Genomic DNA, 144,179 nt, shown 5'->3' on the forward strand with positions numbered 1-144,179 from the left:
CTTTGCCAGCCTGGAAGGGTTATTTAAATGTCAATGTTGTTCTTATTCCTTAGGGTAGTCTCAGGTAGTGATTTAGAGGTTTATAGATGGCAACTAAGTTCAAACCTCAAAGGGCACCTTTTGGAAAGAGCAGCCTGAGTCAGGTCAGACACTTGACACAATATTCCGTACTTTATTTGCTATTGATAAACAGGAAATAAACGTGTGGCCTGTATTTCATAATCATAAACAGAGCACTCATATGCAGTCTAGCTTCGGTAGAGTTGGACTTAATTGCTGGAATAGACAGAAAGGTATGTTGGAGGTTGAGTAGAGCATCTCCAAATGCTGTAAAGCAAATGCACATGTTAGCAACACGTAGCCCAGGCCCGCCATGATTGTTAGAATTCATTTCTCTGCTTTGCTAGGCTAGTCATTCCTGCAACTTTTATACTCTTTCACTATTGAGTTGAGAAAATTCTTGGATCCTAGAATCTTATTTTATAAAGCATAGAACTTTCTGGGGGGGGGAATACACTGGGGAAAGTTTTCTTAGGCTCAATTTCTACTCCTTAAATGATACCGTAATTATAAAATGCTTGGTGAAATATGACTTAGCCTTTTCGGAATGATCTGAGCTGAAAAAAAGAAAATGGATTTGTAAAAGGTTTTCATGGAGTTTTCCCCACAGTGGAATGGACATCTGAGGCAAGCAGGCTTGGGTTCAGATACCATCTCTGCTGCTTGTTCTCTGGTCCTCAGTTTCCTCATCTATAGAATGAGATGTTTGGACTAAGCTTCCTTTCCATTCAAAATCAATGATCCCACAATCCTACGTATTCATAGCATCTGAGGGATGCAGAGCTGATACTGATTTCAGGCATCCATGGACCCGGTGAGTCCCTTCAAGGGCAGTCTATAAACCTGAAAGGAAAGTGCACATCTTCAGAACTCCAGGCCAACCTGCTCCCAAGCTATATGAGAAAAGGAGACTCCACAAGTTCAGTGTCTTCATTATGTTTTGAAAGATACTACATCTTTAGGATTTTGACGAAACAGAACAGGGATAAGGAGAGGAGTAAGACTTATGATTTCACTGGTATAGGAAGCACCCCGGATGAGACAATTACCTTTGTCGGTGTAAATTGGCAACATCTCTACAACTTGTAGAGTCTTTGAGAGTCGCCCAGACCACTAAGAAGTGAAGTGACTTTCCCAAGGTCATACTGCCAGAATGTCAGAGGCAGGAATGAATCCAGGTCTCTTGGCTTCAAAGTCAGCTCTCCTTCTACTACCTTGTGCTGCCTCTAATTCTTAACATTAAGTCCTCAGTATTGCCAATCTCCCATCCAAGTACTAACCAGGCATGATCCTACTTAGCTCCTAGTGTTATTGTGAGGATCAATGAGGTAATGTTTGTAAAAGCACTTAGCATAGTGCCTGGTACGTAGCAGGAGCTTAATAAATGCTTATTCCCTTCCCTTCCCCATCTTACCTATGAGACTTCTCATTGCTGCTACGTACAATTATGGGAAGGGATGCCCTCAGTTTATGAGAGGATTGTTTTGTTGGCATTTATAATTATTCCCTATTACTTTTTTTTTAACCAGCTCATCCTTTCCCTATAGCAAAATAATCCAACTAAAAGTTATAACTAATCCCCAACTTTTTTCAGAATCAATGATTGAATACAGAAAGGAATTCTTACCCTGAACAATAAACAAAAGTCTTCTGGCAATGTGCATGGCATTGTCATCCTCACTTGAGCTACCTGGAAGTTCAGAGGGGGCTTTTGGGTGAGAGGGAGGGAAGGAAAGGATGAAAGAAGGGAATAAATGCTTATTAAGCCCCTACTGTGCCAGGCACTATACTATGTACTTTACGATTATTATCTCATTTGATCCACAAAACAACCCTGGGAGGTTAGGTGCTTTATTATATCCCCATTTTCAGTTGAGATAACTGAGACAAATAGAGATTATGTGGCTTGACCAAGGTCACAGAGCTAGCAATTGTCAGAGGCTTGGATTTGAACTCAGGTTTTCCTGATTTTAGACCCGGCATGCAAGTGGATGCAAGAGACAAGATGATGGGAGAATCAATCAGTCAGTCAATAAACACTAGGTGATGCAGTAGATAGAGTGCTGGGCCTGGAGTCAAGAAGACTCATCTTCTTGAGTTCAAATCTGACCTCAAATACTTGCTAGCTGTGTGGCTCTGGGCCAGTCACTTCACCTTGTTTGCCTCAGTTTCTTCATCTGTAAAATGAGCTAGAGAAAGAAATGGCAAACTACTCTAGTATCTTTGCCAAGAGAAACCCAAATGGGGTCATGATTCTAAGAGCCGGAAGTAAGGAGCTAGTTAATTCCATGAGTACAGGATGGTAAATGTGGAAAGTCATAAAGATGAGTGCCATGTATGAGAAATTGTAAGAAAAGCAGTTTGGTTGGTCTGTTGGGAGGGGGATATAAAATACCTCAGATGGCTAGAAGGGTCATTTGGGACTGGGCTGTAAAAGACTTTAACTGCAAAGCAGAGTAGTTTATATTTGATACTTCCAGTAATAGGGAGCCACTGGAATTTTTTGAGTAGGGGAAATGATATGGTCAGGTCTGTATTTTAGGAAAATCCCTTTGGCAGGTGGGTGGAGGATTAACTCTTATCACTTATTAATGCAGCTCCACAGGTTTCAAATTAAGAAGCTGGAAATACTGGGGATAGGAGTCATTCTTACCTAGAACTTCCACAGCTGTGTTCTTTCACAACCTCCTACAAGAATCTTGTAGTTAGAAAGTCCCTCTCTGACCCTCTTGTCCAACCCCTACCTGAAGAAAGATTCTCACTACACTATTTCTTTTGCTTGAAGATCTCAAGAGGTGGCCCATTCCAACCTGGATTAATCTAATTATTACCGAGTTTTTCCTTACCTCGGGACTAAATATGCATATATTCAATTTTTATTCATTGTTCCTAGTTTTGTTCTCTGAAGCCCAAATAGAACAAATCTAATCTCTCTTCCATATGTCAGTCCTTCAGATACTTGAAGATAACTATTCTGTCATGGCTAAATGTTTTCTTCTTCAGGCTAGGCAAAACCCAGTCTGTCAATAAACATTTGTTAAGTGCCTACTATGTGTCAGGCCAGTGCTAAGTGCTGGAGATACCCCCAAAAAAATTTTTTTAAGGCAAAAAGTCCCTGCCCTCAAGGAACTCATAATGCAATGGGGGAGGCTGGCAATAGGTAAACAAATATATGCAAACAAACTGGACATAGGATAAATAGAGAGTACTTACCAGAAGGAAAGCCCTAGAATTAGTACAGGTTGGGGAAGTTGAACAATTCAGTTCAACTACGCCTTCTATGTCATGAGCCATCCTGTCTGCCTTCCAAAAATGTAGCACCCTAAACTGAAATCTAGATAACTAGGGTATAGCAATACATTATTTCCCTATTCCTATGTGCTTTCCCTCTTCATGCAAATGAAGATCTCATCAGCTCTTTTGGCAGCCATTGTACTCTGTTGGTTCTAGGGCCAGTGCTCTATCCACAGGACCACCCACCTGCCCCCATGTTGCTCTTCTATGAGAGTAGGTTCATTTTCCACTATTCTGCTAGCAATTTCCCCATCTCTTACTTTCCCCTACTTGCCCCTAGATGGGCATTTAGGAATTCTATCAATATATTTCAAATCCAAAAGTGTGTTGTGGGCAAATTAGTCTGGGGAAGGCTGCTCTAACCTATCCACACAATTGCTGAAAGTTACTGCCTGTTCTAGCCTGGGAAAAAGAAAAAGAAAAACTCTACACATTTATGAAGACTGAATTACAGTTACTGTGGGGGCTATAACTTTGAATTTCCAGACTTTCTAAAAGCTACGTCTTGACTATAAACATTGCATTAAAGTAGTTTTTAGGATTAATAATTAATCAGCATAGATAACATATGAAAAAGCAGCATTATTATAATATCCACGAAGCTGGGCATTAAAGAAGCACTCTAATGATGTCATTGTGAATTCTGAGCTCCTTTGCTCTTGTGCCCTGAGTGCTGAGACAACAAGATTTAACTCGATTAAAAAAAAAAACACTTCCATTAGGGCTGGAGTTGGGGTTGGGGAAGGAACTCCTCTGTCTGGCTACATTCTGAGGAGGTCAAACCCTGGGATGTTTAGGTGAAATTTCTTTTGGAAAGAGCCCTCCAACTTTTGGGCAGCTTTTTTGCTCTCTTAGCTAAGGCTCTTCCCTCTCATGTGGGTCAGTTCAGTGATATCCACTTCTTATTCAGATAAAAGAAAGCATTTTAATAACAATTCACATTAAGGTGCTAATGGCTCAATTATTACCTCTTTGTCGAATTTTCAAGACCTTGCCAAAAGGAGAATTATTAAACAGATGGTGTGATAAAAAAGGAAGGTGTGATAGACTAGGAAGCCAGGAAACTGGGTTCAAATCCCTGCTCTGCCATTCACTGCTGCTAGCTTATGTTCCTATAACCCTTTAGCTCTTAGGGTCCTGAGAGATTTGACAACTCAAAAGGGATCCTCAGGGACATGGCTGTCAATGACATTGAGATGCAATGTCATCAATGGCCAGTCCTTGGGTAATTGTTGTGACTTGGAAGGCAGCTAGGTAGTGCAGAATTCTGGCTCAAGTTAAGAAACCCTGAGTTCAAATCGGACCTTAAACACATACTAGCTATATGACCTTGGGCAAGTCACTTAACCTGTGTCTGCCTCAGTTTCCTCCATTGAAAATGGAGATCCTAATTGATTGGGTTGTTGGGAGGATCAAATGAAATAATATTTATAAAGCACTCAGCACAGTGTCTGGCACATAGATAAGTGCTTAATAAATGCTGTTCCCCTTCTTTTTCTTCCCACTTCTCTTCAGAGCTATGGCAGCCTGAAGAATTGCCTACTGTATAAACCTCTCTCCGGGGACACACAGATAAGTGAACACAAAGACAGACCAAAGTGAAGGCCACTTAGGTAACAAGACTTCCCAGAGCCGCGCTGCTCTGCCCCACAGAGGTTTATTCGGCCTCTTCCTCCTGTCTATGAAGTCAGTAACCATTATGAGAGCTAATTCAGGAATATCAGTCCAAAAGCCAGCTCTGCTTATATAAGCCAAGTACCGGCAGCCTCAGAGGAAAAAAGAGCTAGGTCCCCTTGTCATTTAAAAACAACAACTATGGCCTTCCTGAGCCCAGAAATCAATTGCCCTGTCGTGTTGGTTATGGCAATCTGACTTTGCGTATTATTTCTTCTAAGTTAAACATTGTGACTAGTCTTGGGCTACTTTTATGACAACCTGGTCTGGGGCCCTGCTAGTACCACAGCTTCCCTGGAGGGCATGGATCGATTCTAGATTCATACCAAGGGGGCAGTTTGTCCTGAGCTTTTTCTACTCTTCCGGGTTTAAAGCCCTGACTAGTCTTTAGTCTAAAATCCCAACGTACGTTCTTGGATCTCAAATCTTGTATCCTATAACTCTTGCTGCTACCTCTTGTTCCAATAGCTACCTTTTGTTTCCAGCCTTTTCCATTCCCTCCATACGTTCAAGCCAGTAAGCTTTGGATAGGTTTATTTATAAGGGGAAAATAAAGTCCACAAATTGTACAAAGGATATGAGAGAATCAAGGCACTAACAAAATCATCTGCCTAGTGCATAAACAGATGGCTCTCAGGCTTTGTAAATGTTTTCTTAGTCTTGGTACTTGCCTTAGATTCTCTCACAAGTCCAATCCTAAGGCCTCATGCATAGTATTAGGCATGCCAGACTTCAGAGCAGGACAAGATTTATATTTCTTTAATATGGCCCAATCCCTAAAAGATAGTTCTTCTTCCTAGGACTATGTGTGGTAGCCATGATTCCATGCATATAGCTTCTAAAGCCTTGGGTTCAGACCACCGGTAGATTTAATTTAAGTCCTATCTCCAACCCAATCAATGCCACACCTATATATTTCTGGCTCCTGGCACTCTTCCAGTCAATCAATTAAAATTTATTAAGTGCCCACTATGTGCCTTGAACTGTGCTAAGCAGTGGGTTCACAAATAAGACAAAGAAAAACAATTCCTACCTTCAAGGAACTTACAATTTAATGGGGAAAGGCAATACAAAAGAGGAAGCTGAAAAAGTAGGGAGAGAGGCAGTGAAGAAGATGATTGGTACGGAGGCAAGATGGAGTCCAGTCCAAAGGAATGCAACTGGTAGGAAATGAAGAGTTAATTGGCCCAGGAGTCCTCTCTAAATGAAGGCTTTGGGAAGGGTTCTTTGTTCTTTCCTCTAGTCCTTCAATCATAGAGGCATCGGGCACTAAGGATACTAATAACCTAGTACTTATAATTTCTTTAATAACTTTGTGCTTAACCCCTCCCTCATCCAAGGAAGCATCACCCAAAAGGATTATTTTCAATAATCACATCAAGAAATATTACAAATGTAGTGATCCCCATGTTTATATGTTGAAGGATTCATTGGTATGGATATTCCCTTCATTAATGCAGACCCTACCTATGATTCCTTTTCGTGTATTCCTATAAATCCTCCATAGAAGATCCATTCAATGATCTACAGACCTCTCTCTGATTCCTTTGCAGTACTTAAGTTGAATCTCATTCTCCTAACATGGCTAACCTACCTATCTCCTTGTCCAGTTATATGTATCCTCATAATGTCATTTGTATTTTTTTTTCACATGAAAGTTATCACCAATAACACCCTGCTGACTATTTATGCCTGTGATACCTCTTGGTTTACTTGTTAAGTTTATTCTATATATTTTCAAACCATGTTGTATTACTGTGAGACTTTGAGTGTTAAAAAGATGAGATACAGTAGCAAGCACTTGGTATCATCAAAAATACTGCACAATCTCCCAAATGTAAATTAGTACAATCTCTCCTTTTAATCAATTCTGACCTTGGTTCATTTTCTATCTAATATACTTGTCCAAGCTGTATAGATGGACAAGATGTATAGATGGACAAACTCAATGGGCTGCCTGTTCAGCTGCATAGTGTAGTACAGACAATAGGTGGTTTTTCATCCACTTGGCTTTTTTAGTGTGGATTATTAGACCAGTCTCATTTTTATTGCTGTAGATTTCACTGAGGAAGCTTTATTAAGTTCAGGGGTTTGGTATATTGAGCACATTGTTAGTCGGCTAACTTTTTTTAGATGCCTGCTATATGCTGGGTACTGTGTTAGGCACTGATGCTACAAAGAAAGGCAAAAAACCCCCAAACAAACAAGACCAAAACAAAACAAAACCAGTCCCTACTTTAATAGATCGTTTACAAATAAGGCATTCAGAAGACTTTTTTTTTAAAAACAACGATCTCTTTCTTCTGTTTGGACTTTACATAGAACATCTTCTAGGACAGTAACTAATAACTTAGGTGACCTTTTGGCTCTCTTTTTAAATTGCTTGATGTCAATACCAAGGAGATTATTGAACAAAGTTCTCTCAGTAGTTAAATCCATCAGTCTCAGATAATTTTAACATGTGCATGGGAGATACCATCTTTGAAGGGAGTTTCAAAAACTATGTTTTGTTCTATCACATGAAATATTTTTTTTAAGATGCAGAAGAACCTTATCTCCTATATACTTCTTAATCAATTGTATGGCTATAAAGGTGTGATCTGCTGCAGAAAAACACCTGCAAACATCTATTTGTTCCCTTCTCATGTCTTCATTAAGGTTACCCTCAATCTGTGCATAAATTATTCTCATAAGGATTTTATAGAAATGTGAACACAAACATGTGTCTTAATAGTTCAAGTCTTCATGGCCATTTCTTTTTTTTGGAGGTTGGGGCAAAAGTACTTTTTGGCACTGTGGATAGATAGAGAGATGGAGCTGGAGTCAGGACAACCTGGCCTCAGACACTAGCTGTGTGACCCTGGGCAAGTCACTTAACCCTGTTTGCCTCAGTTTCCTCATCTTTAAAATGAGCCGGAGAAGGAAATGACAAACAACTTCAGTATTTCTGCCAAGAAAACTCCAAATGGGGTCACAAAGAGTCTGACATGACTGAAATGGCTGAACAACAAAGCCCCACATATACTCTCCGATGCAGCAACACTTAACCTCCTTGCTGTTCCTCACACTTAACACTCTAACATGTGACTTTCCATATCCCCGGTTCCTTTTCACTAATTGCCCCCCATTCCTGAAATGCTGTCCCTTCTCATCTCCACACTCTGACTTGCCTGGATTCCTTCAAGTCTCAGTTAATCCCAACTTCTATAAGAAGGCTTTCCCTATCCCCTAAATACCAATATCTTCTCTCTAAGATTACTCTATGTCTTGGATGGTCATGGTTTTTTGCATATTTTTCTCCTCCATTAGAATGTGAGCTCCTCAAGGGACTGTTTTTGCCTTTGTTTCCCTAGCATTGACCACCATAGTAAGTGATTGTTGACTTGACTCATATCAACTTCATCTTCTTGAGTTTCATTGCTCCAACATAACGCATTAGCTATTGAGGGGGTAGAGTACACATTCGACGGTTCCACTATTGTCACTGATGAAAGCAGATTACTATAAAATGCTAGCAAGTCTAATATACATTCTAGATGAGGAAACAGGCATAGGGCCAAAGCTTGAACCCAGGCCTTCTGACCTTAGGTTTTGAGCTCCTGGTACCCAACCCTGGTAGCTGATTGTGTGACTTCAGACAATAACAATAATAATTCACATCCATATGGTGCCATCAGGATTACAAATTAGAGGAGACTTAACCTCTCTGGGACTCCATGTCTTTGTCTGTAAAGAAGAAGGGGTTGGACTAGAGAGCCTTTAAAGTGCCTTCTAGTTTTACAAATCTCTAGAGGTAGAATTATTTTTAGTTGGCATTTTGGGGACTGTCCTTTGACCCTCATATCACACCATATTTGTACTGATTACTCTGCATTGACTGGTCTTTACATAGTCATTCATGTCATGGATAAGAAAGCAAACAGGGGTGTTTGATATACAGCAATTTGCAGTATATTTGGCATGCAGATAACTAAGAGGGTGCAATTTTTATGACTCACAAATATTAGTTTAACACAGGAATCAGTCCATAAAAATCTTCTTTTATTGCAGCATAATGGAGGTATTTCCAAATGTCTAAGCTGGAGAGTAAAATATTATGAGCATCAACTGAAATTTTAACGCAGAATTATAAAAAAGTCTTTTGTTCCTGAGGCCTTTCTTCTCGGCCAGAACAGGACCTAACTGTTTAACTTGTGGTTAAGGATTATTTGTGCGGGGCACCTCCGTAGGTAAAATGTAGTGGATTTGGCTTCTTGCCCATGGAACACTGGGCAGGAGCTCTGGTTACAAATTGCAGCTGTATAAAATAACAGGAAACGTGGGGCTTTGAAAGATTCCACTGGAAAGATTAATTATTTGGAAAAGAGTTATGCAGCAGCTTCATGTGTTTTTGGAGAAAAGGTGGCCTGCGCCATTTTTAATAATGGGAAAGAAACTGTGCTACCAGGCAGGAGTTGAGAAGAGAGAGATTTCTGGTTCATGGTTTGGGTTAGGTTTTTTTTTTCTAAGTGTGCATTTTTAGTTTTGAATTACCTCTATTTTTCTGAGTTAGAAGATGAAAGGTTAGAAATGAAAGGCATATAAACATGGAGAGATACATGTTTGCTACAATTTATAGTTTAAAAAAAGAAAAGATTTAGAGTTCTTAATTCAGTAAAATGTCCTTCCTCTTTCCACCCCACACTCCCTTTCCTTAAGGTTTAAATTCTTTTCAAGAGCTTCAGTGCTGCACCATTACTTAAGAGGTATTCAAACACCTATAGAAAGGCTTCCAGTTTGGTGCCTGGCATACAGTAGGTACTTAATAAGAGTTTGTCAATGAATCAGATGAATCCGCCAAACATGTTACTAGAGTAAGATATGTTCCCCTAAATCACCTGTGGATGTTCATTCCCTTACAGACCGCCAAATCAATTCAAGACTTCAGGGTTGATCAGATTCATTTGAATCAGACTTTTACGGTTAGAAATAAACTAAGTAAACTGTGGGTCTTCTCTATTGGTTCTGTAGATGGTAGTGCTTAGACCCAGAGAAGCTGTCATATCCCCAAGCTTGCACAGCTTCAGAGGGTGACAGCAAGAATGATAATCCAGTTCTTCTGAGCACTGATGGACTCAGTGACCTTTCCACTACACCATACTGTCTCTTGACCCTGGATCCGGCTGATTAATTGGATCCAGCGGTTTAATTTATGGAAGTGGACTTAATGAAGGTCTCACAGTATATTCCAAAAGGATAAAGCAACTTTTGATACAGTGTGATACTGATAAGTTCTCAAAGTGGTCTAGAGACAGACAGAAAATCTAGATAAGCAGACAATCGGATAGATAGTAGCACTACTATTTATGAAATGCAGCATGTTTTCTCCACATTTGAGGTACGGTAATTCATTTTGCTCAGCCCTATCCAATTCCGAACTGACAGGAAGCTTTAGGGGAAATGATAAATGTCTGATCCTTTATAGAAAGAAAGAGGAGGAGGAATAGAGTTTTTCTAGTTTCTAAGCAAAAACTCTTTCCCCAGCCAGTCCCTCCTTGGATGTACAAATGTGCTACAGAAAGGGAGCATGATACAGGGAAAATCCAGCATGTTTTAACTTGAGATTCACTCTCCTAAAATCTGTCTTGGGCAGCATTACTTGGCCAAGGCTCATTTGGAGATGTAGAGAGGAACTTTTCCCATTCCTATGTCAAACTTTTTTTTTAAAGCCTGAATGACTTGAAACATACAATAAGCTCTCTGTTATTCAGCACAGTTGGGGAATAAGGGGATCAAGTAATCAATCAACAAGCATTTATTAAACACCTACTATGTACCCAGAATTGTTGTAGGTACTGAGGATATAAAGAGAGTGACATACTGCTCATAGATTACCAATTTTAAAAGAATTTTAATATGGTATCCTTAACACTCAAAATATACTAAATAAATGTAATCTTTCTTTAGTAATTCAAAAGATACTTCAAAATTTTGCAATGCTTCAGGTAATCATTGGGCAAGTCACTTCAGTTTCCTCATCTATAAAAATGAAGGAATCAGATTAAATAATTTCAAAAGTCCTTTCCAGATCTGTAACTGTGATCCTATGAAGATACATTCAAAAAAAGAAGCCCGTGGGGCAGCTAGGTGGTGTAGTGGATAGAGCACCGGCCCTGAAGTTAGGAGGACCCGAGTTCAAATCCTGCCTCAGACCAAACACTTGACACTTACTAGCTGTGTGACCCTGGGCAAGTCACTTAACCCCAATTGCCTTAAAAAAAAAAAAGCCGCTTATCATAATGCAGTAGCTATCCAGAAATGCCAGTAAACAGAGCTATATGGTGATAGAATATTAGCTAAGCTTTCATTATAGCACACTGATAAGACTTCAAGCTATTCTGGAGATAAACAGAAATGTAGATAGGCAGACAATCAGACATGGAAGCAATGTTATTTAAGGCATACAGCAGGCTTTCTCCCTATGTGGTATATAATAATTCACCCTCTACAGCTCCTCTTGGATATGGTATTGACAAGAAACCGTAAAAGAATTATGAAGTGAAGCAAAGTTTGTCTTCAGTGATCATGAATTTATTTTCTGCACCTTTTCTGCCTGTGCATGTCCCCAACTCTCTCTCCCTCATCCCCTAATCTGTAACATAGGCATTCATGTGTTCTTTTGTTATCTGATTTCTCCTTATTATGAACAAACATTTATTGAGCGTCTATTGTATATGGCTGGAGTCTATAAACTTTTTTTAAATTGCATATCCCCTTAAGGTAAAGATTTTTGAACACATACCCCCTTATATGTATATTTAGAAATTATTTGCATGTACCATTGTATATGTATTTGCATGTACTGCTGTGCCACTCCATCCAATACTCCCCAAAGTGGAGGGTGAGAGTGCTAGGTGGGGAGCTAAGTATATCTTGCTCGATAGTCGCTGCTTGGAAGACAGAACCAAGGGGCAACACACCTTGGTGATCTGTGGTCCAAGGAGTAGGTATGCCAGGGTGGGGAAGGGAGAATTTTCCCAATGGCATTGGCACAGCTGCTGCTCTTAGCACCCAGTTAGAGGTTAGGCTATAATTTTCCCAGGGACCAATGGTCCAGGTAGAAGTGGAGAGCTTGTACTGCCATGTTGGAGAAAGGTCCCTTCATTGTTACAGAGATTTGACTCATATTTCCAATTGATTGATCTGGTTCCTCAGGATCAAAATACAACTCCCTGGGACCCCTTGGTCCCTACTTTGGAGACCACTGATATTGTAGGACACTGTTGTGCTAACTTAGAAACATAAAAACGTAATCTCTGTCCTCAAGGAGTCTACAATCTGGTTGGAGAGATAGGACATATAAAAGCATAAATAAAGAAATAAATAACAATATGAAGGGATTGACCTACATAACCTTTAGGTTTTTTTCCAGCACTTTGGCATCTCTGATACACACCCAATGAGTGGTAGTAATAAAGACAATAACAACAAACACAACAATAGTAATAGCTAGCATTTGTATAATGCTTTAAGGTTTACAAAGTGTTTTAAAAACAGGGTGTCCCAAAAGTTTCAATGTAGTTTTAAGTTTTTTTAAAAAGATTTTTATATACCCTATATGTTATCTGTATGTATCCACATGTTATTTGTGAGCATCAAATGTAACTCATTTGATTCTTACAACAAACTGGGAGGTAAGTGAGGTACAGACCAGTTATGCAGACTAGGAGTTCAGAGAAGAGAGATATAAACCCTGGGTTTATATAATAAATATATAATCCCCCAGCTGGAGCAGTTTCAGAGAAAGCTTCACAAAGGATATGAGCTGGGGTTTGAAATAAGAGTAAGAACTAGGGAAGTATGGAGGAGGAAAGTCATCCTCTTGTTACCTGGACTTTGCTGATAAACTCATTCAATTAATTTGAATTCAATCCAATCTCACAGGAGATGTTAGGGATGTTATCCTTAAGGAAATATTTGATCTTTAAAAGATTAACTCAAGAAGAAAAGGCCTTACTTAATGTCAAGGAATCAGTCATTGATGGAGGTTTAGGTGGTGCAGTGGATGGGTCTGCAGTCAGGAAAACTCATCTTCTTGAGTTCAAAACTGGCCTCAGACACTTACTAGCTGGGCAAGTCACTTAACCCTGTTTGTCTCAGTTTTCTCATCTGTAAAATGAGTTAGAGAAGGAAATGGCCAACTACTACAGTATCTTTGCCAAGAAAACCCCAAATTGGGTCATAAAGAGTCAGACACAAATGAAAAATGACTGAACAACAACAAAAGGTATATAGGTAGGGGAATGGAGACCCTCCTAGTCCTTTTTAATCCACACCACATAATCTGCCTTACTCACGTTATGTGCAAAGTTGCTACTGGTAATAAAAGTTGAGACCCTCTTTATCTGACCATATGAAAGTCTCAACAAAAATGTCTGTACCCAAGAACATTCAGAGTTTACAGAGTCCCACAGCTCTTAAAAAGAACAAACAAACAAACAAACACCCTTAAGTATTACGTGTATGCATGTTTTCACCTGTGCCAGCCTTGGTCCTATCTTTTAAGGACATTCCCAAGCTAGTCCCAAGAGATTGAAGAAAATAGAAGATTGCCTTTCTCTTCCCTCTCTCTATTCTTCTTCCTGTCCCTTAGCTCAGTGGCTTATCCTGGAAGCATGGGCTTTTCACAGTTAACTGTCGAAATAGCTTGTTAGAAAAAGGGTGGCTTACAGAAGGGAAAAATACCAAATCCAATTTAATAAACTACTAGGTATTATTACATGCAGAACTATGCACTTGAGAATGCAAAGATGAAAACAAACCACATGGTCCTTGCTCTTTGGGGTAGGGATGGGGGGGGCGGGAACGGAGAGTAGAACAGGTCTGCAAATGTCCCTCAGAGAAGCCTAGGAAGATCCAGGCAAAGTCCTCTAGGAAACCTGAGGATGGAGAGAATGCTTTCACTGAGGGCATGTGAAGTGGCAGCTGAACTCACCCTCCAAAGGCTATGACAACAATAACAGCTAGCAGTTCTGTGGGGCTTAAAAGGTGTTTGCCTATGTTATCTCATATAATCCTCCCAACAGTCCTGCAAGGTAGGTACTATTGTTATCCCTATTTTACAGAGGAGGAAATGGAGGCAAACAGAGGTTAAGTGACTTGACCAAGATCACACAGCTAGTATCTGAGGCAGGATTGGAACTCAAGTCTTCTTGACTCCAAGACCAACCTGGAGCCAAGGAATGCACCATAGCAGCTGCCTCTCTCTAGAATGATTTTTACAATTAGAGATAAGAAGATCTGCACAAGTGACAGTGGGAGATGAGTTGAGACTGGGAACATCTCATCATCCAGTGCTTAGCATAGTCCCTGGCACATAGTAGGTGCTTAATAAATATGTTCATTGATTGCTTGATCCAGTTTGTCTGGAACAAGGAGTGCATAAAGAGAAGTGACGTGAAATAAGGTGGGAAAGGTAGGTTGAAAAGCAGACTGAAGAAGGCAGATCACAACTGTAAATTGAAGAAAGCTTTGAATGGCAGGCTAAGGAGAATATATAGGATGTTCCAAAAGTCTTAAAACTGCAAGACTTATGAGACATCCTGCGTTATAGCCGAGAGACAATTGGGGGACAGCTAAGGTTTTTTGAGCAGGAAAGTAACAAAGTCAGACCTATGCACTAGAAAGATGATTTTGGCCGCTATGTGGTTGTTAGAATTAGAGGGAAGATGCAAGGAAATGAGTAAAATGATTTAGATTAAAATAAACAACAATAATATTTTAATCAGTCATTTATACCTTAGTGTGAATTATTTATGACAGAGAGCTTTCATTCTGCTACACAACTCAAGGGCATTAATGAAGGTTTATAACTAGAGACTGAGTAAGATTTCACTTTCTATTACTTTTTTTATTTAGTTTTTATGCAGGCAGGTGTTTATATCTTCTTAGCCTGGGCCAATAGAATCATGAAGAGGTTCTGGATCAGAGGGGCCAATGCCAATCATGTGGGAGATGGAGGAAGGGAGACAAATTTAAAAAATGTCTGAAGCCAAATGCCATTCCATGTTTATGTTGCCACAAGAAGGAAGAATTGTTTGAATTTCTAATGAACTTGAATACTTCGCTTTACTGGGGGATCCCAAACCTGGGTTATTGCTCTAAGTCTACAGGTCACTATAAGTCTCTGGGGGTGTTGCTCACTGGAGGAGATGGTTGCTTGATAGACTGGGTTTCCTAAAGGGGAAAAGTCCCTTAAAGGTCCCCTCTAGGGAACCACAATGCCTCATCCAGGGCCCTCTACAGTCTTACACATCTGGTACTATCTAGTACAACTCTGAGCTTGAGGCTCCGATAAGGAGAAAGAACAAGGAATCAAGAGAGTCTACCTCCTCTCTCCAGACCAGCACAGTCCATATGTCTCATGGTATCGAGAAAGGACAAGGCCCAACTTTGCCCTTCCACATTTGATTCTGTCCTAGACTGCTCCTTGGTTCCTTCCTGGTCCAGGAATTTGTGGATATAGAATCAAGACTTTACAACTGATTAGATACAGGGGAGGATGAAGTAGGGTAAAGATTGGAAGGTCACTCAAGGTTTGTGAAACTGGGTGACCGGGATGATGGTGTTACCCTTGACCAAAATAGGGAAGGTCTGAGGAAGAGCAAGTTTAAGGGGGGAAATAATGAGTTCTATTTTAGATATGTTGAGTTTGAGATGCCTGTGGGACAGCATGGACAAGAGGGAATTGGTGATCTGGGACTGGAGCTCAGGAGAGAGAAGAGGTTTAGATATGCAGATTTTGGGATTATCTGTGTAGAGATGATAATTGAACCCATGAGAACCGCCTAAATCACAGAAGAATTATAGAGAGGGAAAAGAAGAACCCCAGATAGCGCCCTGGGGACACCCACATTCACAGGGGTGCAAGATGGATGCTGATCTTGCAAAGGATTCAGAGAAGTAGTAGCCAGACAGGTAGGAGGAAGACCAGGAGAAAGTGGTGGTCTTAAGAAAGCTGAAGAAAAACAGAATATCCAAGAGATGGGGGTGGATAATATGGCCAAATACTAAAAAGATATCAAGAAGGATGAGGGCTAAGAAAGAGCTTTTGAATTTAGCGATCAAGAGATCCTTGGTAACTTTGGTGAGGTGAGTTTCAGTAGACAGGTGGGGTCTGAAGCCAAATTTCTAGGAATTCACACTGCAAGAGATTGAGAAGAGCGTGGGAGGTGAAGAAATGGAGGCAAATCCATGTAAACAGCTTTTTCTAGATTAAAAACAAAAATTCCCAGGGTTAATATGAGGATCATATTAGCTCATACATCAAGTGCTTTGCAACCATAAAATACCATATAAACAAAAGTTATTATTAACATTAGACATATAACAGTTTATTAGAACAATGGAGAGATGTTATTAGGCTGCATATGATCGTTGTAAAATGAGTTCTGAGGGGGGAGAAATCACTAAATATATTAAGAAGCTTCATGAAGAAGGTAAGAGCTACACCTTTCTGTCTTGTACAATGTTTTTCACATCCATTCCCCTTTCTCCACTGATACAGCCACCAACCTAATTCAGGTTTTCCTTGTCTTTCACAGGGGTGGGGAACCTTGAGGACAACGCAGGTTCTCCACCCCTGAGAGCATTATAAATAGCCCACTAATTGGACTAACTAGATCCAATATTTCCTTTGTTTGCTCCATCTTCCACTCAGCTTCCAGGATGATCTCTCATGTAACCATGTCACTACCTTGCTCAAGAATTTTCTTGTGACCTCTAGAATAATACAAATCACTAAGCCTGATTTTTTTTTTAGGCAATTGGGGTTAAGTGACTTGCCCAGGGTCACACAGCTAGTAAGTGTCAAGTGCTTGGTCTGAGGCAGGATTTGAACTCAGGTCCTCCTGACTTCAGGGCAGGTGCTCTATCCATTGCGCCACCTAGCTGCCTCTCAGCCTGATTTTTTTTAAAAGACTAAGAACAAAGAAACTTTATTTCACCAAAATAAAAAAATATATATACATATATGTATACCCTTGAAGCCAAGAGCTAGGATTATAGCCAAGAAAGAAACATTTGAAGCACTTTACTACAAGCAGTTACAAAACAAGGGTTCTCTTTGCCAACACTACTTGACTTAGAAGAGATATCTTTTACTGTCATTATGATTGCTATTATGCTCTCTTTATCTGTTTTGATTATGTCTATTTTTGAAAAAGCCCTTCACGATCTGACTCCAGCCTATCCTTCTAGGCTTCATTTCACATCACTCATCTTCACACTCTATGTTCCAGCCAAAATACCTTAATTGCTGTTTGAGAATTTGGCATGCCATCTCCCACCTCCATATTTTACTAATATTGTCCCACAAGCCTCTGAAACCGAGACCTGGGAAGGACTTTAGTCTCCCCATCCTGGGCCATCGCCAGTCGTCTTGACTTATGTCTTGCCCCTGGACTCCAATGACTCTGTAGGAGAATGAGGCTGATGACTTTGCACAGCCTCCCCTCATTCAAACTCAATTCACTTGCAAATCAGCACATTACCCTGCTGATGTCATCGGTGTTCTAGAAGAGTGAAGGACAAATAACAACAACCCCATGTCTCTAATCCTCTTCCTCTTTACCTTGCCATCTTAGAATCTAGACCTACCTTCAAGACTAAATTAGATATCACCTCCTTTAGGAAGCATTTTTCTATTCCCTTAGTCATTAGTACTTTCTCCTTCCTCAAATAATCACATATATAATTGTCTAAGTTCCTTGAAGCTAAGGACAGTGCTTTTTTTTTTCTTTGTATCCCTAGCATATAGCACACAGCCCACACTCAATTAAATGATTGTTGAATTAGTTAGAATCCATAAACCCCTTTATCAATGACACTGGCATGGGACCACTCAGCATGGCACGCCCCCATCAAAGAAATTGCTGTGCTCTATGAGCAAAGAAGTATTGTAGTAGCTCAACAGAAATGTGAGATGCAGAAAGATGAGTGAGATATCTCTACTCCAAATATTCATATGGACCATTTGTGCCCGACCTATAGGAGAACCTTAGGAGTTTGTCTGATTAGCCATAGTCATACCTTGACCCCAACATAGCGATGTCATTTTGGTTCTCTTTGAGAACAAAGGATAACAACCAACCAACCAATCAGATAGCAGTTACAGAAGTCACTACAGAGTGTTTTCAGTCCTGCTCACTGAGCTAGAGAAAAGACTGAGACTATTGAAAAAGTTTGTAAACTGGCTATTTTGTATCTATGAGAATCCCTATCAACTCTCTCCATCATGACTTAGACTAACTGAAGTGATCAAAAAGCCTTGTGATTCCCACACAGAGAGGCAATCTCTCTGACATTTGCAGGCCTTAGGAAAGGTTTGTGGTGGAATGTGTTTTAGACATTTGAGAAAACAAACATGCTGTGTGTTTTGAGGCAGGCTGGTTTTAAACATCTATAATTTGGATATTTCAAAACCGAATCTATTTGTGGACAAGACAAAGCATGCAGTCCTAGATTATGAGATTGTACATGCCAAGTTTAAAGGTGAAAAACAAATCTGTTTGGGATGGCTGTCCAAATAGAACACATAATCTACAAAGTTACTAATCTCTAAAATTCTACTAAACCTTAGTGGCTCAAGTTTGCCTCTGGGTTCCCAAGGATAAGGAAGTTCAACTTCCAAATGATTTTTGCAAAAGGTTAAAGTTGCAAAGAAAATGTATTTGGAGAGATGAGCATGGCATTGAGTGCTAGAGTCCTGGGGACTGAGGCAGGGTCTGCCTTACAGAGGCATAGGTGGAGTAAGCAACTAACTGTCTGCAGTGTGATTTCTGGGCCACTTGCCAAAAAAATATGTCCACCACCTGCTGGCTGATGCCTGAAATTCCTCCCATAAGAGATAGTCTTTCATTCCTCAATCAGGCAAAACCCGCTAACACAACATTGACTTAAATTCATACGGTAGTGTGAGCAATTAAAATAAATCAAATCCCTTCTAAGGTGAAATTTTAAGGGGGACTTGAAATTGGGAGAGAGGGGGCAGAAAGGAAGGGGGGAAAATACTAATAGGGTATTACATGCTCCTAGCTACCACTGGGGATCTTTTTCCAGAGATAAAGAGTCAGGAAAAAACTTAGCTAGTAGAGTTCATCTACCCAATACAATGATAATTTGTTAAGTGCAAGGCCCTCAGGTGTACATAGCTAACATTTAAAACAGTCCCTGGCCTTGAAAAGCTTATGTTCTACTGAGGGAATATGACATGTGAACTGAGAATTTTATATTATGATTATTTGAAGGACAGAGTACAAACAACTAGGGCAGGATTTCCTTAACTTTTTTTGTGTCTTGGACCCTTTTGGCAGTCTGGTGAATCTCATGAACCCCTTCTCAGAATCTTGTTTTTAAATGCATAAAATAAAATATATCTGATTACAAAGGAAATCAATTATATTGAAATAGTTAACAAAATAATTTTTTTTTAAAAAACCAATAAGTTCATGGAGCCCAGGGTTAAGTACCTGTGAATTATTAAGGATTAGGAAAGATGTCCAGTGAGAAGTAGGACCTGAGCTAGGCCTTGAAGGCTCTGCTAGGAGGCTTTAGGCTGAATCCAACCAGATCTTTCAGCATGAGCAGATCCAGTTCTTATGTACTGTTGTACAGTGGTTCTGGAAAATCATGAGACACGACCCTGAGCTGATGTAGACCCCAGTGAGTAGTCCCAACTCACCACAACAACGCAAGGGGAGGCAGGGCCAAGACCAAACAGGAAGAACCCTGTAACTACATGACTCCTGACTTCAAAACTGACCTCTCTTCTGTACTCCTGGCACTCTCAGAACATTCACCCATATCATGGCCACTTTGATCTAAGACTCATCAGTCTCTCTTCCTGTTATTTGGCACTCTAAAACACCCTTAAAGAAGTACTACCCAAGCCTGTCTCCTCTCCCTTCCAATGTTCCTGGCAGTTTCTAGAGTGGTGGGGGAAGGATGACTGGGGAGGGGGGATCTTCAGGCTGCACTGGGGACAGAAACTGCAGGCTTAGGGAAGGGGTGGGGGGACGGGACGAGGGAATGAAGACAAACTTAACCTGCTTTATGGTTTTGCCTTGGCCCTGGCTGCTCCCGGATGGAATCTAGAAAGGTTCCCTGATTAGTATTCAAGTAGGGCTGGAGTTGACAGCCTTGGCTACTGAGATGGAGGGGCTGGCCACCGGAGGGAAGGAAGTGGGGGAGGAGGGTGTTGGCACTCAAACCAACCGGGACACCGATTTGTCAGAAACAGGAAATGGGGGTGTTGTGGACATTCTTTCCATTTCCTGGTTGCACACTCAAACACAGGTCAATCATGAGTCTCAGTAAAACAAAGCAATGATATTAGGGGCATTCTTGGGTATACAGGGCTTCTGGCTATCCAAAATAAGACCACACTTAACTTAGTTCAGTCAAGTAAGAAGCGATCTTATTTTTAAAGACCTCCAGGGAATGAGTAAGGAGGCAGTAGTCACTTTCAAAACCAAAAGACAGCAAAGCATAATTCAGAAACTACTCCTTTTTGAAATCCACCTTCATAGAGAACAAGCCAAGAAGGCCTTAGTCTTTTTTTTTCAAGGATTAATGCAGATCATTAAATACAAACTGAACAGTCACTAAGGACAAGGAGATTAAATAGCCTTAAATTTCTATTTTCTCCTTTCCTGCTTCATTCACTACTTCACACTAACCCTAGCTTATTATTTATCAGGTATTATATAAAACACATTCCCCACCTTCTGCCTCCCCTCCCACAACTGGTCAAGTTACATTAGTTCATCTGTTGAACAAAGTTTTATTCTTGTTTGATTATCAATGTGATGGTTTAGGGAACCTGCTGGCTGTGAAAAAGGAGGAAAATTATTTCCTTGAATGCTAATACTTTTCAATGCCAGTGATATAAAGGAGTGTTTTTGTTACATATATATATGCTCTGTCTCCGCTCAGGGTCAGGCTGTTGTGCTGCCCTCTGAGGGTTCTAGGGTGCTGTCAGGGGTTTAAGGAGAGTGTCTTCTCTTAGGCCATAAGTTTGAGCCCCCATCCACTGTGCTTCTATTGTTAGAAGGCCAGTAACTTACACCAAATTCTATTTAACCACTTAATATCAGATTAGTTTTTACAAAGGATATTTACTTCAAAGATAAAACGACAACAACAAACACCATACACATATTTCTTTCCCTCTAACACCTCAGGGGCACCTCCTTTACCCCCTTGATCTCTGGGAGAGTAGATTTGAAATTTAGCTCAGTTCCTATATAGTACTGTTCCCACCCAGTTCACGTCTAGACTGCCAGAAGAGCGTGCCTTTGCTGCTTCTGGACTGGGGATCCAAAGGTCACTCCCAAAGGTCAGTCTTCATTCCTTGGGTCATCAATTCTATACTACTTTTGAAACTAGATTGTCAAAGGATAAGATGCCAAGGAACCCTCTGTGCCTTTTAAGCTCATAAGGTCAGAGACTACACGCCCTTCACTGGATGCCATGAGCAAAGAAGTCATCATAATCCTTCAGAAGCACATGAGACAAAGAGTTAATAGTGGCTGCAGCCAATCATTGAGCCTCCTCTTCAATATACAATTAGTTGATCCGAACCAGTTACAGAATGTTGACATATGATCCATAGTACAACGCCATGGTGCTTCCTTTGCAAATTCTCCCCATAGCAAATCTCTAGAATTTTCCACATGGAAGGAAGCTATTTTTCATGTGGAGATGCCATTTGAGACACTCTGAGCATGCATGAGACCACCATTACACTTTTAACTGAGGAAGAGGGGGAGAAACCACATCATTTTGCTGGAAATGGACAAGTTGATGATGATATGTCTTTTCAAAGAGGTCATGTTATTGTTATTGTTTAGTTGTTTCAGTTGTGTTTAACTCTTCATGACTCCATTTGGGGTTTTCTTGGCAAAGATAATGGCATAGTTTGACATTCCCTTCTCCAGCTCATTTTACATATGAAGGTTAAATGACTTGCGCAGGGTCACACAAAACTAGTAAGTATCTGAGGCTGGATTTGAATTCAGGTCTTCCTGACTCCAGGCCCAGCATTCTATCTACTGTGTCACCGAGCTGCCCTGAACAGAGTTCGTGGATTGCACCATGAATGAGATTCACTGCCTTCCCTCATCAAGTCTAGCCTTTCAAACTTGTAAGTGCCCTCCTTTCTCCCCCATCCGAAGCTTTCTCTGAGAACGGTTGAGTGTTCAGTCCAGGGACAGGTGAATAGCAGGCAAAGATGTGCTAACACCTGAGATGATTAAACACTAAACCGAACAGGCCAGTGAAATGATGGGGAAAAGTAGAGGTGGTGATGCTGGCTGCTGCTGCTAAGAGAAATAGATGAGTAATAAAGTAACCTCAAGACTACCGAACAATGAATGTTGTGGGAGAAAGGGAAATGTGAAGAACAGGCAGTGGATGGTGAGGGACAGGTCAAGGGAACTCTAGCTGTCAGGAAGAGAGTGATCATAATCAGTACTGGATAAGAGTATCAATTACAAAGACAGGTATGAGCACTTTTTAATAATTAGGAAAAGCTCATCGTCATTGTGGGGGAGGGAGAGGTGTCATGAAGAGTCAGACAAGACTAAAAATGACTGGACAACAGCAACATAATCATTAGACTAGAGAGACAACAAAGGCTAATACTATCCATAAAATAAGATCACATTGCCATATTTTTGTATAGAATTGCAGGGTTGAATGATAATGTTGGGGAGGGGAAGGGGCAATGGCTTCAATCAGGGAGGCTCACTTTCTCTCCCAAAGGAGACAAGAGAGGGCAAGGTGTGTTTGGTACTTACCCAAGGGATCCTTGCCCATTACTGGATGGCTTGAGCTAATGGGGAAAGGAATGAAATGATATTGTAGCCTTCCCCAGGTATCTCCCTAGAAATAAGGGGAGACTCAGAGCCATACTCTCAAAACTTAACCGTGGGCCAATTTTCCACGGTGGTTTTCCCTATAACAATCTGACTGGCTCAGGCTAGTTCCTTGGGTCCTTTTTTTCAGTTGTTTTTCAGTGGTGTTCAACTCTTCACGACCCCATTTGGGGTTTTCTTGGTAAAGATACTGGAGTGATTTGCAATGTCCTTCTCCAGCTCATTTTATAGAGGAGGAACTGAGGCAAACAAGGTTAAGTGATTTGCCCAGGGTCCCACAGCTTCTAAGTGTCTGAGGCTAGATTTGAACTCTTGAAGATAAAACTTCCTGATTCCAAGCCCAGTGCTCTATCCACTGCACCACCTGGCCACCCACAAATAAAGGAAGACTAGTAGTCCTGTCCTTTCCCTCCACCAAAGGACTCTGATCTTTTGGAAAGGCAAAGACAAAACTCTTCTTCCTTGCATTAGCCCCTAAAGCATAAACCCAGAGGGAAATATATAGACTCACTAAAAGTGCCCTAAGATGGGGAAGGGACCCACTTACTGTCAGGACACGTTTCTCAGGAAAAGGGAAGTAGGCTCAGTCAGAGGAGTGAGGCATGAACTTAGAGCAAAGGTCATCATCATACAGCTCCCCCAGTGAGGAGACCTGTGTGTGGATTCTAGTGCGAGACAAGTGCATTGTCTTAGACCTTTGCAAGCAGCTCATGGGATAGATATCACTAACATCTAGGCGGGTAGTTGGCGCAGTGGATAAAGTGTTGGATTTGGAGTCAAGAAGACAGTTCAAATCTTTCCTCCGCTATTTATTAGCTATGTGACCCTGAATGGCCTCTCTCAGCCTCAGCTTTCTTATCTGTAAGATGGAGATGATATTCACATAGAGTATGCCCACAAATTGGGGGAGAAATACCTGTACCTCTATTCTTGACATATTTTCTCAGTAAATATCTCTTCATAAAAGCTAATTGGTATTAATTGGTTAAATGAAACTGGAGCTAATCACTAGTGGCTAACATTAGGGAAAACTCTTAGAATGGGGGCTCAAGTCGATAGCATTAGAGAAAAGACACTCCTTAACTATCCAAGGTACCCTTAGAACTCTAATATGAAGATGTAGCCTTCCTCACTCTGGGAGTCCATCTTGCCAGGGCACCTGTGGGTTAGGAGTCTAAGTCTAGAGCCTGGGACAATCCCTACCAAAATTCCCCTCCCTGACCACCACTTCCCTATAGGCAATGTCACCTATCAATCAAGAAATATTTATTGAGCACTGACTGCATGCCAGACACTTAGTAAGCTCCTTGAAGGCAGACTGTCTTGTATTTGTCTTTTGTATTTGATTTTGCAGTGTTTAGCTGAGCCTGGGGGCCATAATATGTGCTAAATAAATGCTTTCTCATTTACTCATTACATCCACAATTGATCCCTATGTTTGAAAAGGGAGATGAGTGGGAATGCCAATATTGCAAGTGTATATCCTTACAAAAGGTGTGGAAAGAAGGACAGTCTTAAGCACCTAAGTGCAATTTGGGGGAAATTTAAAAGCAATCAATAAAGAAGCATTTATTAATCCCTTGCTGTGTGCCGGGTACTTTTCAACTACATTAATTCAGATCTTAACTTTTTTGGATTGTGTGCTATAATAGTGGTAAAGTGCTTAGCACAGTGCCTGGCACATAGTAGGTGCTATATAAATGCTACCTATTAGGATTATTATTATTATTATTATTATTACCTCAGTCATAGGTTGTGCTGAAGCTTATGATCTGTGGACAAAGGACCTTTTCAGTAAGTTAACAGGAAGATTGCTGGGAGGGGCAATTTTAACCTATTAAAAAGGTTTTTAACCTATTAAAAAGAACAGTATTCAAACTGTTTGCTTTGCCCATTTGTGAAAAGCACTAATTAAATGTAATCCCTATCTAATCATTAAAGCAGGTCCACACAGGACCTCCACTGAGGAGTACTTTGCAAGCCACTAGACACAGACTTGGAACATAGACATTGTTTCATAGGGCAAAAAAGAATCTTAGAGATTATCTAAGATTATTCTAAATCTAAGAGATTGTTCATTTCATAGCTAACTACCACTTTGTGTTCCTGCATGTCTTTGTGTTACTGCATTTCTTTTAAATATTTTCTAATTTTTACTTTTTACTAGTTAAGACTGAGCACCTCTCCTCTTACCCCCCTTAGAGGCCAAATTTTTCACTTTACAATAAATCTCACCTTTGGCCTGAAAACAGATTGTTAGAGTGGGGAGAGGAAGAAGCCATTTAACTTGTTAAGAAAGACTCTGGTGCTGTCAGCAGTTATAGAGAATTTTAAACCAAAGACTCAGGAATGAGATCTGGGCCGTCTTTAAGGGAAAAAGAGTCACCTCACACAAGCCAAAGGCCACTCAAACCATTACATCAGAGACTGGGACTATGAGGGGATATATACAGAATATAAGAAATCTCTATGAGGGTAGAAAGAACAAAATTTCTCAGCATGACAGTATTACTCTCTTTTCCTCTTTTCCTTCTGGTCTAAATATTCCTAACCTTTCTTGTGTCCTGGACCCCTTGGCAGTCTGGCAAGGCCTAGGAACTCCTCAGAATAATATTTTATTTATTTATTTTTTTAATTTTTAGGCAGTTGGGGCTAAGTGACTTGCCCAAGGTCACACAGCTAGTAAGTGTCAAGTGTTTGGTCTGAGGCCGGATTTGAATTCAGGTCCTCCTGACTTCAGGGCCAGTGCTCTATCCACTGTGCCACCTAGCTGCCCCTAGAATAATATTTTAAGATACATAAAATACAATTCCTATATTATAAAGAAAGCCAACTATATTGAAATGAAATTTTAAAAAAAATTTAACCAACTTCAAGGACCCAAGGTTGAAAAACCCTAAGGCATGAGAAAAAAGGGAGCAGGGCTTCCCATAAAGAGATATTAGTACTATTTAAATAAAGGCTAATCCTCTTTACCTGTATTCCCTCCAGTCTCCTCTAGGATCTTGTTCAGCTGTCATCTTCTTTCTTTTATATGTTTTACTTAAATCTCCATCAACTCCTTTCCATCTATCTACAAACAGGCTAGGATTCTCCCCAATCCTAGAAAACCCTTTTACATGACACTTCTTTCCCATTCATTTATTGTTCCATTTCTTTCTTCCTGCTAAACTTCTTGAAAAAGTTGTCTATATCTAATGCTTCCATACTTCCTCCCTACATTCCTTCTCCCTCAATGCCTTGCAATTGGGCTGTCCCCCTACCACTCTATGCAACCATTGCCTTAAAGGTTTTACCTCCTAATGCCTGGATCCAATGGCCTTCTTCCAGCCCTCATCCTCCTCAACCAACCTCTTTGTAGCTTCTGACACAATGACTGTTTGCTGATCGTGATCACATTCATTGTTCCAAACCTATTTCTTCTAGTCACTGTACACACCTAACCCCTTCTGGAAACTTCCCAACTCTTGGGACGTATGCTCTTCCCATTCTGAAACTCCAGATTACTCAGATGTTTGCCATGAAGATGTGCTATAATATACAATCTGACTGGGTTTCTTATCAAAACCAGTGTCTCGGAGGGGAGAGAAGATGGACGTTGGACAGAGAACACCTCTCTCCCTCTTCTGAACACACTGACATTCACAATGAGTCCCTGAATATTCAGACCTCAGCCTTAACACACAGATAATTTTCATACACATACTGTCTCTCTCACGTAGACTTATTCCTCTTATGATTCCACACGCTATTTTTTCTTTCTTCCCACTAACAATGTCTTTAAATTAAATCTAAGCCCTAAGACCCCTGTCAGCAACTGATGTGTTGTATTTCCTACCACATGGAGATAGTTTCTCCTCATGGAGTAGTTAATTCTACCATACTGAACACCAACATTTAGGGGTGCATGTCAATACTTCTCAAATGAGCTCAGGGAATAGCTGCCTCTTTAAGATTTACAAAGCCATCTCTGTACAACAACCCTATGAAATAGTTATCCTAAACATTATTAGCCCTGTTTCACAGATGAGGAAAACGAGGCTCAATGAAATTAAAAGATTTATGGTAGTGTCAAACTCAAATAGAAATGGAGTCCACCGAGTTATACATAGAGATTCCTGTGGACTGCTTAAAACCAAATATGTTTATATATTTCTTTTTTATTGATACAGCAACACATTAAAATCAGATAGGAACTTTATTTTAATCTGTTGCAGGCTGTTAAGGCATGTTTGACACCTCTACCCCAGCTTCTCCAACTATTACGTGTCAGAAGAGGAGATAGCTGTAGGATCTCAGCTATCAGACAATTGTTCAATGGTGAGAAGAACTTTCTGAAGATGAATCTCTTTCAGGAAGCCAGAAAGCTGAAAAGTCTTATCATTCTAGTCCGATGTTCTAGGGCCAGTTACCCTTGGCCCTGGCTCCTCCTCCAGTTCTCCAGATCTTGAGAATTCCACGCCCTGAGAAAGAAGATGGGCATATAAAAATAAGAGTCAGATTCAGAGAGATAATAATTGAACCCGGCTGATGAGGACATTGACAGAGGTTCAAAGATAAGGGACTCCAGAGCCTTGGAGGTACATTCATAGTCAGGAGGTGAAATATTGATGATGACCCAGCAAAGAAAACTGAGAGGGACCAGCTAGACAAGAAAGAGAGACCACTGTACTGAAAACCCAGAGAAGAGAGAAAACCCAAGAGGTGAGGGTTATTTGCTGTAGATTTGGAAAATTCAAATCATCTCTTTCTGTCACTCAGTTTCACAAAAGCAAAAGTCAAAAGCTAAAGATCGTGATGTCTTCTAGTGCTTTTTGAATAGAGATTTCCCAAGGAAGGAGCCACAGTAAGCTAAATGATAAGGCTGCCAAGGAACTGGATGTTTATAACTGCAAGCAAGCATGGTGTATAGCAGCAGCTAGGGATCTGGGTACTGTGACAACCTAGTCCAAGAATCAGCACGAATACATGATGCAACACAGTAAGCAAGACTATTCTTGGTCAGAATACTCACAATTATTTTTGGTTGGGGTGCCTTGGGTAAATGCATTGGAGAAGCTTTGTGACTATGGCCCTGGAAGCCATTCAAATGGGTATTTATGGACTTATTTTTCATTGAGCTTGACTAGGGGGGGTTTCAGGAATGACAGATTATTTGGCACCAAAAACCTTTAGCTAACCAGAATATCTCTAAATTAAGTAGTGAAGCAGACAGGCTGCGAGTTACTGGACACTAATTCATGCCGAGGCTGAAAAATTCAAGTGGCCTACAATGTCTTCTTTCAATTAGACATTTTAAAATATCTCATGAATACAAATACAAAAAGAAAATTTGAATAATGTATTCTGGGGCCCTTCCATCGAGGCTGCTGTTTAATAGTATAAAGAAAGAGAGAGCAAAGAGTTTGTCCATCAGGGTAGTGCCAAGAGCAAACCTGCCATCTCTTGAAATTCAGAGCCCACACTGATGATTGGTTTTCCTTCTAGAGTTCCCAAGAGCCTTTTAAACACCAAACCTATCTTTCTGGCTCCTCAATTGCCATGCTCAGAAAACTTGGTCAAGTCACCCAAAATCATAGCCTTGGTCCCTCCAGCTATAAAATCTCTCTACCCAATTCCTTGTTCTGCTGCTATGGGACATTTGAGACATTGTTAGAAGGGGGCTGGTCTCTAAGTCCCTAAATGCTGCAATTCATTTGTTCCATTCTACCATATTTTGCTTTCGCTAATTTCTTATTCATTTACTAACCTTCTCTTTTTCTTCCCTCTCCATCTCTTGTTTTTCCCTCTTTTGCCCCCTTTCCTTCCTCTGTCCCTTCTTTTTTTCCCCTCTCTTTCCTCATTTTTAATTGCACAAACTAAAACTTCTATATCATCTTCAGCACACCTCTTACACATTAAACCTACATGCACATGCTAGGTGGTTTAGCAATATCAGAGAAAATAAAAAGGAATCTATCTTGTGTTTCTGGCTTTATTAACCAACCCATCCTCCATTTTCCATCTCTTGCCTTTTAACAATTTCCTTGGACCCTTTACCTGGTTAAAAAAAAAAAAGTCAAAAGTTCGTGTTTAAGGTCAGGTGACCAGAATAAGCAGAATCCAAAGACCTTTTGGGTGGATCTGATATATAGGTAAGCGTCTATTGTAGCTAGGAAGTCCATTGTGTCAAGTCAAGCATTAATTAATTAATTAACTAATTAACTGTGTGTGAGCCACTGTACTAGGTGCTTATGGTCATAGTGCTTTTGAAACAAAAGGAAAAGGTTAGCTCCATAATTTCACAGGGTTGTTGTAAGGAAAGTACCTTATAAACTGTCTATATACAAACTGTCTATACTGGCTATACAAGTAGGTGTATTTCTTCTTATTATTATCACTACTGTTGATTTTGTCACAACAAGGTTAAGGGAGGCAGGATGAAAAGAGCACTGGATTTTTTGTTAGAAGGTCTTTCTTCCAGTTCTAGTCCTTATGTGACTTTGGGCAAGTCAAAACTCAGTTTAATCATCTGTAAAATGGGGATGATATTCACACTGCCTACTTCAGAAGATTGTAAGTTAATTATTACAGATGCTTCTTCTTTCTTTAGAAAATGACTGGGCAGGCAGTGGGCAGAAGAAAAAAGAATTTCAGCCCTAGGTTAATTCCTTACCCCCTTCCCTTCAAATGCTCTCGCAATTGCCTGAAATTGCTTTCACAAGGACAAAACCTTTCATTCCACTATTAGAGGCACGGCTTAAAATTTAAAATAGAATCAGAGACCTAGAGCTGGAAGGACTTTGGAAATCATGGAGTCCAGTCTCCTCATTTTACTGATGAAGAAACTGAGGCAAAGCAATAAGCATTTATTAAGTGCTTACTATGTGCAAATTGTTGTCAAGTACAAGCAAAAAGAAACAGTCCTTGCCCTCAAGGAGCTTACAATCTAATGGAGGAATATAACACATAACAGGGATGGAGGGGGGTGGGTTAAAGTACCCCAATGGGGAAGCTGAAGAGTGGAAAGTCAGAAGTACAGCTAGGAGAGTAATGAAGGACAGTCCCAAAATAGAGGCCCTAAGAGAAACCCATCAATGGGAAAAGGGGCCAGGCAGTTATTGTTAGGAGAACTCATGAAGAAGAGTCTTCCTGATTCTAGGCCCAGCGCTCTATCCATTACACCACCTAGCTCCCCTGTACTGCAACCAATGGTCTTCTCAAAATGCATCACCATCAAGTATAAATGGCTGATCTCAGATCCTTTCCTAGCAGTCACTTGTTTTTGGTTGGTTTTTTGAGGGGAGGGGTGGGAGAAGCAGGAGGAGAGTAAGAAGCCATGATTCACTTGATCAGGAGAAAGAGGACAAAAGAAGAGCAAAGAAGGGGGAAGCTAGGGGCACAGGGGATGAACTTAAAAACCACACCTAGAATCTCTCCTGTTCCCTTAGGCCTCACCCCATCGCTCCTTGTGGCAGGTAGGAGACTTTTACACGACAGAGACCAGAGGGAGACATTCCAGTTGCCTTTTTGAGATGCATCTCCACCCCTATTAATGATGGTAGAGAGAGGCTCACCAAGGCAGAGAGATCCTCACTGGACCCATCAAGGCCTCACCAAAACTCCTGCTTCCAGCTGCCCAGGGAAGTAATACTGCAAAGTTAACCCCCAAGGTCTGAGCTTGGAGTCAGAGATCCAGGGGGATTTCCCAGACTTCCTTTCAGTCCTGGCCTCTAGACCCCAGAAGGAGGACTGGGCTTCTTCTCTGGCCTGGGTTTCTGACCAAAGTGGAGCATCAATCAGTTTTCTGTCCAATCCTGACTGGCATCCTTTTTTTTCCCCTTGAGCTACTAGCAAAGCCCAGATAAGAATTGTCCTAGCAGAGCCACCTGGGAAAGCAGCTTCTTTTGGCTCTGGGATCAGAACACCTGAATTTGAATCCTGCCTCTGATGGTTACTACCCTTGTGATCTTGGACAAGTCACTTAACCTCTCTTGGCCTCAGTTTCTTCATTTGTAAAATGAGGAGGGGATGAGGTCTAGAGGTTTAGGGGTGCTGGGACCCCAAGATCACGACACACGGGTCCTGCCTGAAAGAATTTGACCCAAATCTTCTTTCAGCCAGAGACAAAGTTTTTTATTAGAGATAAACCATACAGGCCAGACTCTTAAGGAATCTGAACATTAGTGATGCCTGTAAGGATGAACAGCATGAGAAAATCTCAGCATTTCAATGGGGGCCAAGGTGGATCTTATATAGACTCAAATAATTTTGGGTGTTCAGAGGAGGGGCTGGGAGAAAGATCCTGAAGCTGGAGTGAATTTAGGGAGAATTCCCACCGGAAAGTCTGGGAGGTTGAATAGACAATGGGGATAATGAAGGGAACTGGAAGGAAGAGGTTTGAATGGGGTCTGGATAAGATCAAAGGTGGAAAATAACTTCATTTTGGTTTTCAAAAGGAGATAGGGAGAGTTAATAAGAAAGTCCATTGAATGGAGTATAGCCTCAGGTAACCATCTGAGACCAGAGTGAGGTCAAAGAAAGTTTAAGAGTTTTCTGGGGCCATAGACAAATGGGACCCAAATTCTTTTTGGTGCAAGGGGCAAAGGTCTCATCTTGGGCCCATACCCCATCAGAGGGCTGTACTAGATGGTGTCTGAGGTCCTTTCCAGCTCTGGATCTATGATTCTATGCTCTCCTACTGTTCAGGTTTAGGGGTTATAGGGTGCTGGGACCCCAAAATATTGAGAGCAAGAGACATGGATCCTGCCCAAAAGAATTCGACCCAAGCCTTCTTTCAACCAAAGACAAGTTTTATTAGAACATCCTCCATATTGGGCAGACTCTTAAGGCATCTAAGAATTTGTATCACTAATGTAAGCAGGCTAGATTTTAAGAATCTGAGCACTTTAATGGGGACAAGATGGACCTCATATACAGAAAGACTGTGAGAGAGATCTAGGAGTGGCCAAGTGGTTTGGGATGACTAGAATGCCTGCGACCTGGACCACATGGCCAAGGGACAATGAAGCCTGGCTAGGATTAAGGGTGGGAAATGGCAGGGGCCATAGGGAGGTAAAACAATGGAGGGCTAGGCTAGATTAAAGGTAACAGAGAGTTAGGAGATGGGGCATAGCCACAATGAAAGGCCAGTCTATGGGATTGTATTCTCAGGCAAACACTAAAGATTTGGCCAGGTGGGAAAGTCCAAAGTTTTTCCTTTCTGGGGTCCAGACGCCATCCCCATCACTACAACACAATCATCAACTACTGACCATTCACCTCAACCAGCATATGGAAACCAGTGGGCAAAGTACTAAGTCCCAAACTAGACTGTAAACTCCTTTGTGCTAGGCAAGGGATGGTCTGGTAGAGGGTAGAGAGCTCTGAACTAGGAGTTAGGAATTCCGGATTTGAGTCCGGGCTCTGCCACATACTGATTGCATGATCCAGGGCAACAAACGCCAGCCAGTCCCAATGGGTATGTCCCTTCTTCTCCTTGGTGTTCTCCTTACCTTGGGTAAATCATTTGACCTCAGTTTTCTCATCTAATAATTATGATCCTATGACTAGATGACATTTAAGATCACTTCCAACTCGAATACTTTAAGACTCTAGGTATTATTATCCCCATTTCATAGATGAGGAAACTGAGGCTGTGGAAGTTAATAAGGCTAACTAATGACAGAAGGTCAGGTCCCAGGCACTGAGATAAATGATAAATGACATAAAAAAGATAATGTCTTTACTTCTTTGGAATGGCTGCAGAGTCTAGCCCCCCATTAGGATCTAGGCCTGGAAAGGACCTTACTGATCATTTGATTTAACCCCCCCCATTTTACAGATGAAAAAAGTGAAACCCAGAGAGTTTAGGAGACTTATCTGAGATTACACAGAGCAGGATTTGAACCCAGATCATGTGACTGAAATTCCAGTGCTCTTTTGACTACAGCCTAGATATGTCTTTATTGAATGAGCAAGTGTCAATGTCTCCTTTTAGAGGCGACACGTGCTTATTTGCTTCTAGAAGACAAATAATGGGGGCTGGGTGTAGAATGGTCCTGATCTTTAAGATCTCTTCCAACTCTAAAATCTAAGGATGCCTCTCAGATGATGGGATGGGTGGAATGGCTTCTCTGTGAGTGAGAGACATTGTCGCCAAAACAAGGTGGGAGGGAAGCTGCCTATCTGATTCAGGAAAGACACACCCAGGGTGCAACCACTCACTCCACTATTAATTACCGGGGCATGCTCACAATTATGGAATGCACAGGATTGTACTAATTCATTTTACTCTTGGGGCCTTTCAAGGCTGACTTGGCTCTTTTGCTCAGTCATCCCAAGGGCAGGGTCCTCCTGCAGGCAAAGTGCACAAGGTATTATTAACATAACAATGTCCTGAGTTTGCCCTTGCAGTGGAAAAGGGAGTGGGGGCCCTTTGGCGAGGAGAAGAGGGGAATGAACAGTCCAGTTCTCCCCAGTGAAGTTTTGCGGAAGTCTCTCTTAGGTCCCCCCGACGAGCCTCAAGCTTCTGGGGAACCTAGTCTGGGAGGGGCAGGGGCTGGGCAGGGAGGACTGCAGAGAGGGCAATTCAGCCTCTGTTCTTCTGGGAGCTCCTGAAGCCCTCCAAGGCACTGCTTATTAAAAGATGCTAAAGAAAGGTCGGTGGGGAGGGAGAGCTGAGCCTGGACATCTGCCCTGCGGAGCCCAGTTGAAAGAATGATGGGAAGCTAAAGGCCAGCTGCCAGATGGCAACCCCTTTCAGGGCCTACCAACTCATCCTTCTGTGTGCAGGAGGGGCTGGGGGAACCTGGGGGAAAAAACTTGGAAAGAAAGAAACTAAACTAGAAATCATTCTGTGCTATGGTAGTATCCCTGTATTGGGGGGCAGGGTTGGGGGTGGGAAGGATTAGGGGGAAAAATTTGGAAAGAAATAAACAAAACTGGAAATCATTCTGTGCTCCAGTACTATCCCACTAGTGCATGGGGCTTGCTAGTGAAGGTGTACATGTACACACATACACACACACACACACACACACACACACACACACACACACACACCACGCCCTCATTTCCACTCTGGAAGCCACACTAGGATAATTAAGGTGAATGGTTACCACCATGCATGTCATCATACCGTGGGGTTCCCTTTTGCCCAAAGTACCCTAAATGTTTTCTTATCGGTTATTTCATGCCTGGATTTGGCATCAGAGAACCTGGGTTTGCTTCCTGGCTCTGCCACTTGTGTGACTGTGGTTCAGTTTCCACATCTATAAAGTGAAGCGAGTTGGATCAGATGATTTCTATTGTCCCTTCCTACTCCAATACTATGGTCCCTCCAAGGTGGAAGGGGCAAAGCTTGTGGTCTTGATTTTACAAATGAAGACATTCAGATGCAATGACTGCCCAGGGTCTCATAGAAAATGCCCAAACTGTAGTTTGAAACCAGAATAAAACCAGGAGTCATAGTTTAGGGCTCCTTCTAAAGACACTACGATTCAGGGTGCACAGATAGAACATTTTTTCCTCCACCAAATTGTCCTCACCATTTAAGGCAGTAATATTCATTTGCAAAGCTAGAACTTACACTTTTTTTAAAAAATGTATTTTTATTTATTTTATTAAATATTTCCAAATTACACGTAAAACTTTTTAACATTCATTTTTTAAAATTGGCATTCCAAATTCTCTTCCTCCCTCTTGCTTCTCTTTCACTTCTTGAGAAGGCAAACAATATGATATTGATTATACATGTGAGAACTTACATTTTTTAAAAATTATTGCCAGATCCCATAATGAGGAAGAACAGACAGATGCCTACTTGGGCTTATTTGAGAGGCCTAGAAGTCTCCCAACCTTCCCCAAAAAGTCAGTCAAATTGCCAGCAATTTCACCATTACTAATTCATTCCTTTAAGTTAAGCATTTTTTCCTTTGTTTAGTGTTTAGTTGTGTCCAACTCTTTGTGACCCCTTTCGGGGTTTTCTTGGTAGAGATACTGGAGAGGTTTTCCATTTCCTTCTCCAGTTCATTTTACAGATGAGGAAACTGAGATAAACAGGGTTAAGTGGTTTGCTCAAGGTCACACAGCTAGTAAGTGTCTGAGGCCAGATTTGAACCTAGGAAGATGAGTCTTCCTGACTCCTGGCCCAGCACTTTATCCACTATGGCGCCACCTAGCTGCTATTCTCTTTTAAACACACATACCCCTAGAAAGAGTAACATAATCTTTGATGCCTCAGTGTGAATGAGTTTATCTGAGTGTTCCCTCTTTGACAGGAAAGAATAGGCATCATGAAAGCAGACAGATTCCAGGGGTCCATTCCAGACAAGAGAAATGATATGAGCAAAGGCCTGGGGACAAAAGAAGGCAGGATAAGAAGTGCTGACCTAGAGTAGCCCAGTTTGTCCAGAATGTAGAATACACATAAAAGGGAGATACGTGATATAAGTCTGGAAAGGTATGTTAGAGGTAGATTTTGGAAAGCCTTAAATGTCAGGATCAGGAGTTTATTCAATAGACAATGGGGAAACCTTTGAAGATTTTTAAGAAGGGGCGGGGAAGGATGTAATAAGAGAGGTGTCTTGGAAAGTTTGCTTAGGCTTCAGTAAGAAGGTAAATTGAAGGACAGACAAAAGTCAGGAAAACAAGTTAGGAGACTATTATAATAGTTTAGATGAATAGTAGTGGTCTGAGGGGGCAGCTAGGTGGCGCAGTGGATAGAGCACTGGCCCTGGATTCAGGAGGACCTGAGTTCAAATCCAGCTTCAGACACATAACACTTACTAGCTGTGTGACCTTGGGCAAGTCACTTAACCCCATTGCCCAACCAAAAAACAAAAACAAAAAAAAGAGAAGTAATGGTCTAAACTGCGGTATTTCAGTAGAGATAGAAAGGTAGGCTAGATTTGGGAGAGATTACAGAGACAAATCCACATGACTTTGCTGTTGTTCAGTCATTTCAGTTGTGTCTGATTCTTCTAGATCCCATTTGGGATTTTCTTAGCAAAGCTCCTGGTGTGGTTTGCCATTTCCTTCTCCAGCTCATTTTATAGATGAGGGAACTGAGGCAACCATGGTTAAGTGACTTGCCCAGGGTCACACAGTTAATAAGTGTCTGAGGCTGGATTTGAACTCAGGAAGTTGAGTCTTCCCAACTTTGGGCCCAGCACTCCACTGGGCCACCTAGCTGCCCAATACCCTACATGACAACCATGGAGTAAATGTAGGAAGTAAAGTAGAAGGAACAAAGATAACTCTAAGTCTTTGAGATTTGAGGAGTGGGAGGATGGTGGCACCATCAACAGAAATAGAGAAAGGTCAAGGTTTGGGGGGAGGGGATTTTGAAGGGAGGAGCTGATGAGTTAAATTTTAGATGTGTTGAATTTGAAGTGCTAGTAGGACATTCAGGTGTAGACACACAGCAGGAAGTTATAAATACAGGACTGCAGTTCTGGGAAAAGGTTGGGAGTAGAGATATAGATTTGGCACCCATCTTCATAGAAGTGATAATTCAATCAATAGAAGCAGATGAATTTATCAAGGGATAGAAAATAAAGAGAGAAGGAAAGAGAACCAGAGCCAGAATCTTGGGATATCCCTAAGCAAAAGAGACAGAGAGTGATGAGAGAAGTATTAGGAGAACAATCAGTCAGGCACAGAAGCCAAGAAAAGAGAAGGCATCAATAAGGGGGTCATCAACAATATTATGCTGGAGGGAAGTCATGGAGGATGAAGACAGAAAAAGGTCCATTGGATTTAATGATAAAGAAATCAATAATGACCTCAGAGATAGCACTTTGAGTAGTGATAGGGATGGAAGCCAGATTTCAAGGAAGGGAAGAACAAGTGATTGAGGAAGTATAGACATCAAGACCTTATTCTGTTGTATGCGTCATTTGATGCTTATGCTGCCTTATATAGTTAGTTAACTCTTTAAATAAAGGTTTTGTCTGTTCCCCTCTAGAATGTAAGTTTCTTGAGGGCAAGAACTGTGTTTTATACTTCGCTGTATCCATTTCACTTTGCAGCACAGTGTCTCACACATTATAATATTGGGTTATTAAATTTAAAGAGTCCCTCTCTGCCTTTGAATCTACAGAAGACCAAGTGAAGAGTGGGTCTAGCGTGGTAGCTCTGTGTGTGGTATGCAGGCCTCTGAGAGTTCTCCAGACCTTTTTTTGGGGGGGAGGGGGGTGTGTGACATCAAAACTATATTCATAATCAAATTAAAATGTTACATGCCTATTAAAATATTCCTTCCTTTTCCAACTAAGTACATATCTGAAATTGGAAGTGTGAGGCCAGATTTTCTTCACATACATCAACCAAAACAGCGTATCGCAACAGATTGAATGCAGAAGCAGATATGAGAATCCAGCTGTCTTCTATTAAACCAGACATTAAAGAAATTTGCAAAAGTATATATGATGATGCCATTCTCCTCACTAAATTTTTTTTTGTTTGGGAAAATATTGTTATTTTTCACAAAGAAATGTTATTTCTGTTAACATGTAATAGGTTTGTTATTATTTTAAGATGAATATTTTAAAATTTTATCAGTTTTCAATTTCTAAGATGGGGATAGAACCCATATAAACAAAAGCTCTTTGGGATCCTCAATAATTTTTAAGAGGGTAAAGGGATCCTGAGCCAAAAAAAATTTGAGAATCACTGCTCTAGTGGAGGCTGGAAGAACAGAATAGGAGTGTTGAGGCTGAAAGGGAAGGCCGTGATTTAGCAGTTGTCTGACGGCTTGCTGTATGAAATGTGATTGTTAGCAAAGGTCTGAAATTAAAGCCCCTGGAATCGACACATTAGATGACAAATTGTAATCCTTAGAATTTCTTCTAAGAAGTGTTTTCTACAATGTCTCTGCTAAATTGGCTGCCACACCACCAGGACAGGTGGCTGTGAATCCCAGCTCTGGGAGGCTGGCTCCATTCAGAAGGTAAAAGAGAGCAGGAGTGGGGATTTCTGGGTGTGCTGTGGGGAGTGAGATGTAAATCAGAGAAAATTTTCACCATCCTCTTTTTTTCATCCTAACCTCTTGGGCTGCCAGCTCACCCCTGACACATGATAGCAGGGTATAGGAGACAAGACCTTAAACTGGAGTCACGAGACTTGAGTTCAAATGTTGGCTCAGCCACTTAACAAATTCGTGACTGTGGGTAAGACCCTTCCTCCCTCTGAGCTTCTGTTTCCCCATCTATAAAATGGGACTAACGTCATTTGCAATATCTGCCTCACAGGGTTGTTATGAGGACTAAATGGAACCATGCATGTGAAAGTGCTTTGTAAACCTCAAATCCTATACGATGAAGATGATTTATATAGTGTGCTAAGGTTTGCAGCTAATTTACACTTTTGAATCTCACAACAGTCTTGGGAGGTAGGTGCTGTTATTTTCATACCTACTTTACAGATGAGGAAACTGAGGCAGTGAAAGGTTAAGTGACTTGCCTAGGGTTACACAGCTATCAAATATCTGAAGTAAGATTCAAACTCAGGTCTATATAAATGTTAGTGGTGGTTATCGTTGTGCATGACCTATTAACAAAGTTCATTCTTCCTTCTGATAGAGACAGTAAAGGGAGGGTCAATTCCAGACATTTCCTCCCACATTCTAGTCCCCACTTCTTTCTGCACAGCACCTTCAGTGGCCCAGGGAAGCACAGTCTACATGGGACCTGCTCTCTAAACAGCTTGTGTAAAGAGGACCAAAATAACTTGATTATGTTGGGTCTGGTCCAATCTGACCCAAATCCTTGGATTCTGGTCCAACCGAAAATTCTTAGATGGGGAGGACAAAGGGGAAGATGTCTGCACAGGAGCCCCAATACCTACCTGGCTTCACTTTGCAGTGGTGGGGAGGGGGTGTAGAAGGGAGAGAAAGTAAATGCTTGTTAATACAAAAAATAAGATAAAATGTAATTTTAGAACATGGAAAATCGGTTGGCTAGGGAGGTTGGAGTCACATTCAGGAGAGTGACTAGACCTGGCCCCTTTTTCCCAGGGGTCCCGAGGCCCCTGTTGACAATGGAGCAGCCATCTCAGAGCAAAGGTACCATCCTGGCCCCATGCCCACCCAATCTGAGGATACTGACAGAACCAGCCTGGCCTCTGGAATGCAGCAAAGGCCCAACAGCTGTTGGACTCCATGCATTTGGCTCATGTCACACTTCCTCTCCAAACTGACTTTATAAAGCAAGATCCTGGACTGCACACTCAGATTACACTCACCAAGCGAAGCTGCTGAGCCCTCGCTTATACTGCTTTCTTTTTTTTTTTCCTGTCCCTCCTTCCTCCGTTCTTTTCTTCCTCTCCCCTTCCCTGGAATCTCCGCTCCCCACACCTGCCTTTTCTATTATTTTACTCCTTGAAAAATGTTCGGAAAATGCCTCCCTATTGAGGATCCTGGAAAGGCTGAATGGGATTACGATTTTGGGAGAGGAAAAGGGGAAAGGAGAGCCGGCTGCATCCGTGCATACAGTGCCCAGCTGAAGGCGGCACGAAGGAAATACGCCAGTTTTTTACCATTGCATCCAACTTCTGAATTTAACCCAAAGAAACCCAATAGTACAGGTTCTCATAGCAACACAGATTCATAGCACACAGACGGGCACAGTCTCCCAACTCCCAATCACAACTCCCAAATGCTTTGTTATCAGACAATATTTGCAAGAAGGACACGCTGGACAAGCCAGGTTTCCGATACTGTGATATTTGGCTCGAAAAGCGCATTTCCCACTCACCTCCCTCCCCCGCCCCCATCTCTTTACCACAACTCCCCCCCAACTGTGGCATATCCTGGTTCTCCGACATTATGCCTGTAGCTTTCCCTCTGCATCGATGTGGGGGTGAGTTTCCCTCCTCCGCGGAGCTTTCTCTGACTCAGTGGAAGCTGGCGATGCTTACCACCCACCCATCCGCCCATTCCTATGGCCAGCTCACACACTTCTCTGGCACTAAACCCACAAAACACCAAGCTTTTACCTAGGAGGAAAGACTCATTTCTTTACGTAACGCTGTGTGGTTGGAGGCTTGGGCCTGGGCAAAACTGGGAAGCGGGAAAGGTTATCTTCCACTCCAACTGCCCCAATTTCTGCACCTCCAAATCGGCCAACACCAGCACCATGTTTTCTCACACTGCTCTTGGGTCTTCCCATCAGGAGGGTAAAGAGCCTCAGAAGTTACCTACCTCAGTGGACATTTTAATATGTTCCCTGCCCCATCCCCCTAATTTCCCTCCATTCCCACAACTTATTTTAAAAGAGGAACCCAAAGGCATAATCAATACTTGTGGAATTCCAGCAGCTATGGTACATGGGTGGGCTAGATTTTTAGGGGGCTGGTGCCCTCCTTTTCCCTTGAACCCCCTCAAATTCTACCATGTGAGTTCCTTCCTTTTCTACCTCCATGGAGTGCTGGCCTGGTCCCCAGGAGCTCCCTACACAAAGCAGGCACTCAATAAATGTCTTCCACGCTGATTTGTAGGCTGCCTTCTTACTACTCAAATTTTTGCAGGCTCTCTGAAGATAGATGTGTGTTAAAAATTCTTTTCTCTAAAGCCATACTTCAAAGTAGCCCACTTGTTCCCCAAAGGAGCCCAGAATGCTGATATTATTCCTATTATCAGCTGTGTGCATCCTGATAGGCTATAATGGAAAAAAAATTTTAATTTTTAGGTCAATTTTTGTACATTAGACCATAGCAATAGCTTAATAGTTTATATGGCACTTAATAAGGCATTATTATCCTTGATCTGCTACCAAATAAAATCCCATCTTCACAGGAAACCTGTCCCAAATCCTCTTAATTCTGAGGCCTCCATCAGTCAATTATTTCATATTTATCCTGTGTATAGTATGATGTAAATGTTTTTTGATTGATTGCATATATTTATTTATTTGTTGTCTTCCCCATTAGATTGTAAGCTCCCTGAGGGTAGGAACTGTCTTTTGCCTCTTTTTGTATCCCTAGCATTTAGCACAGGGCCTGGCATATAGCAGGAGCTTAATAAATGGCTATTGATGGATTCAGTGATACCAGTGTGACCTTGGACAAATCATTTTATTTCCCTGAGCCTCCATTTCCTCATCTACAAAAGGAGGAGATTATATCAGATGAAGTCTAAGGTCCCTTCCAGAACTAAATCTATGACTCTCTGATCCACATGGTTCCAAGGTACCTATTTGACAGATAAGGAAACTAAAGATTCAGAAGGAAAAATGATCCACATGTCAATTGAGTCTCAGACCTCGAGATTCACTTGTAGGAGCCTCTCTCAAATATTTGTATGGCTTTTTTTTCTCCCACTCAGAATCTCCTCTGGGAAGCTCAGAATTTGGCCGATGTCTCTCTAAATGCCACGATTCCTGTTCAAGCAATCAGGCTAATAAGACCTTGAATATAGGACAGGTTTTATTTAACCCAACAAATATACAACACAGACTTGTACCCAAATCTGCTGAGAACCACAAAAATCCTTCTCCCCTTTTCAGAGAGGGTCAAGTGACCTTCTCTGGGAGGATTGGGCTGGGGAGTGGGTAATAATTTTCTTCTGAATTTACATAATCCACAGGACTCAACAATAACAAGTTAGGTCCTGCTAGCTAGCTGCTGTATGGTAGCTCCCTCTTTCTCTTTGGGCCTAAAAAGTTAATATGGCCAGAGAGCCACTCTCTAGGTCTTAGTAAGTGCTGTCATTTTGTTTCCTCTCCCACCTTATTTCTTTGAGACTCTGAATCCCTTTCTACTTCTTGCCTCGTCCTCTTCCTCCTCCTCCTCCTCCTCCTCCTCTTCCTCCTCCTCCTCTTCCCACACAGATGCATGTGGTTACCTGATGAGACTCAATGGATACACTAGGTCTCTTTCTAGATCCACAGCAACTGCGTGTATATGTGTATGCATGTATGTATGTGTGTGTTCATCTATGTGTCTATGTGTCAGTGTATATTTCTATCTGTATGTCTAGTTTTATCAATAATTCAATAACCATTTCTTACATACTTAGTGCCAGGCACTGTGAGGAGTGCTGAGGATACCAACACATGCAAATATCTGGTGAGGGTCAAGGGTAAGGAAAGCATTTTTTTTAACTTGTAAAGGTCAATTTCTTAAAAAAAAAAAAGCCAAACAAACCCATATTTACCTAATGCTATAAAAACAAAGCAGAAACCCTACAAGAAACACAGACACAAATCCTGGAGAGGGAGGCAAACCTGGGTGAAATTTTCAAGGCCTTTGAAAAAAAGTGAGTTGTGTTCATGGAACTTGACTATACCTAACCTTCACTCTGGCACTGCCTTCCCTCTGTTATCCAGATAAAAGGAAACAGAGCTCCAAACCAGGACTGAGAACATCCACCCAGCTCGTCTTCCATTTTGGATGTATCCTTCCTTGCTGATTGCTCTAAGGAGTGCTCAGTTCTAACGAGGGGGCCAAGTTATTTCGTGATAACCCACTGACATTCTTCAGTCACTTGTCACTTAAAGGCTTGGGGCAGGGGGAGGAAGAGGCCCAGAGAGGGTGGGGAGAATACCATGGAGCATTCCAATTGGAAGGTGTCCAACTTCCTCTGCAAGCCCTTTTCTACTGGGGAGCTTCCTTGTGGTTTCTGTTTCAAGCACTTCCAAGAAGCTACAGAATTTACAGCAAAGAAGGGTCAGCCTCCAGTCCACAATAAGAGAGGGTCCTGAGTCAGCTGTGAGTTGGAATGCAAGCTTCTCCTTGCCCCCCACCAATCCACTCCAGTAAGACTGGAGCAAGAGTAAGGGGACAGAAGAGAGCCATGCTTTCATCATGTTGCACTTAAAAGACCTTGGCAGGGTGGGTGATCGTCATCGGAGCAGCATCCATGATAAGTGCCAAGCTGAGGTCTGCTTCAATTCCCATGCCAAAGAGGAAACAGTAACTGCAGGCATGTGGTTCCCTGCCCTTCCCCCCTCCCTTCCCAACCTCCTCACTCTGGTGCAGCTCCTGGTAGAGCCCCAGTTCACGTCAGCCCCTTGGGGGAAGAGACGCTTATTTCGAGTCAAGGTGGCTGCCAAAAGATAATAGCTTTAAATGTAAAATTGCAAATCATTATGCATAATGTGATGCAAATTGCAATAAAGACACTGGAAGTATTTTACTCTGACCAAGGTTTTTTGGGTTGGAGGTAGTGTTTTTTCTTTCTTTTTTAAAAAAATTTTTTTTCCCCCACTGTCAGCCTTGTCTAAAAGGAACCAATGTTGGGGGTAGGGGCTAGTAAATCTCACATGTGGAGATCAAAAGAAGGACAGACAACCAAGATAGCTAAAAGTAGAGGATTCAGAGGTGTGCTGGGGCTGGAACCTGTTCAAGAGAGCTGATTGTTAAATATTCTTTTTGAGTATTTACAAACCTTGGAAATGAGCAAATGCTACAACTCAGGGCTTGATTTATTGTTTTATCGATTGTCTAGATTTAATAAAGTGCTGGAGAAAATAATAATGCAGATTAAACTTAAAAGCATGTTGTGTACACATTTTTTCTCTAGAGAGTAAGTCATTAAACATACACCTGGGAGGGAATAAGCATTTATATATCACCTACTATGTGCTAGGCACTGACTGAACTAAGCACTTTACAAATATTTGATCCATACAACAATTCTTTAATTCTTCAAGGCAGATGCTGTTATTATCCTTATTTTACAGCTGAAGAAACTGAGACAAATAGAGGATAAGTGACTTGCCCAGGGTCACACAGCTAAGATTTGAACCAGTCTTCCTGACCGGTTCAAATGGTCCAGTGGTTTATCTACTGTGCCATCTAGTTGCCTTACCCACACATCACTGAGATACTTCATAGATTTTTCTTTTGGGGGGGGAGCGAGGTAATTGGGGTTAAGTGACTTGCACAGTAGTGTTATGTGTCTGAGGCTGGATTTGAATTCAGGTCCTCCTGACTCCAGGGCCGGTGCTCTATCCATTGTACCACCTAGCTGCCCCAATGCTCCATAAATTTTTAGAGTTGGAAGGGACCTTAGAGGTCAGTCTATTGCCCCCATTTTACAGATGAGGAAACAGTGACTTGGCTAGGTGACTGACTCAAGACCACCAAGAGACAAGGTCAGAATTCAAACCCAGGTTCCCCTGACTTCAAATCCATCACATTCTACAATACCACCAGTCACTACAAAAATAGATTGTCATACAACAAGACCTCAGGAGGTTTCCTTTTAACAGTGAAGGGGCACATTGGCCACATCTACCTTTGTAACTTAAAAGAGATAGCCCCTTATGACCCAAAAATTGGACTTGTGACCCTGAATGGTCCCTGAGCTTATCAGTGTATACCTATAGTTTCCCTTGAGAAGTGGAGATGTCTTCATTTTCATTTTAATTCAACAAATATTGACTAAAAAAAACCCAATAAGAATATGGCTGAGTACTGAGGCTATTGTCTCCCCAGCACTGCCTTCCTGTTAGGCTAAGTTCTGGTTTCAACTCTTGGCTCAGCCCCCACTCCCTGAAATTTTTCTCCTTTACAGCCAACTCTTAAAGAGTCACTCATATCTCACATTTATGAGAAATGATTATTAATAACCAATATCTTGGGGAGATTCAGATATCTCCCCTTCTTCCAAAATCCTGAAAGTTTGGTTTCTTGAAGGGCATTACTGACAATGAGATAGCATTAACTCTCCTAGATCTTGGTCAGACCCCACTCAACTTTACAAGGAATTTAATCTAAGGTAGGGAAGCCCATTGTGTTCTACTCCAGTTTGGATGGAGAGAGATCCTTTTGTCTAGAATCCAGGGGTGGGGAACTTGTGGCCTCGAGACCACACGTGGCCCCTTAGGTCCTCAAGTGTGGCTCTTTGACTGAATCCAAACTTCACAGACCTCAGGTTCCCCACCTTGAGCTAGACTCTAGATAGCCTATCCAAGGGTCACTCTCAGCCTCTCACTGACCATCTACTCTTTCAGAGAGCATATAAACTGAGTCTGCTGCCATGGTTGTCTTTGGTCTCGATTTGTAGTGATTCTTGATTTCTGAGGTGTAAATGCTCACCCCGAAAATTTAACAATTGGCTCTTTCAAGAGGGTAGAGCTGGCCCCAGCACACCCCTGGACAGACCAGTTTGCAAACACATAAATATCTGTGTGTCAGGCATTGTGCTAAGCTTTTCTTGGAGAAGATAGTATGGCTACCATAGGAAATGACATATGTACATAAACAGCTATGATAAAAGGAAACATATGATTACATACATACATAAGGATGTATTTGTTTCAGGGACAGTGATCACTTCTGGGTAGGGAGATAAAAGGAGGTTTTGTGGAGGTGACATTTGAACTAGGTTTTGAGAGACAGGCAGGAAGCTGAATTAGAAGGGGATGGCATTTCAATAGAAATCTAGTTGCTCACAGAAAAGTTCACACCCTTCAGGTGCTTAACATAGCCCTGCAAATATTCATACATTAAGAACTAATTTCATTTCTTTTACTACTTGTCAAGGGCTCTGCAGGATGAGGGCAGCCTGGTAAACTTTATGGTACATGATGATCAGAATCAAGGGCATTTTTAGCTGCTTCTCCCTAAGTTTGGGAACTGACATACTTCCAATTTAAGCTCTGTCTTTTGATAGAAAGTAAAAAACTAAACCTGAAACTAGAGGATTTTTCAAAATGATATGAACCCTAATCCACTCCCATTCTTCAAGAATCTGTAACTTTATTGGTGCAAGTACTCTTTCCTTGCCCATGGCCACATCAATTGTCACCTTTCTAATCTAACAGGTGGTCTTTGAAAGCTGTCAGAGCTGGAAATGCAAGTACCTTGGTGAAAAGCATCTCTGAATTTAGCTAGGTAATCCTCAGACAACAGCCATAGAATCCTTTACTAGCCCTACTGCCAAAGTTTTGCCAGCTTGGTAGAGCCTGACAGAACTTTCATTCATTTGGCATAGCTTTGAAAATCCAGATTTACCTCTGTGCCACAATGAAATATCAGAGCAGGATTTTTTTTTATCCTAGACATATGATTTCATTGGTATAGGGGATTTCTGCTATGAGAACTCTCTACCAATGCAAATCTCATCAGCAATGTATCGTCTCAGAAAGTTATCTGAGGCACTGAAATTTGTCCATATGTGATTTGTCTGTGGTCTCACCTCTAGTGTATGTGAGAAGTAAGACCTAAACCCAGGTCCTCCTGGATGGAAGGCTGACCTTCTACCAATTATACCACTATCCTATTAGAGTAGTATACCCTATTCAGTTGAATTCAATTCAATCCAACAAGTATTAATTAAGTGCTTACTATGTACCAATATTATACATTATATATATATATATATATATATATGCATATATATATATGCATATATATATATATATCCACATTTCTATCTATCTATCTACTTCTCAAGAAAAATATATAGAAATAGATATATAGATATCACTATACAGGCATACTTTTGAGACATTGCAGGTTTGGTTCCATACCACTATAATAAAGTAAACATTGCAATAAAGGGAATCACATGGGATTTTTGGTTTCCCAGTGCATATAAAAGTTATGTTTATACTATACTATAATCTATTAAGTATGCAATAGTAGTATGTCTAAAAATATATATACATACCTTAATTAAAAAATACTTTACTGTTAAAAATGCTAACCATCATCTGAGCCTTTAGCAAGTCGTAATCTTTTTGCTGGGGGAGGGTCTTGCCTTGATATCAATGGCTGCTGACTGATCAGGATAGTAGTCACTGAAGGTTGGGGGGGCTGTGGCAATTTCTTAAAATAAGACAACAACAAAGTTTGCTGTACTGATTGATTCTTCCTTTAACTTGAATACTTGGAGGCCATTGTAGGGTTACTAACTGGCCTGATTTCAGTATTGTTGTGCTCAGGGAGTAGGGAGGGAGAAAGAGAGAGAGAGGGAGAGAGAGAGAGAGAGAGAGAGAGAGAGAGAGAGAGAGAGAGAGAGAGAGAGAGAGAGAGAGAGATGGGAACCAGTTGGTAGAGCAGTCAGAACACACACAACATTTATCAATTAGTTTGCTGTCTTATATGGGCACAAGTCATAGCACCCCAAAACAATTACAATAGTAACATCAAAGATCACTGATTACATATTACCATAATAGGTATTATAATAATAATAATGAAAAAAGTTTGAAATATTGTGAGAATTACCAAAATACGACACAGAGACATGATGTGAGCATATGCTGTTGGAAAAATGGCACTGAAAGACTTGATCGAAGCAGGATTGCCACAAACCTTCAATTTATAAAAACAAAAAACAAACAAAAAACTCTCAATATCTGCAAAGAGCAATAAAATTAAATGCAGTCAAATGAGGTGTGCCTGAGAGGATTCTGGGAAGATGGCAGAATAGGTCAGAAAATTCCAAGCTCTCCAGATTTCCCCCACAAACAAAATAGTGCCTCAGGGTGAACACAGATTGGTAAAAATAAACAAGAGTCAGGGGCAGAACCAAGATCCTCCTAGGACAATCCAAAGAAAAATCCCAGACCATGGTTTGATCCCTGTGAAGAGTAAACACTCCAGACTAGTTCCACAACTGGTGAGACCTAGGGCTAGTTGGGTTGGGAGGGAGCCTTGGCCTCAGCCACAGGAACTTTCACTTCCCCCCCCCCCCCATATCGGAGTCTGCTTGAGCTGGAAAGGTTAAGGGAACCTCTGCTGATAAGGAACACCAGACCCAGATGTGCAGCTGAGATGTGGCCCTGGGTGAGAAGGAACCAGCACCAGGCAGGTAAGCGTAGAGGCATTGGGGTGGGTATTCTGCTGGCTGTGGGCACTTAGGGAGGCTGGAGTTCTTGGTTTTCAGTTCTAGGCCATAGGGGAGAACTGAAGGAGAATCTGAGGTCAGAGACACCATACTCCAGGACTAGAGGTGATTACAATAACAAATTCGTACAAATTTTAAAAAAAATGAGCAGGCAAAGAAGAAAGAACTAAACCATAGAAAGTTACTATGGGAATAGAGAAGACCAGGGTTCATCTTCAGAAGAGGATATTTAAGCAAAAAAAAAAAAACAACCTCTCCTATCCCAAAGAGTAATGTCAAATGGTCACCCGCCCAAAAAGAATTCATTGAAGAACATGAAAAATCAAATGAGAGAGATTGAGGAAAAAGAAAAAGAAAAATAAGAACAATCCAAGAAAAACAAGATTATGAAAAGAAAGTCAACCAACTAGAAAAGGAGATCCAGAATCTTAAGGAAGAAGACTCCTTGAAAATTAGAATTGGTTAAGGGAAAGCCAGTGAAGTTATAAGAGATCAAGGAAAAACACAACAAAATATAAAGAATGAAAAATAGAAGAGAAAGCAAAACATCTCATAAGAAAAAAAAACTGATCTGGAGAACAGATAAAGAAGAGAAAACAAAAGAATAATAGAATTACCTGAAAGCTATGATCAAAAAAAGAATCTTGATACCATCATACAAGAAATAATTAAAGAAACTTGTCCTGAAGTGTTAGAACAAGAGGGGAAAGTGGAAAGAGAAAAAATCCATTAATCACCAACTGAAAGAGATCCTACAAGAAAAACCTACAGGAATATCATAGCTAAATTCTGAAACCACCACCACCCCACCCCACTCCCAGCTCAAGGAGAAAATATTACGAACAACAAGGAAAAAAATTCAAATATGGCAGATCCACAATTAAATCACACAAGACCTAGCAACAGCTACGCTGAAACACTGCAGGTCTTGGAATACTACATATCAAAGAGCATAAGAATGGGGGTTGCAGCTGAAAATATCGTGCTTTGCAAAGATAAGCAGGTGAACAAAGGAAAATGGAATTCAAAGAATTGTTAGGCTTTCAGGATTATATTGCAAAAAGACCTGAAATCAATAGAAAATTTGACAAACAAGAAAGAGAAATATAAGGTACACATCAAAGACTAACTACTGTGGACTCAATAAGAGCAGATTGTTCACTTTTTACATGAGGAAATGTAAATTGTACGTCTAAGATTATTATTAGTAATTGGGTAGTTTGAAATAAAGATTGGGTAGAGTTGAATATGATGTAATACTAAAAAGCAAACTGTCTAGGAAAAGATAAAAAGAGTAACTATACAAATGATGTAACAGGAAGAACTGACAGGAATTAGATGGGGGAGGAGGGCTGGTAGTTCTGGAACCCTGCTCTCATCAGGAATGGGTTAAAGAGGGAACAATGCATATATATCTAGAAGGGTATAAAAAGTCTTCTAAATTCAGAAAGAAATGAAAGGCTTAGGGGAAAGGGTGGGGGGGAAGAAGATAAGGGAGGGATCTTTGGTGGGGTAGGTTAAGTGTAGGAGGGCAAAGTAGCAGGTAGAAGTAAAGTAGAGGAGTCAGGAAGGATAAGAAATAAGAGACACACAAACATAAAATAAAAATCAGCAGTAGAATTTATTAGGAAAAAAGCAGGGATACTAATCATGATCTCAGACAAAGTTCAAGATAAATAGATTTAATGAGAAGAGAAAAATAGGGAAACTACGATATGTCAGCCATATTAATCAATATTGTTGTAGACTTTAAAATAACTAGACAATGTAAGGTTGGAATATTATTATGGTATAAGAAACAATGAGTTGGTGGACTTAGAAAAATAGGGAAAGACTTGGACCTATGAAGGAAGAAGTTACCCACCCTCAGAGAAACAGAGAACAAACAAGTATAGTATGGTCACACATAGATGCATATAAATGTATATATCTATATATGAGTATGATTATGGAGATCTAAGTATATGTAAGTATATGTATCTGTATCTGTATGTATATGTGTGTGTGTGTGTGTGTGTGTGTGTACACACACACACACACACACACACACAAATATAACCACACTTAATTGTAGCCTTCTTGGGAGGTTAAAGAAGAAACAATACACATGCATCTAGAAGGGCACAAAAGTCTTCTAAATTCAGATAGAAATAAAAGGCTTAGGGGATTATGTTTTTAAAAGAATGAGGTGTGCCTATGCTACATATCAATACTTACTATATACAGTGCTGGACACTAGATACAAAGACAAAATGAAAGAATTCCTGCCCTCAAGTAGCTTATATTCTACTGGAATCACAGGGACCCATAAAAAGATGCAGAGAACACCCAAAGAAATTACAGTAGCCCATAGGCTCCCTTCTGAAGATTACTGAACTTGACATTCTGGTAAAATACCTCTCTCCCACAGCCCTGCATACCTCTGAGACTCATAGTGCTAGTTTGGGGTTTAAATTCCTCCCTTAAGGCAAATACATCTTGAGACAAAAAAATAAACAAATAAATAAAAAACAAAAAACCACCACTCCCCTTCCCACTGGACTAGTATAGTCCAAATAACTCACTGTAATATGGGATAGGGGATTGGCAAGGTCCCAGTCTTACCCTCCCAAGTTGTGGCCTTAGCATTTCTTCCAGCTTCAGGGGTGACATCAGCAATCTCTTCTTTGCCCTAGAATAACATTGGGAATTCCTCTTCTCTCTGAAAGGTCTGGTCCTCAAATTCTCAGACTTGGAGTTCTGCTCAAGGCAAACTTCCTGGTTGGCATTGCCCAAGGATTCAAATCTCCCTTGTCTGGTTAGAAGGCTAGATTCTATGATCACTCTTTTTAGGAAATCAGTCTTCCCTGGATAAAAGAAGACTGAATTCTAAGACTTTTGAACTGAGGTTACCTATGAGGTAGCCCTAAGGCTGGTGCTGCCCAAGAAATCTACCTTTTCTGGATAGAAATCCAGGTTCTTGTATCATTCTCATTAGGAAATTGAATTCCTCCCCTCCTAGACCCAGGAGGAGATTGGAATTCGGGAACATTGTCCATTGTCTTCCCTCCTCAGGTCAAATGGACAAGTACACATCTGCTATCATCTCCCTCCCTCCTACTAGCTCTTGATCTGGGAAAGTGCACTCTCAGGAACTCTATTCTCAGGTCTTCTGGACAAATATGTATCAGCCTTCTATCATTTAGATAGATGGGCATTAGGAGTTGGGGGTGAGGTTTAAGAAGAGAGGGAGATATGCCCTCTTCCTGCAATCCAGAAGAAAGAAAAGCCCAAGAGAAAAGACAGAAAAGGCAAAAAGGACAGTAAATCTTTCATTTCAGTTTTGTAAGCTAGCTGAGAGGGACATCTCCAACAAAAGCCTGGCCTAGTCAGAAGTCATTCCCTGCTCTCTCTACAAGGCATGCCCACCCTCTCCATAGGGAGAATCAGGTTGGACAATTCTTCCCCTGAGAGATCAGCAGTAACTAGCTATTCCTGGAAGTGTTATCAATATCCCAGGAAGGTAACTGTAGGGGCCATTTTAATAAAAGAGTCTAGAGATTCAGGTGGAAAATAGTGTCGTTGAGGCGGTATGGCTCTTAATTCATCTTTCTCTATTTCTGTTCTGTTTCCTAGGAACCTCAGCACCTGTAATGATGAGGAAAACCCAGAGGTCAAAAATAGAGCTAATTTCCCAGAATCTTAGGTGTTTTAAAGGGGTAGGGACTTTTTGAACATGAACTTGTGCCAGATGGTGAAAGGTTGGTGAAATGTTGCCGTTATAGACTTCACCTAACTGTGTCCAGCTACCAATGACAGGGAAGGAAGCCTGCAGAACTGGAGAGGTGTGGAGGGAGGGGGACAGAGAGACAGAGACATGTAGAAACAAAGGGAGAGACAGACAGAGACAGAAAGAGTGAGTCATTGTGTTTCAATAAAGCAGACCCACCAGGTTCCCCTGCACACCTATACAAAGAAACATACCCAGATGAACCTGCTGCTGTGACCTGCTTTGTTGAAGGAAAGCAATGATCAATTTCTAACTGTGATCGCTGCCATTTAATCAATAGCTTCTGTAACCTCTCACTCTGACATCTGTCATGGAACACTCTAAGGTCATCTGTTAACAAGGTTTGCCAATGAAGAGAGATCTTCATATCCCCAAGATTGTGAGTGGTTTCAAATACTCACTCTAGCTTGATCTAAACTTTTCACTCCAAAATCAGGATTATAACACAGCCGGTCAATCACTTCACTCCCTCCTGTTGCTGTTTTCTGCTCAACAAAGGAGCAAGGCAGTCAGAGGTCATTAGCACCATCTATGAGGCAGTCACAGAATCACTTAGTCAGAAGGCTGTATGGTCGAACCAAGAAAGAAAGCTCCTTGTAACACACCCAGCAAGTGGTCATTCAGCCCATACTTGCAGCTCTAAAGGGAAAGCCACCCACTAAAGCAGTCCATCCCACTTTGGGGCAGTTCTTTTTTTTGGGGGGGGGAACAGTTCTACATGTGAAATCCTAACATCAAGCCTTTTTACAAGTTCTACTCAGTGTTTCTAGTTCTGCCTTCTGGGGACAAACATCCTCTCTTCCACATTTTGACAGCCTTTCAAATACTTAAAGATAGCCAGCATGTAATACTTTCCCTGTTCCCCTCCCCATTCTTCTCTTCTCTGCCAAACATCCCCAGTTCCATCCTTATATGGATTGATCTCAAAGCCCTTCACCGTTCTGGTTGCCCTCCTTTAAACACAGACTCCTGATGAATGCCCTTCTTAAAATGTGGCACTGAACACAGTACTACAAATGTGGCATAACCAGAGCAGAGTACCATGAGATTGTTGTTGTTTAATTGTTTCAGTTGTATCCAACTTTTCCTGCCCACATTTGGGGTTTTCTTGGCAAAGATACTGGAGCGGTTTGCCATTTCCTTTTCTAGCTCGTTTTACAGATGAGAAAACTAAGGCAAACAAGGTTAAGTGACTTGCCCAGGGTCACACAGCTACTAAGTGTCTGTGGTCACATTTGAACTCAGGTCTTCCTGACTCTAGGCCTGGCACTCTATCCACTACACACTTAGCTGGGATTAACAGGGTCTTATTCCTTTCACTTAATGTAGCCCAAGATCATATGATCTTTTTTTGGCTGGCAAATCACACTCTTCCCTTCTACTGAGCTTGCAGTCCACTAAAACCCCTAGACTTTTTTCAGACAAATTTCAATCCTCCGCTATCTTATATTTACGAAGATGATTTCTTAAATACAAGGGACAAAACTTTATAATTACCCCTATTCAATTGAATTTTATGAGATTCAGTCTAATTTTTTATCCTGTCAAGATGATTTTGGATCCTGACTCTATCATTCAATTTGTAAGCTTTACGTCTCTTGCAGATTCAACAAGGATATCAAAGGCGCCTACATGCACGAGCACACACACACACACACACACACACACACACACACACACACACACACAAGCACACACATATCTATACCTATACATATATATATATGTACACATACCTATATATACATATAAGTATATATAGGTACACACATATACATATATATGTGTGTGTATATATATATATATATATATATATATACACACACACACATACACACATACACATATATATATGTCTTTATACAGGTCATTAATAATAATTTCAAATACCACATGAGCAAGCACAGCTTCCTAAGGCACTCCATGGGAGACCTCTTTCCAAGTTGACATAGAATCATCAGTGACTTCAGCCATTTAAGTGATGCTGAATCCATTTAATTATACCTCATCTAAAGTGTTATGTTCAGTTCTGGGCACCACAGTTGAAGAGGGGCATTAATAAACTGGAGAGTGCATAGAGGAAGGCAATCAGGGTGGTGAAAGTCCTTGAGTCCATGATATATAAGGACTGGTTGAAGGAAATGGGCATGTTGGACATGGAGAAAAGTTGACTCAAGGGGGTATGAAAGCTCTCTTCAAGCGTTTGAAGGGCTGCCATGTGGTAGAGAGATTGACTTGCTCTGTTTGGCCCCAAAGAGCCAAACCAAGAATGATGCATGGAAGTTGCAGAGGTCATGTCCGACTCTCAAATTCTGTGATGCTGTGATATTATCATCTAGTTCACATCCCTCCATCTTTTCCCATAAGAATAATAAAGATTCTATTAAATGCTTTGCAAAAATCGATATCTATTCCATTCCTCTGATCTACCAGCTTAGTAATCCTGTCAAAAAAGGAAATAAGGTTAGTCTGGCATGATCTGTTCTTGATGAAGTCATATTAGTTCTTGGTGATCTCTGCTTCCCTTCTCAATATTCACTAACCTTCTCTTTAGTAATATATTTTAGAATTTTCCCAAGAATAAAAGTCAAGTTCACTGCCCTATAATTTGCAGGTTCCATTCTTTTCCCTTTTTTTGAAAATTCAGACAACATTCACCCTTCTTCAGGCCTGCAGGACCTTTTCTGTTCTCCTCAGTCATAAATAATACCAAGGAAATGGGGCTTCATTTCAGAATGCTGACATTCAGGGGCTGCCCTTCTTTCCTTGAAGGGATCGCTTCTCTGTAGGAACTACCACCTCATACTTAATTACCTGCTACCAGCCCATGCCTCAGTACAGCTGCGCCTGGGCTACCACACTTTGAGAAGAGGGCCAGGGACCATCCCCTTTACCTCCAATTATACCTTGCTCCACTATTTCCTCCATCAACTTTTTGCCTTCAGTGAAAAAATTTCCTAATTATATCTCTGTACAACTGAATCAAAAGAATTCTTTTTTCTTTTTCTTTTTCTTTTCTTTCTTTCCTTCCTCTCCTCCTCCTCCTCCTCCTCTCCTCCTTCTTCTTCTTCTTCTTCTTCTTCTTCTTTTGTTGTTGTTTGTGGAGAGCAAATTTGCTTTTTGTTCAGTGAATTTTACTAACAATAAGTGTCAGAAGCAAACTCAATTTATATAGACATCAGGTTTGGATGGGTCCTCCCTCTCCTCCCTTTCTCCCACCATGAAGACTAGCTACATACTCTAAAAAGCTCCTCCCTAACTTGCATAAAAGTCCCTGCAGGTAGATACTATCATTTCATCAACAATCTGGACATCTCTGACTGAATGACCCAGAGTCATCTCCAACTCAACATGTCCCAAAGAAAACTCATTATCTTTTCCCAAAACCCATTCCTCTTCCAAACTTCCCTATTTCTGTTGAGTACAGTACCATCCCATGAGTCACCTATATTCTCAGCTTCAGGATCATTCTTGCCTCTTCCCTATGTCTAGTCAGTCACCAAGGCTGGTCATTTCTACCTCCACAACCTCTGCTGCATCTGCCTCCTTCTCTTTACTCACAGAGTCACCACCTTACTTTATGCCCTAAACATCTCTCACCTGGGCTGATACAATAGCCTCCTAATTGGTCTCCCTGTTTCAAGCCTCTGCCATCTCCAATCCATCTTCCGTAGCTGTCAAAGTGAGATTTCTAAAACATGAGTCTGGCCACATCACTCCTCAACAAACTACAGTGGCTCCCTATTACCTCTAGGATAAAATCCAAACTCCTGTGTTTGGCATTTAAAGACCCACTCAACCCGGTTCAAATGTACCTTTCCAACTTTAAGTATTTCTCTCTTTCGCATACCCTGTAGTCCAGTCAAACTGACCTTCTAGCTGTCCCTCGAACACTAGGCCCAATCTCCCACCTCCACACCTTTGCAAATACTTGTAATGGACTCCCTCCTCACTTCTGCCTCTTCAAAGCAAACCTTGAGAAGAAGGGGCCTATCATCCCCCACCCCTCCAACACTAACTCCTGACCAATTACCACTGATGGGTAGGTAAGCCCAAGACCACTAGGAATAGCAGCAGCATTTCCAGATTAATGACTCTGCTTTCAGCCTGGCCCATGCATGTGACCCTGGTAGAAATGAGACCTGGAAAATTGTTCTGTGGGTGTTACAGGCCCTGCCTTCTGAGCAGTCATAATCACTGAAGACATGGAAAAGAAAGCTCTCACCAACAAAGTCCCGGATAGATGATAGACAGATAGACACACAGACAGACAGACAGATAGATAGACACAGAGAGGCAGATATAGAGAGATCAAGAGCTAGATAGAGAAATAGATAAGTATAGATAGATAGCTAAAGAGATAGAGATAGATAGACAGACCAAGATGGAGATCGAGAGCCAGCTAGAAAAAGAGATAGACATAGGTAGTTAAAGAGATAGAGATAGATAGATACAGACAAAAATAGAGAGATTGAGGGCTAATTAGATAGAAAAATAGAAATAGACACAGATAGCTAAAGCAATACAAATGTATGGATAGATAGAAAAATAGACAAAGACAGAAAAAGAGCTAAGAAGAGATAGATGATTGACAATAGAGATACAGATAGATAGCTAGCTAGCTAGCTAGCTAGCTAGCTAGATAGATAGCTAGATAGATAGATAAATAGATGATAATGTAAATGAGCACTTATCAAGTACTTTGCTAGGCACTCTGCTAAGTGTCAAGGATATCTTCTTGTCCTCAGGGAGCTTACCTTCTTATGGCAGGAGCAATAATGAGAGCCGGGAATGGGAGGAGGAGATCCTCTTGCGGTAACATTGCTGGAAGTCCTGATCACTGCAGAGGCCTGGAACAGAGCAAGATAAAGTCAAAGGGGGACTATAAATGCCCAGGGAGTTTCCATGGGCAGAGTCCAATTTTCCAGTAAGGAGGAAATAGAGGCCATCACTTGGCAATAACAAAGGCTTCAATAGCAGAAATTCCACTAAAAGAGATTCATTACCATAGCCTTTGCCACTGCAGCATAAAAGCTACTATCTACTACTGGTCCTATTAGACATTTTGCTCCTACTTCAAGGTATTAAATGTGGAAGAAAAAAAAAACCTGACCTTTCTGAGAATCATTTTTTATTTATTTGACCCTGGGAAACAACTACTTTTGCCCCGAACAAAGGGGTGTGCCCTTGTGTCCATGTTTCATGGGGCAACAAATTATGGATGAAAAACCAGATCTCTCTCTCTATATATGAAAGACTTACACTTTTATCCTTATCATAATAGTCTTATTTTCATTTCAAAAGGGAGGATCAGACCATATGGATGGTATAAACACAATGTTTATATTAATTTGAGTATATCCAATTTATAATTATACTATAGAATCCTGCCTCTTCATAACATTGTTAAAAAAAATTTTAAACATAAGGTAGAATTAGGACAAAATACTATTTAAGGAAAATAATCTGAAGATCTAAATTTGTATATGAGGTACCTATTTGTGTGGGTTTAAAAAAAAAAAGGAACCAAGGACTTCCATAAAAGGAAAGCTGCTAGGTAACTCGGTAGGTAGGGCCCTGGGCTTGGAGTCAGGAAGACTCATCTTCATGAGTTCAAATCTGACCTCAATCACTAACTGTGTGACCCTGGGCAAGTCACTTCACCCTGTTTGCCTCCCTTTTTCTCATCTGTAAAATGAGTTGGAGAAGAAAATAGCAAACCAGTCCAGTATCTTTTCCACAGGAGCTAGACTGAACTTCAACAACAAAGGAATCTAGTCAGTTTCTGCATGAGATGTATGAATAAAGACTCATCTGAAAAAAAAACCCATCTGACTTACCAGACTCTCCCTTATTAGAATGTAAGCTCCTCAAAAGCAAGAATTGTCTTGTTTTATAGCCTCAGAGCTTTGTATGTAGTAAGTGCTTCATAAATGCTCTCTTATTCATTCGAATCCCTGATGTTTTTCAGAGCTTAGCTCGAGCATCACCGTCCAATCTTTGCAGTAGCTAAGGCCTCTCTCTCCACCACATAATCTTGTATTTCTGCATATATATGTTGTAGATCCTATACCCGGACATGTTGTTTTCCCTATAAGCTGCTTAAAGGCAGACCTGCTTCAGTTTTTTGTCTTGGTATCTCTAGCCCCTGGCATAACGCCTTGCAGAAAACCGGTGCTTAATAAATGTCTGTTGATTAGTTGGTTGAATGGTTCATATTTTCTAAGTTCCAGCTAAACCAGCTTTCTTATTGCTTCTTATACGTGAGATTCAACATTCTGTCTCTGTGTCCTGCCCCCATGTCTATAATGTAGTCTTTTTTAGAATCACCAATTACTTTCAAAGCTCAGAGAGGGAGAAAGGAAGAAAGGAAATTTTTCTCTAAATCCTTTTCTAGACTCCCAGGAAAATCCCCTTGGAAAGAGGGGTATTAAGTCAAGGACAAAAAAAAAAGGGCATTTATTAATTTAGCTCTTAACTAAGATCTAAATAAGCTCATTGCCTTCCCTTGAAGTCATCCGTCCTAGTATCCACCCAAGGAAAGTACCCTTTTCCACTGAAGTGAGGCCCACTCTGCTTTCTGTTCCAGTTAGCTTCTCAATATACATCTCTAGAAGGAGTCCCATTGATTCCCCAAGGATAGTAGTTAAGGGCAGCAGCAGTAGTAGCCAGGCTGCTAGGTGGCACAGTGGATAGAGTGCTGGGCCTGGAGTCTGGAAGACCTGACTTCAAATCCAGCCTGAGATATTCACTACCTATGCGACCCTGGGCAAGTCACTGAACTGATTTTTGAGGTTTGTACAAACTTACAAATTGAGGTTTGCCTCAGTTTCCTCCTCTGTCAAATGAGCTGGAGAAAGAAATGGCCTACCACTCCAGTATCTTTGCCAAAAAACTCTAAATGGAGTCATGAAGAGTTGGACATGACTAAATAACAAGTAGTCCAGGAGCAATGGAGTAGTGAATAGGTTACTCAATGCAGCTAGGTGGTGCAGTGGATAGAACACCGGCCCTGAAGTCAGGAGAAACTGAGTTCAAATTCTGCCTCAGACACATAACAGTCACTAGCTGTGTGACTCTGGGCAAGTCACTTAACCCCAATCACCTCGTAAAAAACAAACAAACAAACAAATTCTGTAACGTTGATCCAGATTATGTCTGTCAGCTAATAAATATTTGAATATATCTTTTCCTTGTTCAAGATTTCTATCAATTTAGGGGCAGCTAGGTGGTGAAGTGGATAGAGCACCGGCCCTAGATTCAGGAGGACCTGAGTTCAAATCCATCCGCAGACATATAACACTTACTAGCTGTGTGACCGTGGGCAAATCACTTAACCTCATTGCCTAAAACCAAAAAAAAAATTTCTATCAATTTTACCTGATATTGTCTTGGGGCAATCAGCCCATCAGCCAATCAAAAAGTCAACATTTATTAAGCATCTACTATGGGCTAGATACTATGCTAAGCACTGGGAATACAAAGAAAGGCAAAAGATGATTAATCCCTGCCTTCCAGGAGCTCCCAATATAATGGGGGGAGACAATATGCAAATAATTATGTTCGAACAAGCTATATAAGGGCTAAAGAGGAAATAATCAGCAGAGGGAAGGTATTAGAATTATGAGGGATTGAGAAAGGCTTCCTGTGGAAGGTGGGATTTTAGTTTATATTTGAAGAAAGCCAAGGAACCCAGGAAGCAGAGACAAGTAGAGAGAAGCTTCCATGCGTGAGGGACAGCCAGTGAAAATGACCAGGGTTGGGAGATATAGTCACACCATGTTGGAGGCATGGGGAATTACACCAGGTTGGACATCTCACCAAGCTAGACACAGCTGATATAAATTAATGTTAAATTAAATAAAATTATTTCTGGAAGACAAGTCTAAGTTACAGAATATAATACTAATATTGATATTTTTTTTCCTTCAACAAAACACATTGGTGTAGCACCCCTTCCAGAGCCACTTCCCTAGCCCCCACTGGCCAGATCCCTAAAGGATAACTGACTACTTTTCTTCTTGGGTTCTAGGGATAATCTTGAGGGAAAGGATGTTTCTCATATGATGTGTTTTCCAAAAATCAATCAATTAATTGATAAGTTAATTAGCTTTTAGAAAAGAACATTTACTGATGTGATGTAGTAAGAACAGCTGGTGTTAAAACACCCTTGTCCCATCACACCCCCCACGCCCCAAAAGTCTAGGACACACTTTTCCCCAAGTACATACAGAGCTCAGGGCTCACGTCTAGAGAATACATGTGGCAAAAGTAACTCGCAGTTCTTCATTATTTTAAGTCCTTTCCTCCCCTTTATGGAGTTTTCATGAAGTTCCCTTTTGGTGGATATAGCTGTCTGCCAGACTTGAGAGTCTGTTCCCTTGTAGAATAATGAAACTGCCTTTCTTGATGTGTCTAATTTGTCCTTTACTCCCAGTATCTTCCTCAGATACTGCTTCTTGCCATATCAGACCCTGATGGGAAGCCCAGATCTTTCGACTCTTCAAGATTCACAAAGTTATCTTAACGGTCAAGTGCTTTCCTCTCAAGGGTTTGGTTATAACCATTCTGCCACTAGACTGGCACCCAATAGCAAGGCTGGATTCCTGCTATTTTATCCAGGCCCCATAGGGCATGGCTGAGTCTCATCAACCAACAACCGATATTTCCTGTGTGGCTCATCAGCTTTCATTCAATTTGTAACTAGTTTGTACTTTTGATTGATTGATTCAATAGAGATGTCTAGGAATTGGTCATACTCAATTTACACTTTTGATTGATTCATTCTATAACTCAATCAGAGAGGCATTCTTATCTAATAAAGATTTCAGGGTATAGAGCATTTTGTAACATTGATTGGAGCTGAGGGTTGTGGGACACTCCTCTTACAGTAAGAACTTGATAAATACTTGCCGATTGATTGATTTGGCTTGTACAGAGTGCCAGCTATGTACTAAGCACTATATAGCTTTCTCTCCCATAGATGGATCTTTAAGGTAGATGAAGTAGGCAACCACCTACATTATAGATTTGAGGAGTCCTGAGAAAGCTTCCCCACCTCCACCACCAAATATCTCCCTTACTAATTTTTGTTATGATAATAATAGCTGACACTTATGTAGGCTTTCCTGCCTGTTAGATGGTGCATCAGATAGAGCACTGTGCCTGAAGGCAGGAAGACCTGAGTTCAAATTCAGCCTCAGACCCTTACTGCCTATATGACCCTGGGCAAGTCACCCCAAATGAGGTCAGGAAGGGTCAGACACAACTGAACAACAACATGTAGGCTCTACATTTTACAAAATTCTTTGATAAGCTATCTCACTTGGTCCTTACAAAAACCATTTCTGGAAGTCCAGGAGAACCTTCATTAGCTTTGTTTCTCCACCACTACAGAGTCAAAGGTGTAGCATAAAAACTGACATTCATAAAAGGCAAAATAGGCCTTTTCAAAATAGGTACTCAAGTATTATGATCCCTATTTTACAGATGAGGGAACTGCAGCTAAGACAGGTTGTAATTTACCTATGTTCACATAGCTATAAATGCTGGGATTCAAACCCAAGATTCTTTTTGTTGTCCAGTTGTCTTCAACTCTCCATGACCCCATTTGAGGTTTTCTTGGCAAAAACACTAGAGTGGTTTGCCATTTACTTTTCCAGTTCACTTTACAGATGAGGAAATTGAGGCAAACTGAGCTAAGTGACTTGCCCAAGGTCACACAGCTGGTAACTGTCTAAGGCTGGGACTTGAACTCCTGACTCCAGGCTTGGCACTCTATCCACTGCACCTCTTAGCTTGCCAAGACTCTGGCTGGTGGTATTTCTACTACATAGCACTGCTTCCACCATTAGAAATTTATTCCTGTGTCTTGAAGGCTTTTAAGCCTTCCAGAGTCCCAAGTCAATACGTAAATACCCTCGGAGGAGCTGTTTCTGCTAATACTTTGACTGAGATCTGTAACCACATAGGATGGTACTTGGGGATGAACAGTCCAGGATTCTGAGAAAGAGCACTGAAATGGGAGAAAATACTGAAAATCCCTTCTTTCTCTGCAGAAGTTGGGGACTATGGGTGCGAAACACTACACACTGCATACATCAGGCTTGGTTGATGCACTGGTTATTTTTGCTGGGCTGGTTTTTTTTTTCTCTTTTTGTCATTCTTTGTGATAAGGGATCTCACTCCAGGAGGGAGAGAGGAAAAGAAACAGTGGGAAGTGAGGTGACATATAAACAAAAGATATCAAATATTAAAACTTTTAAAAATAGAAAAAGGGGAAGTAGAAGGGAACTAGGGATAACCGTCTTCAACACTGGGATTTTCTGGCCCCGTTTCCTAACTTAATATTATGCTCCAGCACATAGCACAGTGCCTGGCACATAATAGGCACTTAACAAATATTTATTAATTGGCTGACTGACTCTGCGATGGACAGTGATTTTGACCCTGGGGTGCATCGGGATTCATGTTTATCATGAGCTTGTCTGTGTAGCCTACAATAACTCTGGAATTTATAATGGCAATGCAAAGGCTTTGCAGACAGTGAAAGGCATGGGAAGGTACAAGAAATGAATGCTTCCAGGGTTTTCTTTTTAGTTGTTTTTTTTTAAGTAGGATATGAATGGGAGCAGGGTCCAAAATATACTTGAGGTCCTGAGCCCCACACGTGCAGTATTTTCCACTTCTCGCAAGTTTTTTCTGCCTATATCCCAAGGCCACAGAGCTTTAAACATCTCCCTACTGCAAACAACCCTTCTACTCAAGCACAGTTGTGAAAGGAGAAAACGGAGGGGGAAAGAGTCTCTGATTTAAAAAAAAAAAAGGAAAGAAAATACATACTTTCCATCCCAAATCCTCCCCCTGGGATTCAACTCTGGCTTGGAATAGGAGAAGGCAATGGGAGGGAGGAGAAGGGAGCAGTGGAGGATAGCCCTTCCTAGGGCAAATTGCCATGAGCTAGGTTGCCCTCCTGGACTTTGTACATGGACCTGCTTTTCCCAGGCCTCTCTAATCTTTCCTTCTACTCCCAGCACACTGGCATTTGACTTCTAGGAGCTTAACACAATTTGACACTGTGCCCTTCTAAACCTCAGTGTCCTCATCTGCATGTCATGGGGGTGGATGGCACCTTGACGTCCAGTTCTTGATATTCTTTGCCTGGTTTCAGGTCAAGCAACCACAAGTGACTCAAGGGTTGGTACCTTGTGGTATTGAAAAATCTCTTAATTGACTATTGAGCAGGAAGAAATATTGGCTCCTTAGAACAGAGCGTGCATACAAAAGAGATGAGCTGTTTGTTTTTTTTAAAATATTTATTTTAATAGGCCAAGATCTACTTTCTCATTGTCCCACTCCAACCTTGTCCTCCATTGAGAACACAAGAAAAATTAAACCCATTACAAACACGTAGAGACAATCAAAACAAATCCCCACATTAGTCATGTCTAAAAGAAAAATTGTCCCATTCTGCATTCTGAGTCCTTCACCTTTTCTAGCGAGAGGTGGGGTAGCATGTTTCATCATGAGTCCTCTGGAATCATGGCTAGTCATCATGCTGATAAAGAGTTCAGCACAATAGTATTCCATCATATCTATATACCATAACTTGTTCATCCATTCCCCAATGTATGGGCACCCCCTCCAATTCTCATTTTTGCAATCTCAAAAAGAGCTATCAATATTTTTGTGCATCCTTAGAGTTTGCTTTGCTTGGGATTAATTTCTCTCTTGATCTACCCTCCCTCTAATTCTTTCCCTTCCCCTCCCCTTTCCCTCCTAGCTCCCTGTTGAATGGAATGTATTTCTATACCCAATTGTGTGTGCGTGTCTGTGTTTGCATGTATATTTTCCTTCTCTTGACCAGTTTAGATAAGAGTGAGGTCCAAGTGTTATCAACTCCTCCCCAAACCCTCCTCCTTGTTTGCATATATGTCTATTTGATTATTTATATCAAATATATCTATTTGATTGATTACATGAGATACTTTTCCCCTAACCTTCCTTTGCTCTCTCCTCCTCTTTGAGACACAAGAGAATCATGTTCAGGCCTTGTCTAGATGGACTCCCTCTATGACCCCTGATGATGACAGGGTTCAGAAGGTAACCTGCCCATTTTTCTGTTTCTTCCCTTTGTAGCTGCAAGGTGGCAGGATCCTGAGCTATTCAGAGCCAAGAAGGGTGCAAGAGCTTTCTCTCTCTCTGGCCTCTGTTCAGGAACACGTCTGCCTCTGTTTCTCTTGTTTTTTGTTCTTTCCTGATCTTAGATGAAGGAGTATTCAAGGAAGATGTGTCCAGACCACAGTCTGCGAGTTTAGGATGTCTAAACCAGAGGAGGCAGTCTTAACCAATTGGTCAACAGCAGTGGGGACAGCTGTAAACAGAGGCAGGAAAATGGTCACACAAGGATGGCGGAGGCTTCAGGAAAAGAGTCCCAGAAGCAGCAGAGTAGCCTGACCCAGTGGAGAAGTAAACTGGTCCAGCAGCAGATTGTTCTCAACCTGGTAGATGATTAACCTGTCTAACAGAAATGCTGCAGTCTTTGAGGAACCAGCCCAGAGGAGCGGCTCACCATCACTGACACTAAACCCCACAACAAACTTCATGAGGGTGGAAAAAGGGGAAAAGCACTTTTAGGCCAGGAATTGAGAAGTACCCCTCTGCCACATGTATTATTTACACATGTGGATAGCTTCCATCACACTTTAACATTGCCCACTCTGCCCATGGACTCTGTGTGTATGTGTGAGGGAGTATACACTAGGCTTTGGAAGGGGTGGGATATTTGGTTCAAAATGTTCTTACTATACCTTCTTTGTAAATCCATTTTCTGAAAGCTAATGAAGTGTGACTGACTAATTAGCTTCTGAACCTATACACACCAGTAGGGGCTCAGAATCTAGAGTGTAAGAAATTCATATCCTCAGGACTATCCCTAGAACTTTAAGGGGAGAAGTAGCCATTTGTTCTCTGGGGACCCCAACCTTGAGCATTAATGCCCAGTTTGGGGACTGGCTGCACAGGAGGGTACTACTTACAAAATGAAGGCCTAAATAACCTCAAGCGTTATTCTGAGCTCTAGATCCATGATCCTGTAATCCAGACAAACTGAGCTGAGCTAGGGCTGCCATAGGACACGTGGCTAAGGAAGATAAGAGAGGAGCCTAGTAAAAGAAACAGCAGCAATAGATAATGGCCCCAAAATAAAGAGGAGGGATTGATAAGATCATATGAGCTGGAGCTATAAGGGACCTTAGAAGTCAACTAATCAAACATGCTCATTTTACAGATGATAAAACTGAGGCCCAGAGATGTTAAACATTTTCCCCAAGGTCACAAAGGTATTTATCAGGTCAGATCACATTCATTTTCAAATATATCTCTCCCCCACTGACCAGCAAACCTTTCCTCCTACCAAAGTTGTGTGTGTGTGTGTGTGTGTGTGTGTGTGTGTGTGTTTAAATAAGATAGTTATTTTTATAAGATATTATGTTATAGGGGCAGCTAGGTGGCTGAGTGGATAGAGTGCTGGGCCTGGAGTTAGGAATACTCATCAAGAAGTTCTCATAGTAATGGAAGAGACAAGATGCAAATACTATGTACATACACTATATATTTGGAATTCAAATCCAGCCGTCAACACTTATTAGCTGTGTGACCCTGGGCAAGTCACTTAACTCTGTTTGCCTCAGTTTCCTCATCTGTAAAATAAGCTGGAAAAAGAAATGGCAGACCCCTCCAGTATCTTTGCCAAGAAAACCGCAAAAGGGGTCACAGAGTCTGAAATGACCGAACAACAAAAAAATTATAAGTTATTTTACAATTATGTTATAAGGTTGTTTGGGGGTTTTTTTGGTAAGATAGTTCAGCAAAATCAATGAACACATCTGACTATATATGCAATATTCCATACCCATAAACCCTCCCACCTCCACCCCCAACTATGATGAAAGAAGAGAAAGATTCATCATTTTTCTTCTTGGTTATTATGATTACAGAGCACTCAATTTTTGAGGTAAGATTTAAACCAAATAGGATCGTAGAATGTTAGCCTTAGAAGACATCTAGTCCAGGGGAGCGGAACCTGTGGCCTTGAGGCCACCCTTTGACTGAATCTAAACTTCGTGGAACAAATCCCCCACCTCCGAATTCTAGTCTAATCTGTTTTATTATAATCCACTGAAGGATACTGCTTACTCAAGTTCATGTGGTTAGTTAGTTTACACACTGGATGTTAGACCTGGAAATGCAAAGACATACGGGAAAGGGAATAACCATTTATATTGCAACCGCTATGTGTCAAGCCCTATGCTAAGCACTTTTTACCAATATTATCTCATTTGATCCTCACAACAACCCTGCAAGGTGGACACTGTCATTATCCTCATTGTACAGCTAAATGTCTTTGCATATCTTCTAATTCTAAATCTAGAACCTTTTCCATTACGTAAAACTGGAGCACAAACTTCATAAAATGACTGTTGGACCCCCTGATTCTGTCCCAATAATTTTCAGTGACTCCACATTAACTCCAGGTTCTCCAGATAAGTGTTCTTTTGACATTTAAAGCCCTTCACAGCCAAGCTCATCCCTAGCTTTTCAGTCTTCTTCCCTCTTGCTCCCCTCCAAGCTTTCTACAGTCCAGCTCTGCTGGCCTATTTCCTGTTCTCTTCCCCTCACGTTTCGTCTCCTGACTTGAGCTTTGCCCTGGCTGTGCATGGGTACTCTGTGCCTTGTATGATCTCCCTCTGCCTCCTAGTTCCCTTCAGGATTCTGCTCAGATCTCACCCTCCACAGCAAGCCTTTCCTAGGCTCCTCCAAAACATGTGACTTCCCTTCTGGAAGTGACTTCCCATTCCTCTCATGCCAAATATATGGTGTATATACGTAGTTATTTGCATGTTGTCTCTTCTGTTACAGCGAGAGCTCCTTAAGGGCAGGGATGCTACTTTTATTTATTTATATCTCTGGTGCTTAGCACAATGCCTGGCATATAGTAAATACGACATAGATGCTTATCAGCTCACTGTCTCTGCACCGACCTCTGGAAAATTATCTTCCTGTGGGACATTCTCTGCATTTTTATAAGACCCCCAAAAAGGGGTGGGGAAATTATAAAATTGAAAAGCATCCAAATTCTGTAAATGTATTAACCCATCCCTCAAAGCAGGATGACTTCTTAGCTGTGTTGAATGGGTCTGCTTATGTCTCAGCCATGGCCCAACGCCTGTGGACCGAGGGTCTGTAACACCAAACTTTTTTCCCCAACAGTTTCTCAACATCTCCTTCTGCAAATGGAAGTGGGGGTTTTGTATTCTCAGTCACTGGTACCTGGCCAGATCCAGTGTTGCCACATGTCTCATTTCCACAACAAACTTTTGTGTATATTCACCAGTGGAGTCCAGGTTGCTGGGCTGTGTCTGAAAAAAAAGAAAAAGATTTGCCATCTCTCCTTCCCAATCTTGCTGTTCTGAAGTCCTGGACAACCTTCCCTCTGTGTCTCAGGAGAGAGAAGGGTGAAGATTACAGCCCCGTGAGCTTTTCCCTTCCTGGTGACTCCCTCCTCAGGATCCTTCGCCACCTTCCCTGGCCCTCTTGGTTCAACTCAGTTTGGTGTTTCTGCCAGGAGGGGAGAAAGGAGTTTGGCTCAAATCCCTTTTTGACAGGAGTCTAATGTTACAAGGGCCTCACTTGGTTTTCAAGCATTTCCCGGTGCCTCTCCTCTGTTGTAAGGTTTCTAGCCAGAATTTCTTGGCTCTGCAGGATGGCTGAGTGTTTGCCTGTGCCTTCTGGGTCTGTCTTTCATTTGCAGCTGCTTGGACTCTGGACTGGGTGACTGTCCCAGGACCTCCCCCAGTCAGCCATCCCCTCCTGCTTGTCCCAGGGAGGGCCTTTGTGTTTCTCTGATGATCCAGAGAAGCCCCACCCTTGCTCTCTGGGCCTGCTCCAGGCTCAGCACAAAGTTGAGACCAGCAATGCCATCTGACAGTATTTATTATGTGAAAAATGGGAGATTGTGCCATGCCCTGCAAAGGCTAGTACACAAACCCTGCCCCTGTAACCTTCAAAGCACCTTGGGGCCTTCTCAGTTCCCAGGAACTTTCTTACAGGTGTTTCTAGTCATTTTAACCATTCACAGGAAGCCTAGCTTGGCTAATGCCTTTGGGAACTCTGACCTCATAGGACCTACATACCCAAGCAAGTCTGCTCCTTCATGCTTGTCTGGCCAAGCCTACTTCTTCCAGTCGGGCCCTCACTTCCTGTCTTTGGATCCCTATAGAATGTAAACTCTCTGAGGGCAGGGAATGGTTTTTGTTTTGATTTGTATCCCCAGTGCCTAGTAAAAGGCTAAGATAGGGTACTTAATAAGTGCCTGTTGCGTTGATTTGAGAAGGCTGGATGGTGTTAGCACGGTGTTTGGAATCAGGATGATCTACCTCTGACATATCCTAGCTCTATGACTCTGGGTAAGTCATTTAACTTCTCAGACTTAGTTTCCCCATCTGCAAAATGATGGGGCTCTACTCAGTGGCCTCTCAGGTCCCTCCTGCTCTAAATCTAGGATTCTATGATCCCACAAAACTGCAAACCAGGCTCCAGATCGTTTAGAGGCACCGACATTCTTCAGTTTAACTTGGGACAAACTGAACAGCTTATTAAGAGACTTTTGGGGATCAAGAACCGACAAACTGGTACAGTGGAGGAATGGAATGTGAACCCAGAATTTCACATTCCAGGAATCAGATAATGAGGCCCGTGGCACATTCCAAACAGAAATATAAATGAATAGGTCTGAGGACAGGAAATCCTCTCACCTAAGGTGATACAGTCTAGAGATCCCTACCAATACTGTACTATACTGATCGATGGCTCTTCCTACTTCAAGGAGTGGTCCCACCCCTTGGCTGGCCCAGGTGAGACCACTCACATCAGGTCAGATCAGGTGAGGCAGAGAATGAAGAACTTCTGTGATGACCAAGGCAACTCACTGACACACTTAATCTTGTCTCTGAACAAGAGACCTGTCTGCTGACCTCCCCAGACTGAATTTCAGTTTCTGTTCCCAGCTTCCTGACTCCAAAGTAGCGCCTCAGAAGTACCTGGTTCCAATCTAGCCTGGGCTTTAGTTTATATTCACTTACATTTGAGTCATATCCCACTCCTTTCCAATTGACTTCAGTCCTAGAAGTTATCGAGGCCCAGGGTGGTCACAGATAACAAATGTGGTAAGCTTTTCTAATGCTGCCCCCCTCCCCCTTTAGTCTCTCATCTATTTCCTATAATTGACTCTGTGTGAGGACAGCTAGGTGGCCTGGAATCAAGAAGACCTGAGTTCAAATCTGGCCTCAGACACTTACTACCTGTGTAACCCTGGACAAGTCACTTAACCCCTATTTGCTTCAGTCTCCTCATCTGTAAAATGAGCTGGAGAAAGAAATGCAACCCACTCCAGTATCTCTGCCAAGAAAACCCTGAAATGGGGTCACAGAGAGTCAAACGCAGCTGAAACAGCTGAATAACAGCAGCAACTCTGAGTATGTATGTTTTTAGGGAATATGGATTAACACGAAATGCCACAATATATGTACTATCAAAGAATACAGTAATCCAACATCATCACACCACCCAGGGGAAATGCATGGCTTGGTCATATGATCACAGGTCATGGCCTTGCAGGTGTCTTGCTCTTTTCTACAATGAAAATATTCAAAATTGTGAATTTCATGTCTTGAGGGAATAATTTATCCGCTTTTTTAAAAGCAATATGTGGTCAACAGAATAGGATCAATCCTCCTGCTGACAGTGCCAGCGAAGGATATATTTTCCTGTATTTTCTCATGACCACCAAGATCAAAATAGCAATTCAGCAGCATGACCAATGCTTCATTAGTGTGGGGGGCTCCCAGTACAGAAATTCCCTCAAAAGACACAGAATGGCAACTCATTTTCAACTTAGAGCCTTAATTGTCTGGGGCACAGAGAGGTTAAATCATTGCACTAATACACGAAAAGGATGTTGGAAATCAAAAGACCTTGGCTCAAATCTTAGTTCTAATTTAAAGCATAGCCTTGTGACCTTTGCGACCTTGGGATATTTTTTGGGTCTTTGTTTTCTCATCTGTAAAATGAGGGCATTGGACCAATGGCCTTACAGATCCTTTCTAGATCAAAAGTTATGATCTTTTGACCTATCAAGGTCACACAGAACCCCCATGTATCAGCCAGCTCTTGGAACCAAGACTTCCTGGTTCCAAGGCCAACTGTCTTAATTGTTGCTGTCGTCCAATTGTTTTCAGTCATGTCCAGCTCTTCATGACCTTATTTGGGGCTGTCTGGGCAAAAATGCTAAGAGTGGTTTGCCATTTCCTTCCCCAGCTCATTTTATGATGAGGAAATGAGGCAAATGAGATTGAATGACTTGCCCAGGGTCACACAGCTAATAAGTGTCTGAAGCCAGATTTGAAGTCAGGATGATGAGTCTTCCTGACTCTGGGCCTGTCATTCTATCTACTATTCCACCTAGATGCTCTTTTTAAATTGTGCCTGTCTAATAAATAAAAAGGAGGGAATGGATGTGGGAGATATTTCAGAAGTAGAATTGACTAGAATTGATAATGAATTGGATGTTAGGTGGGTGGGGGTGGGGAAGGTAGTCAAAGATGACTCAGTGACTTCAAGCCTGAGCATCTCAGAGAATGCTAATGAAATGTATAGAAATAGTGAAGAGAGACAGAGAAACTGATTTGAAAGTGAAGAAGGTGTGTTTGGTTTTAAACAAGTATTGGATTTGAGGTGATTCTGGATGGACATCAAGGTAGAGATGTTCAATAGGCAACCAGAAACATGGAACCGGGTCAAGAGAGAGGCTGGAGCCATGGAGAGTTCTATGGAAAGTGTGGTGGGCTACATAAATTAATACTGAAATGAGGTTGGGAAGAATGAGAAGAGTGAAAAAAGGGCCACTAACGACATCTAGCAAATAGATAGATGGTCACTAGCAAACTTTTAAAGAAGATGTTGAAGCATGGTCTGGAAGTTGCAATGATGAACAAGGAACATGTCTACCCCTCCTCCTTAATTTGTGAGTTAGGGGGTAGTGGGAGAAGAAAAATCTTCAACTGGAGGGAATTTGAAGGATAGTAAGGCTATCAGTGGAAAGCCAGATTTCACTTAAGCAAAGAAGATATAAAGAACATTTTTTTAAAAGTTGCGACGCAAATAAAGTATGCCAAAGAGCCCAGAAGAAAAGGCTAGTAGAGTAGAACCACACAGGAGGAGTGGATGAAGATGAGACTAGCAGAGGACCTCATAGGGAAGAAGGATTTTTATTTATGGTGGCAATACTATGACAAGTATAGGAAGTAGGAGGTTAGGAAGTCTGCTGGAAGCACATGGTAGCAATAGGAGGAGGGGAATACTGAGTAGGCCAAATTTTGTCATTTGACCCTTTGAGATCCTGTCTTATTTCTGCCTTGTGAGCATGGATCTATAAAGAGGGCTACCTACAGTGGACTTTAATTGCAGCTAAATTATTTATGGTTATTATGCTCTTCCTCTGGGCTGAGAGGAATTCCCTGGATGGTGCTATTTTCCTGCATTTCGGGTTTCCTCAACTGGAAATTGTTCGTTAGGACTTGAGAAATGCAGTTCCCCTAGAAGCTGTCAGATGAAGCTGGTTGCCCTGTGCCCCATCCCCCATGCCCTGTCCCCACTCCAGGTTCCACTTTAGGCTTGTGCTTTGACTTGTGGAGCAAAGCACCCGGGATCTGTAATGAGACCATAGCTTAGTGGTAGGAATAACTCACATATATATCTAGTGTCCAGCCAGCACTCTAAGGTTCACAAAGCATTTTACAGCCATTATCTTGCTTAATCTTTACAACAACCCTGTGCAGTAGGAGTTATTATTATTCCCACTGTACAGATGAAGAAAATGAGGCTGAGAGAAGTTAAATGATTTCCCCATGGGTCATTCAGCTAGTAAGTCTCTAAGACAGGATTCAATTCCAGGTTTTCTTCACTCCTAGTTTAGCACTATTCACAACACCACAGATAAATAATGAAGTTGGAGTCTGAAAGACATAAGCTTCAATCCTGCCTCAGACACTTAGAGGCTGTGATCATGAGCAAAGCCCTTAGGTAGCACCCTGTCCAGAGCCTCTCCCCTAACCTGCACCCACAATGACAGATTGGAATTCCAAAGAGAGGAAGGATCACTGCTAGTCAGTGTTTTAGGGTAACTGTAGGTCTGGGGTTTCTACTACTGTCACTCATAAGCCCCTACCAGTGGGCTCCCCATTATCAATCAATCAAGGCAACAAAACAAGTCAATGAGCATTTATTAAATGTTTAATATGTGCTAGGCACCGTGCTAGATGCTCAGGATTCAAATACAAGCGAAAATAAAGATAGTCTCTGCCCTCAAGGAGTTTTCTATTCCAGTTGGGGAAGACAATGTATAAAAGGGAGCTGAAAATTAGGGGCAGGGAGGAGGCACCCATGGAGAGTCATGGTATCAAAGTCAGGAGAGTCAGAAGCAGAATCAGGAGGCGGATAAAGGATGGCAGACCCCTCCCCAAAGTGGAACCCCAAATGAACCCAATTAACTCATAGAAAATGGCATTACTAAGATGGTATATAGCAAGAACAGCTGATACAAACCACTCCCCAAATAGGAGGCGCATTCTCCCCTTGCATACACAATGTCTTTTGAGAGAGTAGGATCAAAATTAAAGTATAATAGTACTGAGGTATGCTTGTAGAGAATGCGTGTGCCCAAGAGACACCTTCTGTCTTCTGACTCTGGAAGTGCTTACGAAGTTTCCCTTAGGTGCAGCGCTCTGCTTGGCAGGTCATCTCCTGCTAGGCCAACCATTCAGCTGCATCTGGACTTTGCTAATGACTCCAGTTGCCAGTGGGATCTCTGAGGAACCTCTGGATCTCCAGAAGTGTCTGGGCACTTCCATCTCAGAATACTCATTCCCTTAAGATTGGGAAAGAATGATGACAAAGAAACAAAGTCACATAGACTGGCTAGGTGGGAAATTTGGCAAGCTATTCTCTCCCCTCATCAAAATAGACCTCCCCACTCAAAGCCTCCAAAGAGAGGCCTAGAGATGGTCAGATTGCACCTCTTGTATGTACATTCAGTTCAGCAATTCCTGAGCAGTTCCTCAGTTCTTCTTACTCCACAGCCAATTAAAAGACTTTTCATCATTACAGTATACCCACCCCTGAATTACTCAAAACCAGAAACAGGCTCTCCAAAGTTTTGACCTGTTTGGGTTGGACCCAGACAGAAAGTATTTGTGCATGTGTCAAGGACTGGCTCCTCACAGACCATTCTAGGCCTATTACATTTAATCTCTCTGGGTCTCAGTTTTTTCATCTGTAAATGGGGATAATGATAGTAACTACTTTACACAATCGTTGGGAGGTTAAAATCATATATATATACATACATGTGTATGTATGTGTGCATAGAGCATTACAAACTTTAAAGCACCATATAAATATGAGTATAATAATATTATTCCATGCTGCCTCAGGAGAGAGGAAGAACAACCAGAAAAGCTATAGTTATCATAGGATTAGAGATAGAAAGGACTCTAAAAGATGACCTAATCCAACCTCCTTGATTTATAGATTTTAAAAAAGCAAGGACGATAAAATAACTCAACCATTTTTTATCTTAAGGAGATAAAATAACTCAACCAAGATCACATAGCTAATAAATAATAGAGTCAGGATTCAAACCTAAGTCCTTTCACTCCAAAACCAGGGTTCCTAGTTCTCATATACCACAGTGCAACTTCTTCCTTCAGGAGAACAGGCCCACAGGAAGGTGAATTGAAATTTAATAGTCGATAAATATTTATTAAATTCCTACTATGTGCCAGGCACTGAGCTAAGTGTTGTGTTAGGGATGCAAAAAAAGAGGAAAAAGACACCCCTTGTTCTCTAGGAGCTCACAATGTTATTCACAATCACATTGTAAACGTGTAAGGATTGCAGTCACTGCAGCCCTTCCCCACAGCAAATGCCTTTGGACAGGCTAAAGGAAGGAGTAGGAGAGAGGAGAGAAGCAGGAGGCAATGAGAGATGAAGCACCACTGTGAGAGTTCTCTGGAATGTGTCCCAAGGCCACTTCCAATCATCCAGGGTGGTGGAGGGGAGTTGGAAAGAAGAGAGCCAAGCGATTTGTTCTGTAATTGGGCATGGCTAAGTCCCTCCCTCTGGGCATGGCTAAGTCCCTCCCTCTGTGATTTACAGATGAGAGGATGCTCACAGGCAGCCAACAGGGTTTTGCTCTAATTGCAATGAGAATTAGACAAGGGGCAGAGTGAGATTCTTTCTCCCCTTCTATAGTAAGGGAGAGTTTATGCTTAGATTTGGGGAACTATACTGCAATGACCTATTTTTTTCTCCTTTCAACCATAACAATCAATAAACATTTATTAAACACCTATCACATCAGAGGGCCCCTCTTAGGCACTGAAGTGGTTGTAAAGATACGTAAGATACTGACTCTTGCTTACAAGGACCTTATGTTACAGTCTAGCTGAGAAAATAAGATATACAAATGAAAAGAAAAAGTAACCAAGAAATTATGAACTTTAAATCTTAAATGAGTAGAAGAGACGGTAAATACTCCAAAATTTTAAGAAGACAGAGAAAGAAACTGAGGTCTCTAGGAAATGATTCATGGAGAGCAGAGGGTTTGAATTTTTTTTTTTTGAGGATAGATAAGATCTGGATAAGCAAAGAGGAAGGGAGAAGGTATTCTAAGCAGAGGCATGTTAAGGTACAAGATCAAAAAAGTATAAGATATATTTAAGGAGCATGAGAAAGTCATTTTGACCAAAAGGGAGGGTTCAAGTAGAGGACAGGTTGGAAAGGAAGTGGGATCTTGAACAACAGAATAATGGGGAGTTATAAGGCTTTTGTATAGGATAAAAATTATTTGAGCTTCGAGGAAGATGGATATGGTCTAAGCATTCTTTCTCTCAACAATCATCAAGCATTGATTAAGCACTTACTATGTGTCAGACACTGTTCTAGCCGCTGGGGATAAAGAGAAAGATAAAGTCTCTGTCCTCAGGAGTCTTACATTCTATTGCAAGGACTGACAGAGATACATACAAAGTACCCAATACAGGGTGTAAAGTAAATACAGGGAGTAAAAGCTTAAAACTTTATTAAGACTTTTGGGACATTGTATAAGTAAGTACAAAATATATGCCAACTATGAATATATGCACAAGATCATTTGGGGTGTGCAGGGAGGCCCTAGCAGCTGGAGAAATCATGAAAGGAGCTTCATGGAAAAAACAAGTCATATAGAACCCTATAAGACCTATAGATGAAAAGGAGATTACTTTTCCTGGTTTCTGACCATCTGAAAGATACCATGAAATCCTATTACTAAACATTCTGTGCCCAGTTTGCCGGATCTCAGTGAGCAGCTTAGCTTTTCTTCAGGAAAGTTCGTTGATTAAGTGATGGATGCCCCACCCCCTAGTGCTTCTGTCCAGCTCCTGCCCGCCCCTCCCCCCATTCCCATCCCACCTTGATCGCATTATGGGTGTGGGAACATAGGTTAGGGTGGTTTTTGAACCCCCTGTGCAAGTAGCTTATTAACCGCTGCCTCTCATGGATTCACCTAGGTCCCTGTCCCACAACAAGCCTCAGACAAAGGCTGAACAAACCTCTTTGGGCAGCAGAATCCTTGTGGACTCAAAGAAGGAGGGGCAGTTTCCAACCGAGGAGAGTATATTAGCGCCCGAAGGCAGTCCCCATCTGGGGGCATTTCTTTCTCATTAGCTAACAGATAGACATGCAAAGATAAATCAGACCTTCTCCGCCCCACACCCCAATGACTCCTGGCAGGGCCACCACAAATGTGTTTCCCTCCACCCACTTGCAAGGATTTCCCAACTGGGGGTCCAAGACTTTGCTGAGTAATCTGAAGGCCCCATTTGTGAGCATCAGAAAGCCACTGAAACGAGTGCCAGGCGCACGCACACACACACACACACACACACACACACACACACACACACACACACACACAATTTCTCTTCCTCCTCTCCCTAGCCTCCTCCCACTCCTTCCTCCACCCCCACCTCACTCATCCCCAGGGGTATAAAATTCTCTTAGTTCAACACTCAGCCCACAGTCCCTTAGTGAGAAGGGCTGCGCTTCCTCCTGCCCGTACTGGGAGGGCCCCCTTCCCGCCCCCACCCTCTGCCCTCCTTTCTCTTCCCTCTCCCCTCCCCTCCCCCCTTCCCCTCTGCATATTTCTGCCTTGCAGTCTGCACTCCATGGCAGCCGAGCAGGACAGGAAGAAAAGGCTAGGCTGCCAGGATAAGTAAAATTCTCATGAATAGAGTCTTCAGTTTGGCCTCTTGTGTTCTTGGCTGGTAGGGCCAGTCTGGCCTGGTATCCTGTCCAGCCATTAATCTTCTCCAGGACTAGCTACTGTACCTGGCGAGCAGGAAACACACGGTGCATTTGGCTGGAGCCAGCGCGAGGAGCGGCCCGGGAGGGATGGGGCGGCTCGCGCCTGCTTGCGCTCCGGGCTCCCGGGGGTCGAGGCGAGGAAAGGCGAGCCGGCTAAGTTTAGTTTCGTATTTGCTCTTAAGAACCAACCCAAAGCGCCTCTTTCCTCGTGGGCTCCTTTCTGGGCCAGCCCAGGGAAAGGAGAGCCGGGAACTAGGAGCAGGAAGGACTGTTACCTGCCCCCTGCCCCAAGGACTCTCAGAGGGGGGTGAGCATCCTAGTGCATCCCACCCCAGAGTACCAGAGCCCGGCCTCCCCACTACATTAGCTCCCTTTCTCCCCCCACTTCCCTCCTCCTTTGAATAAATACATTAATTAAAAAAGAAAGAAAGAAAAAAGGAACAAGGGGTTCCCCATGTAAAGGTGATACAAGATGAATTGGAAACATATTTGGGAAAGAAACTGAGCAATAAAAGCCGGCACCCGTCATTTAAATACCATTAAAATGCCCACGCAGTGAAACACACCCAGGCAATGACTTTTACAGGCTTTTTCCGGACTAAGTCCAGCTCTCGGTGACCGAACAGCGCCCTCTGCGGACGGGCCATACGTACGCAAAGAGCTGCCCGCAAACCGAAGTCAGTTCCTGGGCTCAGCTGCCCCTCTGCCTTGGGCCCCCCAAAAGTCATTTGGAAAGGGCGAGGAGAGCCAAGCGGAAAAAATGAACCTAAATCAAAGGTCCAAAAACAAAGGAATATCGATCCCTGTGTATTTATAATGGCCTACCTTGGCCCTGACGCAGACATGAGAAAATGCCGCACTCTCCCTCCTTTTCAGAGGTGGGGACTATGGATGGGGAAAAATTGCATCTATATGCAATCAGACCGCATGTGTATGTTTGGTTAGTTTTTTCTGGCCTGCTTTTCTTTTTCCACCTCATTCTTGCTTTTTAAAAATTTGATTTCAGGAGGCTGTGTCTCTGGGTAGGGTAAAAAGGAAATGGTGATGAAAAACAAAAGATATTTAATTAAAAAAAAAAGAAAGAAAACCAACAATGAAATGGGAGAGAAAATTAACCTAAACCACAAAAATGTCCAAAAATTTGAACAGAAGGGAAGTTGGGATAAATGACAAAATTCCTTACCGTGATGGATGGAAATGCATGGGAGGAGGGGGTTCCTCCATGTTGAATGAAGTTCCCCTTCCCCCCAACCTCCTGCAGCCCCAGTCTTCTCTGTCTCTGTAGAGGAAGTGTGCTCCTGGTTTTATAGAACCACAGAAGTTCTTTAGAATGTCTTTCACAGATGAAAAAACAGACCCAGGGAGCTTTTAAATGTCTTGCCCAAGGTAACACAACTTGGGGAAGGTGATAGAAGCCGTAGGACTTAGAATCTACATCCTCTAAACCTGCAGTCCAGGGCCCTCTTAACAATTCATGGCTGCTTCCCCTACGGGGAAAACCATATCAGAAAATAAATCTTTATTTTTTATAGCCATGCCCACATAAAGCAATTGTACTCAGTCACAGACCATCTTTGGAGTCAAGTTCCTAGGTGGCACATTGGTTAGAGCGCCAGCCTGGAGTTAAGAAGATTCATCTTCCTGAGTTCAAATCTGGCCTCAGACACTTACTAGCCCTGTGACCCTAGGCAAGTCACTTGATCCTGTTTGCCTCAGTTTCCTCATCTGTAAAATGAGCAGGAGAAGGAAATGGCAAACCACTCTAGTATCTTTGCCAAGAAAACCCCAAATGGGGTTATGAAGAGTCAGACACAAGTGAACAATAACAACAACCCTTTCTACCACTCACAGGACATGTTACTTCTGGTTAGTCATTTAGTCATTCAATCTGATCCTAGACAAGTCACTTAATCCCTGTCTGCCTCAGTTTCCTCCTCTGTAAAATGAGGATAATAATATCACCTATCTTCAGGGTTTCTGTGAAGATAGAATGAGATAATATTTGTAGTCCTTGAAGTGCTATGTAAATGCTAGCTATTATTATCATCATCATTATTTTTTTTTTAAAAAACCTTTCTGAACCTGTTTCCTTTTGTGTAAGATGGGGATAATCATACTTATGCTTCCCATCTCCCTGGGTTGCCAGGGAGGATGAAATGAGGCAATGCATATAAAATGCTTTGTAGCTGGAAAAATGCTGTGTAAATGGAGGCTATCATTATTATTAGCCTGAGGTGATCCTTTGCCTTGGTCTAAGATCACTAATATGCTTTCCTCAGGTCCAGATCTCAAAGAGCTCCCAGTTTAATGGGGGAGACAACATGCAAACAATTATGTAGAAACAAGTTATATGCAGGATAAGTTGGAACTAATCAATAGAGGGAAGGCACTAGAATTAAGGGAGATTAGTAAGGCTTCCTGAATAAAGCTGGATTTTAGTTGAGGCTTTGAAAGAAGCCAGGGAGGCTAGGAGGCAAAGATGAGGAGGGAGAGGATTCCAAACATGGGGGACAGCCAGGGAAAATGCTTGGGGTCCGGAGATGGAGTGTGTTATCTGAAAAACAGCAAAGAGGCCAGTGTCACTGTGTCAAAGAGTACATGGAACTGCGTGAGAGGTAAGAAGCCTGGAAAGGGAGAATATGAGCCTCTATTTACCAGTGGCATTTATGGAGCCACAATAATTTGATTTTTCAAAACTTTTAATACCAAGACATGTTTATTTATTTCTGGTTAGAGTGCCATCAAATTTCCTATCACTTTAGGTATTTCAAAGAATGTATTATCTTTAAGACAATCCACACCTTCCTTCCTTCCTTCTTTCCCTCCTTCCTTTCCTTCCTTCCTTCTTTCCTCCGTCCCTTCTTTTCTCCCCTCCTTCCTCCCTTCCTTCTTCCCTTCCTTCCCTTCCTCCCTCTCTTTCTCCCCTCCTTCCTTCCCTTCCTCCCTCTCTTTCTCCCCGCCTTCCTCCTTTCCTTTCTCTCCTCTTTCCTTTCTTCCTTCCTCCCTTCTCTCCTTCCTTCCTCTCTTCTTGCCTTTTCTTCCTTCCTTCCAAGCACTCCCGTTAGCATCAAATTAGCTTAAAGCTTTAAATTATCATCAGTCATTTAAACTTGCTATCCCTACCACCTTGCACTAGCAGCACATAATAGGTATTTAATAAACGCTTGTTGATTGGTTGGTTGGGTGTGAATGATCTGAGAACAGGCTTTTGGGGGAAGTTGGAAGAAAGAGCCCAGAAGGAGGAGCTGGGGACAGATTTCCTCTACTTCCAAGTCGTTCTTTTGGCCACCATTCAGAAGTACGTTCAGAAAGACAGGGGCACACATCCCAGGACTTCTGGAAAACAAGGGGTTAGATAAAAGTCATTAGTTACCATTATTAGGAATTGCTATTAGTTGTTATATACCATTCTGTTCCTTTCCCTTTCCTTTCAATTATTTGATTGATTAGATATTTATTGTCAGCAATGTAAAAGGTACAATGGGCATCAGAGATACAAAGATAAAAAATATCAAGCAATCCCTGCCCTTATGGTGATTAAAAGCTAGTAGGAAGGATACAACATGTCTATGAATAAGTAGAACACAAGGCAGAATTCTATTAAGACAGAGGGGTCTTACCAAAATCCCATAAGAAATTTGAGGTGGGCAAGATTATTTTCAGCTGGAATAATCAGAGAAGACTTCATGAACAAGTTGGCCTCTCAGGTAGTCTTTAAAGGAAAGAAGGACTTTCAAAAGATGGAGATATGAAGAGTGTTCCCAGACTTTGTAAATGTGTAAAGGTCGGAGAGGTTGAGATAAGATCAGAGAACACCAGCTAACACCCTAGTTTAGCCAACCTATGAAAAGGAGAGAGAGTATAGTAAAATATGACCAGGAAGGTAATATGGAGCCAGAATATAGAAGGCCTTAAATGTCAGACTGATAAGTTTGTATTTTAACCTCTATGCCGTAAGGAATCACTGAAAATTTTTGAACAGGATGATGGTGGGTGCTTGGGGGTGTGGGTGGGGAGAATGACAGAGGGGTTACCTACCTGGTCATGGGAAGATGTAGGGAGCAGGGAAAGACTAGAAGCAGCAAAGACCACTTATGAGGCTCTCAAAATAGCCTAGGTGAGAGGTGATGAAGGTTTAGAATAGGGTAGTGATGGTGTACATGATGAAGATGGGACGGATGTGAAGAAGATGCTGTAGAGGTAGAATTGTCAGGAGGAAGGAAGGGAGGGAGGTATAAAGGAGAAGGAAGACTTAATGATGACTGAGATATTGGACCTGGGTGACTGTGGGTATGGTGGTACCATCATGAGAAACAGGAAATTAGGAGGACAAACAGATTTGGGGGGGTTGGGGGGAAGGTGGTGAGTTTAGTTTTATACATGTTGAGTGTGAGATTCTGGAAGGACATCTAGCTAGAGAGGTCCAATAGGTAGTCAGAAATTTGAGCTTTTAACCCAAGGGCAGTAGGAGTTAGGGGGAGGAGGGATCTATAGTGATTTTGGAGTCATTGGTGTAAGGGTGCATAGGAGCCATATATGTGGATGACAGTGCCAAAGAAAGGGGGGAGAAGGGAGAGAGAGGGAGAGAGAGAGAGAGAGAGAGAGAGAGAGAGAGAGAGAGAGAGAGAGAGAGAGAGAGAGAGAGAGAAGGAAAGGGAGGGAAGGAGAGAAAGAGGGAAGAGGGGGAGAGGGGAAGAGGAGAGAGAGAGGAAAGTGGGGAAGGGAGGGAGGAGAGAAGAGGGGAGAAAGAGGGGAGAGGGGGAGATGGAGAAAGGGAAAAGGGAGGAGAGGGAGCCACCCATCACTTAGGGCAAGGCCAACTTCCTCAGGAGCATTATGAATTGAAACGACCCAGTGAAGAGGGACCTGGTAAAACTTTCCTTGGAAGCTGGTTGCTGAGCTATTGAACAAAACTGGCTTTGGATGAAGCTAAACCAGGCTGTGGGTGTAAACTGAAACTTCCACCTGAATTAGGCCATTCAGCCCAGATTGGGAAAGTGGGAAATCTGTTTGTTTGTTACCTTCCTCCTTCTTCCCTCTAGGAAATCTCTCTGCAGGGGGTCTGCCCACACAGCTTTAAACTCAGACTTGAGCTGGGCTTTGTTTGTCTTGTTCCAACATGGATTCCATGTGTTTCTCCAATAGTTGGAATTACAGGACTGGAATCATCCTCCCCACCCCCCCTTCAGATTCCATATGAGGCATCTGAGGCCCAGAAGGGTTAGTTACATGGCTTGCTCAGGAATCCAGCTAAATGGCTGAAGACACCAGACTAGAACTCTGTTCCCCAGATTTCCAGGCCAGTACTTTCTCCAGGAAAGTACTTGCTTCTCTAATTGTGATAGTAATTCCTGCTTCTAACCACTTAAGTGTCTTTGGTCTGAAGTCCTTAGCACCCTAGGGAGAGTCGAGAAAGTGATGGTCAACATTCAAGTGGGTATTCCAGAGTTGTAAGACATCCGTGGTTCATAGTATCTTTTTCTGGTTTTTGTCATTTTCTTGTCAGCCGTGAATGTTACCATGCTGTCAGACACAAAGGCCAGATTCTTTGAATGGTTCCCAGGTAGCCCCATCCACAAGCAGAAAATGAATGAGGTTAAGCAGGGATTACAAGCAAATATGGCAAACACCAATTCACTTCTCTAATAGCAGGACCTAGCATGTGTGATTGTATATTTCTGTATATATGCATCCAATTAAAAGGGGGGGAAAGCCCAATTCCACAACCTAATGTTTTAAGGTATCCAAGAATTGAACTAATATTCGTTTAACAAGTGTGTCATTGCAGAGCAAATGCAAAACCAGAGGGGAGAGCTGGGAGAAAGCCCGCAGCTGCTCACAACAGCAAGCTGTATGGCAGATTCCAGGGGCTGGCCAACCCTGTTCCCCGGGGAACCAGACCTCCAGAAGGCCTGTTAGAAGAATGTATGAACTGAGTCGGGTCAGACAGGTGGCTGTTCAAACCAGTGGCTGAAAAAGAAGTCCCCCTCCCCTTGGTGCCTAGAGTTTCCTCCTACAGACCTGGGGGTCTGGGGAGAAGCACAGGCACCTCTCAGGTATGAAAGCCCAACTGCCTACAAGTTTGTGTTTATAACTGCCAGGCTGTCACAATTCACTCAGCTAAAGACCTTCCGGCTTCAATTAAATTTCACTGGACCAGGCTCACATCAGAGGGTGTCAGGGGAACATTGGGGAGGGGAAATTAGAGGCATAGTGAGAGATCGCATGAGTGGCATCTATAGTGATGGAGAGGGGGAATGACCAGAAAGAGGGATGCCTTTCCAGGGTGCATGGAGGACGCTTTTCTGAGGATGGTATGCTGAGATGGTATGCTTTGGAAAATTTGGTTTAAGAGCCCTGGGATTTAAAATTACTCTGCTGGGAGGGACCTGAAAGGGTCAGATTGCTTAGAGCACAAGAGGGTTAATGAGGAGGAAAGTTTGTTATTGGTTACAAAGTATTCTCCTTGGAACTTAGAGACATTTCACGGACTCATAGAATATTAAAGCTAGAAGGAACCTTACTTAGCAATTGTCTAATCTAGCCCCCTTCATGTTACAGGTGAGAAAATGGACCCCTCAGATGACTTGCCCAAAGTGTCACAGCTAGTTAATGGCACAGCTGGTAGAGAGAGTGGAGTTAGGAAGATTTAGTAGCTTCTATTACCCCAGGGGCCATAGGGGCAGATGCAGCCCAGAATGGGGTTGTGTCCAGATGGTGAGAAAAAAAAATCTCTTTCTCCTTTTATTTATTCCCCTCTCTCCTTTTCATAATTCCTTTTCTTTCCCTTCTCCTTTCTCCTTTTCTTTCCCTCTTCCTTTTATTTCTATCCTCCATCTCTCTCAGCCAGTGCCTTCTTTATACCAAATTCCACTCTATAAAAATATCTAACATTTCAACAATGCTTTGGGAGTTTACAAAGCACTTTTTTGCATACGTTAGTCAGCCCAACTGATCTTCACAACAATGCTGTATGAAGCATAAGTGCCTTTGTCCCCATTTCCCAAGAGAGCAGGTACGAGGCAGCTTGAGAAAAAGGCACTGAATTAGTAAGCAGAAGACCCAGGTTCTACTCCTATATCTGGACACCTCAAACAGGTGACTTAACCATTCTGGTCCCCAGTTTCCTTATCTGTAAGATGAAGGGTTGGCTTAGATGATATCTATATCTATGTCTATTTTATATATATATATATATGTATATATATATATACATATATATATATATATCCATACCCATATGTATCCATGTCTATGTCTATATCTATATGCATATCTAACTATATCTATATCCATATATGGAGTGTAAGGCATGTTAAAGGAAGAGTAGTACCTCTGATGTGAGGGCTGCTGAGCTCTTTTCAGGGCTGCTTTCTACCTTTGGTGTTTACCTGATCCACCCAACTCTCAGCTGTGGCTCCGAGAAGCTGTAGCATGCAAAGCAGCCACACCCCCGTAAACCGTTTTGGCTGACAAGCTAAACCAGGTTCAGGGTAACCAATAATTAACCAATCAAAGGTCCTTTCCCGCTCTAATATTCTGTGGGTCTGCAATAAATGCTTGCCAATTCAGTGTTCTTCCCATGACACCACAGTTGTTTCCTGAACAGAAATCAAATTCCTCTTTTTCTTTTTTTGCTTAGGAAAATGATCCAAACACACTTTTCATATTCAACTTCCACATGTAATAGGAACCGAGGGTAATCAAAGGCATTCTCTCCACAATCAACATGGAAGCAACGGTAGGAATACTGGGACTGGAAGCCAGAGGACACAGGTTTGATGTGGGCTCCGCTATTGTCTGCATGTGTGACCTTGGACAAGTACACTTCTGAGGCTCAGTTTCCCCATCTATAAAATAAGGGTGTTGGATTCAGCGTCCAGATCTAAATCTCTGAGCCCATGAGATGACGCCCCAAAGTCACACTACACTGAGGATTGAGGATTGCAAGTCAGAATTGCAGATTTGATAAAACAGTGATAACTGATACCTAAATGTTTCCCAGAATTATAGAAGCTCAAACTCTGATGTCTTTAGATCCAGTTTTCCCATCAGCAATGTTTTCCTTTCCACCCTTGGTCTCCAGAAGGGGCCTTTATGGTGGACTCCATAGCTCCCTACTCCAAATTTAGTTGTATGAATGAACAAGCCAATATTCAGCTGTTCTGTATCTCCATTAAAGAAGAATGTTTTAGACACCTGGAAGAACTTCCTGATAGTGAGAGTGAGTCTGTAACATCTAGAAGTTCTGCAAGGCTTTGAGAGGATTCTCCCAAGACGTGTGGATGTACTGCATCCAGTACTAGACTGTTCAACTCAGATACCCACTCTCCTATGTCGCTCTTCAGGTGCATCAAGTACTACAGAGATGCAAGCACAATTTGCTTTGTATTTTTTTTCGCTGATAAATGATTTGGGCTTAATAAACATCAAGGGAAGTAAGCTCCAAACAGTTCAGTACCTAAGACTGAAAGCAAGATGCACCCCAAGCACAAAAGAAAGCCAGGCTTTTAGTACGTCACCAGGATCATAGGATCTAGAAGGAACCTTAGAGATCTTATTTTACAAATGAGGAAACTGAGGCCCAGCCAAAAGAGGGACCTTGCCTAAGCTCACATAGTGGTAATGGCAGAATTGAACATGAGCCTTATGACTGTAAGCCCAGTGGTCCTTCTATTGTTCTACTTACTACCTTTAAGATAAAACACACACTTTTACCCAAGACTGCTTTTATGTTGTAAATAATACAGAGTGGTGATTCGGGGAGAGGGGAGGGAGAGAAAGGATACTCAGCACAACCAACTGGTTGTAAAATGGTTGTGCTTTGGACACTTAACTTTTGGACATTTCATTTCCCACTTGGCTGCATCACTTTAGACTTCATCATATCCCAGCACCATCGACCTTCATCACCTCCCACAGCCTTTTCAGTTTCCTTCTGTGTGTCATCTTCCCCCATTAGACTGTAAGCTACTTGAGGGCAGAGACTCTATTTTTTTTTTGCTTATATTCCCAGTGCTTACTTAATACAATGGATGACACGTAGTAAGTGCTTAATAAATGTTTATTTATTAATTATTATTTATAATATATTGTATAATATATAATATTTCTATTATGTAAATATATATTTATATTATATAAATATATTTGTATTGTATAAATATATAATGTTTATGTTATATAATGTATAATATTTATATTGTATGAATATATAATGTTTGTTATATGGATATGTGGTATTTATGTTATATAGATATAAAGTATTTATGTTATATGAATATATAATAATATATAACTATTATTAACTAACTGACTTGTACATCATACATACTAGTGGGGAACACTTACAATGAATGGCCATGAACACTGCTATAGGATACACTTCCACAACACAAGACTGTCACTGTCTATGAGTGAGTGAGTGAATGAATGAAAAAGCATTTATTAATGCTTACTTTCTTTCTAGCACTGTAGGGATACACACAATCAAATAAGACAGCCCTTGCCCTCAGTGGGCTTACATTCTAAGAGGTCAGCATCTCTGAAAAGAGGTATACACAAGTAAAGGCAGCTAGGTGGCGCCATAGTGCACCAGGCCTGGAATCAGGAAGACTCCTCTCCCTGAATTCAAAACTGGGTACTAGTTGTATGACCCTGGGCAAGTCACTTAACCCTGTTTGTCTCAATTCCTCATCTGTAAAATGAATTGAAGAAGGAAATGGCAGACCATTCCAGTATCTTTGCCAAGTAAACTCAAAAAAATGGGGTCACCAAAGAGCAGGGCAAAACTGAACAACAAAACTCTAGTATACCTCATCTTCCCGTGGTACCGTTCCTTTCACAAAAAGTTTCAAAGTTACCGATTCAAAAAATAATACTACTAGTATCTGAGAGTTATGTTTTTTAAAAAATGTCACACAGAAATCCATCGTCTTCTAGATCCCTAGGATAATAAAATGAGAACTGCAAGGGGACTTGGTAACTAACACCTTCATTTTAAAGATGAAATTAAAATAGTAGGTAACAGGTAAAATTTGAACCTTGGGCCTCTGACTCAGCACTCTCCACGACATCTAATCCCTTTGGCTAATGCCTCCTGGCCCTCTGTTCTAGGGCTCTCCTGGCCTCTGCAGTGGTGCTGTATTGCCTGAATTTAAAAAAAAAAAACAACAAGATGAATTGGGCTTCTCCTCTTAGGTGCACCAGGCCCTCCCAGAAATGTTCCTTAACCTTCAAAGTTTCTGCAGCCAGCAGAAGGGCCTGCTCAAAGACCCTAGGCCATCAATGCTCCTAATTCTCCCTCCACTGTGGCAGACAGGGAATGTGAACACTAACAAGGATCTCACTTTTCACTAGATCTTTAAGATGTAGGACCAGGAACTGGCTGGTTCTCACAAGTAAGAGAAAGAAGGGAATTTCAAGGACAGGAAGGAAAGAGGTGCCTCTACAGAAAATCTTCTCTCTGTTTCTTCTAATGAACTAGAGGCCAATCTCAGGGGCTTTTTACTGAACTGCTATGAAGGGGTGGTCTCTATAGTAACCAGATGGCCTTTCCCCTCCCCCTCAAAAAAATCAGCTACCATCATTGATCACTTTCAAAGACCACATGATACTGAAGTCTAAAAGAATGTCCTCAACAGATGGGTCCCCCTTCCCCCTGCCCACCGTGATCCATGTTCTCAGCAACTCTAAATTCATCAGTTTTCTATTAATAAAAAAAAGTAAAATTCGTAAGTCCTCTGCTTCCCACCCCACATCCCAAAACCTTCACCATGGGAAACACGGAAGGTCTGAGAACACCTGATCTTTTCTTCCTGTAGTCCATCTCCCGGCCCATGTGGGTGCACAGCTCCCGAAATGACTAGTCCCGTTTATAAACCGCATCTATACTAAGTGAGGATGACTGGGAGCTCTTGGTGAAAGGCACATTTCCATATATCTAAGCAGCAACCTACAAGAAAAGGCGCGGCCCCGGAAGTTGCCATGCCGACAGGGAATTTTGGTTCTTAAAATAGTAAGCCAGGCTAGGGCATCTTCAAGGCAGCGGAACTGGGGGGGGGGGGGGGGCGCAAAGAGGAAGGAGGGAGCGATACACCAATTAGTCAAACTGAGCAGGAGACAGAGGTGTCAATCACCCCCTTGAAATGAGACTAGGGGGAGGTGGGGGAAGGACACCGGTCAATGGCGAGGTCAGGAAGGGGCACTCTCCATTCAAGCATCAGCGAGAACTCCGTTTCTCACATCAACTCCCTGAATGGGCTTCACATTCGCACAAGCGCTGGCCAGGAGTATGTAGCCCTCCGCCCGCTCCCACCCTATGAACAGATGCGGGATTGAACATCTGTGCTCAGAGCCAGTCGTGACTCAGAGCTCCTGCTCTCTGTCTGTCTCTCTCCCTCTCTCATCTGTCTTTCTCTCTCTGCCTGTCTCTTCTCATGTGTCTGTCTCTGTCTCTCTCATCTCTCTCTCTGTCTCTCTGTTTTTTCTGTCTCTGTCTCTTTTTGTGTCTGTCTCTTTGTCTCTCTCTCTGTCTCTGTCTGTGTCCCTGTCTCTGTCTGTCTCTGTCTCTCTGTCTTTCTCTCTGTCTCTGTCTCTGTGTGTGTCTCCATCTCTTTCTCTGTCTCTGTCTCTTACTCTCTGTCTTTCTTTGTCTCTCTGTCTGTCTCTCTCTCTGTTTGTTTCTCTCTATCTCTGTCTCTCTCTGTCTCTGTCTCTCTCTCTGTCTCTGTCTGTCTGTCTGTCTCTCTCCTCTCAGCAATTACACTGAGGGTTGGAAGTTCTGACTTCCTTAGACAGGTGAGGCCACAGAAGATGGTCTCTTTATTTCTTTAAATAATACTGAGCCTTAGGTGGTGGACGGATAGGGCACCAGCTCTATCCTGAATCTGACCTGAGTTCAAATCCAGCCTCAGACACTTAATAGCTGTGTGACCCTGGGCAAGTCACTTAACCCCAATTGCCTAAAAACAAAATAAATAAATAGCACTGAGCCAGCATTGAAAGTGTGCACATCACTGGAGTGCACCTTTCTTACACAACTATTAGTCAATCAATCAAACATTAATTGAGCATCTAATCTGTACAGAACACTACTGCTGGGAGGCAGTAGAGGGTAGATCCTTAGGATACAAGAAGGGGTGTGCTAGTAAATGTTTAACAACTGGGTCTCTGAAAAGAAAAATTATACTAGCCACAGTTATAAGTTTAACCAGCATTATCAACATCTTCTCCATCGCTTTGTTAAGGCTAGACAAGATGATAAATAAAATGATAAATCAAGCCCTGATTTGGAGCATTTCTGGTTTTCCAAGTGTAAATGTTCACTTTGAAAATTTAAAATTATTGCCCCAGTAGCTGGCTTCAGCGCAGCCCTAGGTCCAGAGAAATATACGACATGATCATGACCATAAAGAGCTCCCACTCTAGCTTGAGCTGGTCACTTTGCTGGACACTGGGGACACAGAGACAAGAATGAAACTGGCCCTGCCTTCAAGAAGCTCACAGTCTATCGTAGGAGAATCCATGCCCACATATAAATAGGTACATGAAACACAGAAAGTTATTTCAGGGTTTTTCCTGATCCCCTTATGTAAGAAATGTTACTTAAGCAGAGCTTTGAAGGAAGCTAAGGAATTGAAAAGCAGGGGAGAAACAATCGGAGCTGAGCTTTAGAAATATCACTTTGCTGGGTGGAAAATGGGCTGGAAAAGGGAATGACTCATGGCAAGGACATCAGTTAGAAGACGCAAGGCCGCGGATGATGAGGGCCTAAATTAGAGTGGTTACTATGTGAGTAGAGAACAAACGAGATGTGTTATGAGAGTAGAATCAAGACCTAACATCTGATTGGATATGCGCAGCAGCCAGGTGGCTCATTGAACAGAGTACCAGATGTGGAGTCAGGAAGAAATGAGTTTAAATCCAGCTTCAGACACTTACTAGTTGTCTGCCCCTCAGTAAGTCACTTAACCGCTGTCTGCCTCAGTTTCCCCACCTCTAAAATGAGGATAATAATAGCACATACCTCCCAGGGTTGTTGTAACAAATGAGATATTTATAAATCATTTTGCATACCTTTCAGTGTTATATACATGTTAGCTATTATTATTATGAGGTAAGAGAAATGATTATGAAATAATTGTTAATACTGGGGAGATCCAGGATTTTTTCCCTTTCTATTTCCTCATTCTCTACTAGGTGAAATAAGCCTCTGGAGAATAGGGCTGATAATGAGGTTAGATTTAGTATTCTCCTCAATCTTGTTCAGTCCCTACCTAGCTGGGGAAGCTCATTGTGTTCTACTCAGATTGGGGGGGGGGGGTTGGTTGGTTTGATCCTTTGTCTAGACTGCCAAGGCTAGGGGTGGTCTGGGAGTGAGAGTGACATAATCAAAGTCATGTCCCACCAGCACCACCTTAGAATAGGTCCACCTCTTATTATAATATTCATTCTCTCATTAATTGTTAACCAATCAGAGTTGATTACTGCCTATAGGGAATACTCACTCTTCCAAGGCCATATAACCGTCAAGAGGCCACCATGATCTGTTTTTTGGTTTGTGAGAGACAGCCAAATGACCATCCTTTTATTAATTATTTGCTAGCCATAATGAATAAAATTATAAATTACCCAGAAACGAAATCTCTTGAACTTTTTATACATCACAGAAGGATAGTAGGGAAGGCAGAGTCAAAGATAATTCCAAAGTTGTAGAACTAGGGGGCAGCTAGATGGCACAGTGGATAGAGTACTGGCCCTGAAGTCAGGAGGACCTGAGCTCAAATCAGACCTCAGATCAAACACTTGACACTTACTAGCTGTGTGACTCTGGACAAGTCACTTAACCCCAATTGCCCAAAACAAAACAAAGTTGTAGACCTAGATGGATGAAGGGAAGGATTGGTTTTCTTGTCAGATATAGGGAACACTGACTGGGCTTCATAGAGTGCTTCAAAATTTCTCACGTGCCCATCTTCCTCAACTTTTCACCCTATACAATATACTCCTAATTGTATATATAGCTGTAGCTATGTATTTTTATGAATAAATGGGTTTATAAATAAAAATGTATTTTTGTGAATAACATTTTTAAAAACAGTTTTCCGTATCTGTATTGGCTCCTAAGAGATTGGGACCTGACAAGTCTTTTGAATTCTGAAGGATTTCAGCAACTCCTCTTGCCAGCAACATAACACTGTAACTCTCTCAAACCTTCTCATCTCATTCCTGTCACTGTTTGCCCTTAAGTTCTCTACAAAGATCTTGGGGATGAATTGGAGGATTTCCTCTTGTTCTTTTGAGGTACAAGAGGTCCCAGTGTACCACCATTTAGAAGGTCAAGAGAGTTACACATTTTGGGGCCTCATCCTCTTACTGCACTATAAACACCACAGGCAAACTTGAAACTTTGAAGAGCCTAGCACAGTGCTTTGCAAACAGTAGGTGCTTAATAAATAGCGAATGAATGAACAAAGATAGCAAACAATACAGTGGAGCACATGGCTCATAAGCACAGTGGCTAGAGCGCTGGCCCTGGAGTCAGGAGGATCTGAGTTCAAATCCAGCCTTAGACACTCAGTAGCTGTATGACCTGGGCAAATCACTTAGCCCTGTTTGACTCAGTTTCCTCATATGTAAAATGAGCTGGATAAAGAAATGGCAAACCACTCTCTGGTATCCTTGCCAAGAAAAGCCTGTATTACAAAGAGTCAGACATAACTAAAACAACTGAACAATAACAACAATACAACATTCCTAGTTCCATCTGCCATTCCTTATTATGTGATGTGGTTTTGAGATATATCACGATATGCAAATTCTAGTCTGTCAGTTAGCCACTTAAAATCAGGGCCTCAGAACTGAACATAACATTTCATAGGTAATCTGAATAATGAAGGGTACAGTGGGAATATTAATCCCCTTGTTTCAGACCTCTAATTCTATTAATGCACCAAAGGTCGTCTTAACTGTTTCGGTAGCCACATCATCACACTGTTGAGTTATATTGAACCTGGAATCCATTAAAATTCCTGTCTGTTTCATATAAAATATTGTTAAGCCAAATCTCTTCTATCTTATAATTGTGTAGTTGACTTTTTGAACCTAAAGATAGGCCTTTCAATTGACTTCTGTTAAAATTCACCTCATTAATGTAGGTCCAGCCTTATAGCCTTGTTAGATTATAATTGGGTAATCAATGCATTTGCTATTTTAACTCCTTTTCATGTGTACATTTTATAAGTGCATTATCCAAAGCTTCATCTGAATCTTTCATTGATAAGTTAAACCGCATAATGCTGAGAACAGAGCCTTCCGCCACTGTGCCACTAGAGACCCCCTTCCAAGCTGAAATTACTCTGCACTCTGGCTACAGTATTTAGCCAACTGTTGACCACGCTACCATCTACCACACATTTTTCTGATTTGACCATAAGAATATCATGAGTATCTGTGTTAAATGGCTGCTGAAATCCAGCTATGCTGTGTCTGTAGTATTTCCTATAACCCCCTAGTCTAATAACCCTAATGAAAAAGCAAATGAAGCAAATTTGACATTATTTGTTCTTAGCAAACCCATGCTAGCGCTCAAGATTCACTCCCTCATTTTGGGTTTACAAAAAGGCTTAGAGAGACAAATTTTTTTAGTTTCCTTTGGATCACAGTTATATTAGTTATGACAACAGTCCTAAAATAGTGGAAGTCTTGAAAAGTTTGTTTGGATGTCTTTTTCTAAGGTACATTTTAAAGTAATTCACATATTATTAGAATTAGTACTGTTAGCAATAATAGTTGTACCACATCTTTGCATTGTTCCTCCATTCTAAGAAACTCCATCTGCTTACCACTCTTAAATCATCATCCTCCCACTAATTATTTGGTCCTCTTACATACCACGCTCATTTTAAACTACTTATCTCAAAATCTTTACCAATAAGTTGTTATAGCTATTGTTACTCTCTCTAGGTACAGGTGTGAAAAATAAATACCCAAATGGGTAAAGTGGGTCCCTCTTGCTTTGGACCTTAGAAGGGCTCTCTATTTTTCAAACCTGACATACTTCCCATTGGTGATGTAATGTGCTATCCAGATATGATAACCTTATTAATAATCTACCAGTCTGGGATTTCCACTGATTCAGACATCCTCTCACCCTCATATACTTTGGGACCAAGGGTACACATTTACAAGTAGGCTGAATGGGTTTGGGAGTGAGAAGATTATAATGATTCTGTATCGTATTTATTGATCTTATTTATGATTAATGGATTTTGTCCTGTAACTCCCTAAATTATGGTTCTTTGTTCTCTAAACTTAGTGCAGAAATTCAGCTGGTCTGGAATGAGCTAAGTTTAGGAATCCAGTTGTCTTGCTTATTACTGTTCTATTCTTGCTTCAAGGAATTCTGTTATCCTTGGAGGATGTGAGTGGACACCAGGGAGTCTGGTCCAGTATCTTTACACCACCAAACTATCCTTCAAGGATGTCTGGTTTGCTGGTCAAAGGAGTCTTATCTTGCGGGTGGACTCAAACGATGAGTCCTTCTTAGTCTCAGGAGGGGAGAAGGGGATAGTTACTAGCCCTTCATTCCCATTTCCAAACAATATTGTTCCCCACACCTCAGCAACATAACCAATCATGTTGTTCTTAACCTCATGATGTCACCTACCCTGTTCTGTCTTTGTTTTAACCTTATAAAAATAAGTTAAGTCTTTATCTCGGGGCCTCTGGCATAAATCAAGACAAGTCATTGATTCCTTTATTAATACGTTTGTGCCCTGTTAATAAATTATCTTGCTTGGAGAATACACACCTCGGTCTACCTTTTTAGAACTTCACTTGCAACAAGGTCATAGACTTCAGCTCATTTATCCATATGGGATCAATTGACATTATCAGCACAGTCCATTTATTTATTTGATTTAACCAACCATACACAGGGAAACCAATGATAGTTTAGCTAATCATTCTTCATCTCCCCTGGTCTATGGAGAATGATCATGGACAACATAAGGAAACAGAAGCCTTCCCTATTGGGGAACAGCATGGTCCTGTGATGGGACAGACCTAGTGTGTCCCCAGGTAAAAGGTGTGGTCCTGGAGCCCAGGCAGCTGTTTTCCAGATGACTCCTTTGATCGAAAATATTACAATAATTATAATATGATTGTATCTATTCCTCCTTTCAACCAGGAGAAAATATTAGGGTGGGACTGGAGGACAACATGCTTCCCCTCAACAACAACTCAGGGAGACATATCCTGTAGCCTGTGAGAGTCTAATGGGGGAAATAAAGCTGATTGAGGATGAGAAAATATGAGCATAAAAGAATACAAAGCAGTTGGAAGTATGAAGCTCATTTGGAGATGGAATGAATAACTGAGATAAAGTCTTAAATAAATATCTTGTCTAGTGCCAATTGTATTTTAAAAGCTGCACCCGACAATAGATAAAAGGATGGAGTATTTCATTAGTGGCTCCCCTTAATTCTATGGTATTTGCCAGCAAGCCCTATTAAAGTACCCTATAATTAAAGACCAGTTTTTTGTGTCCTATAATTTAGAGCATTATCAAAATATGGTAAGTTATTGGCCATAAGGAAAAAGAAACAAATGCCATTTTCATGAGATTCTTTCAGATCATATATAGCAGTATTTTTTTTTCAGACTAAGCTATTGTAAATACCCTTGCCAGCAGAATCAGTTAGTTCACACCAGTGATTTCTGTCCAACTAGAGAACACCAGTTCCATTTTCATTATCACACAGTAGCCCTGATAGAAAAATTAAGCTGTTGTTCAACTACTCCAAGAACAACTTTCTCCCCCCTTCTTTTTCTTTGCCTTTGCTCTGATGTTGTCCATTCTTCCTGTATTAAGTCAGCATGACAGCTCCCAGGCTTGTACCTCCTAGCACTTGGGAATACCCAATACCTGCCCAGGATAGTTATTAACCATATATTGGTCTGGACCACATTATATAATTAACAGTAAGCATGTGCCTCACTGGCTAAAAATACGACTTATATACTATGGGCTGATCTACAAATACTCCCTCCATGTAGGCATCCCAGATAATGAATGCCTCAATCCTAGAAGAAAAAAAAAAAAGAGAAAACAACTCTCTTCTTTTTATAGCTTACGCAGTACCCATAAATTTGCTGGTCTAGCAGTCAAGAAACGAAATCTACATGTTACCAAGATGAAGATTTCTTGGTAAAAAATGGCAGCTTTGTGTTGAGTGGTATTTTCATGGTTGCATAATTACATAGGGCTGGCTATCTCCTGGCAGACCCTTTGCTTGGGGGCACACAGATCTATACTCCATTAATAACTTATTGCCAGCCCCCTCTGGGGACGTGATTTGCTTCATTCTCTAAGCAGCCCAACCAAGTCACTCACTAAGAAGGGTAAATAACGCAATTGCTTCAATCTAGCAAACATTTTTAAGAGCCTACAGTATGCAAGGGACTGTAATACAAAGACAAAACAAAAAACAGTCCTTGCCTCTAAGGAATTTATATTCTACAAGGAAGAATACAACATTTATACAAGGAGGTAAAAAATATAATTTGAGGACAGAGTACTAATAACTATTGCTCTATAAGGCAGAAGGAAGTGTTAAATGAAGTTGGTGAAGAAGTTGTCCGAAGAGTGTTAAGCCAGTGACAATTGTTAGAGAGTGTCAGGAAAGTGGTTCACCGGTGAAGAGCACTTCTTGGAATTATCAAGGATTTATCTCTTTTGTACTGCTAAGGATTTGTTCCTGTGGTAGCCCAAACATTTATATATGTGTATATAACCTGGGCCCCACTCTCAGTCTGGGCCTCTGGTTAGGATCTAGGTATTTCATGGTTCAGCATCCTCTCCAAACCATAGGTCATAAGCCCCTACCAGTGCTTCTACTTTTGCTAGTCAGCCAGAGGATGTACTAACTTCACAATAACGGAATTCAATGAAATAGCATAACAGCAACAGAACATTTCTCCCAACCCCCCATCCCAACAAATCTTGAGTTCATTCTCTCACAAGTATACATACTTGTGGGGAAAGAACAGACCTTCATTCTTATTATGCATGGAGCACATGCACATGGAGAACAGATTATAGTAGGATATCGGTATGAAGGGAAAGATACACAGGGAAAAGCTTATGACCAGGATACACATATAGAAGGGGAACTTGGATTACTATCTTCTGGTGTTGTCATTGAGCTACTTCCTACCAGGAAGGGAAAAAATGAGCATTTCTTAAGCACCTACTATGTGCCTGGCACTGCGCTAAATGCTTTACAAATATTTCTTCACTTGTTCCTCATGACAATCCTGGGAGGTAAGTGCTATTATTATCCCCATTTTACAGTTGAGGAAACTAAGGCAGACACAGGTTAAGTGACTTGCCAAGGGACACAGAGCTAGTAAGTGTCTAAGGCCTAATTTGGACTCAGGTTCCAGTGCTCTATCCAGTGTACCACCTAGCCACCTAACAGAAATTGCTCTCCACTACTACCTAACAGGCATTGCCTCTCAGCTCCTTCCTACTGGGCATCACATTGCTGCTCTAGCTGGTCCTCAACTATTCAGCTATCTTCAGGGTCACCTGAATTAATAATAATATACATAGTGTATGTGTGTGTGTGTGTGTGTGTGTGTGTGTGTGTGTGTGTGTGTGATGCCCTATCTAACATTTACTAGGGATTCTGTGTTTAATAAATTTTACTTCTGCAGGGAGGACTGTCTCTGTTAACAAATTCTTTCAGCCATCTTTGCCATCCATGGAGAATGTTGTGGCCAAAAAGCCTCTCTCCTGGAGCAGAGGGCTATAGCTCTTTCAGCCTTCTCTTTCACTCTGGTAGTGTAACTTAGCTATTTTTCCCAGCTGAGGTTCTATCTTAGGGGCAGCTAGGTAGTACAGTGGATAAAGTGTCTGGAATCAGAAAGACTTTAGGTCAAATCCAGAAGCAGAAAACCCTAAAAGGGGTCACATAGAGTCAGATATGACTGAAAATTATTTAAAAAAAAATAATAATAACAACAACACTGTTTTCCTTCCAATGGTGGTGCTATGATTAGTAAGCCTCTCTGCTTAGAGGAGGGCTGCAGCTCTCATTCAGTTCTTTAACTTAATAGCTCTGGAGTTTTCTTCAGTTCATCTCAGTGAGCTGTCTCCACAAAAAAAGCTATGATATTCTTTTCACTCCCATCCCTCTCCTCCCTCCATCTAGAGATCCAGACTAAGATTAGATCTGCTTTTTGAACTTTTCTTAGAAATCTTCTGTTTAAATGTTTTCTAAACTCCTTTACTTTGACCTTTTTTTTAGCTACCTTCTTCCCTATTGCTCCCTCTACCTCTGCCTTCATTTCCTTGATTCAACTACTATCTAACTTATGGTCAGAAATCCATTTTAGCTGTAAGGTCTTATCATAACACCCCTGGCTAGGTAAATATCCCCAGGACCCTGCCTCCTAAAATGGAAAAGGAACTGAAAAATAATTATGAAGAAACTTTTAATATCCCATGCTCCTCTTCTCTATGCAAATAGCAATACCTATATCAGCTAGAAATGTCTGGGGAAATCTTTTATCTTTGTCCTATTTCCCCTTAACAATACACCATAACTTGGTCTGTCCCATGTCTTAAACCCATAGCTAGTTTTTTAAGGTTTATATAGTGCTTTCCTGGCAACAACTCTGTAAGGGAAATATCATTATTCCCATTTTACAGATGAAAAACTAAGTGCAGTTAAATGGCTTGGCTGAAGACACAAGTTGAGTACAGGTTAAAGATGGAATTAAATTCCTTCTGGGGATTGCGATTAGGGTTGTAAGTGGATAGCTTTGAGAGAAGCTATCTGGAGAGGAATAGGGGGAAGAAAGAAGAGAATGAGTACGAAGTAGATCAAAGCTGAAGAGGGGCTCCTGTATCTGTGGGTCCCAGTTTAAGCAAACCCCATATGCCAAAATCCAAACTCATATTACAGGTTAGTTTGGTAATGGTTATTCACAATACAAGAATATGGTTTGCTCACAAAAACATTCATATCATGTTTCTTCTTAATAATAAAAAAAAAGCTCCCTTAGATAATTTACATTCAGTTTGATTCTTTAAAATTTCATTTATATGCAATTTCAAAGGACATCTAATTACATAAAATTAGATATGCAGGTAAGGGAAGCTACACATATGATGCCCCACTGGTAGGTTTGCATTTCACAAGCAGACAAGTTTAGACTGGACATAATGCATTTGGGCATCTTCTCAGTGATCCATAGCACAGTTTGAAACTTTCCTAGAAGACTTGGAAGGGCAAGAAAGCAGCCCCAAGTTAAGCTCCATTACTAGCCTTCCCTTCTTATAATGTCACACAGGTTTCAATTATCCACCATAATGAAAAGTTGCCCAACACCGCAGAGCTATTATAGAACTTTAGGATTCTTCTGTCTTAAAGGAACCTAGAGATAATTCATTCCAGCAGTATTCATTGTCCCTATGGAGGAACTGTAGGCCAGCAGGGGAAGTGATGCCCATAATCACATAGCTAGGATTAGGATTAGAACCCAGGTCTCCTGACTCTCAATCCAGGGATTTTCCTATAGGGCACACTGCCTCCCCTGATTTGTCTTGGCTAAGAATGGGAGAAATAGAAATGTAGAAAACCAGGATGCTGCTGGTTATCATCGGGAGAGATGATAGGATATGTGTCTGAATGCAATGCAGCTGCCTGGAAGGATGTTTAACAATAAGAGGAAGGGAAAAGTCTGAGGAACAGACAGAAAGAGACAGTCTCTGATATACACACAGAGAAAAAGATATAAGACATTATGTTCTCTTAAATGTCAAGGACCTAAATTTGCTTTGTGAAGCATAGAGCTCTACATACAAACAAATCTTTGGCAATGCTGTTGCTCTTTTTTAATGAGATACTCTAATTAGTCAACAATCAATCAACCAATAAGCACTTAAAACACTACACTAGAAGCTTAAGAATACAAGGAAAAACTGAAATATTCTCTGTCCTCAAAGAGCTTCCATTCTATTGTAGAAACAACAGGCACATAGATAAGTAAAATTTAGAAATATACAAAGTAATTTCAGAGGATACTAGCAGCTGGAGGATCTGGAAAGGCCTCATATAAGGAGTTGCTCCTTGAGATGAGATTTTAAGAAAGCTGGAAATTTAAGAGGTAGAAGTGAGGACAAGAATGGGAATAGTCTGTGCAAAGGCCAGGGAGAGATGATGGAATGTTGTTTACAGGGAACTGCAGGCAGGCCAGTTTGACTGGAATGTAGAACGTGTGAAGGAGTGTCAGGTATAATTAGCCCAGAAAGATAGGTTGGATTCAGGTCGTAAAGAGCTTTAAATGCCAAATAGGAGCACTTATATTTTCTCCTAGAGGTAATAGGGAGTTACGGGAGATTTTTGAGTTAGAGAGTGACATGGCCAGACCTCTGTCCTGGAAACGTCTCAACAGCAGCTATGTGAAGAATGGAATGAAAAGGAGAAAGATTCGAGGCAGGGAGATGAATTAGGAGGCTGTTGCAATAGTTCAGCTGAGAGATAATAAGGGTCTGATCTGAGATAGTGGATGTGTGAGTAGAGAGAAAGCGACAGATAGAAAAGAGGCATTGAAAGCAAAATTAAAATGTGAGATCTTGGGATTCTGTGGGCTTAGGCAACTTAGTGAATACAGGGAGTGAGGGAGAGTGAAGGGGTACATATGACTCTAAGATTACAAAACTGGATGAAGGGAAGATCATGGTGCCCTCAACAGAAAATGCAAAGTTGGAAAAGGGATGGTTTGGGAGAAAAGAAAAGGAATTCTTTTTTGGCCTTGAGAATGAAAAATAAGATTTAAGAGGAGAGAAGCACAGGGAGAAATGGAAAGACAGAAGGAGATAGGGGGTGGGAAGAGATATCCAGTTCTGAAGCAGTGGGTGATAAAGAATGGGCAACTAGGTGGATAGCATGCTAAGCCTGAAGTCAGGAAGACTTGCCTTAATGAATTCAAATCTGGCCTCAAACAGTTACTAGCTGTGTGACCCTGGGCAAGTCACTTAAACCTCTCTGTGCCTCAATTTCCTCATCCATAAAATCAGCTGGAAAAAGAAATGGCAAACCACTACAGTATGTCTGCCAAGAAAATCCCAAATGGGGTCATGAGGAGTCAGATATGACTGAAAAAAAAAACCAACTGAACAATAATAAGAACAACCACTGATGAGAAAATGGAGCTCAGGGGTGATGGGGTGTGTGTGTGTGTGTGTGTGTGTGTGTGTGTGTGTGTGTGTATGTGTGTGTGCGCACGTGCACGCGTAGGTGTCATTTGCAAAGAGATGATAGTGGAACTCCTGGAAGCTGATGAGACCACCCAGAAAGAGGGTATAAGGAGAGAAGATAAGAGAGCCCAGGACAGACCCCTGCAACCTATCCAAATTTAGGGGACATGGAGGAGTGACCAGACAGGCAGGAGGAGAACCAAGAGAGAGCAGTGTCATGAAATCCTGGAGAGGAGAAGCTACCCGAGGAGAGGGTGGTCAACAGCATCAAATACTGAGAGGTCAAGAAGGATGAGGTATGAGAACAGGCCAATGGATTAGATCACAGGTAACTTTGGAGAGAGCAGTTGCAGTGGAGTGATGAAGCCAGAGACCAGATTTCAAGGGGTTAAAAATGAGGGGAGAGGAAGTGGAGGCAAGGAATACAGGTAGCTTTTTCTAGAAGTTTGGCTGTGACAGGGAAGAGGGATGGAGGGCTTCGGGGGATAGCAGGGTGAACTGAAGCTTTTAACATGAAGGAGGAGATCTGGACATGTTTGTAGGCAGCAGTGATGGAATGAGATGTTAGAGACTGAAGATTAGAAGTACGGGAATTTGATCTACTAGAGACCGGATGGGGCGGGATCAAATGGGCTTTGGCAAGCAGAAGGGTCATTTCTTCATCAGAGACTGGAATAAAGGAGAGAATTAGGAATGATGACAAGAGGTTTTGAGACGTAGAGTAGGGGAGAAGATGGAGCTGAATGGCTTCTATTATCAGCCAAATAGGAGGAAGGCCCTTTGTTAAGCAGTTATGTGAGAGGTTCAAGGAGAGAAGAGATGGTTTGGAAAAGCTGCTGGAGGAGATGGGATGGAGAGTTAATTAGGGATGAGTAAAGGATTTCCTTGCTTTTGTGGGGGCTCAGTTGAAAGTAAAAAACATAAATTAATTATGTGCCAAATCAATTCAGTTGTTTGACTATTTTCTGCAAGGTTAAACAGTATATGAGAAAGAGAGAGGAGAAAGGTGATGGGGGTAGTACAGGACTGGGGTTTGGTGAGAGTCAATAGGTCAAAGGGTAACAGGATTAGGAGTAGAGTGCAGTGTAAAAGTGAAATGGTTAACATAGGGTCAAGATTGGGAAGGGAGAATCTTGAACCATAACAGAGGTGATGGTGTGGGAAAACATTGAGGGATTGATGCTTTGGAGGTGACAACAAGAATGAAAAATAGACTTAAGAGGAGAGAAGCACAGGGAGAAATGGGAAGATGGAAGGAGATGGGGGTGGGGAGGGGAGGGGATGGAACTCTCCCAGCACTTCACAACAACCTTGTGAGGCAGGTGCTCTTATATCCCTCATTTTACAGATGAAGAACCTGAGTCTGAGAGAGGATGAGTGATTTGCCCAGGGTCACACAGCTAGTAAGTGTATGAAGCTCGATTTTAATTCTGGTCTTTCTGACTCTAGACTTAGTAATCCGTACACTAAATCACCAAGCTAGTACAATTTCGAGGTTCTTGATCCTAGAAGTAAGAAACTTGTGGGTGATGGTGAGATAAAGGGGGTGATCATCCTTCTCTGTGTAAAATGCAAAAAAAAGTTTGTTTCACAACAGAAGTTTTCAAGCCTCCTGTGAAATAAAGTCCTTGGATACTCTCATAGGAAATAACGTTCAATTTCCCTTCTCCTTCATCCTCTAAATCCAATCAATCATTACATCTTGCCACTTTGCGTCCCCTTAGAATGTAGACCCCTTGAGGGCAGGGACCATTTTGTTTTGGTATCCTCAGTTCCCAGGACAGTACCTAGCACACAGTAGGCGCTTAATAAATGCTTGTCGATTGTTTGATCAACAGAACCCAGCCCTGGGTATCAGGAAGATGCCTTTACAATCAGGGCAATCAAGGTATCCCAGCAGTCCCTGCATTCTTCAGGGAGTCATGAAAGAGTGTGAGGAAGCAGATGGGAGTTAGAGATAGGACAGGGCGCTAGATGAGGGTGTTTTGAAGCTAGAAAGTAGGATCTTGGCAAAGGCACTGATCAAGGACCCAAAATCTGATCTTGGACCTTTGCACAGCTATTTTGCTTTGAGACCTGAGGCTAGCCAAAGAGCCTCTTTGTCCAAGTTTCCCCATGTTTAAAACAAGGATAACAGGAAGAGTATTAGCCTACTACTCCATGCTGCTACTCTGAGAATTAGTCCACTTTTTAAAGCTGCTTTATGTAAAGAGCTTAATTTTATTAAAAATACCTCTTTGGCTCATAGAACACACATCCCCAAATCCAAACTCTGCCTCATTTAATCCCTCAAAATGTGCAACAAATAAAATTAGCACCTTGAAATGAGCTTGCTTCCTGTTCCAGGAGCAGCCTTCTCTCCCCAGCCCACCCTCCCCACTGGCCTTTACAATCTGATTACAGAGTGGATGGGACCCTTTCCAGCCAGGAGTTTGACAGCCTGCCACAGAAATCATCAAATGAAGGATGCAGTTTGAGAGGAACTAACCAGGAAGTTAAATGAGCTTTAATTCAATTTCCTCCAAATGAAGGATTCCATCAGTTTGCATCCAAGTGAGAACTCCTGGGGCTCATTCCTCGTTCCTCCTGCTGCAGAGCTGGCCTCAGAGCCAAGAGCTGAGCTCTTATTGGAATTGAATGGTCTGGGTCACAGCTCAGTTAAGACGAACTGGAAATATTGGAAGCCAACCTGTCGGACAGCTTAGCCAGCCAGGTACCTAGAGAACAGTACACTCTCCCTGTGTTCTTTGAGCAATTCCGGTTTGTCATACGGCCAGACTCAGAGAAAACACTCCATAAAATAGCAAGATACAAACTTTAAGCCTTGGTTACTTCTAAGAACAAGAGGACATCTCCTGCTGCGCATAGCAGTCCTCAAGGGCTGGCCCCAACCCGGAGAAATTTGTCTTTGACCTTCTCTAGCTCCCCTTCTGATTGTCTGGGAAGGCTTCCTTCTCCTTTCTTGCTTATAGCTACCTGTCAACAATATTGCCCCACTTTACCTCCCATGCCTTCTAACGTCCTCAATGATGAGTTTTAAAGTGTTATACCTTTTTTAGGGGTATTCACATTTTAAGAGAGAATTCTTAAAGAAGAAAAGATTTTCCACAGCCAAAAATGTGAACCTCACAATGGTAGAATTGGGCCAATAGTGGACCAATATTTGGTGAGTAGCCTTATACTCACAGAATCATAGCTAGTGGGGGAAATCGATACTTCTGCGATCAGCTGATCAATACAAATCCACTCTACATAAAATATTAGGGCTGGTAAGAGACCAGCCAATTCAACCTTCTCCTTCTATAGAACCTGAGACAAATAAGTGAAATGACTTGTTAAGTGACTCAGTACTAGAACCCAGGATGAGGAGTACCAGTCCTTTACGTTTGATCTTTCTAACACCCTTCTAGACATCTTCACCTCGAGATCTTGATGGAATCTCAATCCTGCACAGATCTTATTTATGCATAGTTATTTGTATTTTGTCTCCCTCGTTGGATGCAGATTCTTGGAGAGCAAGAATTGTTTTTGTTTTGTTTTGCTTTGTTTTTTCCTGGAATCCCCAGGGCTTAGCACCTTGACTGGTACATAGCAGGTGCTTAATCAATGCCCATTGACTTTGGCAAAGACCACTTGCCACAAACAGCCATCACCTAAGTTCGGGCCCTTGCCGCTTCTTGCCTGAATCATTGTAGTTTCCTGATAGGTTTACCTGCTTCTAGTGTCTCCTCTCTCCAATCCCTCTTCTACAAAGCTGTCAAAATAGGCACAGCTGCTCCTCTGCTCCAAAACTTTCATTTCTGCCCGATTTTTTGCCTCTAGCATGAAATAAAAAAAATTCTTGGCATCTTCCTCAATTTGGCATCTAGGGACCATCACAGTCTGGATCCAATCTACCTTTTTAGCCTTATTTCCTATTACTCTTTTTTGAGAATTCTCAATTCAAGCCACAGTGAATGGCTTCTCACTCCTTTTACAGATGAGGAAACTGAAGCAAACAAAGGTTAAATGACCTGCCCAGGGTCACACAGCTAGTAAGTGTCTGAGGCCAAATGTGAATTCAAGTCTTTCTGACTCCAGGCCCAGCACTACCTATTCTGCCACCTAGCTGTCAAGGACATGGTTAAACACTCAATAAACATTTGTTGAATTGGACTTCCTTTATGTCCCATTATCTCCTGAAATCATGCCACTTGAACTTACATACTGCCTTTCTCTGACAGAAGGCCATCCCCAAGCAGAGGGTTCAAAGTAAACCAAGAAGCCGTGAGATCTGGAGATAACAAGCCAATCAGAATACATGAGCTGAATGTCTGTTAAGTGCAAGGCTCTGACCTAGGGGACGTGGAGGGTACAAATGAAGCCTAAGAAATGTAGGCGCAGCTAGATGGCACAGTGGATAGAGCACTGGCCCTGAAGTCAGGAGAACCTGAGTTCAAAGCCGGCCTCAGACTAAACACTTGACACTTACTAGCTGTGTGATACTGGGCAAGTCACTTAACCCTGATTGCCTCACTAAAAAAAAAAAGAAAGAAAGAAAGAAAGAAAGAAAGAAAGAAAGAAAAAAGAAAGAAGAAAGAAAGAAAGAAAGAAAGAAAGAAAGAAAGAAAGAAAGAAAGAAAGAAAGAAAGAAAGAAAGAAAGAAAGAAAGAAAGAAATGTAACCCTTGACTTGGAACAGTTTATAATACATAAAGAGGTAAGGCATAGACCTAAAAGGGAGCTAACACTGCAAGATAGTTGAATGGTTGACCTTTAATGGTTGAGATAGCAAAGTTCAAGGTTGGGCGAGGATTTGACAGACAGAGTTTAATGACATTCCAGGAATGGAATCAGTCCCGTTCCCAAAATCCAGAGGATTTGAGGTATTTGGTAGAAACCTACCCATAAGAGAGAATTTGTATAAGGAAAGTAGTAGTATGTAGGTCTGGAAAGGCCCTGAGACCTATGTTACAGATAGTGCTGGGCTCAGGGTCAGGAATGCCTGAATTTTTTTTTAACCATGCCTCCGATGCTTACTAGCTACGTGAGCACAGGCAAGTCACTTCGACTGTGAGGCTCACTTGTCTCATCTGTAAAATGGCGACAGTGATACCTGAAGAATCTACAGGCTCAAATGCTATAATAAAGCACTTTGCCTCTTTTTGGCACGTTGATGATAAGAATCTCTAGGTCTTCATAAAATTTTTCTTTGACCCTGTCAGGGTTCATCATAGTGGGGGCATACTTTGCAGTAAATCTTAAAGTTCTATGTAAATACCAGCTATCGTACTGTCGCTATTATCTTAGAGTGTCTGGATGTCAGGCTAGTACTGTCACTATTATCTTAGAGGGTCTGGATGTCAGGCTAAGGTGTTCAGTCTTTTATCCTATAGGGAGTGGGAAGCTATTGAAGGTTTGGGAGCAGTGTGATAACAGTGATTTTGTGGTCTTTTTAGGAAGACCCATCTGGTGGATCGAGTGCTTACTATACACATGGCATTGTGCTAGGTGCTAGGGATACAGAGATGAAAATGAAATCATTCCTGCCCTCAAGGAGCTTACATTCTAATACAGATACGTCATAGACAAACTTGCAGCTATTCAGTCGTTTTCAGTCACGTCCTTCATGGCACCATTTGGGGTTTTCTTAGCAAAAATACTGGAGCAGTTTGCCACTTCCTTCTCCAGCTCATTTTACAGATGAGGAAACTGAGGCAAACAGGATTAAGTAACTTGCCCAGGGTCACATGGCTAATACATTTCTAAGGCTAGATTTGAACTGAGGAAGATGATTCAGGCCCAGTGCTCTGTGCACTATGGCGCCACCTAGCTGCCCCATAGATAAGCGGGAGTTCTTAACCGACTTCCTCATAGCCCCTCTGGCAGTCTGGTGAAGCCAGAATCATATTTTAAAGTGCATAAAATAAAATATATCAGATTACATAGAAAATCAATTATATTAAAATACAATTATAAAAAAATTTTAAAACAAGTTCACGGACCTCAGTTAAGAACTCCTGATCTAAAATATTATTTTGCACTAGTCCAGGAGTGAAGTTCTAAGGATCTAGACCAGGGTGGGGAAGGCCACGTGTGGTCTTCTAGGCCCTTGGGTGTGGCCTTTTGACTGAGTCCAAGTTTTACAGAACAAATTCTTTTATTAAGGGGATTCATTCTATGAAGTTTGGATTCAGTCAAAGGGCGGCACTTGAGGAACTAGGGGGCCACATATGGCCTCAAGGCCTCAGATTCCCCATCTCTAGTCTAGACAGACCTATCTTTTCTCAATTTTGCCTTTCCTTAGTCCTCATGCTAAAATGGCTATTAATGGGGAATCCGTTCTGAGCCACATCTCAGTAGGTGCTTAGAATCAGGATCTTATACCCTTTCCCACTGGCACTGAAGATATCATCTTCCTGGGATTCATTGTTATTGCAGCTTCGTCTAGGACTGGAAGGGCTATGCAGCTTATCTTCCCAACTGAAGGCCTGCACTCTAACATGACATCATTTCTGTTTGGGGCTGGGTCTACACGCAGAGGAGCTATGGGTAATTCAGACCAAGATAGCCACTTTGGCCTCACCTGAGTACTTTAAACCCAACGCCCTCTGGACTTGGCAGATGAGGGAATGGTATAGTTGGGATATCTTACATCACTTACGCATGAGACCCGGGCTGAATTCATGTTCTATCTAGAGTATGCATGCTTTCATGGAATGGGGGATTACGTGACATCAGGGTGGCATTATTTGTTTTATTTTCCTTTGCTTGGATTTGGACAAGGCAATTGATATTGACTGATGTTTCCAAGGTAACACGAGTTTGGGAAGGAGGACAGAAAATTTTCTGTGCAAACACAGAACAGAAGATAGGGCCACAACATGCTCACATCAAAAACCAATGAGATTGTACTGTATTAGGGAAGAGTTTCAAATGGTCACTCCTAAGGTCTGGGTCTCCACACGTTTACTAGAACCCCTCCACTCGGACCAGTACACTCTAGGGCTTGAATAGGACCAATACATAGATCCGGTACAGTAGAGTGGTCTATAGGGTCAAAGGACAAGTGATGGGAGCTTTTAATTACGTGGACATTGGCTGAAGCACGCTGTCTCTGCAATCAGAAGAGCAGCGAATAATTCCTTGATTTGCCTTAAGGACAGTTTGATCCCTCAAAAGGCAGAGGAACCAACGTGAAGGAAATTCTATCTTGGCTTCAATTTTCATCAACAAGGAATAAAATGGTTGCTGGAGATAAATGGACTTTAGGAGAAAGTGGACCGTTCATTGAAAGCTGAGCCTCATCTGCTATGTACCCTGAGTTTTGGGAAGGTGGATTTCAAAGGGCTCAAAGAAAGAATAGACAAATTAATTATTGAATTAATATTCTTCAGGGGAGGTCACAGCCTAGGAGGGAGAGGCAATCTCTCAAAATGAATTTCCAAACCCAAAAAGAAACAAGCCTAATGAGGTAAAAACAAGATGGTTGCCTGCAAAGAATAATGTGGATGCCCAGAATACTCACCAACCAATTTAGATCAAGTAGGTGGCTTAGTGCATAAAGGGCTGGATTTGGAGCCAGGAAGACCCGAGTTGGAATTCTGCCTCAGACCTTTATAAGCCACGTGACCTTAGGGAAACTGACGTCTCTCATCTACAAAATGGGGCTAAAAAATAGCATCTCCCTCACAGGGTTGTTGTGAGGATCAAATGAGATAGCCTTTGTGGGTTAACCTGACAATGCTACAAAAATGCTAGCTATTATTATTGAATATTTTTTGGGGGGGAGGCAATTGTGGTTAAGTGGCTTGTCCAGGATTACACAGCTGGTAAATGTCAAGTATCTGGTCTGAGACCGGATTTGAACTCAGGTCCTTCTGACTTCAGGGCTGGTGCTCTATCCACTGCACCACCGAGCTGCCTCTGGATACTTGTAAAAGATAGGTTTAGATACGGGGGGGGGCACCTGCACCCTCAAGGCCACATGTGGCCCTCTAGATCCTCAGGTTCAGCCCTTTGACAAAATCCAAACTTCACAGAACATATCCTTGAGGATCTAGGGGACCACAGGTGGCTTCAAGACCACAGGTTCCCCACCCCCATGGGAGCAAGGGCGGGTTACAAATGATCACATAGTATCAATATAGTATCAGGAGGGCTAATTCTCAATGAACTGAAGTTGGCAAGGACAGAAAAAATTAACCCCCCCCAAAAAAAAAGGTTGTATGGGTTTTTTAAGGTAAACAAGGAAAAAAGTAGAATAGAATGGGCAGGTGTAGATGGGCTACAGTCTGCATCATTGTGTCTCTGTCTCTCTGTCTCTCTGTCTCTCTCTGTCTCTCTCTCTCTCTCTCTGTCTCTGTCTCTGTCTCTCTCTCTTTCTCATTATCAATGAGATCACAAAAACATTTGAGTATTTGAGGACAAAATTGATAGATCAGGGAAATGGTCTATAGGGAGGAAGGAAACAAGCATTTATGAAGTACCTACTGTGTACCAGGCACTGTGTTGAACACTTTACAAATATTATCTCATTTGATCCTCTCAACAACCCTGTTATTATTCCCATTTTACAGCTGAAGATACTGAGACAGACAGATGTTGAGTGACTTGTCCTCAGTCACACAGCTAGTATCTGGGGTCAAATTTGAACTCAGGTCTTTCTGATACCAGATCTATCCATTGTGATACCTAGCTGCTTAATAGATAGAGTTAACCTAGATTTTAGCAAAACATTTGATAAAGTGTTTCATGGTATTCTAGTGGACAAGATAAAGAAGAATGGGTTAGATTATAGTACAGTTAAATAGATTTGACACAGGCTAAATGGCTGGTCCCAAAGAATAGTCATCGATGATTCAATGTCATCTTGGAAAGAGGTCTCCAGTGGAACGGCCCAGGGATTTGTGCTTGGCCCTGTGTGTTTAACTTTTGGTTTGAGGTTTTTGTTTTTTTAGGTTTGTTTTCTTCGGAGACTGAGTCTCACTGTCTTACCCACGTTGGAAGTGCACTGACCACGTTTGGACCCAAATCCACTACTGACTGGCAAACAAGGTATGCCCCATTCTGTTTCTGACTAGAGCCAGTTTGCCCCTCCCTAGGAAGCTGGGTGGCACCCCACTCCTAGAGGCCTTGTTGATGCTAAACTCATTATGGACACCCAATTGACTTTAGCATTGCATCTCAGAACTCCTGACTTCGAGTGAGCCCCCCGCCCCCGCCTTAGACTTCCCTAGTAGTAGGAATTACAGGAGTGTGGCACTATGCCTAACATTATTATCAATGACTTGGACAAAGACAGAAATGACTCACTTATCAACTTTATGGGTGGCACAAAATAGAGAGGGATAGCTAACATACTGGATGATAGAGTCAGAATTCGAAAGATCTCGTCAGGCTAGAACCCCAAACCACTCTGAATGAGATGATGTTTAATAGGGTTAGATGTAAAGTCTTGTGCTTCAACTAAAAATCAACTTTCCAAGTATAAGATGGTTCAATCATCATGAGAGTGTAGTTCTGCTGAAAATGGGGATTTTACAGGACAAGTTCAATATGAGTCAACAGTGTAAGATTGTTCTTACTCTTCTTGACTCTATTTAAGTGTCTGAGATCTAATTTGAACTCAGGTTGACAAGTTTTTCTGACTCTAGGCCCTGTACTCTATCCACTGCGCCACCTAGATGCTTAGGATGATATTACAGCAGCTAAAAAGCTCGTAGGAAAGGAAACAAACCTTTCTATTGCACCTCCCATGTGCCAGACCGCGTGCTAGGTATGATAGCATCACTAGCACAGTGGGATCGTGGTATCCCATTTCACGCAACCAAAGATTAAGGGATCTTCTGCTACTTGAAAAAAGGCATAACTTCCAGAAATAAGGAGGTGACCTTCCTATTCTCCTCTGCCCAGATGTCAGACCACATCAGGAAATTTGTTTCATTTCTGGATACCACATTTTAGGAAGGACACTGCAAAACTGGAGTGTTTAGACGAGGGCGGCCAGGATGGTGAAGGGCCGTTCATGCCCTATGAGGATTAGTTGAAACAAATGATGTTTAGCCTGTTGAAGAAAAGATTTGTTAGGGGCAGCTGGCTGGCTCAGTGGTTAAAGCACCAGCCCTGGAGTGAGAGGACCTGAGTTCAAATGCGACTACAGATGCTTACTAGCTGTGTTACCCTGGGCAAGTCATTTAACCTCAGTGTCTCCAAAAGGAAAATATTTGTTGGGGGAGAAGGGGAAAGAGATCCTATCTTCAAGTATCCTAGGTGCTGCCATGTGGAAAAGAGATTAGATTTGTCCTTTTTGATCCCAGAGGGCAGAACCAGTAACAATGGATAGAAGTTTCAAAGAGACAAATTCAGGTTTGATATCAGGAAAAAAAAAATTTCCTCCTAATATGCAGAGGTATTCTAATGTGGAATGGGGAAGTAGGAGGCGCAGTGGATAGAGAGCCAGGTGGGGAGCCAGGAAGACCCACCTTAATGAACTCAAATCTGGCCTCAGACACTTACTAGCTGGGTGACCCTGGGTAAGTCACTTGACCCCTTTTGCCTCAGTTACTCATCTGTAAAATGAGCTGGAGAAGGAAATGGCAAACCACTCCGGTATCTCTGCCAAGTAAGCCCCAAAATGGTATCATGGAGGGTCGGACATGACTGAAAAACAACCGAGCAGCCAAAGAGGAATGGAGAGCAGATCACGGGTTCTCCTTCATCAGAGGCTTTCAAGCAAAAACTGGATGACCACTTGTCAGGCATGTTGTAGAGGGACCGCGTGGTCAGCCAAGGGTTAAATAAGAGTCACCGGGGGCCCTTCCAATGCCGTTAAGTCTGTGACTTGGGTTCAAATTCTGACTCTGTTCTTACTGCCTGTACCCCTCAATGGCCTTCATGTTACCCCTACATAAAACCAGGGGGCTGAGCTCACTGATCTCTGAGGCCCTTTCCAGTTTTTATATCCCATGATCCTCTTGACTTAACAGGTGGGAAAATGATGATTAACAGGTCACTTTTGACACCATTCAATCCTTCTCTCTCCTCTTTGTCCCTCCCTTGCCCAAGGAGGGTGAGGAAATGGGACAGATTCATTAAAGAGGTAAGAATTTTTGACTGCTCTTCTCTACTGAAATTGTTGTTGTTCAGTCATTTTAGTCGTGTCTAACTCTTCATGACCCCAACTGGAGTTTTCTTAGCAAAAATACTGAAGTGGTTTGCCATTTCCTTCTCCAGCTCATTTTACAAATGTGGAAACTGAGGCAAATAAGGTTAAGCGACTTGCCCAGGGTCACACAGCTGGGAAGTGTCTGAGGCCACATTCAAATTCAGGCAGATGAGTCTTCCTGACTTCAGGCGCTGAACTCCATCCACTGTATTTCCTCGCTGCCCCATTCTATTGCTATAATCCAACAGTAAACAGAGTAACGAATCACATTGTCTAATTTTTAATGACTGCTCCTGTTCAGTTTGGTCCAAGTAGTATGGCTAGATCCAGCCTTGGAGCTTAGCCTGTAACATAAATATGTATTCATTCAAATTACAAACCTGTGCATTTAATAAAGGGAGAAAATAAGTGACTTCAAGACAACGGCATGGTAGAAGACTAAAAGTAGGGAGCGGTGTTTTTCCTCAGGAGATTACACTCGTTTTTAATGTAGTTAACTGCCCCAGATGTGATGTAAACATTTTAAAATGGCATATAATTACAATTCCCAAGTGGCAGCTGCTTTCATAGTGCTCACTAGAACATTTCTAGGGCTGAAAATGTTTTATAAATCTATGTCACATATACATTGAAGCCAGCGGAAGTAGAAGGCGTTACCATTTAATGGACAGAAGAGAGATGAGCTGTAATCCCTGGTCCACTGCTACCTAGCTAGATGACTTCAGGAAAATCATGAAGCCTCTCTGGACCCCATTTTCCTCATCTATAAAATTGTAAATTGGAGTAAATGAGCTCTAAGGCCTATTCCAGCTCTACAATTTCACAATTCACCATCTTGCTTTAGTCTAACATACAATTCATGAGGAGAATTATTACCACAGACTACAGGGCCAGACTCAGAGTCAAGAAGACCTGAGTTCAGATCCTGATTCTAACACATACTGTGTGACCCTGGGCAAGTCACGTCCTTTCTCAGTATCTATAGGCAACTCCTTAAATCCATAGGTTATGGACGAGCTGAAAATCTGCAGTTGTAGAAAGGGTTTCTGCAACAGAACAAAAAGAGGTAACTAAAAACATATTAATAACTACCAACCCAAATGTTGGGCAGCTAAATGGCACAGTAGATAGAGTGCGGGGCCTAGAGTTAAGAAGACTCATCTTCCTGAGTTCCAATGTGGCCTCAGACATTTACTAGTTGTGTGACTCTAAGCAAGTCACTTATACCTCTTTTCCTCAGTTTCCTCATCTGTAAATGATCTGGAGAATGAAATGGCAAACCACTCCAATATCTCTTCCAAGAAACCCCCAAATAGGGTCACAAAGAATAGGACATGACTGAAAACATCTAAACAACAACAATATATCACTTCCTGAAGGGCAGATAAATGGCTCGGTAGATAGAGCGCTGGGCCTAGAATCAGGAAGACCAGAGTTCAAATCTGTCCTCAGACACTTACTAGTTCTGTGACACTGGGCAAGTCACTTAAATTCTGTTTGCCTTAATCCATAAGAGAAGGAAATGTGAAGCCACTCCACTATCTTTGCCAAGAAAACCCAGATGAAAACTCCCAGGAATATTTAAACCAATATCCAGAGCTCACAAGTCAAAGAAAAAATACTGCAAGCAGCCAGGAAGAATTCAAGTACCAAGGAGCCATAGTGAGCATCACACAAGGTTTAGCAGCCACTACTATAAAGGAGCAGAGAGCTTAGAATATATTCCAGAAGGTAAAAGAACTAGACTTACAGTCAAGAATAACTTATCCAGCAAAACTGAGTCTAACCCTAAAGGGAGAAAATGAAATAAAGGACTTTCCAGTATTCTTGATGAAAAGACAGAGCCTAGTGGAAAATATGACGTACAAACACAGAAGCCAAGAGGAGTATAAAAAGATAAATATGAATGAGCAATCATAAGGGACCAAACTTTTAAATTTAGATTAAACTGTTTTTATTCCCATATGGGGACATGATATACATAGCCTTCAGAACTCTATAATCATTAGGGGTCATAGTGGGAGTCTAATTAGACAGAGGACCTGGGAGTGGTTCTGTTATGTGTTGGTGATCTTCAAAGAAGAATGAAAAGTGTGAGGAAGAGGGAGAAGGGAAAGGAAGCCTGGGGAAAATTGTCTCCCATTAGTAGGGTAGAGAAGTAGAAGAATATATGCCGAGGAGAAGGGAATGGAGGAGGGGAAGGGGGGCAGACAAACACTTGAGCCTCACTCTGAATTGATCAGATGATGGAAGAATCTGCACACATATTCTTGGGTACTGAAATTCATTTCACCTAACAGGGTAACTGGAGGGAAAGGGGTTAAGAGAAAGGGGGAGGGAAGAAGGATAGATTAAAGGAGGGGTTAGTTAGAAGCAAAACAAATTCTCAAAGAGGGAGCAGGAAAAAGAGAAGATTATAAATATGAATGGAGGTATCAGACATACGCCCATCAAAGGCATTCACTGAAGTCATGGAGGAATGCAAAGTTCAAATGGATGAAGTATTCCCTCTAGATGGCGCTGTTGTCTTGATGCTCTTTTTTGCAGACGACGTTGTGCTTCCTCCATTGAGCTCTAGACGGCCCCTCAATAAGATGTTTGTTGTTGAATCATTTATTTCACTTGTGTCCAACTCTTCCTGACCCCACTTGGCAAGGATACTGGAGTAAGATGACAATCACTCCAAGAGATCTTTGTAGTCATCCACATGGGGAAAAAACAGGTGCATGAAGAATTGCTTCAGATTCCAGCATGAAGTTGAATGGGAACCCCATTCAATTGGTCCTTTAATATGTTGGTCTTGGCATGCTGGATGGTCAGAGAACTGGGACCAGAATTAAATAAGAGGAGGGGATGAGTCTGAGATATATTTGAGGCAACTGCACAGCATTTTAAAAAATTTAATATAATTTTTATTTCATTTAATATAATTGTAATTTTTTAAAAATTTTTATTTAGCATTTTATTTTTCCTTAGTTACATGTAAAAACAATTTTAACATGTGTTTTTAAAACTTTGAGTTCCAAATTCTCTTCCTTCCTCCCTCCCCACCTACCCTCATTGAGAAGGCAAGCAATTCTATATAGGTTATACATGTGTAATCATGCAAAACACTTCCATAATAGTCATGTTGTGAAAGAAAACATACCGAAAAAACCCTCTAGAAAAATAAAGTTTTTTAAAAGTATGCTTCAATCTGTATTCAGACACCATCAGTTCTTTCTCTGAGGATGGATAGCATTTTTCATCATACATACTTCAGAGTTGTTTTGGATCATTCTATCACTGAGAATAGATAAGTCATTCGCAGCTGATCATCTTAGAATATTGCTATTTCTTTGTACACAGTACATTTCACTTTGCATCAGCTCATGTAAGTCTTTCCAGGTTTTTTCTGAGAGCATCCTGCTTATCATTTCTTATAGCACAATAGTATTCCATCATAACCACATACCACAATTTGTTCAGCCATTCCCCAATTGATGGACACCTCCTCAATTTCTAATTCTTTGCCCCCAGAAAAGAACTGCTATAAATATTTTTGTACATATAGGTCCTTTTCCTTTTTGTTTTTTATCTCTTTTGGGATATAGACCTAGCAGTGGTATTGCTAGGTCAAAGGGTATGCATGGTTTTATAGCCCTATGGTCATAGTTCCAAATTGCTCTACAGCATGGCTGAATCAGTTCACAGCTCCATGAAGAGTGTATTAACGTCTCATTTTTCTCACATCACCCCCAATATTTGTCACTTACCTTTTCTGTCCTATTAGCCAGTGTAATAGGTATAAAGTAGTAGTACCTCGGTATCGTGTTAATTTGCATTTCTCCAATCAATAGTGAGTTAGAGTATTTTTTCATATGCCTATAGATAGCTTTGATTACTTCATCTGAAAACCGATCATGTCTATTGATCATTTATCCATTGGGGAATGGCTCTTATTTTTATAAATTTGATTCAGTTCTCTATATGCTTGAGAAAGGAGGCCTTTATCAGAGAAACTAACTGCACAACATTTTCAGATCTCAAAAGCAACTCCCAAGTACATCAGTCCATCTCTTAAACACCAATAATCTCCCAGAGATGCTACATGGTTGTGAATCATGGAACATTATAATCTCAGAAGAACCCTCATTGCAGATGAGTCAAAGGGAGATGGAAGGGTGCATAATGAGTGTAAACGGGCTTCAGCATCTCACCAATGATGACTTGTATACAGCATCATCCAGTTTATTTCTAGCTAGAAAAGGAAGCAGACCAGTCATGCAGTAAGATAGAGAGAGACAGCGGGCAGCCCCAGGATGCACTGGTACTCATGAAATATTAAAATCCCTAGAGCAAGCATCTTCCCCCAGGATGCTCCATTTCCCATTTCTACGCAGTCTTCCAGTGCTGGAATAGTGTCCTTCCTCATTGCCACCTCCTAGCTTTGCTGGCTTCTCTAAAGACGCAGTTCAAATGCTGTCTTCTAAAAGAGGCCTTTCCTGGTATTACCATCCCCCTTCTGTCTCCCCATCCTGTGTATATTTATTTATACTCTGTCTTGCCCATTATACTATCAGATCTTTAAGGCCAGAGTCCATGTTTTTGCCTCTCTTTGTCTCCCCACATCTTAGCACAGTACCTGCTGGCATACAGTAAGCACTTAATAAATGCTTGTTGACTTGACCTTAAAGCCAAGAGCTGCTCTGCTTCTCTCTCCCACATGGTGGCACTGTTTCCTTTCATTTTTCCATTAAGCCATAAACCAACAGGCTCCCCCGTTAGGTCAGAGTTTGTCCTGAGTTCTGCCCACTTGGCCTTGCAAGCCCGTATTACCAAACATGGCTAGTTAGCCCTGACACTGATCCGAGCATTCATACGACAGCCAATGGGAAAACAAGCCTGAGCATTGTCCCCATCGGAATAGAAAAGGAAGGTCAGCACAAAGGGTTGAATGAGGTCTGTGTGAAAGTCTTACTGGAAACTGGGAGCTCCCATTATCAAAGACTGCCCAAGGGGGTAATTTGAGCATAGACAGGGAAATGACTTGGCTCCTTCAACCCATGGAGCCAAGCCTGGGCCCTGGTTGGGTCCAGGCTCCCTCCACCTCTTCTGCAAAGTGCAGATGTGTCCCAAGGCAAGGACTGGGAGGACCTTCAGAGAGCAGTACATCTCTGTGGCTCAATACGCGTGTGTCCTGGCAGAATTTCACCTCTGCATTCGATAACTTCTATAAACTCCCTTAGGAACCTTCCATACAGGAAGCACTTCAATCCAATCCCACAAGCTTATGTCTGTGGCTGTTCAACTGATTCAGTGGGGTTTAACTTTTTGTGACCCTGTGGACCATGATGTCCGTGCTGGGGATTTCTTGGCAAAGGTACTGGAGTGGTTTGCCATTTCCTGCTGCACTGGATTAAGGCAAACAGAGGTTAAGTGATGTGCCAGGGTCACACACCTAGTAAGTGTCTGAGGCCAGTTTTGAACTCAGGTCTTCCTGACCCCAGAGTCAGTGCTTTATCCACTGAGTTACCTAGCTGCCTCCTTAGCATAGCAAGTAAAGAGCTAGCCTTGGTGCCAAGAAGACCTGGGTTCAAGCCCTACCTCTGACTCACACTGATTCACTCTGCGTCAATGAAGTTATGGGTCCAATCCCCATCCCCATCCCCATCCTATGTGCTCTAGGAACTCAGCTCTGGGGATAGAAAGACAAAATGAAAAATAATCCCTGACCTCAAGGAATTTACAGTTTTCGGGGGGGGGGGAGAAGAGGAATACAATTTGTAACATGTGTTTACATGATTATTAGAAGGAAAGAGCTAGGGATTTAGATTCAGTCAAAGGGCCACACTTGAGGACAGTGAGGGCCACATGTGATCTCGAGGCTACAGGTTTCCATGCCTGAGCTAGGGGAAACAACTATGGGAGTCAGGAAAGGCTTCCCCGGCAAGATGGCACATAAACTGAGCCTTGAATGGAAGATAAGGATTTCAAGAAAAGGAAAGAGTGCATTCTAGTATATAAACACATGGAGGCAGGAAATGGAATGTCAAGTTCTGGGAACTCCTCTATGCCTGTAGCATCAATCAATCAGGTCCATGCTTAGATAATGCCCTGCTCACTTCCAGCACTGGAACAGATAGCAGTGAGGTGGTGCAATGAGTGGATAGCTGGGCCTGGACTCAGAAAGACCTGAGTTCAAATTTGGACTCAGACATTTACTAGTTGTGTGACCTTGGACAAGTCACTTAATAACCTCTGGTAAAATGGGGATAATAATTGCACCTACCTCTCAGGATTATTGTGAGGATCAAGTAAGGTAAAGTGCTTTGTAAACTTTAATGTGCTCTTTAAATGCTATCTAAGAGGAAATGGGCCCCCATTTCTAGATTAGAGTAGCTACTTCCAAGGTGCCAGAACAAGGGAAGTCTTTCTGACCTCTGCTCATCACTGAATAGTGCTTATCCCCCTATCTTATTCAGAATGGACCAGAGGAGGGAGGTGATACTGGATTAACCACTTAGACTCCGTCTCTCTTTGTCAGGGGTCCTGTTACTGCATTCAAAGTCTTAGAGGGACACAGGGGCAGGATTGACCCACCAACTACTTGTTGGACATGTCCATCCAGGTGTCCAACCTGCACCTCAAACTCAATGTTTTTAAACTTGAATATTTTACCTCCCCTCCCCTTGCATTCTGATCACATCACATTCCTACTCATAAACTTTTAGGGGATCCCCCATTGCCTATTGAATGAATTCTAAATTCTTGATCCTGGCATTCAAGGCCCTCCTCAATCTGACTCGAACCTATCTCCCCAACCTTGTCTCATAATGATTTCTTTAATGTACTTTAGATTCCAGCTAAAATGGAATCATCTCCATCACCTGCTCTCATCTTGCACAACCCATGTTTGCAGAATTATATGTGGGTGGAGTACACCAACCTTCTCATTTTACAGATGAGAAAATTGAGAGAAGTTAAGTCATTCGCCCAAGGTCATACAAGCAGCAAATAATAGAGTCTGGATTTGAGCCCAGGGGCTTCTGACTCCAAATCCATGCTCTTTCATTAGTGGAGAAGAATGAGGAAGTTATTCTAAGTAGAGGCAAGTATGAAGAAAGGTAAGGAATGTGACTGGCACACTCCCGGATCATAGGTCCATAGATTTAGAGAGAAATGTAATTTTACAGATAAGAAAACTGAGTCCAGGAAAAGTTAAATAACTTGTCTAGGATGATGCAGCTAATAAATAGTAGGGCCAAGATTTGAAATGAAGTTTTCTGACTATAAACCTAGGGCACTTTCTACTACTGCAGAGAGGAGGAGGAGGAGGAAAATCACCTGAAAAAGTCAGTAGGGACAGAGTGGGGAGGGCCTTCAATGCCAGACTAAAAAGTTAGACATGTACTGTTAGCTTTTATAACTGAGAGTACTTATTGCATTCAGAAGCTGAACAATTCGAAATCCAGATTTCTGTAAATGGGACTTGATAGAAGGAACAGAAACAGTGGCGATTGCTTCTTGTGTGTACAAGCTGGATGAGCAAGAGAAAGTCACCGAACCACCCCGAACTCAAGTTTCCACTGCAAAATGGGGATAATAACCCTTCTGGTACCCTACCTCTCAGGGATATTGAGAGGATCAAATCAGATACTGAATGGGAGTGCTATGTAAGTCTTAAAGGAGTGTTATTTCTATCTATAATACTATATTGTATATGTATGTATACTCATGTAAGTGTATATCTGCTGTCATTATTATCATCATCACCATGAACCTATGGGGGCAGTGCCACACTGAGGGAGAATCCAGGAGTACTCAATGAAGTTAGATCAAGGATGGGGAACCTGCAGCCTCCAGGCCACATGTGGCTCTCTAGGTCCTCAAGTGCTACCCTTTGACTGAATCCAAATTATTTGCTCTGTGAAGTTTGGATTCAGTCAAAGGGCCACAGTTCCCCCCCATCCCTCCCACCCCGCCTTAGATCCTCTATAGAAAAGGTCAGGATTGTGAAAAGCAGGGCAGGAAGGCAGGGACTGGAGACAAGAAGAGCTTGTATTGAAAACAAATCTTAGCTCTTGACCTGGGGCTCGGATCTTGAGTTTGACTGGACTAAAAAGGGAAGGCAATATTGATTAAGCTTACAAAAGTTAAATTTGTTTTGGATTTAAGAGATTGCCATGACCCACAGTGGAGGTCCTTGGAGTCCATGCTGTAAGACTTCATCAGCTGTTCTCTTGATGGTGGGCTCTGTGCCCCCACAACTTCTCCTCCCCATCCCCCATTCCTATTAGCTGCTGCCAGTAATGAAATACCACAGGGATGCACAGTCTTGGGTTGGGTGGCATGGCAACAGGGAGGTAGGCACAAAGCCAGTCACAGGAGGACAGAATTTAAGAGTTAGAACAATAGTAACACCTAACATTTATATGGTTCTTACTATGTGCCAGGCATTGTACTCAGCACTTAACAAGTATTATCTCGGAAAGACCTTCCGTGGCCATCTAGTCTAACCCACACAAGAAAGTAGGCCCCATTCTACCATGACAGCCAGCCTGTCAGCCTCCACTTGAAGACCTCCAGAGAAGGGAAAGATGCGGACTTCTCCAGGCGGCCCCACCGGGATAGCTCTAATTGTTAGGAACTTGATCCTTAGAGCAAGCCTAAATTTGTCTTTTTGTAACTTCCACCCATTGCTCTGAATTCTGCCCTCAGGGGACTAACAGAACAAGTTGAATCCTCTTTTGCAACCTACCTTTAAATACTTGAAGGTAGCTTTCAACGGTAATCTCCACTCCCACCACTTTCTTTTCTCTAGGCTAAATATGCCCAGTTCCTTCCACCCATCCTCAAGACCTTCTAAGTGCCTTCTTCTAGTCCAACCCATTCATGTTCTTAATCTGTGGCACCTAGAACCAAACACAATGTGGTCTGAAGGGATACTTGAAGAATTCCAGAGAGGGTGTGAACCCATCATTTCCCAAGGCAACCCATTTCACTAATTCTGGTGGGGCATGGACAAAACTAGCAGAATGAAATTAATGAATCATAGTCAATGAACTCTGAAAGATTATGGAATATAATAGGAGTTCTACAGGATTGGAGAAGGGCAAATGACCTTATTTTAAAAGGAGGTGGGGGAGAGAATAGAACCTTCAAATTCTGAATTTGACTTCAATTTCCGCCAAAATTCTAGAATGTATTATTGAAGAACTAATCAGTAAACAATTAGATGCTGACATGACAGTTGCAAAGAACTAGTATAGATTCATCAAGAACAAGTCATGCTGGTGTAACCTACTTTTCTTATAGAGTTAATAGACTGGTTTTTGTTTGTTTGGTTGGTTGTTTCAGTTGTCTTCATGACCCCATTTGGCAAAGATACTGGAGTGGTTTGCCATTTCCTTCTCCAGCTCATTTTACAGATGAGGAAACTGAGGCAAATGGAGTAAAGTGACTTGCCCAGGGCCACACAGCTAGTAAGTATCTGAGGTAGGATTTGAACTCATGAAGATGAGTCTTCCTGAATTCAGGCCCCGAACTCTATGCTTGTGCCACCTAATAGACTGATAGATCAGGGAAATTATGTAAATATAGTTTACTTAGATTTTAACAAAGCATTTGGCCTATCAGGTGTTACTCTCCCCTAGACTTTTCTCCCATTTCCCAGAAATCTCTTCATTCTAGAAGATTGCTTCAATCCTGGAAATCATGCCTTGGAAAAGTATCCTCTACTTGTGGGGCTTCTCCCTCTGATTAGATGACTCCTCCCACAGCCTTCATTTATAAAGAGGGGCACCCAGGCCAGCCATCTCTTCATTTCCCACCAGGCTGCCCTCCTCCAGACTTCCAGTACATTCTTTCTCTTTCCTTAATTTTCAGCTTCCTTTAGTGTGTTATCTTCCTCATTAAATGGAAGCCCCTTGAGGGCAGGGACTGTATTTCCTTTTGCTTTTATTAGAATCCTAGAGCTTAGATTAGAATCCTAGAATCACAGTGCTAGTCACATAGTCAGCCGTTGTTGGAAAAGATAAAGAGATATTGGATAGTCAATGGTACGATTAGGTGAACTGAGAGGGAGTAGAATGGCTAGGAACCAAAAGGCAGTCATTAATGGTTCCAAATCAACTTGGAAAGAGGTCTCCAATGGAGTACCTTAGGGATCTAAGCTGTTAAGTGGTTTCTTATCAATGATTTGGATAAAGGCATAGATCATAGTTATTATTGTTATCAAATGTATATATTGCAAAATCTAAGAGGAATAGCTAATAAAATCGAGCAAATCTAATAAGATAGAATTTATTAGAAATAAACGCAAAATCTTACATTTGGGTTAAAGAAATGGATTTTGGGAACACAAGATGGGGAGAGGATATTGCTACTCAACAGTTTTTCTGAAAAAAGATTGGTAGAATTAATATGTTAATAGTAAGATAAGGTAGCCAAAAACACTAATTCAGTCTTGGGCTGCATTGAGAGATATTATTTCCAAGAACAAGGAGGCAGTGTCCTGCTGTGTTCTGCCCTGGTCAAACACATCTGTAGTATTATGTTCAGTGATGCAGGCCATATTGGAGAAGAGAACATCTGGAAGAAGGCAACCAGGATGGTGAAGGGCGCTGAGATCAGGCCACACGAGATCTGGGTGAAAGGATTGTTTAACCTGGAGAAGAGAAGTCTCAGGAGGAACATAGCTGTCCCCAAGTATTTGTCATGCTAACACATAGAACACAGATTAAATTTGTTCTGTCTGTCTCCAGAGTGCAGAGCTGAGAACAGTGAATAGAAGTGGCCAAGAGGTAAATTTAGCCTTGGTGTAGGGGAATATTTTCTAATGATTAAAGTGGTCCAAAAGTAACATGGGCTATTTCAGGAGCTGGTAGGTTCTTCATCACAGGAGGTCTTTAAGAAGAGGCTGGGAGGAAGGGGGAGAAAAACTTAAAATTCAAAAGGTTACGGAAGTGACTATTGAAAAATCAAAATTAATTAATTAAAAATTTTTTTTAAAAAAAGATTCTGCACTCCTGGATCCCTCCCACAGCCTTTCTATATATAAGATTCATCTGGTCTCCATTAAGGTGCTCAAATTCCTTTAGAACCTAAGCATATTTAGCCAATATGAGCCAATCTAGTCAATAGCTCACAAATGTTCAGATTCCTTAAGAGTTTGGCCAATATGGCGATCTTTAATAAACCTTGCCTTTGACTGAAAAAAAAAAGGTGGGTGACCACTTGGCAGATCAATTATAGAAGAGTTTCTTTTAGAGATTTGGTTGTGTTTAAACAGCTGCTCAGGTCCCTTCCGACTCTATCATTCTGTATCATTAGCTAATCACTCTAGTCCATTCCAGTTCTTTAATTCTATAGTTCTATCTTGTTTCAAGGACCAAATCCAAGTTCCTCACCCACACACAACCCCTTCTATCATCAAAGCGGTCAAATACATTACAAAGACATGGAAATACTTTCCAGAGAGCGTCTCTCATTTTATTTCACTTCAATTCCTGGCCCAAAGATTTTCACCTCATTTGACTTGAGATAAAAAACTGACTAGGGAAGTCAGATATTAACCTGGTCCTTTGAGACACACCTAATCCATGCCAATGCCCTCCCTCCAACTAGCCAACATCCGCTTTTCTGATCTTTTCTCCAGGTCCATGCCCAATGGACTACACCCCAACTTGTTAAGTAAGCTTGGCCACCAAACTCTACATCAATTTTTGTCCTCAAAGCTTGCTGAGCAGGCCAGCTGTCCACATGCTCTCTCTTCTATTCAAAGTAACAAACCCAGCTTTCTTTCCTAAGTGACTGTCAAGAAACTCGTAATTTTGGAATGAAACCCTGAGACCTGGGACGATCCAACTGATGTTACGTTGGTCCTCTTGTTCTCTTAGCCTCTAAGATTAGCACGCTTTATGGAGTTCAGCTCATAGCTACAAAGATAAGAATTAAGACTGGGGTGGCCAAATGCTCTATGTATGATCTCTACCATCTGCAAAGATTCTCAACAAGCCTGGAGGCCACCCACTTCAGCCTGTACCTGACGAAGAATCCCCACCACAATACTGCCAAACAGTGGTCTCTGCTTGAAAATCTTCCCTTTGGGGAGCATCTGCTGCCTCCCAAGGCAGCCTGTCCCACTTTTGAGTAGGTCTAATCACCAAATTTTCTCTTTACGTTCATCAGACATCTACCCCTCTATAACTTCAGAGGTGGGGAACCTGAGGCCTCGAGGACACTTGTTCTGTGAAGTTTGGATTCAGTCAAAAGGCCAAACTTGAAGACCTAGAAGGCCACATGTGGCCTTAAGGCCACAGGTTTCCCACCTCAATAGACCTATTGCTCCCCACCCTATGTAGCCAAGCAAAATGAGATTGGTTACTTTTCCATAATCAGTGAACATGTATTTAGGGAGGGGGGTTAATTAGATATAATTTCTTCATTTATTTTCTCTCCCTCCGACCCTATTTCTCAGTTGAATAAAACAGAAAAAAGAAAACTTATAGCGAATATGTATCTTCAAGCAAAACAAATTCCTGCTTTGACCATACACACACACATATATGTATATACATATGTGTGTATATACACATTTGTGTGTGTATATATACGTATATAGGTATATTTATCCCTTCCCTTCCCATTGTATCCTCTCCTCTTAAGTCTATCACCTCTCAGTCAGGAGGTAGGTCTCATGTTTCATCTACAGTCCTCTGATATCATGGTTTATACACATATTTTTTAACTACTATATATAAGGCACAAGTCAGAGGGCTTGGGTTCAAATCCTGACTCCACTATTTACTTCTTATGTTATTTTGGGCAAGACATTTACCTTTTCTGTGGCTCAGTTTCCTTCTCTGTAAAATGAAGTCAGACTTGATGGCTTCTACAGAGCTCTCCAGCTCTAAAAACAATAGTTACCATTTGCACAGTGCTTAAAGATTTGCAAAGCACTAAATATAAACATGACGTGTATACATATACATCATAGATGAATGTGACACTCTCATCTGATCCTCACAACAACCTTGTGAGATAGGTACTACTATTATCCCTATTTTACAGAAAAGAAATTGAGGCTGAGAGCCAAGAGCTCTTTGCCCAGGGTCACACAGCTAGTAAGGATCCAATTTGTACTCAGGTCCTCCTGACTCAGGACCAGCACTCTGTCTACACCACTTTTAGCAGCTAAGTACCTATATCTATGTTCCTATAAAAAGTGGGATACAGATGTAATCCCTGTCAGCTAGGCGACGCAGTGGATAGAGTGCTGGGCCCAAAGTCAGGAAGACTCATCTTCATGAGCTCAAATCTGGCCTTAAACACTTACTAACTATGTGACCCTGGGCAAGTCACTTAACTCAGTCTACCTCAGTTTCCTTGTCTGTAAAATGAGCTGGAGAAGGACATGGCAAACCACTCCAATATATTTGCAAACAAAAAAACAAAACCACTCCACTTCACATTTGCATTCATTTAATTGTCTCTGCCGTCTTTAATGTCCACAAAAGAGGCAGAGCTAAAGGGAGAGAAGTAACCAGCTCTCTGACAAGCAGAGAGAGGTTCAAGGTTAATACCAATACTCCCATCTAGTGCACATCAGAGCTGGGGATGAGGGTAAAATTGAAGGCATTAATGTCTTGCGTAAAGAATAGAATCTAGCAACAGGGCCTATTGCCCCCTGGTGGTCACACAAGGCCATACAAGAGCAACTTCTGTCCATTTATGTAGGATAAAGCGCCCCATGAGTGTTACATTTTTAGCCCATGTTGCAGTTCCTCAAAGGTTGCTACTAGAGCCATGCTAGGGAAGCTGGTACAATAGGTGCAAAATATGTGCCAAAAGGACAAAAATCCCTGATTTCTGTTAATAACTCTGTAATGGGTAGAATGATATAGAAGATCGGGTACCGAACTTTGAGTCAGGAAGACCTGAGTTTAAATTCCACATCAGATACTTATTAACTGTATGACCCTGGGCAAGTGGTCACTCAACTTTTCTGTGCCTCAGTTTCCACATCTGTAAAGTGAGGGGATTGGCTTGTAAGGTCCTTTTGAGCTCTAATTTTTGACCCTATAATGCTACATTCTAGGAGGACATATTTTGTAAAGAGCTTTGTTTGGATGTATCTGTTGTGTCAAAACAAAATATAAGAATAGATTATTTTTATAAAGGGAAAATGACCAATGGGGAAAAAAAATTGCTTACCTAAAGTTCATTGGTCCTTATGTAAATTAAACTGGTTTTTAAAACCAGACTGGGAACTTATAGGTGAAATAAACTTCTTAGATTATTATTCCTGGAACAATCGAAGGTATGATTCTCTGGTCTTTCTATCCCTAGTATTGACCAAAAGTATTAAATCAGGAAATAAAAAGAGGGATGAAAAATTCAAGGAATGGGAGGAGTTTATTGAGAGAAGAAAAGGAAGAACTAAATCACACACAAATAAGCTCATGAAATTAAAGTTTCACTGGAGTTTGGGGTAAAGGGCTCCATACATCTCAGCATCCGGACTTTTTGTGCTTTACATAATATGTTTTAATCTCCATCACTGTGTCATCTCAAGCAAAATATAGCTAACCCTCAGTTTTCTGTTGGCAAGCAAGGTTATAATTGTTTGCCCTTCACTGCATCTATCTGAAAATTTATGATAGAATGCTATGCTTTGGATCACACTTATTCCCAATTGTTAATGATTTAGATAAAGGCTGGACTCTACATACTCAAGGTCCCTTCCACTTCCTAAGAAGTGTAGGTAGACAGGTAGGGACCTGCCCCTGGAGGGGGCTCCCCTGGCTTCTTCTTGCTTTTCCTAGCTTCTTCCCTTCTTTCACGCTGGAATTCTTCCAAATCTCAAAGAAGGGTTGTTTGCACTGTCCCAGTTGACAGAAAGAGCTCTAAGAGTAGAGGCAAGGTGAGACATTGGTGCTGGGCACTTTCTAAGACCATTGCTAATATTTTAACTAGGAGGGTTGAAATAAAAAGAAACATCAAGTTAATCCTCCTCAATTTGTCATAATTCAGGCTTTGCCCAGGCTGCCCATTTCTTATGGCCACCACCATTAGCACACACCCATCTCCCAACCACCACAACCACGCTCATTTGCATGGAGGAAAATTGCCTTTGTAAAGCAGTTAGACTTCAGAAGTGCTTTCCCATAGGTTGTCCTTTTGTGACTGCAGGTTCATTAAGGTTTATCTACTTGAACCTTTGGGAAGCCCTGAGGCTGGTTTTGTTGTTTGTTTTTAGCCTGGCTCTCCCTATCTTGCCCAGTTTGGGAAGCACAATGGTCATTCCCAGGCCTGATTATAAAAGTGATCAGCTTGGAAGCTTTAACTGGCCCTATTTTTCCAACCTGAGCCCAGTAATCCCTCCTTCCTTCTGCTCCTTCGGGTTCACCACATTATCCCTGATCCGGAGCATACATCTATTTGGATTTCACCTTACTGCAGCTCAGAACTCCAGACCTGAAATGAGCCTCAGCCTCCCAAGCAGCAGAGACTATGGGCTTGAGGCTTAACTGGGTCTATTAAGCTCTGGTGAGCCCCATTATACTTATGTGTACTCTTACAACATTGGGGTACAGAGATCTATTCCCATTTAATGAATGAGCACGCTGAGTCCCAGAGATTTGAAGCAACCTGCCTTGGGTTACACAGGTAGTAGAACAGAAGGTCACCTGACTTTTTCCAGTTCAGCCTTCATCATACAGTTAGTTGGCTGCTTCCACGAAGGAAAAGCTTTTCTTCCAGATTCAACAGAACTTTAAAAAATAATTTTGATCTTATGTGGCTGCCTTTCAGCCATTTCCCTGCTTCTTTCAGCCATTTCCCTGTCTGAGTCCAGTTCCTCTATTCTCCCTCCCTTCCCCAAGCAACCTCTTTCCCTTCCTTCTCCTTCACCCTCCCTGGGCTTGGCACATACTTCGCTTTGGAGAGGAAAACAATCTTTTCTCAGCCTGTCTAGTTACGATTTATTTCACGTGGCCAGCAGCTCCATAATAACCCCTGCTCTTTGTTCTCCACTTCCTGGGTCAGAATGGTGGCCCAGTTCAGTCCCCAAGAAGTTTGCATCAGAAGTAAATTCTTCTTTCTGCTGTCAAGACTTGTCTGAGCCAGGATTATATGGCTGTTTTCATTTGGACCTGGAATTTTATTAAATTGCTGTTAATTGGTTTGTTTTGCTTCCCCTCCCTCCCGTGACATTTCCTTCTTTCTTTCTTTCTTTCTTTCTTCCTTCCTTCCTTCCTTCCTTCCTTTCTTTCTTTCTTTCTTTCTTTCTTTCTTTCTTTCTTTCTTTCTTTCTTTCTTTCCTTCTTCCTTCCTTCCTTTCTTTCTTTCTTCTTTCCTTCTTTCCTACCTTTCTCCTTTCCTTCCTTCCTTTCTCTTTCTTCCTTTCTTTTTCATTCTTTCTTTTTTCCTTTCTTCCTTTCTTTTTTCTTTTTTCTTTCCTTTCTTTTTATTTTTCTTTCTTTCTTCCTTCCTTCTTTCCTTTCTTCCTCCCTCCCTCCCTCCCTTCCTTCCTTTCTTTCCTTCTTCCTTTCTTCCTTTCTCTCTAATTCATATTGATTCTTGATTCATTAACTGGGTCTGTAAAATAATAAGTCTAATTTTCTTGTGTGGCTTTTGGGAAGCAATCCTATACAAGGTAGTGGTGAGGAAAAACTGGACTGAAGAATAGCTGTGTGATTTTGGAGAACCTCTTTGGGCCTCTGTTCTTCTGTAAAGGGAAGAGATAGGTCCAGATCAGAGGCATCGAATATCCAACCCAAATCAGATTAAAATGTAATTGGAAAATATTTAACAAAACAAAAAAATACCATAAAACATGGACATTACATTTTAAAACTAAGTCAATATACGAACTGTATGTTGTCAATTTACAAATACAATACAATATCTGCAAATTTCAGATTCAACAGAACTTTAAAAAACCATTTTGACTCTATGTGACTTGAGCCTGGGCTATGTAGAGATTAGTGGCCCCCATTTCTTTATGAGTTTGATATCCCTGGTCCAGATAATATGTATGGTCTTTTCCAGAACCAAAACGATATGGTGTTATTATTGCAAGGGCATCAAATATTAATCAAGAAGCATTTATTATTTAGCACCTACTGTGTACCAAAGTAGTGATACAGAGACAAAAATCAACAATCCTTGTCCTCAGAGAGCTTACCTTCTACTTGGGGGAGGCAAAGGTACACACAGAAGCAAAAGCAGCAGAGATGAAGTAAGCCCAAGGTAATTCGTGGGAGGGAGAGAAGAAGGCGCTTAGAGCCAAGGAGGTCAGGGAAGTTCTGCTGTAGGAGCTAGGCTCAAACTGAGTTTTGAAGGAAGCAAGATGTTCTAAGAGGCAGGGGTGAGGAGGACATGCCTTTTAGACACAGCAGGCCATCTATGCAAAGGAGCAAACAGGAGATGGAAATGCTGTAGATGAGAAACTGAAAGTGGGCTGGTTCATCTAAACCACATAGAGCATGTAAAAGAGGAATCGTATGTACTAAGTTTGGAAAGGTAGTGAGAAGGGCTTTAAATGCCAAATAGAAGAGTTTGTATTTTATTCTAAAGGTAATAATAGTAATCTACTGAAGCCTTTTGAGCAGGGTATTGACACTGTCCAACCTGTGCTTTAGGAATATCACACTGGTGGCTGTGAGAAAGTTGAATTAAGAAAGTCATTTAACCCTGACTGCCTCCAAAAAAAAAAAAAAGGAAAACAAGAGAAAGAAAGAAAAGAAGAGAAGAGAAAAGAAAAGAAGAGAGAGACTCTTGAAGGAGGAGACCAATTAGGAAACTCTTGTAATAGTTCAAGTACAATCAAGGGCCTCAAGTGGGGCGGTGACTGTGGGAGTGGAGATAAAGAGATGAGATGCTTTGAGTGTAGAATCATCAAGATTTTGTCAACTGAGGGAATATGGGGTAGGTTAGGGAGAGGGAATAGTCAAGAATGATTCTGAGGTCTAGAACTTGGATAATTGGAAGAATGGTGGTGCCCTCTATAGAAACTTGCTTGGATGGGAAAGATAATGAATTCTATTGTGGACATATAGAGTTTGAGATGCCCACAAGATATCCAGTCAGAAGTGTTCAGTAACTAGCTCTTGATACAGGACTAGAGGTCAAGGGAGGGACTAGGACTGGATAGATAGATCTGGGATCCATCTAGTTAGAGAAGATAACTGAATTCATGGGAGCTGAGGGATCACACAGAGAAAGGATGCAAAGAAAGAAAAGAAGAGGATCCAGGATAGCCTTAGGGAATGCCCACAGTTAAGAGGCAGGACACATATGATAATCCAGCAAGGGAAACTGGGAAGTGGCCAGAGAGGCAGGAAGAGAACCAAGAGGGATCAGGGTCACAACATCCCAGAGAGGACAGGATATCCCAGATGAGGCTGGCCAAGTGCTGCAGAGAGGGCAAGAAGGATTGGGACTTGGAAAAAGCTGTGGTGCTTAAGAGATCAGTCGAATGATGAAATCAGACACCTGACTACAGGGGTTCTGGAAAGGAGTGAGAGGAGACAAAGAGGAGCAAAGAGTCTGGACAGCTCTGTCTAGCAATTTGGTTCTTGAGAGACATAAGACTACAGCTTGGGGATCAAATGAGGTGTTTTTGGTTTTGTTTTCCCATTTTACAATGGGAAACCCAGACTTTCTTGGCCATGCCCAGTTCTCTTAACATGGAGATGCCCTTAAGGAGCCTTTTGAGCATGCCCAGTTTGCTTAACATGGAACATCCCCTACCAGACGGGTGGAGGCAGTATCCTTTGATTGTCTGCCTTTGTCTACTAGCAAGATGGAATCATTTGCTCTCTCTTTCCACCACAATATTCTTCTGTCTCTTCTCTTTTTTAGCAATTCTTAACCTGCTGCATCCAGAGAGGGAATATTTCAATTCACCCCCAGCAAATATACCATGAACTGAACCATGGAGAAGAGAAAGGTTTCCCTTCCCCTACTCCTTCTCTTTTATTCCAGTTCTGAGAAATGAGTCAGGGCGTGTTTGTTTCTGTTGCGTTGTTGTTTGTCTTTCTTAGTTTCTGATCCTTACTAGCAGTTCGAACCATGGCAACCTTGGAGGCAGGATTATAGGCAGGATGGTGCAGCCAGGGGTAGAAGCCCTGAGAAGCCAGAGTGCCTGGGAATATTTGTGATTATGCCTTTGGAAGTAAATATTTCTGTGTAAAAGCTAATCTGACCGTTAGTAGCTAAATGGAACTGGGGTACAATGGACCATCCCCTACAAGTGAGGGAACAACATTGGTGAAGGTGAAAGCCATTTGCAGAGAGCCTAGACACTCTCTAATTCCCTTAAAGATGCCACCAGAAAACCCTGGGGTAAGGGTGGGGGACAGGTGGACAGAAAAAGTCTAACACGTTTGACTTTCAGATGGTGCAGAACAGGGTAGTCTGTGTTATATAAGAATAGAGAACAGGGAAAACCTGTGAATATTTGTAGACAGCAGAGAAGGAGCCAATAGATAGTGAGACTAATGATTGTGTGTGTGTGTGTGTGTGTGTGTGTGTGTGTGTGTGTGTTGGGGGGAGGGGAAGGATGATTGCACAAGCAATACACCAGAGGGTAGGGGAAGATGGGATCCAGGGATTGAGAAGTGAGTTAGAGAGAGACGAGGTGAAGAGTCGATAACTTTTTCTGGCACACAGTAGACACTTAATAAGGGCTTGCTAATTGATTGGTGAGATACAAGTAGAAGCGTTGGCCTTCTTGAAGATAAGGGCCAGAGGCTGGAATCAGATGAGGCAAGTTCTTCACATGACATATTTGGAGGGGTGTTCCAGGTGTAGGTTTCTCTGAGTATATGTTGACTCCCTCAGGAGGCTGTGTGAGCTTCTTGAGGGCAGCAATTGTTCAGATTTCTTAACCTTTGTCACTTTAGTTACCTTGCAAATGTCAGAGGTTTAATGAATGCTTCTTAAACTGAATTGCATTAGATTTAACTGAAAATCAAGCTGGCTTCTAATTATTTTTCCCCAAAGTAAAGTACTGGAATTCAGATTCATTCAAATTCACATCCATTCTCCTCTTCTCCACCTCCTTTCTTAGAACAATGAATTGGAAATGAAATGGCTGCTTTTCCTACATTCTGTACTTTTCCCTCAAGCCCCATAGGCATAATCGTCCTTTTACTTAGTGGGCTATTTCACCCGGGAAGTTCATGTAAAACATTTGACCCAGTTTTTATTGATCATCATAATGCTCACCTTAAATAAATGGGTGCCTGGCATTTTGCAGAGGAGGAGGAGGAGGAGGAGGCGGCCAAGAAGTGAGAGAGGAGATGTGAATGCTTCACTATGATGAATTTCAGTTAAATTTGGCCCTGAGTTCTGCCACATTTTAGCCATCGTGCTGCAGAAACCTGCTTTCTGTTATAATCTGTTCGATAAAAATCTGCCTTCTTTTTCAGAATTGAATTGATTTTCCTTCACTGTTTGTTTTTAAACAAACTCCTGCCTGTACTAAGGATGCTGTAATTCTTCTGTAGGTTATCCTAAGAAGCACTGGGCTGGTGGTCTGCCAGAGCGATGGGCTCTTTTTAAACGTTCAGAGGGGGTGGCCAGGCAGAAATGGTGACCTGTCTGCCACTTCCAAAGGACCATCCATTGGGCTAGAGTACAAGAATTTGTCTAGCCTGTTTTGAAGTCATCCCACACTGGTCCGATTGGAGAGTCAGATGACTAGTAGAGTCTAACACTAGGCAGGTCAATTACAATGAAAACCATCTCATCTTAAAACTTACCGCATGAAGAAAAGAACAAAATATTTGAAAAGATAGCCAGCAGAATGTGTAACCACAAGTCTGAGCCAAGCTGGAGCCAGTTATGACCCCATCCTGTTGGGGAAGGATAATTAGAATGTTGATGTGTTCTAACACTTCCAGCATGTGATCAGCTCTGGGACCTGGGCTTCTTCGCATGCTTCTCCTCCAGGCAAGTCTCAACCCCTCAACAAAACCTTCCCTGATTTTTCTGGTCCTCTAGCTGCTCTGAACTTTAGCACCACTTACAGCTCAGTATCACAAAACTCAGGACCTAATTAGTTATTTTTGCCCCTTGTTACTATTTTCAGCATTAGTTGGCTTAACTAGAGTATAAACGCCTTTCAGAGCAGGGATTACTATAGCACAGTGTAGAATACCATATCATATCCTCAGCACCTAGGAAGCACTTTTAAAAACACATAAGAAGCATTTAATAAATATTTGAATGAATCTGATATCTCATTAATTCAAAAGTTCTTCCCAATGGGATCTTGATCCATCCACATCTGCCCATCATATGCAATTCTTGCCCATATTTTCCTAAGAATTCTCCACAGAAGATGCCACCAAGTATAGAAGGCCTTCTTCAGTTTCTTCCAACATTGTTGGGGCATCTTTGATGACTGTTATTAATAATAATTCACTTTTTTTTTTTGGTGAGGCAATCTGGGTTGTGGCTTGCCCGGGTTCACACAACTAATAAGTGTCAAGTGTCTGAGGCCAGAATTGAACTCAGGTCCTCCTGACTCCAAGGCCAGAGCTCTATCTACTAGTCCACCTAGAAGCCCCTAATAATGCACATTTCTACAGCACTCTAAGGTTTACAAAGCACATTTCTCACAATGGTCCATTCTTCTCTATCAATCATTTAATTGATAAGCATTTACCAAGTACCTACTGTGTACTAGGCCCTGGGATACAAAAAGAAAGAATCAGGGCAGCTAGGTGGTGAAGTGGACAGAGCAGTGGCCCTGGAATCTGAAATCCAGCCTCAGACACTTACTAGCTGTGTGACCCTGGGCAAGTCACTTAACTCTGATTGCCTTCCACCCAAAAAAAAGAAAAAGCCCTTGCTTAAGCAGCTTAAATTCTATTGAAGGAGAGAACATGTACTCCCATACAAATGTGTGTATATGCATACATGTACATACATACATAAAATAAATACAGGTAATTTGGTCAATCAACGAGCATTTATTAAGCACCTACTATGTGCCAGGCACTGTACTAACTTCTGGGTATATAATAAAAGACAAAAGGTTAATTCCTGCTCTGCAGGGGCTCACAGTCTAATGGTGGAGACAATATGTAAACAGCTATGTATAAACAAGACATACGTGTGATAAATCAGAGGTAATCAGCAGAGGGAAGACACTCATATTAAGGGGATCAGGAAAGGCTTCTTGTAGAAGGTGGGATTCTAGGTGGGACTTAAAGGAAGCCAGTGGAGCCCAGAAGGCAGATGAGAAGGAAAAGAATTCCAGACACAGGTGACAGCCAGTGAAAATGGAGTCAGGAGAGGGAATGTCTTATACAAGGAATTTCAAGGAGGCCAGTTTTACTGGATCCCAGAGCGTGTTGGGTGTAAGAAGTTAGGATGGAGCCAAATGATAAAGAGCTATGAACACCAAATAAAGAATTTTTTTATCTTGGAGGTAATAGAAAGCAGCTGGCGTTTAATTTGGCCAGCGGCTGAAACTCTAGCAGCTGTCAAGGTTGGGAAAGGTCTATGTGGGAGACGGTGGTGGAAAGCACACTTCAGTAGTGCAAGAATCTTCACTGATGCAGATTAACAACTTCATTATTAGTTAGCAGTTGGTCTTCAAGATTGCTGTGGCGCAATGGGGTCATGAGCCTCTCTGAACTTAGCTTGGCTGGTCCTGGGACAACAGAAATACATAGGCTTTCCAGCTTCAGAGGATCTTGGAGTAGGCTGGAAGAACCCAAGATTCCCTCCACACCATTACAAAGCATCAGAGTTGGACTTTGGTGGACTGCAAAGCATTATAAATCCCATTGTCCAAGGAAGGAAACAGAGTTAAATTGGTTTGCCTGGGGTCACAGAGCTAATAAGTATGAGAGCAAAGATTTAAATCCAAGCCTTCTAATTCCAAGTCTTGAGCTCTTTCCCCCATATGACACTGTTTGACTAATGACTGGGCAGACTTGGGACTAAAAGCAGGGTAGGGTGCCACACAGAATATAACATGTGGAAGCACGAGAGGAGAGGATGTGGGACATTTTTATGGGTTTTTTTCATAAATTGATATAATCTTTGTTGCTTGGTCATTTTTCAGTAGTGTTTTTCAGGCCAACTCTTTGTGACCCCACTTGGAGTTTTCTCAGCAAAGCTCTTAGAATGGTTTGCCATTTCCTTCTCCAGATCATTTTACAGATGAGGAAACTGGGGTAAGGGTGAAGTGACTTGTCCAGGGTCACACAGCTAGTAAGTGATTGAGGCCAGATTTGAACTTGGAAAAGGGGAGTTTTCCTGACTCCAGGCCCAGTGCTCTATCCATTGTGTCACCTACCTGCCCTTGATATACTTTCGATAACAGAAAATCCCACTCCTTATGGTACTTGGGTTTTTATTTTGTGATAAGAAGAATATTGATAATGATTCACCTTTATGTAAGTGCCTTTTGCTCATAATAATAAGTCTACTGTGTCAGGATGAAGGCCTAAAGCCTTAGTGAGGCAGCTAGGTAGTGCAGTGGATAGAACACCAGACTTAGAGTCTGGAAGATCTGAATTCAAATTTAGCCTCAGGTATCTAATTGCTGTGTGACCCCGAGCAAGTCACTTACCCCTCTTTGCCTCAGTTTCTTATCTGTAAAATGAGCTGGAGAAGGAAATGGCAAATTACTCCAGTATCTTTGCCAAGAAAACCCCAAATAGGGTCATGAAGAGTCAGACACGACTGAAATGAACGAACAACAAGACCTGAAAAGGCAAAATAGTCTAGTAGAAAGAATGCCGAATTTAGAGCCAGGAGATCCGAGTCCCACACCTGCTCAGCCACTCGCTATTCACTCTCTTGGACAAGTCATGGAACTTCTCTAAGGATCGATTTCCTTGATTATGAAACGACAAGCTAGATAATTTCTACAGTCCCTCCCAGCTCTGACTCTGTGACTTAGAAGATTCATCCCTCGAGTGTTAGCAGTCTAAGCATCCATGATTTGTCCTTCACTAGAGCTGAACAGGTCTTCCTGGGCACTTAAAGGCCATGATCAATGATTAACTACCGGGTGCTCCCTCATGACCATCCACATTCTGTCAATAAGACAGTATATTTTTTTCCCCCAATTTTTCTCATAGTGCAAAGATGAAGATGAAATACAGATGTGGTGAATAGGAGGATCAGGGACTGAGTCTAATTCTAGAAGACAAAAGAACCAGGGCTAATAATCATCCATTGAGCAAGAGAAGCCTTTTAACTTTCCTTAGGCAACAGAACAAATGTGGCCTTTGATTGATTGAGAGTAAGTCCCTCTGGGGCTCTAGGAAGCCACTTCTGTCAAAGTGAGAGGAGCAGAACTCACTGGGGTGGTGTGCTTCTGGGCAGAGGACACTGGAGCATCATCTGGCAGCTTCTTCTTTTCACTAATTATCTTACTAATGAGGAGTTAAGTGCCAAGGTTTTTATGTTGCTGAAGGGTTCTACATTTTGGTGCTCTGGGGCAAAACCGTGATCACTCCATCCTCCATCCTAAGGCTCCTGGGAGAAGCTAGGAGAAACGGAAGTAGAGCAGATTCCTAGGATGCCTGAAAACAGAGAAATGTTAGCTGTGGGAAGAAGAGAGGACATGAAACTAGAAGGGAGGCAGTGAAATTCAAATGCCAACATGGTTGCTACAATAACCAGGACAAAGTTAGAAACCACTGCGGGAAGCTTTGCTTTCCCAAGCCTCCGTCAGCAAACAGACACTACCACCATGACCACTGGTCCCTGTTTCCATTCTGATTTTTCCAACCTCCAGGGTCCTTGGGGCCTTCTTTGTGCCTCTGGTTTTGATTTTGCTTGAACAGAAAAGTAATTCTCATTAATCTTCTTTTTATAATACTTTGTAGTTGCTTCTGAAACTTCTCTCATTGGCTGTCATAAATCAGGGTTACATTCATGTTGTAAACAAGAGAAGAGATAAAAACTCCTATGAATTTTATTGTCTTTTTCACAGGCCCAGAGAGTAAAAGGTTCTCCAAAGGATTTCTGCATTTTCAAAACCTTACTGAAGCCAAGTCCAAGTCTCTCCAAAGGGGAGATGTTAACTTCTCTTTGGAAGAAATCTCAGTGCCTGGGCATGGTGACTTCAAGCATTGCCTGCCACTGGGGAGGCCAAGGCTGGTGCTTCACTTGAACTCAGGAGCTCTGAGTTGCAGTAGGACTACAGCGTCTGGACTAATTCCAGCACCAATATGGTGAGCCTGTGGGAGTTGGGAGGGTAAGAAGGAGAGCACCAGGCTGCCTAAAGAGGGGTGAACTGGCCCAGGTCTAAATCACAGCAGGTCAGAGCTTCCATGTGATTTAGTAGTAGGATGGAATTAACCTGTGAGTGGCAAGAAAGACAGAAAGACAGACAGAAAGATAGAAAGAAAAAGAAAGGAAAAAAGAAAGGAAGGGAGAAAGAGAAAGATGGAAGGAAAGAAAGAAAGAAAAAGAAAGGAAGAGAGAAGGAGAGAGAGAAGAAGGGAGGAAGGAAAGAAGGGTCCCAGCTGTAAAATGAGTGCTTGAACTAGTTTTCGGGTTCTTAACCTGGAATCCAAGTACATCCTAAGTGGTCTGTGAATGGATTTTCAGGGGGTTCACAAACTTGAATTTAAAAAAAAAATTACACCTCTATTTTCACTAGCCTACAACCAAAATTTAGCATTTCCTTAATTTATAAATACAAGTAACAAAATAGCACCCTGAGAATTGGTCCATAGGTCTCACCAGAACGTCATCAAGAGGATCCCTGACTAAAAAAAAAAAAAAAGCTCAAGAACCTCTACACTGATAATCTTTAGGGTCCCTTCTAGCACTAACATCTGGAGTCTGGGAGCCTCAAACTCCTGGCTCTTTTCTCAACACATTCTACCCCCTGTGGGGGAAAGCTGGGCCAAACCTCTTATGAGGAGAAAGGATTTCACCTGGTAGAGAAACAGGCCCACAACACAGGCAGAATTGTAACTGGGACATGAACACAGCAGGGCAGCTTGCCAGACAAATCTAGGCAATACATGCCCTGTATTGTGTACTAGATGTTAATCCAGTTTGCTGTTCATTTTGACTTTTTCCTCTCTGTAAAAATGCATGTCTGAACCTATACTTAGAGAATAGATCCACCTTTATTTTATTTGTGCCTCTCAGCAAATATATCAAAGTAGTTAGGCACTTTAGGGTAATAGAATGAACACCATCCCTGAGGTCAGGAGAGAACTGTGGTTAAATCCTTACCTCCAGCCTTACCAATTTTGAGACCCTAGGCAAGTCACTTTAGTTTTTCTTAGCTTCAGTTTCCTTCATCTGTAAAATGGGTATAATAATACTATAGAACCCATCAGGTTTGCTGTAGGACTCAGCTAGTCTAACGGATATGAAGCCCTTTGCAAACCCAACCAAGCATGTGAAGACTTCCCCTGGGCAGCATAGGCAAATGAGAACAATTTGTTCCAACGACCACGAAGGCGGCTGAAGCAGGGCACTGGGGAGCGCTTAGAGCTTGGTCAGCCATTGAAGACACTAAGGTCACCCAGTGCATCCCAGGCCATGACCAGTCATCCTGACTTTTGTGTTGCCAATTGGACTCTAATGACTCAGGAAGAGAGAGTTAGGCTGATGACTTTGCACAACTCTGCCTCACTTAGATCCAAGTCCTGCACAAGTCAAGACATCACCCAAGATAGACGAACAACAACAAATGCTAGGTAATTATTCTTTCATCAGGCTGCTCCTTAGAGTAGTTGTCACTGAGCAAGGACCGCTCCCACTCCAGGTTTTGGCCCTACGGCATTGCATTAATCCATCAGCAACCTAAGAACTAGAGTTAGGGCAGAGGACTCAGCTCCCTAACATACAAGTGAACTCAATTTAAGAAAAGGAGTGGGGCTTTGGGGTGAGGGGTGTGCGTGTTAAAAAGTAAGCTTAAATAACATATCATTATTTATTTGGCCAGACAAGTTCTGGAGAAAATTTACTTACTTGAATCAGACGTAGAAAAAAAAATCATTCACTTATTTATTGAGCGCTATGATAATAACTCAAGAGGCAATATGGTGGAAAGACAAGAGTGATAGATTTAGAGTCAGAGGACCTAATGTATTTTAATTCAACAAACATTTATTAACCACCTGCTATATGCAAGGAACTTTGTTAGATGGGGCAGATACAAAGACAAAATCAAAAAAAATGTCGCTGCTTTCGGGGATCACATGTTCTAAGTCCAGATCTTTACCATTTCACTATTAACTGAAAGATATAGAGATTACTCAACCTCCGTCTGCCTGTTTCCTCATCTGTAAGATGGAGATAATAATAGCACTTATCTTCTGGGGTTGTTGTGAGAATCAAGTGAGATAACATTTGTGAACTACTTTGCAAACCCTAAAGTGCTATGTAACTATCTACTATTAATATGAGATCCCATTGTTTGTTGATTACAAAAAAAAAGAAAAGAAAAGAAAAAAGCATTTGATTTGAGAGTGAAATAGAATACCAGCTTACTGTCTCTTTTAATAACAATAAGTATTAGGATAACAGCTAACATTTATGTAGCTTTACAAAGTTCTTGTTTGATCTCATTTGATCCTCACAACAACCCTAGGAGGCATGTGCTAGTATTATCCCCATTTTACAGATAAGGAAACTGAGGCAAACAGAGGTTAAGTAACTTAACCAGGGTCACATATCAAGCAAGTGTCTGAGGCCAGATTTACAACAAAAATGTCTCCTATTCATATATCAAAATCATCTAAGATCTCTTGGAAGATGTGATGGAAATAATCCTTTTCAATGATCCTCGGATAACAATCAGTCAAAGCCTAAACAGAGAGATACAGGTTGCTGAAGGTCTTTGGTATTGCAATGGAGGAGATCCAATGTAGAGTCCCAGTGGAAGGTGGATGTCCTGTGGGTGGTGAGACCCTCCAGATGGTCCTACTCATAGCTCACATTGTAGTTAATGTTGTTGTTTGTCCTCAAGAAGACCAATGAATGACATCACAGGTGACGTTGTGCCTTGACTTGAATTGGATTTAAGTGAGGCAGAGCTGCACAAAGTCATCAGCCTCACTCTCTCCTCTGGAATCACTGAAGTCCAGTGGCAGGACGAAAGTCAGGATGACTGGCAGTGGCCCTGGATGCAGTGGGTGACCTCGGCCTTTCTAAATTACATTGCTGATTTCATCAAGCCCCAGAACATTGCAGAGCTGCCTGGAAGAAATCTGTAATCATTTAAAAGAATTTGGCCTGCCTGTCAACACAGGAATGAAGAGCCCAGATTTCAACATGCATTTGGATGGACACCCTCTACAGCTTGTCTAATAGTACATATTTTTCTAGGACACACAATGTAGAGGGGCGATAAGCTGGGCCAAGAGTTGAAAAGGAGGAGAAATGGGCTGGATTGTATTGGGAAAACTGCACAGCTCCAAGAATGAGCTCTCTCTAGAGAGGTAGTAGAGTGTAGTAGAGTGAGTAAAAAGATAGCTGGCCTCCAAGCCAAAAGTCCTGGGTTCAAGTCCCACTTCTAACACATACTGGCTATGTGGCACTGGAAGCATCTTTTAACTTCTCAGCCAAGGCCAGTCTCTAAATTAGAAGGTGCCAACCTTCATTAGTTGATGGCATTTCTTCATTAGGGAAATCCCTGTACCAATGAAATTAAAAGTCCAGTCCCTATCCCTTCTGTCACAGAGAGAGGAGAGCTCCTCAGAGGATGCGAGCAGTATATAACCAATGAGGAACTCTGAAGAACAGGAGTAAAGGGCAAAATCAGATGAACTGCAGGATCAGAAAAGAAGACGGGCTGGTCACAAGACAAGAATGAGGGCTTCAATTCCATTTTCAACAACCATTTACCAGGCCTCTTCTAAATGAGCCCCTCCTATGTGCCAAGGACCGTATTAGGTGCTATTGATACAAAGATTAACAGTCCCTGCCCTCAGTGAATTTGCATATTTGTTGTCATTTTTTTCAGTTGTGTCCAACTCTTCATGACACCATTTGGGGTTTTCTTGGCAAAGATACTGGAGTGGTTTGCCATTTCCTTGTCCAGTTCATTTTACAGATGAGGAAACTGAGGCAAACTGGGTGAAGTGACTTGCCCAGGGTCACACAGCTAGTAAGTATCAGAGGTTAGATTTTAACTCAGGTCTTCCTTACTTTGGGCTCAGCATTCTATCCACGGCGCCACCTAGCTGCCCCTTGTATTACATAGTAGGGGAAAATAACATTTATATAGCGATTACTATCTACCAGCATTGAGCTGAGAACTGGGAATACAAAAAGAGGCAAAAGACCTCAAGGAACCTACAGTCTAATGGGAGAGACAATGTGCAAACAAATATGTACAGAGCAAGCTTCTTACAGGATAAATAAGAAATAATTAAAAGAAGGAAAGCCCTGGAATTAAGAGGAGTTAGGGAAAGTGATTTGTTTATTTGTTTGTTTATTTTTTATGAACAAGGCAATTCATTAATGAATCTGGTGTGGCTTGTCCTAGTGTTTCTTGTTGGCAGCTGCCACCCATCTGGCAATTCTGTCCAGGTCTCTCTGTCCCTAAGGTGTCAGCTTCCGGACCCCATCCTGGTCCTTCACCATCTTGAGGCCTTCCAGAGTGTGCAGGACCCTTCAGGCCAGGCTCTTGGAGCCTCTGCTTAAGTGATTGGGCATGACCCCATTGAGCTGGCACCCGCCATCGACCTTGGTCACGGATCCCACACCTGCACTGCCTCAGAGGGACAGGTGATGGGCCGTGGAGGCAGCCCAGGTGTAGAACCAGTTCTCCTCATAGGGGTCCAGTTCCTTATGTTTGGCCAACTTGACAGCTTCCCTGACTTTTTTAAGGTGTCCAGGACCCATGAACTCTTGCTGGTGGGATTCTAGCTGAAACTTAAAGGAAACCTGAGAGGTCAGTAGTCAGAGCAGAGAAGGAAGAGAAAACACCAACATACATAGATTGGTATTTACAAAATATGGATAGAGTAAATACAAAGTAAATTTCAGAAAAAGAGAGAAGACTAGTAACAACTAGTTATCTCCTGAGGAGATCAGGAAAAGTCTCAGGTGGGAGGTGGCAGTTTAACATACCTGGGCCTGCAAGGAAGCAGGGGTTCTTTTCCCCCCCATCTTTTAAATGCACATTTATTAATAATAGGAATAATAATAATAATAACTAACATTTACATAGCAAGTCTGCAAAGAGCTTTGCATATTTTTATTTTATTTTTAATTTGTGGAATAAAACAAGCATTTCCATAACATAGTATAATAAAAAAGGATAATTATACGTGAAACAGCAAATCTATTATGTACAACTTGCTACTCGTGTTAAATATACAATAGTTATCATGTAAATTTCTTCTTACCCTTTTTTTCTTTCCTCCTCAGATGGCTACCATTAGACACAAATATATGTGTGTATGTATGTGTGTGTGTGTATATATATATATATATATATATATATATATATATATATATAATATGTATGTATAAATGCATATGGTGGTGTGAGTGAGGTAAAGGTTAAATTTCCACAGAGAAAGAGAATAATGCAGAGATTTAAAGAACAAAGGTCCCAGGAAGTGGTACACTGTAGGTGGGCTGGGCTTGACCAATAGGAAGTAAATGGATTGTTCCAAGAAGACCCCAAAATCAAGATAAGGGTCAAGCCAGCTCAGACCAGTTGGGGTCAACCTGAGGACACCTGAAAAGTGCTAGTGCGCCTGCTTAATGAGCTTCATTACTATTATCTGACACACCCCGCATAAAATTGGAGCCTCATTAACGAGTCATGGGATGTATGACCAAGGGAGGGGAAACATACTTGAGCATATCAAGGGGAAACATGTAAGGAAAGGTGTAACCTGGGAAGGGATGGACCAATCCCGGCCTGGGAGGTTTCGCGCCGAATTCAACTGCATAAAAGCACACTTGCCCTTACACTCAGGGCCCACCCCTCCAGAAGAGGGGTGGAGCCTGCTTCTGGCCAGAAACGTCTAAATCCTCTGGACTTTCTTTATAATAAATTTTCTTGATACTAAATTTTTGGTGTCAAGTCTATTTCTAACAATTTGGCCCCCAACGTGGGGCTCGATCTGGATTTCGGAGGGGATAAGGTAAGACATCCCGGGAAGAGTGCTCCCGCTGTATTTCAGCGGTCTCGGTGAATTGAGCCTTTCCCAACCGTACTCCTGATCTAGGACCACGTGGAAGAAGTCCAGGGGATTGGGGAAGCCGCCGGCAGACCACAAGAGCCAATATATTGGGCAAAGGTAAGAAACAATCTTTGCTGGTCTCAAACTCCCAAGGTCCAGGGATCTGACCAGTTAGCCTTGAGCTAGGAACAGATTCGGAGATGGGAAGGGCAAATTCTAAGGTACCTGGAAGAGGGGGAGAAATCCCCAGGGACGACATTCCTTCTGATAGCCCTCTGGGAAGGATGTTAGAAAGTTGGGAGGACGCTTCCAGGCCTAGAGGGAAGAAAATGATTGAATATTGTTGCCAGGAGTGAATTGAACTAAGGAACCTGTCCTGGCACCATCAGTGTTTGGGCCTAAATTTTGATCAGATGAGGATTGGATTTGTCAACTGCTAAATTTGTATGTAAGTGATAAGAGAGAGGCCTCTCAAGAAGAAAAAGGTTATGCTGGTTGCTGTGGCCCAGGGGCTATAACCGCAACAGGGACAGGTATATTCTTAAGTCAAGTAAGAGGAAAAGAAAAGGAGAAAAAAAAAAAGAGAAAGAGAAACCTCAGAACCTATTCAAAGGGGACCCTAGGACAAAATGAGTTTGTTTTGACCGGTCAAGGTTAGAAATAGGATTGCGCGCACCCTATGTGTCTGTCTGTCTATGGATGTTTTGTGTCTGCCAGAAAAATTTTGGGGTAACTTTTGAGGTCTGAGATTGGAAAAGGAACAGTGGGAAAGACCTCCTGCCTCAGGCTTTCTGGGGGAGATTGAGATTAGAATAAAAAAGGAGAGAATCTCTCAGAAGTTAGTGGAAGGCCAGCAAGCAGCCTTTAACTGATAAGGAGCTTGCAGCCCAAGATGGCTAGGGCCAAGAGAAGAAAAAGGGCCCAGGATTAGAATTCAGGTTTAATGGGATCCCAAGGCTAAGAGTTTGAATGGCTGTCTTTATCCCTCCCACCAGTGTGTCTGGTGTAGGGGTAATGTGTTTAACATTACAAAAATAAGGGTTTTTAACATTATAAAAGCTATTTGGGGAAAGGCTGGGAGAGTGTTTCTCTCTGGGTTTGCAATTCTTATGTCCCTTCCGAGTCCAAAGCTGTCCCAGCCTTGATGAGTGGGTATTTGTTTTGAGGTAAGCCACCCTTGGATATTGATTCTGGCTGCCTTCAAGGTGTTTTAAAAATGTGAGGAAGTTTGACTCTGCTTTGGGTAGAATTGAAGTGAAATTTTGCAGATCATTGTGATTGGAGATTGTTACATAAACTGGGCTGTTCAGTTACTTATTGGAACTCTAGAAGCTTTCTGCCTAAGGGGAGAAAATTGATTAGGCCTAGTTAACATTGAAGTAGGAAAGAAAAAAGGAAGATAATTGTTTAAAGCAGGAATTATTTACACGTGTCTCTTTAAGGGAATATACAAACATGTGGAGAATATTTCCTTTTAAAGGGCCAAGAGTATTGGATTTAAAACAAAAATGTTTTTAAATGTTTATCATATATAGCCATTATAAATTAGGATCTGATTGGATTTAAGTTTACTGTTCTATGAAGGAAAAACCTAGTGGTTATTATGGAAAAGAAAATGAATGATGATTGTAGAGTGCTTAATACAATGGCATATGTTGGAAGTGGCACTATTTATTATTTATTGTAATAGTTAAAAGTACTAAGAGTAATAAGAGTGATAATTTTTATATGTGATAATCTAGCAATTCAATTGATGTTATCTGAAGTTTATTGTTTAGGTTATTACTGTATTTCTAAAATGGTATTTCTAAAACTCTTAGACTGTAAAATTTGAGGGACCATTGTGAGGTAGAAATGGTGTTAAAGTAACTCTTGGCCTAGAATGGGTCTTCAGTGATAAAGAGTGGAGATAGATGTCTCTTTATCTTTAGTGATGAAATTGAGATAATTTGAAACTGTTAAATACCTAGTGAGGTATATTGGGTTTTAAGACTATGATAGTAGATTTTCATTTAAAATCTTGACTATTATAAAAATATATGGTGGTTTAAAGTTATAGTCTCAACATATCAATGATGAGATGAATGATTTTCTGTACAAAGTGACTTAGAAGAACATCCATCTAAACTGATGATGGGTCGTTTCAAAGTTTATTACAATTGTGGAAATAATTTTATGATGTATGCCCTGTGGTACAAACATATTTTATTGTGGAAAAGCTTATTGATATGTATTTGGAATTAATGAGGTATTCTCTCATATCAGGGCCTGAATTAGAAATTAGAAAAATGGGAAAATATATATGTACATATATGTTTTTCAAACCAGTCCTTTAGGATAATTATTGGGTTTGTTGGGGGATGGGCCATTGAAGTTGAATCTGGTTGTGGCCCGAGGCTATCAGACCCCATAGATAATAAAGAAAAGCCAGTCTAGTGGGATGGGAGTGGCCCCAGGAGACTGTTGAACCTGGTGAAGGGGTTCAGAAAGAGAGAAAAGGTTTTTATAATAATTAATTGGGTCTGGTCCAAGTTTTTAATATACTGCTTACATATTTCTGAATTTTCTTATGTGATGTAATCTGGTAAGCAATTGTATTAGTTATGTTGTTGGAAGAGCAATTCATTTTATAACTTAGAATGCTAAATTAAGAATTGTGCCTTCAGAGAAAAGG

The 144,179-nt window shown here is 41.7% G+C and overlaps 3 long non-coding RNA genes across 4 annotated transcripts; all 3 read right to left on the reverse strand.

Annotated features, from left to right (window-relative positions):
• Window positions 1-27,122: 27,122 nt before the first annotated feature.
• LOC110207686 (uncharacterized) lies at window positions 27,123-77,357 on the reverse strand. 2 transcript variants are annotated; one of them, XR_002324280.2, is made up of 4 exons: window positions 77,139-77,357; window positions 66,824-66,912; window positions 56,251-56,343; window positions 27,123-27,406 (listed from the first exon to the last, which is right to left on the reverse strand). It is a non-coding gene; the product is annotated as an uncharacterized LOC110207686 (long non-coding RNA). The 2 variants fall into 2 exon arrangements; XR_002324281.2 differs by lacking the exon at window positions 66,824-66,912 and having other exon boundaries at window positions 77,139-77,338.
• Window positions 71,816-77,065, reverse strand: LOC110207689 (uncharacterized). Its single transcript, XR_002324282.2, has 2 exons — window positions 75,980-77,065; window positions 71,816-72,476 (listed from the first exon to the last, which is right to left on the reverse strand). It is a non-coding gene; the product is annotated as an uncharacterized LOC110207689 (long non-coding RNA).
• Window positions 77,358-112,309: 34,952 nt separating the features above from the next.
• LOC144455797 (uncharacterized) lies at window positions 112,310-127,757 on the reverse strand. The gene is made up of 2 exons (XR_013484569.1): window positions 127,543-127,757; window positions 112,310-113,196 (listed from the first exon to the last, which is right to left on the reverse strand). It is a non-coding gene; the product is annotated as an uncharacterized LOC144455797 (long non-coding RNA).
• Window positions 127,758-144,179: the final 16,422 nt, after the last annotated feature.

The sequence above is a fragment of the Phascolarctos cinereus genome, unplaced genomic scaffold (assembly GCF_003287225.1).
Source record: "Phascolarctos cinereus isolate Bilbo 61053 unplaced genomic scaffold, phaCin_HiC Scaffold_2;HRSCAF=192, whole genome shotgun sequence".
In the NCBI taxonomy this organism is placed as follows: Eukaryota; Metazoa; Chordata; class Mammalia; order Diprotodontia; family Phascolarctidae; genus Phascolarctos; species Phascolarctos cinereus.